The 118,996-nt window shown below is 35.3% G+C and overlaps 3 protein-coding genes across 3 annotated transcripts; 2 read left to right on the plus strand and 1 right to left on the minus strand.

Annotated features, from left to right (window-relative positions):
• Positions 1–882: 882 nt before the first annotated feature.
• Positions 883–41,197, plus strand: LOC117344069 (sodium/potassium/calcium exchanger 5-like). Its single transcript, XM_033906718.1, has 9 exons — positions 883–1,683; positions 15,313–15,495; positions 17,207–17,290; positions 18,858–18,961; positions 22,114–22,214; positions 23,284–23,561; positions 23,769–23,987; positions 37,737–37,838; positions 40,188–41,197. Exons 1-9 carry the CDS (start codon positions 1,449–1,451, stop codon positions 40,514–40,516), a joined length of 1,635 nt encoding a protein of 544 aa, XP_033762609.1. The 5' UTR covers positions 883–1,448; the 3' UTR covers positions 40,517–41,197.
• A 13,264-nt stretch (positions 41,198–54,461) lies between these two features.
• On the minus strand, positions 54,462–114,530 carry LOC117343804 (integrin alpha-9-like). Its single transcript, XM_033906316.1, has 21 exons — positions 114,375–114,530; positions 98,172–98,305; positions 97,053–97,171; positions 96,398–96,610; positions 83,766–83,814; positions 83,370–83,459; positions 82,854–82,939; positions 82,086–82,148; positions 81,762–81,905; positions 80,914–81,022; positions 78,508–78,693; positions 77,179–77,385; positions 72,170–72,342; positions 69,290–69,433; positions 66,361–66,851; positions 63,330–63,513; positions 60,809–60,910; positions 59,365–59,484; positions 58,016–58,108; positions 57,013–57,138; positions 54,462–56,387 (listed from the first exon to the last, which is right to left on the minus strand). Exons 1-21 carry the CDS (start codon positions 114,524–114,526, stop codon positions 56,127–56,129), a joined length of 3,246 nt encoding a protein of 1,081 aa, XP_033762207.1. The 5' UTR covers positions 114,527–114,530; the 3' UTR covers positions 54,462–56,126.
• LOC117343805 (mitochondrial ribosome-associated GTPase 1-like) lies at positions 106,716–108,686 on the plus strand. The gene is given in 3 exon segments (XM_033906317.1): positions 106,716–107,151; positions 107,153–107,353; positions 107,355–108,686. Coding segments are annotated over 3 exon segments (972 nt in total). The 5' UTR covers positions 106,716–106,815; the 3' UTR covers positions 107,790–108,686.
• Positions 114,531–118,996: the final 4,466 nt, after the last annotated feature.

Here is a 118,996-nt window from a genome sequence, read left to right on the forward strand (position 1 = left end):
CAGAGCTGTATATGGGAAAATAAGTAGTTTGTTCTTGCAGGGCTAGACACGAGAAATATATCTACCAAACGGAAAAGTGTATTCTCTGGTATAGAGGAGTATCGATTTGTAATCATCTTAAAAGTAAAACAAATCTTCTACCGGAAGTTGAACTCATATTCGTCAGGGAAAATTATTTATCACGCGATAGACGAGACTTAACGAGATGTTATTTTAATTTCGAGTAATGCTTTAGGAAAGATAAACGCTATACATTGAACATTATTGAAGCATATACAGACACATACTTACGATGATTGAAATTAAATGGGAATGAATTAAGTCAATGTGTATAATGAGTTGTGTTTTATGTGTGCGGGTGTTCTTGCGCGGTTGCGTGTTGGTGTTTTATGTGTGCAGACGTTCTTGCGCGGATGCGTGTTGGTGTTGTATGTGTGCGGGCGTTCCTGTGCGGGTGCGTGTTTGTGTTTTATGTGTACTGGCGTTCTTGCGCGGGTGCGTGTGGGTGTTTTATGTGTGCGGGTGTTCTTGCGTGGGTGCGTGTGAGGGTGTATGTGAATTACCAATATTTGGTTCAGTTTGCTCATACTTGTTTGACAGATTCTTTCCCTGTGGATGTCACTGAATCTGTAAGGTTTTTCATCACAAGTAATTGTCAGGAATATACGCTGTATATACTGTTTTACCTCCTGCAATGCCAGGAAAAACATTGAATATAGTAAATATTTAATAAGAATGGAGCATGATAGGATTCTAACCCAATAATCGTGGCTACAATCTACCTGTAAACCTTAAAACCAACTCTGCCTGATCGATCCGAGCCATCGACAGCTAGCATCACTCAAACCGAGAAGCGGCAGGCGTCTCACAAATACCCATCTCGTCTGAGTCTGACCACGGCTGCATTGGTAGATGTGACAGTCAAAAAATACGGAAATATGTGGATAAATTCAACAGACAGGATGCAATATGGATGTGATTGTTGGACAGAAAGTATAGAACAATGAGTGTGATAACTATGTACATCGCTTATCGTGTGTTTGCCGGGGATAGGCTATCTATACACATACATTAATGTTTAATGTATGTATGTATACTCTTCATCAGGTGTGCTGGTCACATGAACCTGGTTGTCGTTCTCTCCTAATAGTCCCGAGGTACATGCATTGATAAGTGAGATTAAATTGTAATCGAATAACACATCTGCCTTACCTGTTGTCTGCTTCATTCCTGATTGTAACGGAGGGCAGTATTGTTATAATAACCACTTAACCTTTTCTCAAAGTATCAAAACTGTGATATCAGATTTCAATCAGAACTCGAATGAGGCATAATTGGTGGCAGCCAGAGCTCTGCACACGCCGTGTTAGTGATCTGAACGACTTAACCAATTAATCATCATGTGAAATATTGACGGAAATTCCAAAGGAACCTGTTGACGGAATACAATGGCTACTGACGTTTTGGACATAATGACTTCTCAGACAAAATGCCATTCCAAATTGATGTTTTTTAAGGCCAAACGAAAGAGAAAGTTGCAGGTTTTGGGGTTGATGGTACTGGTTTATGCCTGCTTTCTAACGCTAGCCGTAGTACATAAATCCGTCTATTATGAGGAATCTAGTGTCGAGGGTCAAGCATCAGGACCAGGAAGATATAAGAGGGATTTATCAGAAGAAAAAGGTGAGTTGATCCTTATGTCTCTGATGTCATATAAATGAGTACGAACTGTAAACAAAACATAAAGGCTACAACTTAAACTCAATGATCTTGATAGATATCAAACTACAACAAATACATCACACTGCATTATCTCTATTCATAAAAGAATATCAATATATTATACTTTATTACCTAACTTTATGTAAGACTTTAAAGTACATCATGTTATCTATTTGGATGAGTTAGAGTTAATATATTTCACTATAAATACTGACATCACCCCCTATAGTTAGTCTGCTCCCTTTATAGTTATATTACACCCATTTTTACTCCAGGATCTTAAACTATAAATACATTTTACACAAAGATGTGCTATAAATACATTTTACTTCAGAACGTTAAACGTATAAATACGTTTTACTCCAGGATGATACGCTATAAATACATTTTACTCAATGAAAGTATACTATCAATACATTTCGCTCAATGACAGTACACTGAAGACTCATTTTACTCAACGATGGTATACTATAGATACATTTTACTTAATGATGGTATACTATAGATACATTTTACTGAATGTTGGTATACTATAGATACATTTTACTCAATGATGTTACGCTATAAATATTTTTTCTCAATGATGTTAGCCTATAAATACATTTTACTCAGTGGTATTAGACTATTAATACAATTTATTGAATGTTGTTTTACAATAAATACATTTTAATTCATTATCGGTATTGCAGTTGAATAATAAATACATGAAGATCCTACTATAAGAATAGAAGGGTGGTGTAGCGGATAGAATCTTGTCGGCGTTGCTGTTTTGGTTTTGTTCTAGAACTGTTGATATGCTAAATGATATAAATAAACATAAGTACTTAGATGTCTATTTTCATCTTCACTCATTAAACTACGACGGTTTTCAGTTTTGTCTTCATTTAAAATGTGTCATCAACATAAAAACTACGGAGTTCTTAAAACAGCTCTGATATTATGTGATCGTCATTGATGTTAATCTATGAATCAATCTGACGCTATGATATTGATTAATCTAAGTTGGTAATATATATAACTGTGTTATATATTAATGGTAAACTATTTGATTCAATTGACACAGTTGCAAGACCTTGTTAGAATATCTTACATGGCAAATTCACTAAATATCTTTTGACTATGAAGTGTGACTATTAGCCCATTGTTTAATGTTATTCCACTTTCTGCTAATGATAGAAACACTGTCGCTGTCTGGGTTATGTATTAAAATATATGTGTATACGAAATATGTCGCTCACTAGACCTACCAATAGTGCATGATTTTTTAGAAGTTGGATAGATTATGCTGTAAACAATGCCCAGCTTTTCGTCCTGAATCACCACTTGGAAAATGACAGCAATGTATATAACACTTTAATTCATAAACACTTTGTAACAAGTCCCAACGCGTCTTCCATAGACAAATGCAACCTGAATATTGTGACATATTAATGTTTTAACCTGAATATTGTGACATATTAATGTTTTTACCTGAATTTTTAAACACCGTAATAATAGCCATGCTGCAGTCCACTGTATGTCGTAACAGGCGACTAATTATGTCCCCTCCTCCCCATTCTCCCCCTCCCTCCCCTTCTCCCCCTCCCTCCCCTTCTCCCCCTCCCTCCCCTTCTCCCCCTCCCTACCTCCTCCCCTTCCCTCCCCATCCTCCCCTCCATCCCTATCCCGCTAACAAGACCTCCAATAATCAAAACGAACTAAGCAAAAAAGACCCCTCCCCCTTACCTCAACTAATACCTATCCCGCTATCCCTCCCCATCCTCCTAATCATCCCTCTCCCTGGTCGTTGGTGGTTTCTCAGATCTATTATGCTCAGGGATTTTCTTCTGTGTCCTCTATTAGACCTTCTATCCCCTGAGAACATTTGGGATATTAAATCTGTCCATTCTGTCTTAACTGTTCTTTTGTTTTTGTGCTTTAATTTTCCTCTAAAGGCGTATTCTCAACAGCAGTCGATATTGAACTCATAATATACAATGATATATATGCCCTGCAAGGTAGGACGTCGGAATTGTACCTGCTGACCCCATTGCATGATAGTAAGAGACGACTAAATTTGGGATCTTATCTTTTCTCTTCTTTCTAAACAACTTTCTTCTTCCCTAATAGCTCCCTTGACGATGTCTCGGCGTTCGCTCCTCTCCGGGGAAAGCTTTGGGTTCTGTCTCCTAGCCGATATATACCAGAGTCTATAAATTTTAAGTATTGCGACGACTGGTTTGCCCGTTGGCAGTATAATTGTGACCGGGAGAGGTGTCCGGCAGTACGTTTCAGTGGGGTAGCACTATAAAGTCGACTTCAGATTCGCACTATCACAAGGCGACAAAACACGAACATGCCACGCCGTCCTAAAATATACACACATATATATCACTAGTATATCTCGCACACATGGAAGGCCGTCCTGAAATGGCCACAGCTGTTGATAGGATGTTCATATATACAAAACGATACCCATGGTGGTTTAAAGGTAATATCGTAGTAGGTTGTACAGGTATAGGGCACGGCCTTAATAAAATGTAGAAAGAATACACAACCTTAATTCCTTGTAATAAGGTAACATGCTAAAACAGGTTATCAACATATTCTCTTTTTCTAGTAATCAATGTTTATCAACAGACAACTCGTGTATCATAGTTAAACATAGATAGTACACACCGATTATCCACAATAACAAGTGATAATGGTTGGCTTATGTGAGGAAGTACACACTGATAATAGACACTATATATACATATAATGAGGTTAATATATGTAACATTCTGATAATACTAAGGTAAATGTTATATACCATTGGTGATAATACTTAGTTAAACCGTTGCATACATAACGGTAAAAATAAAATATGAAATCATACTGCATTCAGTTAATATACCATTACATGTTACACATTAAACTACATAAACAATTAAACATACATATAATAAAAACACATATATGTAATGATTTTATATAGAAATTATATCTTATTCTCCGATTCTTATATAATATATAATATATAAGATTTAAATAATGCCACCGGACCCTCGTATACGCCACCTCACACAAAGCCTGTGTGTTCTGAGCTCTAGATAATATATTACGCACCTCTCGTGCAATATTACCTGTCGAGTTTATTAAAGGGTCCATCGTCACAGGTATACATGCGACCCAGATACATATTTACCCGCCAACACGTAGTTCACCTAGACATAGTAAACATTGATAATACGAATTACAGAATATAATCAACATGCACATAGTTCATCACGTGGACTAGATACAGTGTATATGTTAATACGTGATATACTATAATACTATGTATTAATAATACTATATTTACTTATATAATAATATTTTCCCACTCCCTGATTAACTAGAATAGTACTATAGAATTCCCATAGTATTCCCAATAACAAGCCTTACTGTCAAGTCATTTAAAATACAAAACCTGTTTGGTGTTATTTAGTTGAGTCATGTTTTCTAGAACAATACGGGACTACCAGCGTAATTTTAACACAAGATTGATAAAACAATAACAATGTATTAACAACCTGTAGACGTATAGGACTAACCTTGACAAAAGGATATTAAGACCAGGTGATATGGGAACATTAGCGTCTTTCTATTAGGTCCAGACAATATCACTCATCAACATGAAAAACAGGTTGTTGATAATGAACTATAATGATCAGGATAATAATACTCTGCTGAGAATATTCTTAGGAACTTTGATGATTGCGGTGTTTAAGAGTTGGGCATGAGCACAAAAGTGGAGTTTGAGTGTGAATATGGTTTCATGAATACGTGTCCGAGTGTTTTGGGAAGGTTATCGTCGTCTGCTCTTGGTCAAGTCAGACAATGGCACCCATAAAATAACCCTGGTGGTGACATTCTTATCAAGATGTATCGTCCAACATTACATGACACATAAATTCAAAATATTCAACAAAATGTAGGATCGTGTGGGTCAACATGTCATTGTTTTGGACCAATAATTCACTGTTAGGTTAGATAGAATTTCCTCCTAGAGTTGGTTTGAATTCACTTTTAAGAGGGCAATCATTCCTATATGGGCTAAAACTCACACTTAAGTGGGCGACAGTTCCCGTGTGAGGTGGTTAAAATTACACTTAAGTGGGCTGTAATTCCCGTGTAAGGGGGTTAAAATTAACACGTTAGTGGGAAATAATTCCCGTGTAAGTGGGTTAAAATTCACACTTTCATGGGCAATAGTTCCCGTGTGGGATTCCCGTGGTGTAAGTGGGTCGATAATTCCCAGTTTGAGTGAGTTATAATTCACCCTTAAATGTTCGACTATATCCCTGTGTGAGTGGGTTGGAATGCCAGAAAATTCCTAGTATGAGTGGGTAGAATTAACACTTTAGTGGGCGATAACTTCCCAGTTTCAGTGGGTTAAAATTTACTTATCAGTGGGCGATAATTCACTGTGTAAGTGGGTAGGAATTCACTGTTAGGTTGGGTAGGATAATAAAATCTTGCATGGGTCAGTTCCGTTAACAGGAATATCAGGAAGTGTAAATGTTTGGTTGGTCAGTAAGAAGAGGCTTGCCCGGTGCTGACAACCCATATTCTTACACGAGGGCTGAGATATCCGGTCAAAGGAACATAACCATGTTTGGTCTCCCACTCGCTTTTAAGTGAGTTAGACGTCACTTTTAAGTGGGTTGGACTTCAATGTTAAGTGGGTTAGACGTCATCGTTCAGTGGGTTAGACGTCATCGTTAAGTGGGTTAGACGTCATCGATCAGAGGTTTAGACGTCATGGTTAAGTGGGTTAGACGTCACTTTTCAGTAGGTTAGACTTCACTGTTAAATGGGTTAGAATTCTCAGTGAGTGATTAGAATACGCTGTTTAGGTAGATCAGAATTACTGTGTGGCATTAAAACCACATTTCTCTACATTCTGTGCACGCGTCACTATAAGTTAGATAATGGACATTTTTGGTCTTATTATATAGAACTTGGTCGGTCAACAAGGTGTTAGTGAACGTTTAGAAGTGGTCGTTAGGTACCGCGAAATTTGTATCTGGTCTCTCCACAACCAATCGACTTAGCCTCCTTAAATAAGATCACACCTCAGTGATTGACATGCAAGAATCTTTGGCATTTTTTTTCAATTCGCAATCATAAATAATTGGCACATTATCCGATTGACCTATTTATCGTATGGAATTAGTGAACATAAAAATATGCCAGTTATGAATCAGCAGTTAAACTGCTCTCACATGTTACGGTATTGGTCATTTTAGCTCAACTGGCCAGTCGTCCGTCATCATTTCCTTTAAATCCATACTATTGCTAAGCGCCTTAATGAAATGGATTTTGATGAAATTTGTTCTTGACCATTATTGGGCAAGGGAGATCGACCGTTGTATAGGATGTGGCTTCCCTGTGGCCGGAAGGTTGGGGACAAGTAGGGGATATTGAGGTAAATCCTTTAAATCCCTACTTGTCCTGAACCCTAAATAGATTTTAATGAAATTTGGGCTGGAAAATGATGAGGCAAAGGGAATTTAACGTTGTATAAACGGAGGATGTGGCTCCCCTGGGGCCGGAGGGACAGTAGGGCTGTCATTTGGCAATGAGTTTTAATGAAATTTGGTCTGGGACATTATTTTGAGAGGAAGATCTTATGTTGTACAAACGGAGAGTGTGGCTCTTGAAGAGCAAGATGGACTGAGACCGATAGGGGAAAATAAATGTATTTTTTTTTAAATCGCTACTTGTCCTGAACAACGTAATGGGTTTAGATGAAATTTGCCCTTGAGCATTGTTTGGCAAATGAGATCTAATGCATTATAACCAAAGTATGTGGTACTCTGGCGGGGAAAAGAGGGTCCAATAATGGAAACGGTAACAAGTTTTTTTTTTCCTTTTTCAAGAATGACAGCATTGAATCCATCTGTAGTTTATACCATTGTTGGGAAAGGCACTTCAAAAGAAGAAAAATATTTGAAATATTACTGAAACTATTACAGTATTTTGCTATAATCACTGAAATATCCAGATGAGCTATACAGGCCCTCTGGCCATCGTGTTTATTGGATATTGGGGATAGGTGAGGGTCGTGAGTGATGTTTTGACGGTGATAGAACTTTTCCATGACGTAGTGAATCCACTTTTAAGCTTAAACGCAATCCTATGTGTGTAATAATAAAGAATGATCTCGTAGATGTTTATAATCGGAAATGAATCATTCTATATAACTAATTTGCATTCTCATTCATTGTTGATTGTTTTATCAATAGTATATTACCCGTTACCATATCAACCGCGGTATTAACTGTGCTCGCCTAATCATGTTTACCTGGGTTTATATTGCTGACTGGTTACATGAAATTACACATCATGACGGATACCAAAAGTGATGAAGGTTCAACATCCACTTCACCACATGAAAATTAATGTCGTGTAGGTTTTTATTAAAAAATCCATAAATAGGACGATTCTTTTCTGTTATGGTTTATAGAAAAAAAATTTCTTTGGCGTACGCTTCAAATGCTATTTTCAACTTTATTATGCAGTAATATACGAACTCTAATCCGCTGTAGATAATCAAACAGTCAGCGAGCTGCCAAAAATAACTAATATTAATGCGTTTTAAGTGGCAAACAAACGAAATGTTAATTAACAGAACAAATATGGCACAATAACATGCTATTTTAGTCTCATCTGAAGTGATTCGCGAAGCCTTTTATCCTCGTTATTTATTGAAAGGTTAAAACCGGCCATGTCAATATAAAATCGGCTAAAAATAACGTATCTCATGTCAATTATCAATGATATAAATATTAGCATATTTTCGTGTCAGTAAAAGAACGTTGTTCATAACGATTCTTACCCAGTTTAAAATCGAATATACTATACTATGATATATAATATTATTAACTGGTATTTAAATAAAGAAGTATTTCGGGTTGTTTTCATTGATACTGTGTAGAAAGGGTTTTACTGGTTATATCAAGCTTGTCTAGATCCGTTTGAAAACAAGAAATGAAATATTGTTTGAAGACGAGTATGACGATATTGTATTCCTTATCTCCAAGCACAACCACAAACCTCTCATGTAGATCTGTAAGTGTAGCTTTGACACCGGGAACAAGAAATATAAGTAAATTACTTCGATGAGCATGTATCTTTAGGATTTAATCTACTGTAAAATGCTAGATATTAAGAATTAATTAAGCCAGGTATACCAATGCAATGTTTTTAATCCATTCCTTTTAACATACACTAGTGAATATGACACTTTATTTTTACTAACTGCCTTTCGTCTGGACTGTAATATTAACTGAACTTATATATTGATGTGCATAATATTTATATTTAAATATGAACATATTCCGTTCCAGGTAGTGCTATCATATGCAGTTGATGATATCTATATAAACAATTCATCTATAGATGGTGAATATAAAGAAATAAAGATATTCAAAACAATGGGTTTTGGCTTAATAAAATCTTTGATGTACCATAACATAGCTATTTGAAAAGTCGTCATGATGCGATCGGGTCCCTTCACAAGAAAGTGATCAATACAACTTGAAGGTCGAACTTGGAAACTTTCCGACGACGTTTTAAAATTTACCACAGTATATTAATTAAGCGATTTCCCAATGGACTAATAACCAACGCAAAAACATTCATCTATTAAATTTAAGTTCTGATTTCATGTCATATTGTTGATATTTGTTTCACTTAAACAGGTCAACAGTTTCCCAATGTTTTATCACGGTGACAGTTTCCAAGTGTTTTACTGTGACATCCTGCACTTGATTCTGGGTGTAAGATGAAACTTTCCTGTGCCCTCTCACCTTGGCTATTGACAACTGAACCATGCCTACACATAAAGGGGAAAATGCACTGTGTTTATTGTAGTTCTAGATAACAGTACAGTTTATACCGTAATTATACAGCTTGTGACTGGTGATATATCATAGGACTGGCCCGAGGTCACGCAGGGTCAGCTGTCGGTAGATAATACACCATGTTATCAGTACATAATGGGCTCTGGGGATCAGGCTTTTCTAATATACTGAATGAATAAGAATGAAAAATGATACATTTGAGGATGTCTCACCATTTAAGTGTATTAAGGATAGTCCTTGTTTGCTATCTTCCAAAAAGTCTTAATTAGTGTTGCTTTCTCACTCTGTACATCAATTCTTATATATAGAATATGTATTTCCTTGTTAAATGATTATTTTATACCAACACTAGGTATGTTTCCCTCGTATAGAGATGTTGTATTACCACACCTGATAAGTTTCCCTCGTAAATAAATGTAATATCACAACATTAGGTCAGTTTTCTTCGTAAAGAAATGTAATATCACAACACTTTGTATGTTTCCCTCGTAAAGAAATGTTATATCACAACACCAGGTCCATTTCCCTCGTAAATAAATGTAATATCACAACATTAGGTAACTTTCCCTCGTAAATAAATGTGATATCACAACACTTGGTATGTTTCCCTCGTAAAGAAATGTTATATCACAACACCAGGTCCATTTCCCTCGTAAATAAATGTAATATCACAACATTAGGTCAGTTTTCCTCGTAAAGAAATGTAATATCACAACACTTGGTATGTTTCCCTCGTAAAGAAATGTTATATCACAACACCAGGTCCATTTCCCTCGTAAATAAATGTAATATCACAACATTAGGTAACTTTCCCTCGTAAATAAATGTGATATCACAACACTTGGTATGTTTCCCTCGTAAAGAAATGTTATATCACAACACCAGGTCCATTTCCCTCGTAAATAAATGTAATATCACAACATTAGGTCAGTTTTCCTCGTTAAGAAATGTAATATCACAACACTAGGTATGTTTCCCTCACTACGAAATGTTTTATCACAACACCAGGTCCATTTCCCTCGTAAAGAAATGTAATATCACAACATTAGGTCAGTTTTCCACGTAAAGAAATGTAATATCACAACACTAGGTCAGTTTTCCTCGTTAAGAAATGTGATATCACAACACTTGGTATGCTTCCCTCGTAAATAAATGTAATATCAGAACACTTGCTATGTTTCCCTCGTAAATAAATGTAATATCAGAACACTTGCTATGCTTCCCTCGTAAACAAATGTAATATCACAACATTAGGTCAGTTTTCCTCGTAAAGAAATGTAATATCACAACACCAGGTCCATTTCCCTCGTAAAGAAATGTTATATCACAACACCAGGTCCATTTCCCTCGTAAATAAATGTAATATCACAACATTAGGTCAGTTTTCCTCGTTAAGAAATGTAATATCACAACATTAGGTCAGTTTTCCTCGTTAAGAAATGTGATATCACAACACTTGGTATGCTTCCCTCGTAAATAAATGTAATATCACAACACTAGGGACGTTTCCCTCGAGGATTATTGTATCATATATCATTATTGTTTGATTTTTCTACACTTTACATCTTTTTGAGTTCCAAACTTAACGCCCTCGTTTTCTTGTGACGAGAGCTTTCTATTCAAATAGAAGTACATAGCTGTGAAATATACGGGATGATATCTCGTTAAGCATGCGAATAGAGCTCAAAGAACATACATCGAAGATGCAATCGTGAGAATAATTGACTGTCAGATGATAACATATTTGTTGAGTTTGGTGACCAGGTCTTCCAACAAACTGATTACATACCCATGGAAACAAATTGTGCCCTATATGTAGGCCGACGTTTTTGTTTTCACACGAGGATGTGTACGTTAAGGTTATCAGAACAGGTAACATGGACCCTGTGAAGTCCCTAATGTGACCTTTAGGGGTTTTGGCGATCATCTATATGTATATTGAGGATATGTTATCTTTGACTAACAAAAATCCAATTGACCATGTTTACTTCAAATTAATGACACTGCAGACTCTACTACATCAGACAATTAGTAAGATATTTATTAACAACGTAACTTGTCTGATAATCCAGTTGGTTCCCATTCCTGAAATGTTTTTTTTCAATTCTAAATTGTAAAATACATGTCTCGGTTAGTCAAGACTTGTTTCCATTATCACGATTATCAGTGGCAAATGTCGACTACTGACGGACAAATTAACAACCCAAGGTTCCAAGAGATGTAGGTTAATAAAACCACGATCTCGTTAGGGTATTCTATTTCCTTATGCGATATGAATATAACGTGTTTAATGGTAGTTGACTTGCCTAGTGGTTCCGTTGTCTCTTCTGACGCGGTTTGATCTAGATTTGTACGGCAGGTGTCGTCGATAAAGCAGAAGACGCTCATTCTTCCTGAGTACTTGCTCTGATTCCCCACGTACATATTCAAGGATATCCAGTCTATTTTTAGTCACCTGGGGTGAAGTATCAAATGACCTTTTCTAATTGTTGTCCGATTTTTACACTTTCGACTTCTTCTAAATAACCAAAAGGCCTAGAGACCTGATATTGGGCATATGCTATGCTTGGGTGAATAACTATCAAGATTGTTGAAATGAATGACATTCACCGTCATTAAAGGCATATTTATAGTGCTACCTCAGTGAAGCATACTGCCGAAGACACCCAACAGAACACCCAACCCGGTCACATTATACTGACAACGGGCAAACCAGTCGTCCCACTCCCAAAATGCTGAGCGCTAAGCAGGAGTAGCGAATAATTCCTATCACAAGGAGAATGAATACGAACATACCGCAGCCTCCCAAAACACGCATATCGTACACACGGGAGGCCATCCTTAAATGACCTTAGCTGTTGATAGGACGTTAAACAAATAAAACCAAACCTATCATTAAAGGCCACCAGGCTCAAACAACCCAAACTCTTTTAAAAGTCCTCTCCTCGAAAACCATTATATACATTTATAAACATGATGTTTGGCCTGTAGCATTCTGAGGTGAATGACATTGACCTCAAATTCAAGGTCACAGGAATCAAATCTGCCAAAACAAATCACAACTCAGGTGACCGTTAAGGTCCATGTACCTCTTGTTTGTTTACAGTTTGCCTTCATTGTATCAATTTAGAGTTTGAAATATGATTTCCTTATTACATTTATATTGTATGTGATTAGGTCCTTTTTGAGTTTACTCTATTTAACTTTCATTGCATCCTCTTATATTGAAGGGGCTTACTTCGCCGTATACATTTATGATTGGCGTATACTGTAACTGTTACTAATTTCTAAGTAAAGGTGTTTCGGCTTCAGTGTCTTGTATAGGAAAGCCGGATTACCCTGAGAAAATCCAACGGCCTACAGTCAGTACTAGACAGCTGCTCTGAGTTGGTTTTGCCAGTTCGAATTCAAAGTTGGGCAGCTGCCTGGTATTGACCGGTAATTTTTCTCCTGGTACTCCGGCTATCCTCCACCTCCAAAACCAGGCACGTCCTTAAATGACCCTGGCTGTTAAAAGGACGTTAAACTAAATAAACCTGAACCCTGTCCATATTCAATGAAACAGTTTTTTTCATATTCCAAAATAATTACAATAAATAATCTTAAAAAATCCTATTGTTGACCCGGATGGAAACAGGTGACCTGCAGTGTTAATGTCCATCAGGATATCGAACCCTGGCCACCTTGTTCAATGGAGTTCCTTATCCAGTACACCAAGCAGATTTTGCTTTGTAAATTACATATTGCATAACCAGTCTACCCTTGTACGGAAATAGTGTAAACTATTTCTGTCTGGGTCCTTCAGACCAAAATGCTATTTATATCCCGAAGCCTAGACAATGCTTTGTTATGTTCTGAAGCATGCATGGTATCAAAATCCAGGTTTTGATAATATCGCTCATTCTGATCGAATGGAGTTACTCCTCGAGTCCTGTCTCTATTTTCTGAAAATCGATTTTGTCTTAATATTGTACATATTTGTAATCAAAGGATGATTTGTAAGCGGTCTCCGTGTAAGCAGTATCAGCAAACATTTCGCTTTGCAGCGCTGCAGTGCATGGTTATTTCGGATGTGTCTAGACGATTACAGTGTGACGTCATAACCATGCGATATTTTCCAGGCTATACTTCTCTATCAATGGGCAATAGTCTTTGAACTATTCACCGGTTAGTCCAAATATATATGAATATAATTGATATTAATAAAGAAGATGGGCCAATTTTCGTCTATATCGTAAATGATATGTAAGCATACCACCAGCTTGTAAACGGGCATTTATAAATTTGTATGCATATTCACGTCTCTAAACGACCTTCATTTCATGTAATACAAATTTGCAAACATTTCGTATACGCTTATCTTATTTAAACACGCACTAACGCAGGTTTGTTTATGATATGTGTGTTATATGAACTTACATGTTCGTTTATTATCATAACTATTTACACATGCACTGCCCGTAACAGATTCGTTTGCACTATTTTTTAAAACTGGCACTTGCCGCAACTAATTTGTTTACAATGATGGTTTTTGAAACATGCACTGATTGCAACAGATTCGTTAACAATATTTTCATTAATAGGTCCTTTTGTAATGATATTAATTCAATCATAATGATAATTATGTAAATATTTAAAACTGGGGATGTAAATATTACAAACAAGGTTTTACCACTATAGAGACGTCTTGCATTGTATTAGTTCACGAACAATGGGACAAATGCCGAATGCTGTATAGTGTTATCACACTGCAATACCACACCTGGAAATGGAAGCACACCTTATATCACTCTAATTACTGCTGCGCAGATCACAATTATTAATTTTAAAAAAGTCGTCCTCTAACTATGAAACACTAAAAATTAGGCGATTAGTATCAGCATTGGAATCGCCAGAAATGTATATAGATAATATAAATACTATGCTGTATTTACGCTCATACACTTTACATTATACAATATAATGTATTTTAAGACATAATGCCTTGTCTAACAACATTGTTATTTCCATACAAACAAGATATAATCTCCACAGAGAGCCAATATGGCAGTTATTGGTTATTTTCAACTATTTCGTAAATACGCCTTTCTAATAAAAGTCATACCTCTTGTTCGTTGCTAGGGACGCATATTTGATCAGTGCAAAGGTGTAAAGAGCAATCGACCTCAAAGTCTGACACGTATTTGCTTAAATCTTAGTAGAGCACCAAGATAGATTTAAACACAGCCAATAGTCTGATTTAACAACCAGAACTACTTTAAGCATGTTGTGTTTTGACAGAAACTGGGCATCCATATTTGAACAGTAATTGAAAAATAATAAAACATTATGTAAAAACAACTGTTTATTGAATATCAATTAATCCCTAAAAAGATAGGGACACCTACAACGTCACTTAACTAGCATACTATCTCGTATTGTGATATATTTACTCGTGTGATAATACAATCTGAGAAATTACATACATAAAACAAATCATATGCTTGTATATTCCATAATTATTTTGCAAAACCGTATGTTTTTTCCTGTTTAATGAACGACCTGGAGTAAATATCAAGAAAGACTTATTAAAAAAGGTTTTATTAAAAAACATCAAAGAACATTTACATACTGAAAATAGCTTTCAGGCTCTACATATTATCATGTAGGTATATATATCATATATGTTTTCCAAAAATTATCAACGAATTTCATGACACGAATTCCGATTTTTTTTCAGGTGAGAACGAGTCAGAATGTATCCCTCGATCTGTGGAGGAGTTTCCTGGAAACTTCATGTCACTGAAGGAAACCCAGGAAGGGGGTTTCCTGATACACACACTCGTTGTTATTTATATATTCGGGGCAATCGCTATCGTCTGTGACGACTACTTCGTGGCGTCCTTGGAAATAATATGCGATGGTAAGTACTGTGTTAAAGTACCCTTTTAATTTATTTGTACCGAAAATGTTTTTAGGTTGATCACTTGATGAGATATCAACATTAATTCACGTCTTCACTCAAACCTACAAGATTCCTTCAGCATTTAATGTCAGATCAAAATGTAAAAAATATGTTCTTGATGGCAACCTCAAAAATTAGGTCATGCTTGTGACAGTAAAATTCATGTGATGATGGTTTTTTTTCTGGTTCCGATGGTCACAACAAAAAAATCAGGTTTATATTGCCAGTGTATTATTGTGGTTACGATGGTAACGGTAACATTAGATGTAATTTTGATTATAAAAATTCAGGCCAATGGTAACCGTAACATTCAGTTATGACTATAAAATTCTGGTTACCATGATAACCGTAACATTCAGTTGTGATTCTAAAATTCTTTTTACGATCATGGTTACCGTAGTATTAGTTGTGATTATAAAATTTGGATACGATAGTAACCGTAACATTCAGTTGTGATTATAAAATCCTGGTTACGATGATAACCGTAACATTCAGTTGTGACTATAAAATTCTGGTTACAATGGTAACCGTAACATTCAGTTGTGATAATCAAATTCTGGTCACGATGGTTACCGCAAAAATCAGGTCAACAGTTAAACGAATTCAGGTGACGTAAACATTATATTAAGGTAAAAGTTAAGGCCACAGTCAAAATAAAGTAGAAATTAGACCGATTTTATGAGTCAAATTCTTATAGTGATTAAGCCTTATTACTGATGGCATTATATCGACCCCCACGATGAATCAAGCATGGGTTTCTAACATTATTTTTCAATTCGGAGTGTTTTTCCTTCATCTAACGATTCAGGATTTTGCGTTGAAGGGTCCTTAAATTCATTACCTCAATCAATAGCATTAGCCCGACGAAGTGAGCTCCTACTCCACAGTTTAATTAAATGTCGAGTGTTGACCACTGTGGTGTAATACGTTTCCTGGTCGATAGAGCCCATATATAATCATTTCAAGCCCTAATGAGATGTATGTTTGTGTACGATTTAATGAACTGTTAGTCAACACTAATGAGTTTATATATAGAGAAAAGCCAGTACAGACCAAATGACTACATAGCTTATTTCAGAGGCTCCACAAATTGTTATTTTCAAGTACATTATATTACCTCATATTCACCTGACATACTGTATACTAGGACAGTGTTATTTGATCCACGTTCTATGACAAACATACAGAAAACTCCCATTCAATTAAGCATTGATGTCATTTTTTTTTTTAGTTTCATCGGGGTATGAAACAAATTTTGTTTGCAAACTGTATGAATCCGCTTATAATTAATTTTTGAAAATGATTTTCTAATTTAAAACATGTTTTATGTACAATTTTACTGGTTTTAAATGGGATTCTTTTTCTCAAATCAATACGCAACGTCGATTGTCGTATTGTGACGTCACATTTTTCGCGCTATTCTTGGAATTTCTTTCATAGAAGAATGAAAAGAATTTTTCGACCAATCACATTTGAGTATTTACCATGAAAACAAAGAAAAAATAATTATAATAGCATGATTTATACGTGATCTGCGTTTAAGCATTTAATTTGCGTTGAGAAAGCATTCTGTCGATACCATGGTAAAACATAAGAGTTCTTACGTTTTGCTTACTCAATAAATGGTCATCTTTAATCAATTGTCATTCATTTCTGCTCTATTTTCAAGAATTAGATTTAAGCGAAGATGTCGCTGGCGCAACGTTTATGGCGGCTGGCAGTTCTGCGCCCGAACTTTGCACGTCACTGATAGGTAAGTGCTTAATTGTAATTTTAAAAGTGTATCATATATAACGGCATATACACACATGTTACTGTTAATATTTGAAATCATACTTTGTAGTATTTCTATAACAAGTTCATTACAAGGTTTTAGGATGAAACGTTTTAATTTATCTAGTTTAATTTTTCTCATTTTTACACTTTATAGATAGCTGGTAATTCTCATTGCTGAGTCAACTTGTGTATCAAACGGATACATGCAATGGCTACTCCCTGAGCAAATAAGGTTACCAAACGATCCAAAAAATACGTTAGGGGCAAATTATAATATTGGATTGTATAAAAGACACATGATATCAAGACAATTCAATAGAGTTGAACAAAACTGAGATCCATTATCGAATATATCTTGAGCAAAACTCACAGCTGAGGCAAGGTTGACAGAGCAAGAAAATATAAAAATATTATCAGTATATTGTCGCATGATTAAGTCTTAGAAATGTATGCAAGAGGATGGCACCTTTTAATGAGAAAAGACAATATGGTACTAGCTAGTTTTACCGACTAATCTTCCCCACGCGGAAGCTGAGTGGTTAAGGTGTCCGGACACTTTATCACTAGCCCTCCACCTCTGGGTCACAAGTTCGAAACCCACGTGGGGCAGTTGCCTTGTACTGACCGTAGCTGGCTGGTGGGTTTTTTCCGGGTACTCTGGCTTTCCTCCACCTCCAAAACCTGGCACGTCATTAAATGACGTTAAACAAAACAAAGAAATAAAAGTCAATGAGGAAAGTGTACAGGGATACACTGGGTAATTGAAGATATGCATGTACTCATGTCAGTAAATTGCATAAATCACATTAACTTCTAGCATCACCATATACACAAAATAAGATATACATAGACGGTTAATTACAAGGTTTTTTGATATATTAAATCTGTATTACCAAGATGAAGGAATTGTACAAAGGACACACCAGAGTCAAGCACCATTCAAAACAATTGAGAGTTAGATACAGTATAAGTAGACTATATCAATAAGACAGCACCGTAAAGCCGTTTCGTCCTTCGAGGACTCGTTAGTGGTGTTAAGGGCGAAAAACGTTTATGTCAGAAGGCAACCCAAAAAAAAAGCTAAAAATAGATCAAATATAATGTCGTTATCTTGATCGAAAGGTTCAAAATACCAATATTCAAATAAATTTGATGATTTTCAAAAATTTTCACAATTTTCAATTTTGCATTTCAAAGAATTTTAACCAACTTAGATATGTACCATCAATAATGATCGTTTCCTCTTTAGCAAATTGAGATGGTACTTATTTTTCTTCAAACAGCTTTGATCTCTTTTCTTAATGACGTTAATCACATAACAATGCAAATCAAAACATCGGTGTGACGTACCGTACTCACCTTTTACCATGGTGATGGCTGTTCTCTCCTCTCATCAGTTATGAAAAAGAACGGGCTCTTCGGTCCCCACTCACGTGAGCTTTGCTTTGGTACTCTGTACGCGGAGAATTCTGGCTAACAAGAATGATTATGATATGTTATCCTATGGTGTTTTCTTGTTGATGTTTTAACATTGATCTTTACAGGAGTGTTTATAGCCGAGAGTGACGTAGGTGTGGGCACAATTGTTGGATCGGCCGTTTTCAATATTCTATTTATCATCGGCGTGTGTGCTATATTTGCCGGCATGGTAAGTCCTACACATACTGTTGTTTTGAAGCTTTGTATGTAGATTTTACTGACATTTTATTCACTAAACTCCGATTTGAAATATTCTACTCGTAGAGCAATCCATGAATTCACAGCTACATCATATAAGCTGACACAAATTGGATAATCTACAACTAACCTAGCATTAGAAATGTGTGTTTGTTGGTTTAGTAGTTTTACAAATAGTGCATGTCTACTGATAGAGTAGTCATATAAATAGTGCATGTCTGCTGATTTAGTAGTCATATAGATAGTGCGTGTCTGCTGATTTAATAGTCATATAGATAGTGCGTGCGTGTCTGCTCATAGAGTAGTCATATGAATAGAGCGTGTCTGCTGATTTAGTAGTCATATAGATAGTGCGTGTCTGCTCATAGAGTAGTTATATAAATATTGCGTGTCTGCTGATAGAGTAGTCATATAAATAGTGCATGTCTGCTGATTTAGTAGTCATATAGATAGTGCGTGTCTGCTGATTTAATAGTCATATAGATAGTGCGTGCGTGTCTGCTCATAGAGTAGTTATATAAATAGTGCGTGTCTGCTGATTAAGAAGTTGTTATTGAAATAGTGGGTGTTTGCTGATTTTTAGTTGTCCGTTTAAATGCAATTTGATATATCATTTTTACTACTCAAAACCTGATTGAATCAAATAGATTAAATTGCGTTGGCTAAATAATTCAACATTGTTTTTAAGTATTATTATTTTCTAAGAAAAAAACAGCATTCAAGCTTCGCTACACGTAATCATTGCATTACTGACTGAGAGAGGCGCTACAACATCACGAATCACACATATATAATTTACAAGTTCTCTGTCTGCATTTGAATGTAAACCTTCACTTACTTCTCGCTGTCTGATAGTAAGATATGGTGATCGAGAATGATATTCCTCATAGATGGCGAAGTCCTATCTGATCCTAATGAACATTTTTTTCTTGTTCCTGGTGATAATTGATAATGATCTAATAATTGACGTGATGGTAATATTGGCACTAGGCAATGTTCAAGGATACTATGTCAGGGGGAGACACATGCCATTGATATCGATGTCAGTAATGGGTCAAACACAATGCTTCTTTTTATCAAAGAGTTGTTTTCTTAAATCATGTTGCTTCTTAAAATCAAGCCAAGCAAGAGGATTGGACCCGTTATGGCAGTTTATGGAAGCCCTCTCCTCAACAATTTAGGTCAGCAATGTGACCGCAACATTATACATCTATGTACAATTTAGAAATCAGAAAAGTGAAACAAAAACTGGTTAAAAGTGCAAGAAAATAGCAAGAATATCGTAAAGTTATTCCTATCATGTAAATATGTAAACTATATCTAGCTGGCACCGACTAGCTACAAACTCCAGCTGCTTCTCTTTTCAAATTGCCCATACCTAATAATCTTGTTCTTTGGTACAATCGTGCTCCTTCGTTTCATTCTGTCGGTAACATTAATCTTGTATGTTTCATAATATTTTCACGCAAACAACAATTTATCACTCTCTGATTGTATCAATACATAAAGTCTTGACATACATTTGATCAAACTATAACAGTTAAACAAACACTAATACCTTATTTTATTTCTACATGCCATGATATTGATATATACAATCCGATCATACAAACGTCCCTCCTACCTGCTATAGACACTTGTGAGCATAACGACATGTATATTTTGTGCAATACGTTTTGCCGAAATTAACAAGCAGCTTGACAAATTACATATCAAAGCAATACCCATGGTCAACCATGACACGTACTAACAATTTATCAAGTTGCTTCTGTTTCATCAAACCAGAATAGTGATTTATATGCTTTTAAAATATCACTGGATTTGCTTATTAAAACATTCCGATAAAAAAACCCACAGTGCATATAGTATACTGTGTTATCAATGAGATATACCGGGGTATAACGAAAGACGAAAGAAGATAATTTTATGACTAATGCTACATATATATATAAATATTCAATTCTACTTGAATTCACAAAAAATCGTTGATTGCGTAACTGGTTACATGACCTTTGGTCCTGATAGTGTATATACAATGTTAACACTGCTGCCTTATGTTTAGATCCAAAGTGTGTCATACATATATCACAATCTAATTCCTACCTCAAAGTTATCTGTATGGATTTGAACTCTACACTCTGATATCGGCACACAATATAAACAGTTGAGGTGTGTGCCCTTTCGGTCAATCCTATGTGTTTATATCTGGTATCTGATGTGTTACATTCACACTGAAACTTTTCCCTCGTGTTATAATTGAACCAATGAATTCACACAAACCACGTGCACTGTTCTACATTTTCATTTTTGGTTGATAGTATTCATTTATATAATACATAATGGTTTCCGGTACAGATCATTGCCATGGCAAGCTTGTTAGACTTGTAAATATACAGAAAAAACCGAACACAATATATGAATAAAAATTTGCCGTTTTTATGAACGATGTGATGTACATCTACAGCAACTCTCCATTAATGCACTTATTTCAAATTTGCTCGGAACATTGTTTTGAAAAAAACATCAACAAGTCTTAAGATGGGGTTATTAAAATGCATCAAATCAATATTTGTAGATTTTTTTCAGTTCTTTTAATATTAATCAATTATCGTCAATCTTCTTTATAAGATCCTGCTATGTCACAATAGAATGATCTATACAGACGACATTACAACAGCGATACCGAACTGCTTTATCACGTTTCTATGCCAGATATATAGCTGGTGAATACAACTACACATTACATACATATATGTGATGATGTCGAAATATAACCATAATAATATAAATAATACAATCAATTTTATATTTTCCAGCATGATATGATAGAATGTATTTCATTAATCATTATATGTTTGTATAAAACCACGTTGCACTGAGAGCTTATTCAATTCTTGGTTCTAAACTTCAAATTTCAACAAGCAGTTTGAGCGTGTATATAAATGTCATAATGTGTTTCACATTGGTGCAAAATCAATATGCTGCGAAACAATACCAAGACGGCCGCAATATGGCTACACAAAATGCACATACGGGCTTTACCTGTTCACAAATATACTTATTTATGTAAGTTCGGTAAATATGTTGTGTAATTTTAATCTCCACTGTTCACTCTGTCAACAGGTTGTGGAGCTGACATGGTGGCCGATGTTCCGAGACTGTTTGTTTTATCTTTTTTCCGTGATTGCCTTGGTAGTTGTAATCCAGGACAATAGTGTGGAATGGTATGTGATATTCCCACATGTCGATATTTTGATATCGTTACAATGGAAATTTTGTGTTATCTATATTCCTTTCCAGAATATCATTCCTGGTTGCATTTATTAGAGCCAAATGGTCGCACTGGATCCCTGTATCCATACTTTTACTGGTGTGAGATTTTATCATTAAGCTGTTTTCCTAAATACAGCACTGCCGTTTTTAATTTTAAGCTTTTTCTTACAGTCAACCTGTTACATGCATTTCAAACGTTAATTTTTGCGCTGGCAATGGGACCTGCTCTTGTGGTGCCATGAGTAGACGCGACCGAATTTAACTCAACATTTATCAATATATTTCACCGTAAGGATAATAACCTTTTTATACAAAAAGAAACTAATAACATAAATTGATGTGAATCACATTGACCAATCGGCTATTTTAATCTGGCAGCACAAAGTTTCGTGACGTCAAATAGGGTCAAAGAAAGTCACGTCATTTAGTGACAACGTCACAAACATTGTTCACTGCATCAACGGGAGGTGTATTAGAATTATGATATGATAACTTCCGTTTTCGTTTAATTATATTATAAAGTGGCATTGCAGAGCAAATTGGAAAACTCCCTTATCTCATCCTAAGTTATAGACAAGGATTCACCATTTATTACAACAGTATGACGTCATTTCAACAATTCAATGACGTCACGTCTACAACTAAACCATGTCACGTAAATATTTTCTGAAATAAAAATATGTCAATCTAAATTCGTTACTTCATATAAACTGCATCGTACAATCAAAATAAGTATATCTAAGCATGATGCAGTAAACAGCATAAACAGTGACTGGTTTTATTGTTTAGGTAAACATACCGATCTATTGCATGCAAGCGTAACTGCTTTCAGTTAAAGCAACATAACGCTTGTATATTGACACCTTGCCTGCAAGAAAAGATTTTATGTATTTTAAATCTGAAATGAAGCTTGCAATTCCCTTTCTTTCAAAATAATATCTTATGAAAACATGCAATCGGATTTGATTGTTGCATGCCCAATTGCCAACTTCTTGTATCTCAAAAGGACGTTTTTTGTAGGTACGAAGGGATGATTCTTTTCCTCATGTACCTTCTCTACATACTCGTGATGTACTTCAACAAAGCAATCCATGCATTCATTGAGAGATGTCTGACACATTTGAAACCCAGGAAATTAACATATGATGCCGACAACAACAAACAAGGTCTGCTAGAATCGCAGAAAGCATTGGATGTAGAAAAATCGACCGGAAATGACGAAATAGCAAGAAAGCAAACCGACGCAGAAACAACGTTTACAAATTCAAACACAGATTCTGGCAGAACAGAAACAGAAGGTAAGGCATATAAACTACTTATAATTTATAATCATGTTTGGTAAAACATTTCATCGACAGATTTAGTAATATGGAACACAATGGAATAAACAATTATAAGTTAAGTTGATTTCAATCACGTGCCTTTAACGTGAAATGATTGTCATATAAGTAAGAAATTCTAATTTTATTCATAAATCTTGTTATGTTGGACATTTTCATTCTCAGACGACAAGTACGAGTCGCCTTGGATCATACCAAATACGTTTTTCGCACGCTGCTTTTGGGTTGCTATGCTACCAATGAGAGGTCTCTTCTACGTCACAGTACCGGACTGCCGAAAGCCGTGGGGTCATTGGCGTAAAACATATCCCCTGACTTTCTTACTATCCATTGTCTGGATTGTGGGCTTATCTTACATCATGGTTTGGATGGTTGCCATCACAGGTAAAACAGCTACTCCATTACCTCAGGCCAAATTGTTCACAAAGAGATAAGGGTAATCACAGTTTCACATCAACTTTAAAATCCCGATAAAATAATGAGTTGTAAAACTTCACAAAATTTAAAGAAACTTTAATACTCGTCAGTCTCCTCCTATCTGCCTATATGAAGGAAGACATATTAGAAAGGTTTTGAAGTAAAGGGAAAATGAGATTTTCACTAATTAAATGAATGAGATAATCACCATTTGAACAACTTGGCCCAGGTAGTTATGCAATTTTACAATTTTGCTTCAGATATGATTTTAATACTGCCTTATTCCTTTTGCAACCGTATAGATATATATACATAAAGAAAAAGAAAAACTTAACAACATTTAAGACGTCTTTAAGACGTGTTGTTGAGTTTGTTTATCTTTTATTTATGTAATAATTCATCCGAAGGGATCATCCTTTCAGACGTGTTGTCGAGTTTAGCTTTTTCTTTATGTATTGCTTCGACCATAGGGCACCACTTAAAGATGTGTTCTTTTACGTTTTCTTTGTGTAATACTTCGTCAAAAGGGATCATACAATTATATTACATATTCACATTCCCAATATATATATCTGTAGTCTAAAATGACTACCGGGGGCAAAAACCTTTACCCTAACGCACAGCACCAGCTGACTATGTAATGTACACCTTATGGATGAATAGAATCTTTCATTCCTTTTGGGGTGAGATAGGGGGATTGTTAAATTCCCAAACACGGGGCTTGCCGAGTGTTTGGGAACTTAACAATATCCCTCCGAGGGTTGAGATCCCCCTATCTCATCCCAAAAAGGGGTGAATGATTATTTTTCTCTTACCCTGTTTTCCAATCGAATTGTGAACCAAATCCAAACGTATGTAAACAACACGTGGACGGCGGATGACAGTTGTAATAAGAATGCAGCAGACGCTTTACACCTTGCGATGTTGATTTCATACAAAATATAGTTCCGATTAGCTTGTCAAAAAAGAATACCAAACACTCAGTTAACTCTGATCATTAATACATATTTTATTTTTTTGTGTGAATAATATTGATATTTAGCATTCAAACGTTCCGGGTCAGGTCATAGTGACGTCACCCTATCGAGAACAAGAGCACGTTCGAAGAGCGCGTGTAGCTTGTCTTTTCCCTAGGGTGAGATAAGAAAATCTCACCCCGGTAAATCTACGGATATCCCTGTCCAGGGTGAGAGAAATTATCATCACTTGTTGACAAACAACAGCCGATGGTTTGTGATCCTCAAACACACAATAACGTTGTCTTAATTTGCACTGGTATAATTATCCCTACAAAACACACGAATCCATAGAACGAGAAACATGAGAATTGCACCACCCACCAGACTGTTTATTTAATAGGAGAAACCCTTTAAGCTTAGTTATGACTACAGAACTGCATCCAACAGCTGCTTTGTCATTCTAGGACTCGTTAGTGATGCCGTGTTTGATGTTACAGTTTCTCTTGTCCGCGTTGTAGTTATAACAAACCATTAGTACAATATATATAGTCAGAAGGAACGCAGCTCGTGATGAGAGCAACCATTTACAGCAAAGATTACGTACGTAGGATTCCGTTAATTACCAATTCGAGCGCAAGAGGTTTTCCCGAGATATTACCGTATTTAGAACAATTTAAACCACTCCTGTTGTATAATAGCTGGGGAAGATAACGAGAGCAGTAGTCATTGTTGTTTAACACCCAGCCATGACTGGCTATACGTACATCCCCTTTTCATCATTTTCAATTATATGGAAATCAACACCGCTGTAACGAACATCGGTGATATAATTCTACCGATCGATACTCATTAAGGGTGTTAGAAATATTCCAGTCGATAATGAACTAAAACGTAACTCATTGTTAAAATGTTCCCATTATTGTTTAAATGAAAAATATACAACATTTACTGTAATGTACAGTTTTCCGTTGATCTCGCACTGACTCCGGCACCATTAGGATGTCTGTTCATTACAGGCTTGTTGCGAAATATATCCGACTGGTGCATTAACGATCAGTGAAACTCAATTAGAATCCCCGAATTATACTCGCGTTTGATTAAAGTGAAATGGAAACAGTTGCATAGGCGGAAATAACCTAAATTGGATTTTTAAGCTAGAAATGTGAGATTATGTCATTGGAGGACAGATAGGAGTGTCGATTCCTTTGTAACAACGACACACAATAACAAGCAAGTGTGTGTGGGCTGTTGTGGAGATAAAACCATTCACATGAAATAAACTCATCCCCTGAGTATTTGATAACGGGTAAATTCCACCGACATTTTGATTTAAGACGTTAATGTCAATCCTTTTGACTTTTATCGAGTTCTTTTTTGTTACTCTGACTTTCAAATCGCTTTTGAAATGCAAAACCTGTTCCTCTGGGGTATCGCCATATTGTTTTGCCGAAGAATAACTCTTTGTGACCGAATTTCTTTGACAATATTGCAGTCGACACTATGTTGATATTTTGAATGTTTTGCGGACTTAATCAAATGTGAAGTTTATGTTATCACTTATAATCAGTCTAGTTAATGCTAGAATACAATATTTGGTTTAAACAGTATTTTATTTTGTAAACAGCAAAGTTGTACACATTACATGAATGTAAGGATTCGAAAACAAGCCTAAAGGATATATTAATTCGTCTCCTTATAAAAGAAATAGCAAAATATATACAGGCGACGGTAAGTCAAAAGAGCATGGATATGGTAAGTTTAGTACAAAGTTTAAACCAGAAAAATTAGGTAATAATGAAAATCATAATTCAAAATCTTAATCCATGTCCCAACTGTGTCAGTACCAGTATGTACATGATACATGTTGGCGCATATTCTATTCAATACATTATTATGATAAACATGTTATATATATATTATATTTAGAGATATGATGCATTGAAAGACAGATAAAGCTCCAAGAATCACCCGATCGAGCTCTTGATATACGATATCAATTTGAGAAGCGTCTGCTTTCTAGAATAAAACGTTGAACAGTAAGGAATATGTCTTCATTTTGATCTGGAAGAAGAGTACTGTCCCCACAGAGAGCAGACTTTAAGTTAACATTATAAGGGAGGGTATCTATTGTTTCTCTTCTAATACGAGTATATTGGGGACAATGAAAGAGGAAATGTTCAGGAGATTCTACTTCACCGCAGTGACAAAGAGGATTATCAGTAATACTTTTGAGAAAGAGGTGTTGTGAGAGACTGCTACAGCCAAGTCGTAATCTGCTATGGTATATCTGACCCAATCTACTTCCACTGTTGTAATATTTTGGAACTTGTACCTTATTTCTAGACAGATATGATTTAAACTGTGGGACCGTTAGGTTTTGTACATGTTCAGGCAATGCATTCCATTCGCGAATGACACAAGGAAGAAATGAGTTGAAATATGTTGCAGTTCTACAGAGGATTGTAGGTATATTTCTAGCTTGTCTTGTCTGATAGCGATGGTCAGTAAGACGAGGAATAAGGTTCGACAAATAAGAAGGGCTTAGGCTATGATACATTTTATGAAATAATATCAGTCGATGGTGTCTACGTCTTGTCTCAAGTGTATCCCAACCTACGTCTCGTAAAAGTTTGTCAGTGTTAACTAGACGTGTCGAGCCAGTGACGATTCTTGCGGCTTCAATATTGATATTTTCTAATAAATTTGAAAGATTTTGTGGGATGTTAGACCAAGCCACGTCCCCGTATTCAATTAAGGGTCTTATAAAGGATATAAATATTTTTTCTAGAGAAGATCTATCTAATAAAAATTTTAGTTTTCTCATAATTCCAAGTTTTGACTGTGATTTATTAATTATTGTATCAACGTGTTCATCCCATCTTCCATCATTACTAAAATTTAAACCTAGGTGCTTGTGGTGTTCAACTTCAGAAATAGGGGTATTAAGCATATATAGAGTTGGATGAAAAGGTTTGTAAAGTTTTTTGGAAATAATCAATGATTCAGTTTTGTTAGGATTAAATGTAACAAGCCAAGAACTAGCCCAGTTAGAAATTTTTGTTATGTCAGAAGAGAGAAGTTCAGAGTCGGCGATGGGATTATCTACTACAATGGAAAGTGTTGTGTCATCTGCAAAAAGACGAATATCGCAAGTAATTTCATTAACAATATCATTAATGAAAACTAAGAATAAAATTGGTCCCAGTATAGACCCCTGGGGAACTCCAGCATACAAAGTTTTAAGAGATGAAGAAGCACCATTTATAGCAACACATTGTTGACGTCCATGTAAATAATTTGTGAAAAATTGTAGGGCTTTGTAAGTGATACCTATAGATTCTAATTTATGAAGAAGACCTCTGTGCCATACCTTATCAAATGATTTGCTAATGTCAAAAAAGAGAACCCGAATTTCTTTGCCATCATCAATTGCCGAATAAAATCTATTAGTTATGTCTACCAACTGGTTTATAGTGGAATCGCCGTGCCTAAATCCTGACTGATGTTTAGGTAATATACTGTTAGCGTGTAAGTGATTATAGAGATACTTGAAAATACATCTTTCCATGACTTTACTTAAAATACTCAATAGGGATATTGGTCTATAATTATTTACAGAAGAAGAGTCACCCTTTTTGAAAACTGGTATAACATTTGCAACTTTCCATTTTGAAGGGAACAGGCCTAGTCTTAATGATATATTGAATAATTTTGATAACGGTTGGGATAACTGATTGGTAGCTTCTTTAAGAATACGCGGTTGGATAAGATCAGGACCGACAGCTTTATTAACATTTAATTGTGAAATAGCGTCTTTTACGTCTTCAGTTGTAATAGAGATTATGTCGAGTTTATGTACGATGTTGTTTCGTCCGTCAATAGGTGGTAACGGTGTGTTGTTGTCGTCAAGAAAACATTGTCTAGCAAAAAAGTCATTCAGTGCCTCGCTTTTGTCCATGTCGTTGTCGATGTAAGTGTCATTAGTTTTGAGTATAGGTATGTCAGTGGATTTGTTAAACCCACATAGAATTTTAAGATTTTTCCAACAAGATTTTGAATTTAGATTCGATTCGTTGTGCAATGATTGAAGCATTTTATCACGAAAATTAGCCTTAGCCACACGAACTAATGATACACAGCGATTTCGTAAATTTTTACACTGTTGCCATGATTCCGGCGTATTTCTTCGTTTAGCATTGCTATGGGCACGTTTGCGCTTCCGAATAAGTTTTCTGATTTCATTGTGCATCCAAGGAGCGTCAGTCTTGCGAATAAATACAGTTTTATTGGGTACACAATTAGAAGTAGCATCTAGGATTACTTTGGAAAAATTTTCTACGGACAGGTCGAGGTCGTCATCGTGTAGTAAAACGTCCCAGTTCGTCTCGTTAAGCGTCTGTCTAAGTAAATTATAGTCGCCTCTGTCGTATAACCAAATTTTCCGTCTGATAGTACGTTTTTGTCGGGAAGGAGTGTTAACTGTAATGAAGATAGGACAATGATATCTAACATCATTACCGAAGCAATGGTCCCCCACAACTACTGATTTGATAACATTTGGGTTATTTGTTAAAAATAGATCAAGAGCCGACGATGTAGTTTCAGTAAAATAGGTTGGGGCATTTACTAATTGTTTAAAATTAAAACTGGTTGTCAGTAAATTTATATATCTACTAGGCTTAGGTAAAACGTTGTCATTGAAATCTCCAGTTATAAAGACACCACTAGTGTTGCAATTCATTGCTAAGTCAATTGAATACATAGTTTTTTCCCATGTTGATGGAGGAGAGTTCGGAGGTCTATAAAAAGTACCTATGAGGAAGTTGGTATTGGTAAAGTTAACTTCTATCCAGATACACTCAACTTCCGGAACATCAAGGTCGGATCTATGTTTAGAAGCTAATTCCGTTTTGACATATACTGCTTCACCACCCCATGTCGTAATTGTCTATCATTTCGATAGGGTTCTTTAAAGGAATGTATCATTACTTCATCATTTGGTATGTCCGAGTTTAACCAAGTTTCTGTTAGAGCCAATATATCTAAATTAGTGAACTCGGCCTTAAGGATATCAATTTTATTTCTAATACTTTGGACGTTTAAACATACCATTGATAGTAAGGATCCCGAGACCCGATCTTCTCGTAAAATAGGAAAGGGATTGGTAGAATTTGATGCAGACGAAACACTAGATGTGGAAGAAGGACCCGGATTTGGGTGTATATCACCTGCGAGGATCAGCATAAGGATGGACATGTAGCTTAATAATAGAGAGCAGTGAATGCTTAAGATCAAAATGGCCAGTGTATATTTATAACTGTAGTGTTCGGGAGGACTGTGTGTTTCTTCATTCTGATAGCTAGAAGAAGAATACCAAAAGTTAATGAGGAAATACAATAATAATGCCTTTTCCTTAAAGATGATAAGCAAATTGACAAGCAATACTGTATGTAGATTAAATTTAATTTGTAATCTGCGCGCCGTACCACAGAAATTCCCTATTCTTGCCCTGTATAAAGTGATATTAACACCAGTCATGTTATAGATTCAAGTGAAAGGAGAAACATATACAATTGGCTAAGAACTAGGGATTCTATGGAGAATAAACTGACGTAAGATTTCAGAATAGGAGCAGCTGAACCTGAGACAGATGGGACATGGATAACAGAAAAAAACAAAAGCAAAAGTGTAACATATATACACATAGAGGTTCCCCAACGAGTGGAGATTGTTTATAATTTTTATCCAACTCGAGTTAGTTAATTTTCTAATTTTGAAAAGACACGAGCTTTAGCGAGTGTCTTTTCAAAATTAGAAAATTAACTAACGAGAGTTGGATAAAAATGATAAACAATCGTCACGAGTAGGGGAACTTGTTTATCCCATAACTTCTTTACTTACAAATGTAAGCCTGTCAAGTTCAAATTCTCCCAACGTAGCAACTAAATTCCGTGAACCAAATCACTACGGGACAAAATATAGGTCGTTATGAACGAAAGCTTATCATCTATTTCAGATGCACGACTCATATCTTCTGTACTTTATTTGTAAATGATATTATTTTACAAAACGAAATATAAGTTTGAAAGTCCTTGTATCTGTGTAATTTATCAATAGGTAACTTGTTTAAATAACTCCGCTCGAAATTGTCAGATTCAATTATCGGTCCTTTCCTGGATTTCGTAGGTATGCTATTACTGGTTATTGTGATGTTAAATGTTCATTCTGAGATTTATTCATTCAAGACATCGTGCATTTCAACAAATATTTCGGAAACCGAGCTTGAGTGTTGAGCAATATAGGCCTAACAGTTATGTAGACCTAGTTTACGTTTGTCAGTGTGTTTACAAGAAATCTCGTCAGTTTAGTGACATGAGACAAATGTTCCAAGATGATTTTTAAATTTTTGTGTTTGGGATAAATATATTCGTAATAAAGGTAAGTGGAATGATAAGAAAACTTGTGTTTATTCGTTGTTTTTTTTCTGGTCCGTACCGAATGACACCCAACTAAAAGGGAAGATGCCTAACAGTTACGTTAGATGGTGCGACCGTTTCATTCAAATGACTACGATTTAGAGGCAGCGATTTAACCATTTTGTATTACATTTGTTCATTGTTTTGATAATTCATTCATTGCTATCGAGATCCACTGCATATCTAGAATCAAGGGGGGGGGGGGGGGGGGGGGGGGGGGTCAGTTTTAATTCGCTACTTGTAGGCCTATAATCGATGCAATATCTCGCTTCCGTCGTCTATTTTACCATCAAATTATATTTCGTAGGACTCAAACCCCAGATTAATAGACATTTCCATGAGGACACCCGGGGACCCCTCTCACCCAGTTTCATATGCTAATGTTGAGCACCAAAAAATCATCAAAACGTGTCCATGCTGATCTTTTGAAGACAGACGACAAAAAAAAGAGAAGATAAGTGAGAGTAGTAAAAATAGTCCGTGGTCAAAGGCCAGAGGTTAGCCAATCAGATTCGTTGGAGGTCACAAATGACCAATCGGAGGCTTAGAAAGTGGTTACACACTGCGGTGTGTAAACAAAAACAATAACACACTGCTACGAATTTTATCACGTGCCATATCAGTTGTGAAACAAGCGTGGTTATGGGATAAATGTTAAAACATTGCTATTGAGTATACGTGAGAATAGAAACAGCGTGAAAAAATGGGATGATAATATAATTTAAAATGCCCCGTAAATGTGCTTGAGAGGGTAAATGTTCAATACCGTTATATTTACAAACTAGAAATTGTTGGCTAACAATTTGACGGGCTTTTCACCTACTTAGCATAAATGACCTAAAGGCTTGGTATTTCCAAACTTAAAAAACTATTTTAGAACACTTGAAAGGTCATCCACATTCTAGTTTTGAACTAATCTGGCATCTGAGATACAACACTTTCATAGCACTTTCTATACCAGGGTTTGTTTTTTTGAGGGTAGGTAAAATTCATCCTTCCTAAAAAAGCAAAAACCAATTGTCAGTTTTCTTCTCAACCGGAAGTAAATCTAACCACCAAATTCGACTACTCTTTTTCTACATGGTTAAGAGAGATAAATGAAAGTACATTTTGTCGAGATGAATAACTGAAATCAAATTCTGATAGATTTTTATAATACAGATACAATAAATTATACATGTTTGATAAACAGTACATCCAAGTACATTTGCTGTGCCTTATTGCTCCCGATGCAATAACGTTACGTCGATGCCCCAGACGGCCCCAAAGGAATTGGTATTTCCTTTGAACTACACAATCGAATGTTTTATTTTAATCCTTTTCATTTTAAATCGATCTGTTTTATCGATCAGGCCGTGGTAAAACGACTAAGATAAATAATATTTTTAATAGTGTTATTATTTTCAAAACTATATATATAACAACTGCACTACGTGTGTACTGTTGAGTAGACGCTGTACTCGTTTCAGGCAATGCCTGTTTTTATTTTAAAACTTTATTGAGTATGTGATGACTGTCTGTTTACAACACTTTAGTCATCCATTGTAATCGATCTACCGGAAGTTTATACGGTTCGGAACTCTCTATAGTCATGTAACAGTGTTCCGAATAATTTGGCGGGACTTATGTAAGTGTAGAATGTCGATTTATCTATATGACGCATCCGTGTGAAGATTAGCGGTAAGTAGTTTTGTAGGGTCCCTCAACACAGTAAGAAAATTAAGGAATAGATATTTTACTAGTTACAGAAGAAATTTTATCTATAGTCATATCGTATTTCTGTAGGAGTTTAAATTAGCATTTTTTTATCAATCCGTCAAATGTTGACAGAAGTATGGCCGTGTAGCCGTTAGTATACAGCATTATTTCGTCGTCTATTTCACAGGAATAGGGTCGTGTAGCCGTTAGTATACAGCATTATTTCGTCGTCTATTCCACAGGAGTATGGCCGTGTAGCCGTTAGTATACAGCATTATTTCGTCGTCTATTTCACAGGAATAGGGTCGTGTAGCCGTTAGTATACAGCATTATTTCGTCGTCTATTCCACAGGAGTATGGCCGTGTAGCCGTTAGTATACAGCATTATTTCGTCGTCTTTTCCACAGGAGAAGGTTCGTGTAGCCGTTAGTATACAGCATTATTTCGTCGTCTATTCTACAGAAGTATGGTCGTGTAGCCGTTAGTATACAGCATTATTTCGTCGTCTATTCCCGTCTATGTCACAGGAGTAGGGTCGTGTAGCCATTAGTATACAGCATTATTTCGTCGTCTATTCCACAGGAGTAGGGTCGTGTAGCCGTTAGTATACAGCATTATTTCGTCGTCTATTTCACAGGAGTATGGTCGTGTAGCCGTTAGTATACAGCATTATTTCGTCGTCTATTCCACAGGAGTAGGGTCGTGTAGCCGTTAGTATATACAGCATTATTTCGTCGTCTCTCCAAAGGAGTATGGCCGTGTAGCCGTTAGTATACAGCATTATTTCGTCGTCTCTCCAAAGGAGTATGGCCGTGTAGCCGTTAGTATACAGCATTATTTCGTCGTCTATTCCACAGAAGTATAGCCGTGTAGCCGTTAGTATACAGCACTATTTCGTCGTCTATGTCACAGGAGTAGGGTCGTGTAGCCGTTAGTATACAGCATTATTTCGTCGTCTATTCCACAGGAGTATGGCCGTGTAGTCGTTAGTATACAGCATTATTTCATCGTCTATGTCACAGGAGTAGGGTCGTGTAGCCGTTAGTATACAGCATTATTTCGTCGTCTATTCTACAGAAGTATGGCCGTGTAGCCGTTAGTATACAGCATTATTTCGTCGTCTATTCACAGCAGTATGGCCGTGTAGCGTTAGTATACAGCATTATTTCGTCGTCTTTTCCACAGTAATAGGGTCGTATAGCCGTTAGTATACAGCATTATTTCGTCGTCTATGTCACAGGAGTAGGGTCGTGTAGCCGTTAGTATACAGCATTATTTCGTCGTCTCTCCAAAGGAGTATGGCCGTGTAGCCGTTAGTATACAGCATTATTTTGTCGTCTATTCCACAGAAGTATGGTCGTGTAGCCGTTAGTATACAGCATTATTTCGTCGTCTATGTCACAGGAGTAGGGTCGTGTAGCCATTAGTATACAGCATTATTTCGTCGTCTATTTCACGGGAGTATGGCCGTGTAGCCGTTAGTATACAGCATTATTTCGTCGTCTATGTCACAGGAGTAGGGTCGTGTAGCCGTTAGTATACAGCATTATTTCGTCGTCTATTCCACAGGAGTATGGCCGTGTAGCCGTTAGTATAGAGCATTATTTCGTCGTCTATGTCACAGGAGTAGGGTCGTGTAGCCGTTAGTATACAGCATTATTTCGTCGTCTATTTCACGGGAGTATGGCCGTGTAGCCGTTAGTATACAGCATTATTTCGTCGTCTATTTCACGGGAGTATGGCCGTGTAGCCGTTAGTATACAGCATTATTTCGTCGTCTATTCCACAGCAGTATGGCCGTGTAGCGTTAGTATACAGCATTATTTCGTCGTCTATTCCACAGGAGTAGGGTCGTGTAGCCGTTAGTATATACAGCATTATTTCGTCGTCTCTCCAAAGGAGTATGGCCGTGTAGCCGTTAGTATACAGCATTATTTGGTCGTCTATTACACAGGAGTATGGCCGTGTTGCCGTTAGTATACAGCATTATTTTGTCGTCTCTCCAAAGGAGTATGGCCGTGTAGCCGTTAGTATACAGCATTATTTCGTCGTCTATTACACAGGAGTATGGCCGTGTAGCGTTAGTATACAGCATTATTTCGTCGTCTATTCTACAGAAGTATAGCCGTGTAGCCGTTAGTATACAGCATTATTTCGTCGTCTATTCCACAGCAGTATGGCCGTGTAGCGTTAGTATACAGCATTATTTCGTCGTCTTTTCCACAGTAATAGGGTCGTATAGCCGTTAGTATACAGCATTATTTCGTCGTCTATGTCACAGGAGTAGGGTCGTGTAGCCGTTAGTATACAGCATTATTTCGTCGTCTCTCCAAAGGAGTATGGCCGTGTAGCCGTTAGTATACAGCATTATTTTGTCGTCTATTCCACAGAAGTATGGTCGTGTAGCCGTTAGTATACAGCATTATTTCGTCGTCTATTCCACAGGAGTATGGCCGTGTAGCCGTTAGTATACAGCATTATTTTGTCGTCTATTCCACAGAAGTATGGTCGTGTAGCCGTTAGTATACAGCATTATTTCGTCGTCTATGTCACAGGAGTAGGGTCGTGTAGCCATTAGTATACAGCATTATTTCGTCGTCTATTTCATAGGAGTATGGCCGTGTAGCCGTTAGTATTATGTCGTCGTATATTCCATAGGAGTATGGCCGTGTAGCCGTTAGTATTATGTCGTATATTCCATAGGAGTATGGCCGTGTAGCCGTTAGTATTATGTCGTCGTCTATTCCATAGGAGTATGGCCGTGTAGCCGTTAGTATTATGTCGTATATTCCATAGGAGTATGGCCGTGTAGCCTTTAGTATTATGTCGTATATTCCCATAGGAGTAGGGCCGTGTAGCCGTTAGTATTATAGTCGTATATTCCATAGGAGTATGACCGTGTAGCCGTTAGTATTATGTCGTCGTCTATTCCATAGGAATATGGACCGTGTAGCCGTTAGTATTATGTCGTCTATTCCATAGGAGTATGACCGTGTAGCCGTTAGTATTATGTCGTCGTCTATTCCATAGGAGTATGACCGTGTAGCCGTTAGTATTATGTCGTCGTATATTCCATAGGAGTATGGCCGTGTAGCCGTTAGTATTATGTCGTCGTCTATTCCATAGGAGTATGGCCGTGTAGCCGTTAGTATTATGTCGTATATTCCATAGGAGTATGGCCGTGTAGCCGTTAGTATTATGTCGTCTATTCCATAGGAGTATGACCGTGTAGCCGTTAGTATTATGTCGTCTATTCCATAGGAGTATGGCCGTGTAGCCGTTAGTATTATGTCGTATATTCCATAGGAGTATGACCGTGTAGCCGTTAGTATTATGTCGTCTATTCCATAGGAGTATGGCCGTGTAGCCGTTAGTATTATGTCGTATATTCCATAGGAGTATGGCCGTGTAGCCGTTAGTATTATGTCGTCGTATATTCCATAGGAGTATGGCCGTGTAGCCGTTAGTATTATGTCGTCGTATATTCCATAGGAGTATGGCCGTGTAGCCGTTAGTATTATGTCGTCTATTCCATAGGAGTATGGCCGTGTAGCCGTTAGTATTATGTCGTATATTTCACAGGAATAGGGTCGTGTAGCCGTTAGTATACAAGATTATTTCGTCGTCTAATCCACAGGAGTATGGCTGTGTAGCCGTTAGTATACAGCATTATTTCGTCGTCTATTCCACAGGAGAAGGGTCGTGTAGCCGTTAGTATACAGCATTATTTCGTCGTCTTTTCCACAGGAGTAGGGTCGTGTAGCGTTCGTATACAGCATTATTTCGTCGTCTCTCCACAGGAGTACAGTCGTGTAGCCGTTAGTATACAGCATTATTTCGTCGTCTATTCCACAGGAGTAGGGTCGTATAGCCGCTAGTTTATTGATACAATTAGACTTTGTCAAAGCTGCAAATCGAATTAACGTCATGTTACTGTAGTGTACGAGTGTTGAGTGCGAGACAGTGCAGCCTAATCGCCCTGACGTTGACACCTTTACCTCTAATTTATATCTCTGTGTCTGTGTTTATTTGCCAAACATCAATTATATCAGTAAGACCCTGGCGGGCGTATGACCAACGCACCTTGGAGTTTGTTTCAATGTGAAAACCGCTTCTTTAACAAATATATTAATATGTCTTTTATGATATTGTTATGCCAATGTGTTTCGCGGCAGAACATAAGTTATTCGTGGTTCACGTATTAATATAAATATATCGTGAAAATGGCGTTTCAATGTTTTGTTGTGAAGATGATATCCTATCTTTTAGCATTGTCAATAGCTTTATATCCGCGTCAGAGGTATGTTCCAATATCGTATATCGGTATTTTTGGTTTCGTTTTTTAGTCAATATGACATACGGTTATGACATTACTCCACAAACGATCCGTGTGTGTCCCCATCAGCTGTGTCTTACTACACACACACACACCGTTAAAACACCTTATGATGCAATGTCACCATGAACTGCCGACAACCATATGTAACATAAATTGATATTAAGCTCCTAACACAATAAGTATGACAGTCCAGAATGAAGTTAGTAAGCATTTCCTGTGTTAACTCATGATTTTGTTGTTTTAGGTGACGCGCTAGAGATTCCTGACACAGTCATGGGTCTGACTCTGTTGGCAGCTGGAACAAGTGTGCCGGATTGTCTCGCTAGCCTTTTTGTGGCGAGAGATGGTAAGTTATCCCAAACTGTATATTCACATATATAAGGCAACTTAATCGTCCTGTTATCTGCCAAGACTACGTCTGTAAGGATGTAGTTAGTAATATGAGTGCGTTTGTAACAAAAAGGCCAAACTACTGCTGGAACGAGACGAGAATCGTCTGGAAAGTCAATAATTAACTCCACGAAGTCTGACAGATGCAGATTGCATAGATATAGCTGTAAGAATAGGATCGAATGCTTTTCGTATTTTGTTATGTGGATGGGAGTTTGGCTAACGTCCTAAAACTCGAAGGGTTGTAACATTACTGGTGTTGGGAGAAAAAAACCAACATAGGAAAAAAATGGACAGAAGACATTTTCTTTTCTGTTTTTTTCTTCTGTTTTTTTCCTATGTTGGTTTAAAGACAGATGACACAAGTGTTGCAAGGGGACGATACATCAATCCAATGCTCTGCTAGTTTATGACACAGGAGAAATCCCCCGGATGTGTTGGGTAACCCCGGTTTCACCTCTAAAAATCACTAGCACTGTTTAAAATGTTTGAGGTCACCTGGCCGACCGCGTAGCTTTTCTTCTAATACTTAGATTTCCTCCCACAGGAAGAAACATTGCACGGTTCTATCAGGGTCAACAAGACTGATTAATACAAGCTAATAGAAATTGATTAGCAATTGTTGTCAAATTAATCAGTTGTATAGCTTTACTTATTTCTCTTCGGTTTCTGCATCTACTCCTGAAATAAAGAAGACATCGAAGCAACTTTCCCTGATCCTGCAGGGAAATCGCACGTGCAAATGCTAGAAATTAATACCGAAAAAGTACGTTACATGTATTTACAGAATATGTAAAAATATGGTCAGCTTAACAGTATATATCTGGTATATAATTTGACAATACTTGTACACAAAAGTCTTTGTTGTCCATTGGCATCGATATACGTTAGGATAAGGTCTGTCGTCCTTGAGCAGGTAGTGATATTCTATAGTGAACTATATACATACGTCGTCATCACAGAAATTTTAGATATCTCCCAATTATCTGTCAGTTTATGTACAGCTAGAGATAGGATATATCACGTGACCAAGTCTGTGATTGAAAGGAAATCAGCTGTCAATCAAAAACGTCATGAGGAAGTCCACTTTACTTGCATTGATAATTGGCAATTAAGATATGGATATCGAAATGTAATTAATTCGTATGACAAATGCTGCAATACCTCCTCCTTTTGGACGATTGACATCCACGATGCTTTACCAGCGGTTAAAGCGTTGAGTAGAGCACGAAATCTTGTGACGTCACCGGGGCAATGTGACTTTTTGTTCTGCAAATTATTGTGTAGATGCCTAGTCGATATGCTTTTTACATGTGATCACGTGTGGCCTTATTTTCGTATCAAAATGCGTAAATGATATGAACAACCAAAACACGTGTGAATCACAAGAAACAATATCTTCAATGCCGAGTAAGTTCTAGCCTAGAAATTATACATGTGTAAATTGTGAGTGTAATTGATGCAATGTATTTACAGTACAGAAATCTTGATTATTTAGTTTTCTCTGCATTTGATGTTTGAGTGGGACATATGTATGGGTGTGTGTGTGTATAAATGTGTGTATGTGATAAATGATTAATTACAGTAATTTTGAATATCTTTGATTTATACAAATTTAATTGATTGAGTGTATACAAGCCTTAGTATGTGTGTGTGTGTGTGTGTGTGTGTGTATGTGTGAGAAAGTTATGTATTGTACATTTTTTGATGAAAACACTGAATAAAAAGTAAATTATAAAAAAAAAAAAAAAAAAAAAAAGTTCTAGCCTAGGATTTTTTTTAAAATGCAAAGCACCAAATGATTACGAAAGAACCTTAAGTCTCGAAAATGCACATGTTACCTTTTAGGGAGATTTTCGGAAAATGCTTCGCAACTGTGTTGATAGAGAATACATGGTCAGTGTCTTAAAATATAAGCTGTATTTTGGCGAGGGTAAAGAAAGACAAAAGTGGCGAGCCTTGGCGAGCCACTTTTGTCTTTCTGTCCCGAGCCAAAAATACAGCTTATATTTTAAGACACTGACCATGTATTCTATTTATCCTGCAACAGACATAAAAATAATCATCAGAAATAATCATTTTGAAGTGAAACGGTGTCAAAAATGACAGAAATATGTTCGCCTTTTAAACGTACTTTCACTTTGAAGTAGGTCAGTCGAACTGACGCACGTGCTATGATTCCAAAATACAGCTGTTTTCCGTCACTGCCGTATACAGCAAAAATATATACGGTGGGTGTATTCCGACAATGCGGTGGCAGTTGCAGGATAAAGGTGTGTACGTTCTGTATTTTGTTACATTACAGGTTATGGAGACATGGCCATATCCAACTCTATAGGGAGTAACGTGTTCGACGTCCTGGTGTGCCTAGGTATCCCATGGCTTGTACACACTGCGGCCTTCAACAATGGCGACCCTCTGAAAATCAGCAGCGAAGGCCTTACCTACTCCGCTCTCACTCTACTGTCAACCGTCTTCTTCATCGGTATCGCCGTCATTGTGGCGAAGTGGAAGCTAGGGCGAACATTCGGCATCATATGTCTTGTAGCGTACGTGTTGGTGATCACTCTTTCCTGTCTGTACGAACTCAACGTCTTTGGAACCTTCAATCTACCGCCTTGTCCGAGGACATGACGTTCGGAGTGACGTAGTGTGACAGATATGACGTAATTTGACCTGGATAACGTAGTGTGTCGTGAATGCCGTAGTTTGGCATGGAAAACGTAGCGTGGTCTACTTGTGTATGTGACATGTTTGTGTACAACTGTGTGTTCGTCATAGATTTGTAGACATCGTGGCGGGAAAATGTGTTCCAATCGATCAAATTTTGTTATATATAGTAATTATATTTATATTATTGAGAGGAAGTTCTCATTGCACTGAACAATCAAATATTTACTTGGACAAATGTTGATACAGCTACCCCAAAAACACATCATTATGTTATATGGTTTGTTAATCTGTTTAAGTCGACGCATTACCTATATTAGTCGATTAAAATTATGTTTATACAGAGCCAGTTTTAAGAACGGGTCCTGTTCAAGTCGACCATATCAAATAGATGGCCAAAGATGTTGTAGAAAATATTAAGATATATAAAGATATATATGATGTTAAGTGTCATTGATGTAGATTTTACGGCCACTTTTGTTTAGATATGTTGGTATGATACCGTATTTATCAGTCTATCGTTTGTTATAGTGGACTCTGTTGTTCATTTAAGTCTACATAGGGGAGAAGCAAGGCAGTCATCAATCTAGACAATGAATTAACAGGGAATATGTTTTGTTAAATAAATTTTGTTATTCAATTGTGGGTCACATGTTAAAAGTGTTTTCATTGGTGAAATGTACACGATGACCTTTAGATAACCTTTGATTACGTCGCACTTGCAACATCACAATGATCTGCAGCCTCATTGTTTACTTCATCTTGAGTTAAGTCGTGAGGTAATGTGGATTTATTCATGTTTAAAAGATACGTATAAATAGATGGTGTTTTGAGACATCTGTGCTGAATTCGGATAATGAAGACGTCTTAAAAGAAACATCTGTCCTATCATGTTTGGAGTTTTTTTATGTTAATGTACATGTAAATGCTTAATGTCACTATTTTCTTTTAAGACCTGCGAAAATGTAATTAGAATGTCATTGAGAAGCCTATAAATTACCAGTCAATGACAGTCTGTGCAGTAAAATATGTATATAGGTTTACCAGGGTAAATTTATCACCAAAATACGACTTAAATCCGTTTCCTACGTTGAACATTAAACAGGCATGTCATTGACGACGCTCACCATGCAAATCAAGGTTAACCAGGGCACCACGCATAAATTATTTAAAGGATGTTCCCAAAAAAAGTGTTGCAGGGCGTCGAACTCGATACGAGTCCTTCCTTTCTCATACCGATTGTGGAGCGGAGCGTGAAATGCTTTTGCGCATTTACAGATCACTTATTCGAACAAAACTGGAAATCGGTTGTACGGGTCAGCGCGCTGTTTTTATCTGCAGATGCTTGACCAAAGCCATCACCAGGGAAATTCGTCTAGCCCCTTGAGCTTTTCGAACAACTCCTGTAAAAATGTTGTGCGTAGAAAATTTACAGTAACGATACCTAAAAACACTCTCATAACCCTGTGTTTCGAATATCTCGCAACATTAAGAAATGCAAAATAACTTTACTTTGGATTCCGAGTCATATCAGAATTAAATGCAACGAATTTGCTGACAGGGAACCAAAAATGCTTTTAATTTCTGACAAACAAATATTTAACTGTCACAAACAGATCTCAAACCTGTTTTCTGTACATCCTTTCAAAGTAAACGGCAGCAACGCTGGGTTCTCGAGACTAGCAAACCACCTTTTAACGTACAGTAGGAAAATCGTAGAGAGGAAGTTGTTCTCTTTTGGTTACGTAATGGGCACAGACAACCTACTCATTCGTTCCTTTCAAGACGAGAAGATCCATCGACGGGCCATACATGTGACACTCCATTTACGGTGGGGGACATTTTTCATAGAATGTTCCGATTTTAATCACAATATAAATACATTCGAGTCCTGGATTTCAAAACACTTTTCGCTTCCGTTGATTCAAAAGCACTACGAGGGATGATTGATATGTTGTGAGCCTCGTATTGAAGGAAGTACTCAAGGATGTTCTTTTTAAGTCCCACTATTCTCTGACTATATAGGGCCGTGTACCCAAGGTCTGGTATTTTTTGGTTAGATTATATCGACGAGGTAGCACTCTAAAGTAAACAAGACAAGCGGCTTTTGTAAAATGGACAAAATCGGTGAAAGAGCAGTGATGCAATATTTGTATGAAAAGGTTTAACACATAAGAATATCGATAATGATATGGTAGCAACACTTGGGGAAAGATGTCCCTTCATACATAATACAATATGTCCGGCAAAATTCAAATCCTTCAATATGAGGCTAACCACATATCAATTAGCCGCCGTATTTAGCTATTTGAAAGTCAACGATGTATTCTATAGATTCTGATGTCCTAAGGTTACTATCTAGATTGGCACGTTAAACGATTGGGAAATTGAATCCATCACGCGTATCATATAGCTTAGTTGTAAGCTGTCCCTGCTGGTAAAGTTGTAAGTAAAGACGGAGGTAATTGACTGAGGAGTCTATAGTGTCCCTGATTCGAAGTAGCAAATGGAAAAGTGTACATAACGTATAACATGACAAAATAAAGTGTTCGTTATCTAAAGAAAACATAATCAATATATCAATACAGCATACCATGTTAAATCTTCACCATAAATTCAAAATTGTTCAAATAGAGAAATCCTATATACATTTTTCTCCAAAAGGGAAATACTTATTCAGTTGATGTAGAAATGCTAGGATGTGCAAACTGTTTTACAACATTTTGAAACTTTCTCTTATAGATGCACTTAATATTCCCTTTTCAATGAAGAAGCGATCTTTTTTGCGGACGTACTTATAATTGCATTAATGCTACGGTTTAAAACATAGTAATTCTTTTCATATACAGTGGACCCTCGATAATCCGAACACCTTCGTTCCCAGTCAAAACCGTCCGGATTACGAGTTTTCCGGACTGCCGAATTTCGTGTACCAGGTCAAAAAAATTGTCGTGTAAGAGTTATCTCCCTTGATTATATACAATCCGGGACGTTTCATAAACACGGTCTAATTGTCAGACTTTTTAACAATAAATATACTTATGTTTCTGATATGATTCTTGTTTTGTTTTGTAGAAAGTAAAAAAATAAACTATGTTTTTAAAAGAACATGTAAAGTGAAAGTTGTTTTATTTATAGCGGGCATATGTGACAGTAGAAATTGCAAACGTTAAATACCTTAAATAAAATACCCGGATTTTACAACTTACCGTCAGTCCATGTTTTTTTATGATTTTTACGTACCAGAAACCCCAAGCTATCTATTTAAAAGTACGCGACACCAGCGAGAACTACCCAAGATGTCCGATAATTATTAAACCCGTATTCACTTAACAATGTGACGCTTAGTTAAGTATCAGACGACTATTGACTAATTTGTGTGTAATCAACCCAGTTCTTGTGATCACTGCTTAATACGCTAATATACATAATCAGAGGTCTTTGTAAATCGTAAAATATCAATGCATTGTCTTACAACATAATGAAATACTACAATAGAAGAAGGAACTATCAAATCGTCAACTTGTTTTCCGATAACTGGCTTACTAATACCCAGAGTAAGAAACCTTATTCAACTTGATATTCAATCTTCAAATGCCTGAAACTTCCTGATGTTACTCTGATCATTTCCAACACTTCAGCAACTATATTGTGCCGTATCCTTGTAAGTACATCATGAAAATAAAAATGAAAATAGCATTTTCACGCAATGATATTTAAGCAAGGGCCTACAGTATAATTTTTTATGTGATGATCATGTTCATTTCATAAATGACAGATCAATTTTAGAGAATATTTTCCAGATTATTTAGGCAAAAGCAAATGAGCATTGATCATTATATTTTAGCCAATAGATATTTTTCATCAGACACCAGGCACATTAACTGGCTGCATTATATATCTTTCATTAGAAGGAAGGTAACTTCTTTGTTATGTGAAATAAAATGTGTTATTAGCAACCATCCATGGAAAAAGCACGCTGCAGTGCCTTGCGTGCTCACCGCATATTTCAAATTTGCCCGAACTAGGCCAGGAGATATATCGTAGCCAAAGATTAACTTTATATTCAATATTCCGTAACTGTCTGAGATGTGCATACATTGCTGCTCACAAAAATGTATAAAATGTTACACGATATAGAAATATGTCTAACAAACGATTTCTTTCAAAGAATAAATTATTCATCCAGTTAGACTTAAAATATAAGACGCTAAAATTTTGGAGTGGTTTGATTTGGTTTATTTTGTTAAAGTCATGTGAACAGTCAAATTTTGGAGGGCTGTAAAGTGTAAAATATGTTGCAATCGATCATAGTTACTCTTTGACGGAGGTAAGAATATTAAAGGAAAAGGAAATATATAAAACAAGTGCACAGGTACAAAATATTAGTTTATATAAGTTAAATATAACTAACGAATGAAAAATAGATAAATAAGTTTTCCTTTTCTTAACTATAGTTTATTGATACTTATACATTACATCAGCGAAGACGTCACGTGCAGGTGCAATGCGTGCAATGCGTACAGTAAGTACTGACCTACATTTTGTAATAGTTTCTAACACCACGGAGTGTTTATTACACCAGACACCTATATATTTTTCTACTTTGTCTGACAATTTAAATGCCTTACATTATGGGGATTGCAGGTGAATCAGTAGGCATGTTTTGTTTGATTTTATTGAGCGTTCTTCCCGCTGAGGAAGGCTTTTGGTTCCAAACATATCCTCAGTGTTCTCCCGATCTTGTCTGCAGCTTGATCTTTAAGTATTGGGTGGTAAAAGATTCACAAGCCACATATAGATATAAACACGGTAACAAGTATGTCCGTAAGCTACCATTAATCTGGGCGGGAGGGGAAATTGTTAACATTTACTACCTTTGGGTAACAAAACGACTTTCTGCTAATCATCTTAATTGTAACTTCCTTAACTGCTCGTGTCCATCTGACCGCAATTCGACTGTCTGGCTCCAGTTGTCACGTGATTCCTCTGAGGATGTAATTATTTCCTCATTGTTCTCTCGCTCTTGTCTCCAGATTGATGTGGATTGGATTGTTAAGTTACCACAGCTTCCAATCGACAAAATTCTTCACACAATATATGGTACAATTTCCATGCTTGCAATACCTCCACCGGCACCCAATCCGGCCGAGACATACCATATACATGTAGTATAGGGACCACGGAACCAAATGATTTCCCATAGACGGTAATGTTAACGTTTATCACTGTACTGCTTAAATGGAGTTTTCAACACTGGTCCAGTAGCAATAATTTTGAAGTATGTCATCTCGGAAACCTCTAAATGGAATTATAAAAAATTCTACCAATTTGAACTTTTTTTATATGGGGGCCGCCATCTTGTATTGAAATCAGCACCAAAAATTCATCTAAATTAACAACAAAATACACACTTACTTACCTCCCCCTGACAAAAACAGGCTAGCAAAAAAATAACTGTTTTTCTATATATTTTACATCTATATGTATTGCCCGACCCACATATTAAAACTTTGGAAACTTCTCTCACCTTAATGTCCAATCAGTAGGCCCCGATGTATTCACCTTCCTATTAAATCTTCTGCCCAAACGGGGAAAACCCACATTCTATTTTTGATTTGGTTCTGTGGTCCCTATATACATTGTTAGCAATGACTGCTTATCGGTCAACATTTGGGAGTGGGACGACTGGGTCACCCATTATAAGTATAAAGTGACCGGGTGGAGGGTCCTGCTAGATGTCCTCGGCAGTGTGTTTCAGTGAGGTAGCACTAAAATGTCGGCACCAGTTCCTTGATGTCACAAAGAGAAAGCATGAGTATCCCGCAGCATTCCAAATGACACATCATATACCGGAGATGTTCTAAAACAACAAAGTTGTTGATATGACACTTAACAATACAAAACCAATCAAAATCATGATTGCTTATTAGGTAATTAAGTGTAATACATGATGAAACCAGGTTAAAATTTGATTTAATTCTCCAAGTGGTCTTAATAGGTAAAACTATGACTATATAATAGGATGTTAACCTAACTGTACGTTATTCCATACACGTAACCAGACTGGTTTAAACAACGTAACTCCGGCGTTTGGGGACATTTCAGTTACACATTTGACACAATCGCCAAGAAGATGGTTTTAGTTAACATCACAATAATATGATGATACAGTGAAACGTTACGCGCGGCTGACTAAGTTTTAACGGGTGTCCGGGAGCGTTATAAATCATAAATCATAAATATGCAAATCTTTTTCGCGTGAATAGATGATATGTAATGAATTTTTCATATAACTATAGAAAATATTTTAATTCCATACAACGATTTCCTCATTTGTTATATTGCTTTCGTATTTGAATTTTATGCTGGTTCGTTAAGAATAAAGAGTAAAACTTGCAAAGTCATGGATTTACATTACTCTCCAACGTAAATATACTTATTCCTCACTTAATATACACTCTTATATCCCAATATGATCGGAGAACAAATAGTGGCGCACATAGGGTGCAGTAATCATATAATTGTTTGACAAGCCAAATGGTGGTGAGTGCATTGTTGGTTTAGTGGTTACTGTAAAGTCGGATTTGTGGTGACAGCAAGGTTGAATTAGTGGTGACTGTCTAGTGGAGTGAGGGGTTACTGTCTAGTGGAGTTAGTTGTTACTGTTTAGTGGAGTTAAAGGTTACTGTTTAGTGGAGTGAGAGGTTACTGTTTAGTGGGGTTAGAGGTTACTGTTTAGTGGGGTTAGAGGTGACTGTTTAGTGGGGTGAGAGGTGACTGTTTAGTGGGGTTAGAGGTGACTGTTTAGTGGGGTTAGAGGTTACTGTTTAGTGGAGTGAGAGGTTACTGTCTAGTGGAGTGAGAGGTTACTGTCTAGTGGAGTGAGAGGTTACTGTCTAGTGGAGTGAGAGGTTACTGTTTAGTGAAGTGAGAGGTTACTGTTTAGTGGAGTTAGGAGGTTACTGTTTAGTGGGGTGAGAGGTGACTGTTTAGTGGGGTTAGAGGTTACTGTTTAGTGGAGTGAGAGGTTACTGTTTAGTGGGGTTAGAGGTTACTGTTTAGTGGAGTTAGAGGTTACTGTTTAGTGAAGTGAGAGGTTACTGTTTAGTGGAGTTAGAGGTTACTGTTTAGTGGAGTGAGAGGTTACTGTTTAGTGGAGTTAGAGGTTACTGTTTAGTGGAGTAAGAGGTTACTGTTTAGTGAAGTGAGAGGTTACTGTCTAGTGGAGTGAGAGGTTACTGTCTAGTGGAGTTAGATGTTACTGTTTAGTGGAGTGAGAGGTTACTGTTTAGTGGAGTGAGAGGTGACTGTTTAGTGGAGTGAGAGGCTACTGTCTAGTGGAGTGAGAGGTTACTGTTTAGTGGGGTTAGAGGTTACTGTTTAGTGGAGTGAGATGTTACTGTCTAGTGGACTTAGAGGTTACTGTTTAGTGGAGTTAGATGTTACTGTTTAGTGGAGTTAGAGGTTACTGTTTAGTGGAGTGAGAGGTTACTGTTTAGTGGAGTGAGAGGTTACTGTTTAGTGGAGTTAGAGGTTACTGTTTAGTGGAGTTAGAGGTTACTGTCTAGTGGAGTTAGAGGTTACTGTTTAGTGGAGTTAGAGGTTACTGTTTAGTGGAGTGAGAGGTTACTGTTTAGTGGAGTTAGATGTTACTGTTTAGTGGAGTTAGAGGTTACTGTCTAGTGGAGTGAGAGGTTACTGTTTAGTGGAGTGAGAGGTTACTGTTTAGTGGAGTGAGAGGTTACTGTTTTGTGGAGTGAGAGGTTACTGTTTAGTGGAGTTAGAGGTTACTGTTTAGTGGAGTGAGAGGTTACTGTCTAGTGGAGTGAGAGGTTACTGTTTAGTGGAGTGAGAGGTTACTGTTTAGTGGAGTGAGAGGTTACTGTTTATTGGAGTGAGAGGTTACTGTCTAGTGGAGTGAGAGGTTACTGTTTAGTGGAGTGAGAGGTTACTGTTTAGTGGAGTTAGAGGTTACTGTTTAGTGGAGTGAGAGGTTACTGTTTAGAGGAGTGAGAGGTTACTGTTTAGTGGAGTGAAAGGTTACTGTCTAGTGGAGTGAGAGGTTACTGTCTAGTGGAGTGAGAGGTTACTGTCTAGTGGAGTGAGAGGTTACTGTTTAGTGGAGTGAGAGGTTACTGTCTAGTGGAGTGAGAGGTTACTGTTTAGTGGAGTGAGAGGTTACTGTCTTGTGGAGTTAGAGGTTACTGTTTAGTGGAGTTAGATGTTACTGTCTAGCGGAGTGAGGGGTTACTGTTTAGTGGAGTGAGAGGTTACTGTTTAGTGGAGTGAGAGGTTACTGTCTAGTGGAGTTAGAGGTTACTGTTTAGTGGGGTTAGAGGTTACTGTTTAGTGGAGTTAGAGGTTACTGTCTAGTGGAGTTAGAGGTTACTGTTTAGTGGAGTTAGAGGTTACTGTCTAGTGGAGTTAGAGGTTACTGTCTAGTGGAGTTAGAGGTTACTGTTTAGTGGAGTGAGAGGTTACTGTCTAGTGGAGTGAGAGGTTACTGTTTAGTGGAGTGAGAGGTTACTGTCTAGTGGAGTTAGAGGTTACTGTTTAGTGGAGTTAGAGGTTACTGTCTAGTGGAGTTAGAGGTTACTGTCTAGTGGAGTGAGAGGTTACTGTTTAGTGGAGTTAGAGGTTACTGTTTAGTGGAGTTAGAGGTTACTGTTTAGTGGAGTTAGAGGTTACTGTTTAGTGGAGTTAGAGGTTAATGTCTAGTGGAGTTAGAGGTTACTGTTTAGTGGAGTGAGAGGTTACTGTTTAGTGGAGTGAGAGGTTACTGTCTAGTGGAGTTAGAGGTTACTGTTTAGTGGAGTGAGAGGTTACTGTCTAGTGGAGTTAGAGGTTGCTGTTTAGTGGAGTTAGAGGTTACTGTCTAGTGGAGTGAGAGGTTACTGTTTAGTGGAGTTAGAGGTTACTGTCTAGTGGAGTTAGAGGTGACTGTTTAGTGGAGTGAGAGGTTACTGTTTAGTGGAGTGAGAGGTTACTGTTTAGTGGAGTGAGAGGTTACTGTTTAGTGGAGTTAAAGGTTACTGTTTAGTGGAGTTAGATGTTACTGTTTAGTGGAGTTAGAGGTTACTGTTTAGTGGAGTTAGAGGTTAATGTCTAGTGGAGTGAGAGGTTACTGTCTAGTGGAGTGAGAGGTTACTGTTTAGTGGAGTGAGAGGTTACTGTTTAGTGGAGTTAGAGGTTACTGTTTAGTGGAGTTAGAGGTTACTGTTTAGTGGAGTTAGAGGTAACTGTCTAGTGGAGTTAGAGGTTACTGTTTAGTGGAGTTAGAGGTTACTGTTTAGTGGAGTTAGAGGTTACTGTTTAGTGGAGTCAGAGGTTACTGTCTAGTGGAGTTAAAGGTTACTGTTTAGTGGAGTTAGAGGTTACTGTTTAGTGGAGTTAGATGTTACTGTCTAGTGGAGTTAGAGGTTACTGTTTAGTGGAGTTAGAGGTTACTGTTTAGTGGAGTTAGAGGTTACTGTTTAGTGGAGTTAGAGGTTAATGTCTAGTGGAGTTAGAGGTTACTGTTTAGTGGAGTGAGAGGTTACTGTTTAGAGGAGTGAGAGGTTACTGTCTAGTGGAGTTAGAGGTTACTGTTTAGTGGAGTGAGAGGTTACTGTTTAGTGGAGTGAGAGGTTACTGTCTAGTGGAGTTAGAGGTTACTGTTTAGTGGAGTTAGAGGTTACTGTCTAGTGGAGTTAGAGGTTACTGTCTAGTGGAGTAGGAGGTTACTGTTTAGTGGAGTTAGAGGTTACTGTTTAGTGGAGTTAGAGGTTACTGTTTAGTGGAGTTAGAGGTTAATGTCTAGTGGAGTTAGAGGTTACTGTTTAGTGGAGTGAGAGGTTACTGTTTAGTGGAGTGAGAGGTTACTGTCTAGTGGAGTTAGAGGTTACTGTTTAGTGGAGTGAGAGGTTACTGTCTAGTGGAGTTAGAGGTTGCTGTTTAGTGGAGTTAGAGGTTACTGTCTAGTGGAGTGAGAGGTTACTGTTTAGTGGAGTTAGAGGTTACTGTCTAGTGGAGTTAGAGGTGACTGTTTAGTGGAGTGAGAGGTTACTGTTTAGTGGAGTGAGAGGTTACTGTTTAGTGGAGTGAGAGGTTACTGTTTAGTGGAGTTAAAGGTTACTGTTTAGTGGAGTTAGAGGTTACTGTTTAGTGGAGTTAGAGGTTACTGTTTAGTGGAGTTAGAGGTTAATGTCTAGTGGAGTGAGAGGTTACTGTCTAGTGGAGTGAGAGGTTACTGTTTAGTGGAGTGAGAGGTTACTGTTTAGTGGAGTTAGAGGTTACTGTTTAGTGGAGTTAGAGGTTACTGTTTAGTGGAGTGAGAGGTTACTGTTTAGTGGAGTGAGAGGTTACTGTCTAGTGGAGTTAGAGGTAACTGTTTAGTGGAGTCAGAGGTTACTGTCTAGTGGAGTTAAAGGTTACTGTTTAGTGGAGTGAGAGGTTACTGTTTAGTGGAGTTAGAGGTTACTGTCTAGTGGAGTTAGAGGTTACTGTCTAGTGGAGTGAGAGGTTATTGTTTAGTGGAGTGAGAGGTTACTGTCTAGTGGAGTTAGAGGTTACTGTTTAGTGGAGTTAGAGGTTACTGTCTAGTGGAGTTAGAGGTTACTGTCTAGTGGAGTTAGAGGTTACTGTTTAGTGGAGTTAGAGGTTACTGTTTAGTGGAGTTAGAGGTTACTGTTTAGTGGAGTTAGAGGTTAATGTCTAGTGGAGTTAGAGGTTACTGTTTAGTGGAGTGAGAGGTTACTGTTTAGAGGAGTGAGAGGTTACTGTCTAGTGGAGTTAGAGGTTACTGTTTAGTGGAGTGAGAGGTTACTGTTTAGTGGAGTGAGAGGTTACTGTCTAGTGGAGTTAGAGGTTACTGTTTAGTGGAGTTAGAGGTTACTGTCTAGTGGAGTTAGAGGTTACTGTCTAGTGGAGTGAGAGGTTACTGTTTAGTGGAGTTAGAGGTTACTGTTTAGTGGAGTTAGAGGTTACTGTTTAGTGGAGTTAGAGGTTAATGTCTAGTGGAGTTCGAGGTTACTGTTTAGTGGAGTGAGAGGTTACTGTTTAGTGGAGTGAGAGGTTACTGTCTAGTGGAGTTAGAGGTTACTGTTTAGTGGAGTGAGAGGTTACTGTCTAGTGGAGTTAGAGGTTGCTGTTTAGTGGAGTTAGAGCTTACTGTCTAGTGGAGTGAGAGGTTACTGTTTAGTGGAGTTAGAGGTTAATGTCTAGTGGAGTTAGAGGTTACTGTCTAGTGGAGTTAGAGGTTACTGTCTAGTGGAGTGAGAGGTTACTGTTTAGTGGAGTTAGAGGTTACTGTTTAGTGGAGTTAGAGGTTACTGTTTAGTGGAGTTAGAGGTTAATGTCTAGTGGAGTTAGAGGTTACTGTTTAGTGGAGTTAGAGGTTAATGTCTAGTGGAGTGAGAGGTTACTGTTTAGTGGAGTGAGAGGTTACTGTTTAGTGGAGTGAGAGGTTACTGTTTAGTGGAGTGAGAGGTTACTGTTTAGTGGAGTTAGAGGTTACTGTTTAGTGGAGTTAGAGGTTACTGTTTAGTGGAGTGAGAGGTTACTGTTTAGTGGAGTGAGAGGTTACTGTTTAGTGGAGTTAGAGGTTACTGTTTAGTGGAGTGAGAGGTTACTGTTTAGTGGAGTGAGAGGTTACTGTTTAGTGGAGTGAGAGGTTACTGTTTAGTGGAGTGAGAGATTACTGTTTAGTGGAGTTAAAGGTTACTGTTTAGTGGAGTGAGAGGTTACTGTTTAGTGGAGTTAGAGGTTACTGTCTAGTGGAGTGAGAGGTTATTGTTTAGTGGAGTGAGAGGTTACTGTCTAGTGGAGTTAGAGGTTACTGTTTAGTGGAGTTAGAGGTTACTGTCTAGTGGAGTTAGAGGTTACTGTCTAGTGGAGTGAGAGGTTACTGTTTAGTGGAGTTAGAGGTTACTGTTTAGTGGAATGAGAGGTTACTGTCTAGTGGAGTTAGAGGTTACTGTTTAGTGGAGTGAGAGGTTACTGTTTAGTGGAGTGAGAGGTTACTGTTTAGTGGAGTGAGAGGTGAGTGTTTGGTGGGATTAGTGGTGACTGTATGGTGGGATTAGTTGTGACTGTATTATGGGATTAGTGGTGACTGTATGGTGGGATTAGTGTTGAATGTATGGTGGGATTAGTGGTGACTGTATGGTGGGATTAGTGTTGAATGTATGGTGGGATTAGTGGTGACTGTATTGTGGGATTAGTGGTGACTGTATTGTGGGATTAGTGGTGACTGTATGGTGGGATTAGTGGTGACTGTATGGTGGGATTAGTGTTGAATGTATGGTGGGATTAGTGGTGACTCTATGGTGGGATTAGTGGTGACTGTATGGTGGGATTAGTGGTGACTGTATGGTGGGATTAGTGGTGACTGTATGGTGGAGTGATTGATGACTGTATGAGTGCAGTGGTGACTGGGTGATGACATTCCCGGTGTAGTGGTGATTATGGTCAAGACTAGCAGTTCAGTTGTATATATATGTTTATTACATAATGCGTTTTATTTTTCTTAACTTTACGTATAAGCTATATTTTGAACGATTGCATGGATAAAATGACTATTGCAGAGTAATCCACTGATGTTTTATTGCACTCGGTCTTCGGCCTCTTGCGATAGTACATCGGTCGATTACCAGTACCTCGTGTCAAATATTCTGTACTATTGCACAGACAAACACACATATATAATAGTATAGTCAAACCTGCTCTAACGACCCCCTGTATATAACGACTGCCTGTCTATAACAACCGATTTTAAGATTCCACGTGAGATTTTACTATATAACGACCCTCTGTATAGCGACTACCTGTCTAATGTGACTAACGACCGGTGATTTGGAACGGCGGTCGCTAATTTGTGTTCTATAGCGACCGATTTCTGTCAGCCATCTTCTGCTCTCGGCAGTCATCCATCATAAAATCTCCGGAAAATTCAGACAGATCGACCCTGGCCTGATTATACGACCCTGGCCTGATTATATAAACAAAGGACCACCACAACCCTGGCCTGATTATATAAACAAAAGACCCCTACCACCTGTTTGTCTATAATTACTGTAGCTGTCCTGGCCTTGGGCTCGGTGAGAGAGGAGTCGGCAGGTCGGGTCACCATGCGTGTCGGTATTACATTACAACTGTGCATAGGTGGCTTCATTTGACACGGTCAGTTAATTTTGTGATTACAACTAGGATTCATCACTTCAATATCAAACACTGGTCATATCTGTCAACAAGATTTACTCACATGAAAGCCAATAATGCCTTTCTTAATCGTAGCTGTCGGTACTAGCGTTTGTACTGCCGCCATCTTTAATTAGTCAATACTAATAAAAAGTCGTAAACTGCCACAAATATCCGGATTTCAATTTGGGTCAGAAAAAAAATCTTTTGGTTTTAAGAAGTTAGACTATATCACAAAATAATTAGTCGCAACACAAATATAATTAATTAATTATTGTGTATTCTTTTTCTTTATTTAAGAAAGAAAGGGAGATAACTTGATAGATACATATAGCATTATTTCAGAACAAAATATTTTTTTTAAAGTACTGTATATATAAGACCATTTTGAGTTATATTTTGTCTTTTGGTCCACAAAATCATAAAAGATTAAACTCTTCAGATTTATAAAGTTTATGCATTTATTTGACTCCTGACTGGTCTTCTGAATACCTTGTTCAATGACAAGTTATTTATGGCAGTGTCACGAAAATTGGTTGGTGCGATAATTTTGACCTGTCTATAAAGGCAACATGTCTATAGTGACCGTTTTTCTGCCTCCCCTTGGGCGGTCGTTATAGACAGGTTTGACTGTATATACATATGTATAGTGGCAAGCGGATCCTACCTTTGAAGCTAATGAAAAGTCATGGATTATACCTGCAATGAATGATGGTCAAAAACACAGTAGTTCGAATTTGATCTTTTTTACTAAAAACACAGGATATGAACAATATTTACAAACTATTACAATAATAATAATTTAATCATCATACTGTAAATGAATAATCGTTCAACTCAACTTCAGTTTAGATAAATTTCAACTTGAGATCATAAGAACAAAATATAGATGATACATGTACACAATGTAATGCCGTACTTTGTAACAGTTACATAATGTCTTACTGTAATATGCAAAACTGCAATATGATGCAACATGTCAGTAGACTGTCAAAAATGACATTACCTAGCATAAAGCAGCACATTGTGTTCTGTAAATGTACGAGTACTTAGTAGCAATTATGGCAGTATATTACAATGCAAATTTGAAGCAGTAAATATTTTGACATTGCAAAATTATATACATTGTACCATTAGTGAAACAACAATTTCGTGTATTTGTAAGTACGGGTTTTTATCAACTGGCCAACATACATGATTAAAACCAAGAGCTTGTGCATGTCATTAACATCATGACAAAAGTAAATCTAACGAGGTGAGTGCATGTACAATTCTTATATTTAGTAACACAAGTATCCCTAACAACTCGCATTGTTCGATTGTTTTCTTGTTGTCCTAGAAATAGTAAAGACATATCACATGATCGCAAAACTGGTTAAGGTCGAAGCAATTCAAACGAACCAAAAATGGACTTTGACTCCGATGAACTTTCATAAAAGGATAATTTACATAACTTAAAATTAATGATTCTTTATAGGCGTCATATAAATATGTTATACAATGAGATCTTAAAATCGGTCATTCTTGATTGCTGCGTTGAAATAAAAAAAAAAAAAACGTTTTGCCTTTGAAATGGGTTTAGGTCATGCAATAGGTAAGAAATCCACTAACTGTAACAAACGACAAACATAATATATCAACTTATTTTAACAAGAAAAAAAGGTTTGGAAGCGGTATAGGTTAAACATCTCAAATGAACTCATGGTCCTTCGATAAAGAAATTTCATTTTCTTTCTGTAGAGTTTATTTTTGTGAAGCCTAGGAAAAGATATGTCAATGGTTAACCATAGACACATATGGTGGACGAAAGTTGCGATGTATTTTTTCCTACTCTGGTTAACCTAAATATAATCTTAACACGTTTGATGTTAACATGGTGGCGCATTAATATAATAGAGTAGGGGTCATTCAGTACCTGAAGTTGCATACATCAACATGAAACCTGATACGACACAGAACGTACCCAATTAAAATCATAAAAAAATGTTGATGCAACTGGAACAGGCAACCGTCGTCCATGTTATATATCTAATGAGGAAAAAACACTTTCTGAAGAAATGTGATCGTGATGCTATAGAAAAAAAACACTGTATCTGAAGAAATGCGATGCTGTAGAAAATCATATTGGACCTGGACCACAGAAAAATCGATAGATTGTAGAGTGTGTCTCAGCACTGAACCAGAAGTCGCATCCTTACATCTTCCGGAATCAGTAACCCGATTTTCTCAATACAGATATCCAAATTGATGTCATTAAATGACAAAATAATGTAGACATGGTAAAAATGAACATGAAATGTGCTGGTTTCAAACAGTTTTTACGCCAAATTACATTATACGGTAAAAATATGCAAATAAAAAAGCTTTCAATATGAGATTTTTTTCAATATTTCAATCATGATCTCACGAGTGTTTGAATAGGTTCTAAATAATCAGTGTCATCAAACGTTCGGGAGATCGGTGAATCAGGTGATGACTCTCCTGACAAGTCATAAGCCACTGTCCTGTAGTCCATTGCCATGACGAGATTCTCGTTGCTACCTTCCCCTCCGTCACTCGTCTCTTCAGAACTTACGCGAGACCTCCCGAAATGTCTAGACCGTAACTTCCTTAAAGTAAGTAGGTCCTCACGATGTTTCCTTCGGAAGAAACCAACCTAAGTAAAATTTAAAAAAAAGCAGCATGTACAATAATAAAACGTTTGAATTTATTTTCAGTTCAATGTTCAGGTTGTAATTTTTCTAGATAATATACAATGTAGTAGGATCTCACGATTATTTGCATTCAAGTTTTGATTTATCACTTTCTTTCTTTTTGATTTGATTAATTATATTTGATTAACAGAAGTGATATAATGATTAAGAACTGTCATATCCGAAGTTATTTTTTTTTTACGCCTGGCGGTTTCATTGTCTCTTCTGCGGTTCTCTATTTGAAAACCTGAAACATATTTTCGAGATATTCTTGGAGCGTTTCACGGATCTCCTTATAAACATTTGATTTTGTTCTCTTCTAATCGACTTTGAACTAGAACTACATTCTTTCTCTTCAACAAATTTTAAACGGTGCATTATTGAAACATGGTTTGCTGTATAAAGCAGTTGATTAATCATATGGTTGTTCATTCTACGATTTCTTGGCTTTATAAATTTTCTTATAAAAATATTGTGTATGCGTGCTAAAGTTATCAAATTAATTGATAAACATTTCAACTGTAGTCAATATGTTGCTCAGAAGATACCCATTAAGGATGTATTTTTTTTTCTGAAATGCCAACTCACCCTGAGTAGGATTATCCCAATAATCATAAAAACAATAATGCCTGCACAGAAGCTAACAAGAACTATCCACAGCTGTAGTTTGCCAGTTTGTAACTCTTCTTTGTAAATGAGGAAATCTGTAGTTACCTGTAGTAATGAACAACAAAAGGGAAGGTATTAGCATTTTACTATTGGAGGATATATCGGAATTATAACCCTATGATGCTTGCTTGTCTCGCTATCAATTCATAACAATTATTTTAAGGTAACAGTATTATATAATTATCGAATTAGATTTAATCAAAAGGAAATGTAAATAGATAGATAAACTACTATATGTTAAAATCTTGATACTGTATCAATAAAGCAATACCATTGTTATGATAAAATATGCGAGTGGTTGAGGCAGTCAAGATATAACATATATTACATCCACATGAAAACTGTGAACTCACTAAGAATAGGCCAATATATCGGCTTTATATCATTTAATTAATTTCTGATTTTTAAAATAAAAATGAATACATTTTTATTGCAACAGTTTCAATTGGAGTTTGACATCTTTCCTATAAATACTATGTAGAGCTCTTTAAGGTAACCAAGATTTAAATATCAGATTTTTTAATGACATACAATTTCATAAATTTTTACTACCAGTCTTCCTTATCAAATTTGTCTCGTAGCATTTTCAGTTTAACGCTGTGCTATGGTACATGTATATTTTATTTTTTATACATTTTGTATTTAGTAAAGAAAAAGAAGAAAACAAAAAGAAAAAAAAGTAATGTTTTACATGTATTTATGAAAATAACACGATGCAATGTCAATCAAAGTAATCTACGATCTACAATGAATAATGTCTGGACAACTACTGTATGAAGTGATGAAGCACCATTTTAAAATACCACAGACAGTATATGCAGACCAGAAACACAGCACATTCATAAATAATTAATAAGTGAAATGATACCAAATTATTTTAATCCGTCAATAAACTAACGCTAATAACATGATCAAGACGTACCGATGTCCCTGTTTTCTTGTCGTCGACTTTCGGACCCAGATCCCCGTCGTAAATAAACAAAGTGGAAGACTCCAATCGGATACGTCTTACTTTCTGGAATGTATATATACTTGGTAACAGCCTGTTTAGCTTATATGTACTAAATATGGCGTATGATAAATTGAGGTCCCCACGAATACTCCCTTCATGTAGTAAACAAACATAATAACTATACTCAAACTGTTACTGACATAGGACTTTATATCATAAACAAAACCTGTATCACATAATTTTATATGTATATATCATTATCATATGCACAAAACTAAACAAACCAAATACATGTAAAGAATGTAAAACAAATTTCATTTCATGTCTTTTCATTAAATTTAAAAAAAGGCTTTTGTGAGCATTGGAAACATGAAACGTGGAAACGGAAATCACCGTTGAGACAGTTTTAATTTATAACACATCATTATTTATATTGTGAAGTCATAATGAACAAGGATCCAGGGTAATATAGTTGATAACCTTGACAACAGGCCGATAATGACAGTAAATACATATTACAGAGCACGTGATTAAATAAATTAAAATCACTGCCTTCGTTAGGGATCAAACCCTGCCCTCTAGCTTACTAACATAACGCTCAACCGATCGAGCTAAAGAGAAGATATCTCTAGCCAAGCGGTATATACCAGGGTTACCCTTAGGAAAAAACTCGCCCTCTAGCTTTTTCTAGGGGTAATTAAGAGCGATGCTTGTTGAGCATGGCTGATTATTTTTCCTGGGTCCCGACATGGGCGCCAATGTAACACAGCACATGATTTATTAAATTCAAATCACTACCTCTGGCTAACTAGTCTTACGCTCATCCGATCGAGCTAAAGAGATCTGTCTAGCCGAGCGTTATATTGCGGCTAGTATTTACCAGAGTTACATAAAAAACATTCATGTTTAGCACACACATAGACACATATGAACTTCTTTAAATTGCATAATATGCCAAAAAATTATATCAAAAAGTTAAAAGCATCCACATCAAATGATCCAATCCTTAAAATGTATATCGAACACACAAAATATATGATTCACACAATTCGGTATAATGCTCAACCAATAATTCGGTGGTATTAAACATTGAACAGGGCTATTTAAAACATTTCCAGGATGAATTTTGCTAGTTCAAAACAGTACTGAAAAGCCAACGATTTTAGCGCAAAATCTCTCTCTTCTCCCGATTTGATTTCTACACTCAATGATCTAAATATAAAACAAAGTTCGTTGCTATAGACTAGCACGTAAACGTTGGTGTGGATACAAAGACAAATATGAGTATTAACTATCATTTGACAGCACAAACGCCATACCTTATTAGCACCAAAGAATCTCCAGGACACGGCCAAGTAAGCCTTTAGTGTGATGGACTGTTGTGGAGACAGCTCCCAGATGTCACACGTAATGAGCACGCAAGGGAAATGTTCACAGTTCTAGTGCAAAGATAAAATATATAAAAACGAAAGGAAATATGGTTATCCAAGAACTATACACTGGCAGCTTTTGGAAGTTTGAAATAAATAAAGCTTAAAAGTCATCCTATTTATAAATGTCAAATGACTTAAGTTTTTCCATGCAATTAAATAAAATGAGAAAACCCCAGATAATAACGATTATTATATGCATGTTTACTGTTAGCTTGAGACTGTGGTAAATCACTGGTTTTTTTATGGAAATTATTTTACTGACTCCCATAGTCATGCGATTCATTCGCGGCGTAACGAATTTTTGGTAATTTTCCCTGATTGATAAAACATGATACATGACTTTCATGGTTCTCTGGATTTGATTTAGGGCATATCGACTAAGGTTCAAGATGATCTACCCCCACTAATTTGTGTACATATAAAGTACCGACTCCAATTCCATATGCCATATCTTTCGTGAGCTGCCCCGTGTACATGTCTTACCTATCGTTTGATGCCACCGTGTACATGTTTAGTACCGACTCCAGATGTAGATGTCTTACCTATCGTTTGATGTCCCCGTGTACATGTCTTACCTATCGTTTGATGTCCCCGTGTACATGTTTAGTACCGACTCCAGATGTTGATGTCTTACCTATCGTTTGATGCCCCCGTGTACATATTTAGTACCGACTCCAGATGTACATGTCTTACCTATCGTTTGATGTCCCCGTGTACATATTTAGTACCGACTCCAGTTGTAGATGTCTTACCTATCGTTTGATGTCCCCGTGTACATATTTAGTACCGACTCCAGTTGTAGATATCTTACCTATCGTTTGATGCCCCCGTGTACATGTTTAGTAACGACTCCAGATGTTGATGTCTTATTCACTATCACTTAGTGTGGTGTCCCCTTGTACATCAATAAATAGCAAAAACTCCAAATGTCAGTTTTATTGAATCGGCACAAAACATGTACACGGGGGCAAGAAACTGATATGGAAGGCATTTACATTTGGAGTCGGCACTTATATGTACAAGGGGTGTACATGTTATTGCCGACATGTACACCCCCGTGAAGGTCTTCCATATCAGTTTCGTACCCCCTGGTATCTTTTTTTGCTTACTACGTGTATGGCCTTCGTTTTCTAATTACATTGTCTCCCTCTTTGTTTGACGCCCACGGACTCCTTTAAAGTACAGACATCTGTTCATGATATGTTTTGTTTTATCTTAGATTTTCCCGCCCACAACTTCATCTTTGCTGACTGTTAAACTGTGTAATCCCTATTGTTTTTGTGTCAATAAATTATCTATAAAAGGAAAGTAGAGTATTTAGCAAACTTACTATCGTCATTTTCGTGTCAATGCTGTTATCTTTTGTCTCAGATTTGGCAGGCACACTATAGTTTCTGTTTACTTCACAGTGGACTCCGTGTTCTGTGTCGAGCTAGATTAAGGCAATTGTTTATTCAACCGTAGGATGAATCAGTGACACAAAGAGAACATATTGCTAGATTTAACAGTACAAAATGTATAAGACAACCATGGCGACCCTGAAAAAACCCAAAAACACCCACTGTCTGTGTTTCTTACACTTGCTTTAAGAAAAAAAATCTAATTTCAAACCTTTCATTATTTATATCAGTCAATTTAATATCTGAATTTAACCACACAACTGTTTAAAAACCTCCACAACACGGCATATCTCTTTCGCTTAAAGGTAACAATAATCTGTTCTGTTATTGTTCCTTGTAAGATCAATGATCCCAAACATCACTTTATTCTTTCAATAGCCAATTGTACATAAATTAGATCATTAGATGTAACACAAAAGGGTACAAAATAAGAATATTAACTAGAACACAGACACTGCCATATGACTAAATATCCTCCGTAATCAACAAGAAGCGATTTGACAATATCGCCAAGGTTGATGTTTATTATAAACAACCAATCAATTTTAATAAGAAAGCTCTTTGTGAAGTTTTAGTTCGATCGGCCAAAAGGAAACTTATTTTATTACAAGGAAACAGATTTTCTATTGATAGTAACAGTGGTCGAGACTTTTGACATTAAAAACTGTAAATTGATTCTAATTAAACTTTTCAAATATGGAAGTACTGAAAGAAGTTTGAGTAAGATTGGCCAAAGTAAACTCTAGATTTTGCATGGAAGATGATTTGTTTACTTTAGTCACAGTGACCTTAACTTTGAATTTTGAAAAAGCAATTATAAGCAAGCACTTGCAATAAGGAAGCACTGTATGAAGTTTGAGGTAGATCGTTTTGAAGTAACAAGTTGACTGGCAGAGCAAACTTAAGTTATATTAAGCAACAGTGACCTTGACCTTTGACCTTTGACGAAGAAAAGCAGTCCCAATCAAGCACATTCAATAAGAAAGCACTATATGAAGCTAAGTTCGATCGGCCGAAGAAATCCCAAGTTATTACACGGAAATAAAAGTGTTGACAGACAGACGGACACGGTGGTAACTATAGGCGGCCCTTTTGTGCGGGGCTCTCATAAAATACGAATGCCGATAAAACACAGAGAAATAAAAAAAAATATGATGATGATGAACTAAGAATAAACAATACACAGTAAAGACAACATAACCACTGAAATAAGAACTGACAGAATCAACAGCTCCTCGGTGCGAAAGTCCTTTATATTTCAGGGATTGTAAAAGTGCTGCTACAAATTACTTGCTCTCATTGTGATCGGATCAGTGGCGATAGGTCAGTGCCCGTTATGACAATGCACTTATCAGCATCCAAGTTATAAGCTGTACACTTCACGGAAATAAGTATAACATATCTAAGCTAGACTTACAGAGCATTATAGCTCGCGTCATACTTAGCGTAATTAATATACCGCCTGGCAAGTGTAATACGGTGTCAAATGCAACTTAGCGAGATATTCTCGCAATCCAATTTTTAAAGCACTGTAGGTAATTATTTCAGAAGATTGCGTATGTACAATTGTGGCAAAATAAAAACAAATTACATTTGTATATAAATATATAGTAAGTCTAAGACGGTCAATCCACACAGAAAAGCTTAATTCGTGATAACCGTATATGACGTAGTACACTGGCTTGAAATCGAAGCAGAGAACAGTAACATCGATCTCTGGGGAATTAGTATCATATTTATTTGCTTGCGTGTTTTTTCATTTTTTTGTGTGGGTTTAATATCCCCGCAACAGACAGGTCATACGAGGACGGGTGCCACGGAGACACCAACAGACAGGTCATACGAGGACGGGTGTCACGGAGACACCAACAGACAGGTCATACGAGGACGGGTGTCACGGAGACACCAACAGACAGGTCATACGAGGATGGGTGTCAAGGAGACACCAACAGCCAGGGTCATACGAGGACGGGTGTCAAGGAGACACCAACAGACAGGGTCATATGAGGACGGGTGTCAAGGAGACACCAACAGACCAGGTCATACGAGGACGGGTGTCAAGGAGACACCAACAGACAGGGTCATACGAGGACGGGTGTCAAGGAGACACCAACAGACAGGGTCATACGAAGACGGGTGTCAAGGAGACACCAACAGACAGGGTCATATGAGGACGGGTGTCAGAAAAACAGATTATTGAGGAAAGACTAAAGATCCTAACGTTTGACTAAATACAAGACTCTGAAGCAAATCCGCGTTTATTCTTGGGTCTCACGTTTACTCGCCTTCTACGATCAGCATGTAATGGAATACAGCAGGACCTATGCTTTCCCCGCTCCTGCACAGGTTTGATTAATTTGCAGATCACAAGAAATTCTAAAATGAATGTACGAAGATGTGATTGATGTGACATTTTCTATTTTCCTTTTCTGTTAAAAGACTGCTACCTACCGTATATTTTTGTAGGTCGATAATATTTTCCCTGACCGGTAACTGTATGGTAAAGATCCCACGGGACAAGGAGCTTGGGCCATAGTTGGTGACGTCAAATATGTGAGTAATTTTCTCATGACCTATAGAGTCGTGTCTCCCAGATATCACCTCGGACATCACGCGCTGATCAGGCGCAGAAAACCTGTGGTGAAATAGAAACATAGTGAAAGTCCCATATGATATGATACACAGGTACGTCTACTTTATGAATGAAAGTGTATGTACACTGATCTACAAGATAAAAAAAAAACAGATTTAACGTAAATGAAGAAAAAGATTCCTCTGTTTTCATCGTTAATCACCTAAATGAAAATGTACATGAAACCATTTGGAAAATCATTTCAAGCGTAACCCGGAAAATAATAATAATTATCATAATACTTGTATGATATTCTGTTCCAGTCTGTAGACCATAGTCATCACAATTATTATTGCTTAATTATCCTGACTATTTCTATACCGAAATATCGTATAATATTGTTATTAAAATCTTTCAAGCAGAACCAGATGAGACAAACGCTCGTGTTTAATTACATAAGACTAAATAATAAATATTGATATCTTCTATTTGATTGTATTCATGCTAGAGACTGCTAGACAACGGTCTAATGCATGCATACCATGGAAGCAGAATAATAGAAGAATGTTTTCTTTAAGTGTTGTGGAAAGTTATAAGTGAAAATTTCCTTACAACTATGATTATTGTCACAAACTGTATCTATTTTGTATGGAAATTCATATTAAAGGTACAAGCCTTTAACAGTTGCGATGATGTTGATATTGTGTGTTTACAAGCAAGATTGGCTTAAACGCCGTCATAATAATGTGACCCGTCCTTACTCCCCGTATTAGCTGAATACCGATTGTACGCTGCTTGCATCAATCACTTTCTTTACTCTCCATCACTCTGTTCATTGTTAGTCGCGGAATGTTATTGCAATCCTATACAAGTGCTTGCGTGGGCTTGGTGACATATAGGCTGGAGGTATTGTCGAGTTTTCTAAAGCTTTTGTCCAGTTCGTCCAACAAAAGTATGCTCAAGAGGGGCAATCTGGATAGTAACATGACTGTGGCGTCTTTTCGATGACTGAGCCCCCTTTACATGTGTACGATAATATCTTCTGGACATTTCCAGGAGTAAAAATACTGCCACATTTCATCGAATTTCGTTAAACGATATATATGCAATTTTCTGATTTTATAAATAAATGTATTATATGCAGGAAAAATAATATTGAACTACATCATAAAGGTATTTCGCCATTTTAGGAGAAGTCAATGATGCCAAAAGGAGAGTGATTTTTCCCAAAGCGGCAAAATAGGTGAAATTTGTCCAGGATTAATAAAGGGGGTCGCTGTGTTTCATTGTCTTTTAGCCCAAGGAAACCAGATATTTTCGCTCAAGATAACGAACTTTTTCGTCGGGTCCTGAAAAATTACATTTCACTAATAAGCGTGCTGCGTTAAATAATGATACCTTATCAGCGGTAATATGTTGAATTTGATGAAGCTTAAATCGGGACGTCATCTACGCCGTCATAAGATATATATCCCCACGCAAAACAGTTTAACCATCGTCGAAAAAACGCTTTAATTTTACTGCCACGGCCAAAAAAAAAAAAAAAGGTGATAAAAATAAAGTTCCGAGTCAGATTGGTTTTCTATAGAGTTATGTCATTCTTCCGCTGAAACCTCATTCTAATACAAAATCTCTGTTTGGTGACGGCACATTGAATCCACGTTAAGTGGTGGTTCTGACACCAACTGGACGCGGAGTTTTTACAGAGGAAAATCTAATTAAGTAAGGAAGGGGACAATTAACCGCCTTGATGACTTATCATCAACACTCACATTCACATGTAGACCTCTAGTTTTCTTTACGTAGCACATGCAATCTAATATTTAGATTAGAAGTGATTCAATTTGGCCTAACAAGGAAATGTATTGATCTGCACAAGCATTGGGAAGACATACAAAATGGAGACAAACACATTTTTTCTGAGAGCAAACGAAGTACGTGGTGGTCGCCGACGGCACTGCGACTGTCAGGGAGCTGTAATGACCAGCTCATTAAAGAGAATGAGCAGTATATTTATAGATCAGCGCTGGTAGGAAATATTAGTTAGGAATAGACCCATAAAGCACACTGTTCTGCATCTTAGGTTTAGTTCAGAAGCTCAGAATATAAGATGAGAAATACAATTTTGTAATTACACCATATGTTTAAGCGATGGATAGTGGAGCAGTTATATTAAACAAAACGGAAATCACTGTCTCTGTTTTCATAAACCAGTTTCATATTCTTATTCATAAAGGGCAACATCGATCGGTATATCAATTGGTGGTCAGTGTCCGAGAATAATTCCTTGTGAATGCACACCATTAGTAAATTGACTTGCTTTCAAAATGTCCGATATTATACAAAATACAATATGGTAGGGCCAATATTAGACCTTATGACGAGTCAGGATACTTTACATCGAATCTGAAATTGCACAGATGCTAGTGTCGGTCATGAACTTATTTTAGACACAAAAGTTTTGACAGCCCCACAGTATTCAATAGCATATAGTGACAGCGTTTCTATTACACAAGTTTGTTCTTTTATCAAATGCAAGTTCAAATGTGGAAGTTCCGTAGCTAGGGAATGCGGAAGATCAGGCCTGAACAAGTTTCAAAATATAGGCAAAATTGAACGTATTCTGGTACATGAAACGCCTTCTCAACACATTAAATCCATGACCCAAGCATAACTTTTCAGTGACAAGTAGTGTAGGAGATAAAGTGCAAAGTATCTGAAGGACGGACGGACACCACGCCAACCTGAAGTCCCCCCATTCCTCCCTGGGAACTTAAACGTCAGGACGATATACTGTGATATATATGTTGCGATGTGTATATTTGCGTCATTTTTAAAATGTTAAGCTGTTGGAGATTTACACTTCGTGAATTGTGCGATCATTAAGCAACCAACGAAGGCAGTACTTACCCTGTGACCTTAATGCTCGGCAGGTACTGAACTTTGACCTCTGTGACCATTGTCTTCCTGTCAACCATTGTATCACTACTTCTCGTGTTAATTGATGAAATGATACTGAAGCGTTTTGTCGTAAACTCTGATCTAGTTGCTAGCTGTATAGATACGCCAATGACGTCATCAAGGAATTTGACGTCACCAATATTACATATTATATCACATTTTTCTGAGTTAAGCTGCCTTGTCTTACAATTAACAGGTGTGCTGGATTTTCCCATTGTTTTCCATCCTCCTCGTAATACTAAATTACTTGGAACTGTTAATTTTACGGTAGTCGCATAGGCTATTTCTCCACGATTGATAAGCGAAATGTTTATTTTGATGTCTTTACTTTCATCAATAGTATATGTGGAATTTGATTCCCCAATCACAACTGTTGTGTTTAGCAGAGCCAGGCTACTTCTACAAATGTCGTCAGAGCCACAGTCTTTCATTATAGAAATCTGAAACACAAGATGTAAAACACCGACACAAATATCAAAGATAAATTGTACAACGCTATACATTGAATCATTTGTCTAATAACTACGAGGCGATCGATTCAGGTAGAATTACAATAAAAATAATAAGGGATGCTATAGACTAGTAATGATGGTACTTATTTCATTAAAAAATAATACCTTTGTCTACGGAGTAATATCATAATCATAACAATGAACAAACAATGTGGTGGTGTGAAATACCATGTATATCAATTATAGTTGTAATATAGAAAAGAAACTAAAATTAAAACACATTACGTATATGACGTCTGTTTTATCATTTTAACAAACACTGCAGTCTTTAAATTGCATTATCGTCTTTATGATATACATAGTGATATAGCTAACTGCAGTTATATGTGTACACTGCTTAGCTCTATGTGACCCTTGACATTAAGTTTTTTTCTGGTTCATAAGGCCATTAGCTAGAAAACAGACGTAATTTATCTCACGGATTAATATGCATGTATATCTGTACGACTGTATAAGAAAAATAGCTGTTTCGACGACTAATTTCGTATTCCAATCATATCAAAAGTGCCCACCTCACAAAAAATGTCGTTTCCAGCACTAATCAAAATTACACATCGATGGAATAGAATTAAAAGGAGCGCGTTATTCTGTCAGTGGTAAAGACATTGTGTCCCTTCAGAAGCGCACAATGTCATAATGTTAAAGTAGGAAGCTCGATGGTGTGAAACCAGGCCCGCCGAGGAAACTAATGGATACTCGACCTAGGAACCCACAAAATGAATGGAAGCGGTACCAATGTCATTACTTGACAGTTTAGGTAGTCAATGATAGAATGACGCGGGCTTTATACGAAAAACAAGGTCTGGTAACCCTTTAGAGAATATTGATTCCGATTCCGAAGTTGAGCCCCCATTCTACGTCATCAACCAACGGTGTAATTGCTATTATAACTTGTGTTTGTAATGCACTGTAGAGATTCCCTACAATATCATTTTAACGATTTTTTCCTAAATATTGACAGATGCATATTAATAGATTGCCAATAAAAGTGTTTTATCATGAGGATGAAGGTCATCGTGGTAAGGTTTCAAACCACTGGGACAGACACTGTATTTACACGCACTGTAACCTGGGAAAAATGAGGGATGTGGAGGCAGAGACTGGTGTCCCCGGAATAGATAGAAGCTACGATTACACGTGAAGTAAACTAGGCGACAAAGGGAGTTGACAATTACAATAAAAGAAAATAAATCATTGGCCATGCAAACCTAATATCGTCACAGCGTAAATGATAATGACATGGGAAATGTTTTTTGACAAACTGACTATCCCTACATTTCTTTGAATCAGGTATGAAATATTATAATACGGTTTTTATTAATGTATTCCGAAGGATTTATTTTAATCATAGCACCATTATGTGAGACCGTGTTATTGCCAGAGTATGATACACTCCGATAGGTGTATATCAAGTTTTAAGTTAATGGTATTTCTCTTTGTTTAACTCACTTGAGATGTGGAGGGTGAAAGAATGAACCGTATTTGAATTCCAGATTCTTCCTCGATCCTTTTTCATGTAAAAGGTTGGCCTTTTTATGGACAAAACGAACCCCAACCAAACAAGACCACAGGTATTAAGTGTCAAGATTTCGAGTCAAAAAAGATCGATATGTTGATAATAGCATCCACTGTTGGCTACACTAAGGCAAAAAAGAAGTTGCTAAATCGCAGAAATACAGAGAATCTTGACATGTAAACAGAATGGTACTTTTAACTAGTATTCTTTCCATTTTGTATTCTCTTCCTCGCCTAGACAAAGGCTAATTACTATCATTAATTATCAGACACACGATCGTCTTAACTACAGAGAAAACACGTTGGTCGAGAATTAGCAGCTCCTTCGTATGCAACACATAAAGCTCAATGATTGTGGGCCTTGACTTAACACCAGCTGTCTCAGTAGAACTGTGGCTAGATGATAGCTTAATTAAAGTGATATACTGAATACGTCTCTTTAAAACCTTGGTGTTGCCTTGTTTAGGCTAAATATAGAATGTATCTCAGCGCTCATCAACACTCATATGCGTCTTTGTTGATCATTTTCCTAATCTAAGTCAATAATGATTTCGTGTAGAAGTTGTTGATACACGCTAGCCTGATTATATTATTTGATATTTTCTTAATTTCATATTCGTATACTGCAATACATAATTACGTCTTGAAACAAATAAAATGAAAGTGCAAAAACCATCGATATTGAACAGTCATTGTCAAGTTTAAAAATGAAAAATAACTTGAAAACAAAAATATGTTGATATCCCGAGCGCTTTCACTGTTCAAACGTTGCTCTTTAGGGGAATATACATATATATATATATATACATACATTTATGTATCATTCCCCGAAATGTGTATGTCGAACTTACCTTTCTTCTAATGTATTGTTGAGCGGGATAAACCTTTTTCTTTACTATGTAAGGAGCCACTATTGGAACAATAGAATGTGTATGGCGGTAGCTGTCGGAGAAGCGTAATTCTACAGTAATATCCTCATACGGTTCGAATGTATTCTGAAAATATATGGTTTTTAAGGATATCAAGGTAGAATTTTTTTTTTTTTTTTTTAAACTTTGCTCTAACGAAACAACGTTTTAGAACTAGAAAAAAAAAAACAACAACACCAAACTTTAAAACAACATTTGCATTAAATAGTTATATATTCCTTTAAATTCATCCTTTAAGATGTTACAAACAGAATCGTGTAGTTGCAGTGTTAGTAAGATAACAAATACAAAATCAATTGGACAATTATGTAAACGTATTGCATAAAATAATCAGTTGACAAAATAGGTTAATCAAGCTTACGGAAATGACATGGTTAATTAACAAAATACATGTAGGTTGATCAAGATTACGAAAATAACATAATCAGTTGACAAAATCGGTTAATCAAAATTACGAAAATAATATAATCAGTTGACAAAATCGGTTAATCAATATCACGAAAATAACATAATCAGTTGACAAAATCGGTTAAACAAGATCACGAAAATAACATAATCAGTTGACAAAATCGGTTAATCAATATCACGAAAATAACATAATCAGTTGACAAAATCGGTTAAACAAGATCACGAAAATAACATAATCAGTTGACAAAATCGGTTAAACAATATCACGAAAATAACATAATCAGTTGACAAAATCGGTTAAACAAGTTTACGGAAATAACATAATCAGTTGACAAAATAGGTTAATCAAGCTATCGAAAGTAACAATTAATTGACAAAATATATTAATCATGTTAATAATGACAATAGTATGATTATTTCTCGTTAGATGTTATTAACACAAGTATTAAGTAATTCGAAGTAAACCATTTGCATTTCTGAAATATGATTGACTGACGCCCGAGGAAATTCTGTTAACTCTGATGTATTCAATTCATACAAATTGTACGCTGTTTTTCCAAGATATAGTAGGTAAAATAATTTAATGATATCGCACGCCTTCCGTACACTCATATTTTAAGCCCATATATATATGTATATATATGCAATACAAAAAAATATTATTGACACGTATTAGTATTATAATTGTTACGTCATAGGTAGAATGGGCGTAATTACTTATTGTAAAACATTTAGGTCCAACTGCAGTATCTGTATGGACTCGATTAGATGCCGTAACAAGTATACGATGTATGACGTCATAGATACTTACTTAGTTACACTGTACCGAGGAATAGCTGGGCTGGGAAAGCGCTTTACATTATGTGACCAAAATTCTAAATAATAATATTTTGTCTTGCATTTCGTCATTTTTTTTTCAATATATATATATCGTTACATAGGCTCACATTCTTATGGCATAAATCCATTTTTTCTGAGTGTCTAAGAAATACGATCAATTTCATTATGCTTATCATCAAAATACAATTATTAACCCAGTCAAAATCATTTCTATCGTATATACCATACAAAGTAGGACTTTATCGACACTCGTTCATTGTGAAGATTTGAATCAATCTTTTATAGATTGTACATGAATTAGATCATCATTAATCTGAGGTTTGCTATAAATTATAACAACATGTTATAGGTTATTGTAATAACATAAACGTCATGAATATCTTTACAAGAGACCTGAACAACCGATCATAGAAAACAAAGAGTTAACTGGACATCTTTAGATAGCTTAGGTGTACTTCAAGAGAGACAACTCTGTAGTTCATTTTACATGAAAGGTAAATTAGAAGCATCAAAGAGACAAACATTTTTTTTTATTTCCATGCTTTAACTTGTTAAAAGAATGATGCAATTCGCTGTATCAAGGATTACATATTGTAACAGCTTATGCATTATACAACTGACCATATCATCGTTACCAGGTAGGTTATTTTATCTAAGTTTACAAACTAAAAATTGAACAAGATAACAGCATATTGGCTGCAAGGTGACGAAATCCGGATCTTCATTCATTCATTAATATCCATACAATAAATTATGTTCAGATAAGGTCATATCAAAAGCTCTATATCGAAATATGTTAAAAAACCAATTAATCACCTGTGCAAGTGAAACATTTTAGAAAAATCGAACGTCAAATATACGTGTTCGGTTTTTGTTTTGATGCAAAAGCCAAAATGGATTAAAAACTGATTTTTCAATAATTTACATTTTAAATCTTTCATTAGATTTACCATAAAGGATGTTTGCATTCAGGTAAAAACAAAAATCACAGGCCTTGTACACGGCACTTGCTAACAACATAACTAAACATTTTAATATTTGAATATTTAGTCTAGTACCTAGTACATGTAAGTTAATTCGCCACTGATAATCATTTTGAATTGTTATGAATCCAAATCTATATTATTGTAAACATTGACCGCGGAATCGTGTATATTAATCATTTATATAAACGTTATTCATAACGCTCTGGGTCCTTTGTCGATATGTTTGTTTGGTTTGTTTTTGTTTAACGTCCTATTAACAGCCAGGGTCATTTAAGGACGTGCCAGGTTTTGGAGGTGGAGGAAAGCCGGAGTACCCGGAGAAAAACCACCGGCCTACGGTCAGTACCTGGCAACTGCCCCACGTAGGTTTCGAACTCGCAACCCAGAGGTGGAGGGCTAGTGTTAAAGTGTCGGGACACCTTAACCACTCGGCCACCGCGGCCGATATGTCGATATGTAACAGTATCTTTACTTAAAGATGCTGCACCGTTCATATGCTTTAAAATTATTCCCTGTATAATCTGATGGTGTCTCAAACAATAATATGTACAATAAGACCTATGCTTACCTTAAGAAAAAATGTATGGAGGTCACTGCAAGTCTGTACGTTTCGTGACAAAACGAAACTTCCTGTTAGTGACGTCATTTCCGTTAAAGTGGCGTTCTTCAGGGTCTCAATGAAAACAGCTCTGTGTGTCCTTTGTCCACGTGTCACATCCACACCCAATGTATACTGTAGGTCTGTAAACAGTATACATACAATTCTAATTATATGGTTTTCAAAAGTTTTATTTCAAAGAACATTTATAAAATACGAAAGTAAATTGTCCGTTACTGATCTTTAAACGGTATTCAACATTAATTTCGCCGGTAAGCAATGACCGATTACCTTGACGCAGAAGTTTATTTCGTTGAGGTATACATTTTGTTTATACAGATGTATGCAGATTCTTTTCAAAATTGAGAGGACTCTTCAAGATTCAAATTTTCGAGATGGCTTATTTATCCTAAGCGAATCTCCTTTAGTCATTGTTAAGCCATCAATGTAAGGTGATGAATGAGAGCCCTCTTGTATGAGGATATATTTGTCAGGATACTGAATCCAGGGCCTCAACCCTGGCAGCAGTCCAAATTTTTAAATGTTCTGGGGCATTAAAATTTCTTGTACCTTAAAAAAAACAAAACAAAAAACAAAACAAAAAAAACAAAAAAAACCAGGTAAAGCTGTATAATGAGTGGATTAAACAGGTAAAGCTGTATAATGAGTGGATTATAATAAAAATATATAAAACAGTTAAAGCTATATAATGGGTGAATTAAACAGGAAAAGCTCTATAATGAGTGGATTCTCAGTGTCATTCTCAGTTCATGGTTTGCTGTACGTATATTCAAAAGAGAATGTTAATTGTCAAATGTGTCCGATGAGGAAAGTGTCGGACAATGGTAGGAAAAGTCGCAAACAGAAATGAAAAGATGTCAAAAGTCTAACAGTTTGCGTATAACAATATCAAAACATGCTTTACTTTTTTCTAATACGTCACTTGACAAAAAAAATAGATGAATAAATAATTGAATAAATCTGTGTGTAACTTACACATTTGATGATTAAAACCAAATATTACAATAAGGTATGAAGTGTTTTGAGACGCAAGAGTGACAGTTCAGCAAGAAATGTATGTACATTTTTATAAAAACAATGACACGTATATGCAGACATGAAAAACAGGATAAGCAATAGACGTGGTTCTAAATATATTAATGAAAAAAATATTTGAAATATCATGGTGATTAGTTAAATCAATTTTAAGACAATTTCAGCGTCAATCTTCCTTTTTGATTATTTTCCTGTAAAAGTGTAGAATACTGTTACGTGTGCTATATTTAGTATTTGTATTTACAATTTTGCAAAAATGATATCAAAGAAGGTCATGATAATATTCTGCCTTTTGGTAAAATTAACCTTAAACCTGATAATACCGATATTCGGTCCCGTCTACTAATAAGGCGTATCACGATCCAACATATATACCAGAGGGACGGTGTGAGAGACTATATACCAGAGGGACGGTGTGAGAGACTATATACCAGAGGGACGGTGTGAGAGGCATTGATTATCAATTTGGCAGTAAATATGACTCCATACTTGAAAGATGAGAGCATGAGAGACATTATTTATCAATTTGTCAGTAAATATGATTCTATACTAGAGAGATGAGAGTATGAAAGAAATTGTTTATCAATTTGTCAATAAATATGACTCTATACTATAGAGATGACGGTATGAAAAAAAAAATTAAACAGTATTTGTAAAGTTTGCTGCTTGAAGTAAACGATGTTGTATTTTAAATCATAATTAAATGCCGAACACTTTCAAAAAAAAAAAAAAAAAAAAGCCATCAATGAAACATACTCAATTATACTGTTCATTCCAAACTAATATTAAATATAAACTAAGAATAGGATTCAGGGTTCTTGCCTTCTTATCAAATTATATGACAGAAATCGTTCTTGATATCTATATATGTGAATCCTGCCAAGGTAATTAGGTAAAATCATAATATAGATAGTAAAGTTAAACATGTTCTGACAGGAAATATATACTTTTTTAAATCTAAACTTTATTTAGTTTACAACAATTGTGAAACAAGTTATACCAAATCATATTAGTCACTCTTGTTTGCCCGGATATAAGCGTGCGAGTGTGGGAGGAAACCCACGTGGTCGAGAAGGGGACCTCATACCTTCTCACGTCCGATTGGGGAATCGGACCTCGGCCGCTTAAGTAAAAGGCAATTAAGTGTGTTACCACTGTGCCAATCACATATCTTTATTTTAAAAGTTTCTATAAATAGTACCGACATACTGCGGAATATGTATTCTGCTTGAATGAATATGTACATGTTTCATCACGAAATCAGATTTGATTTTATGAAAGATTATTTTACTTTATTGTAAAAATTGATTCATGAGAAATGTTCACATTTGTTCCTTTTATATTTTTTAATATGATATTCTAGCGATGTAGCAGTGTGAAGATATATACGGATAGATTGAAACATGATGACATCTTTCATTTTGGAACACTGGGTTGAAATATCATTCGTGAATCAAATGTAAGTCGTTGGACGCAGGACTACGTGACCGAAAGGTTGCTAGTTCGAGTACGTGAAAAGGGCAAAAAAGTGAATTTCACGTGAAATTTTTCATGTGAAATTCACGTGAAGGAATATTGCCTGTGTATCCTTAAACAATAAACTTTACTCCGTTGTGTTCCAGTCAAAACTTATCTGTAAATGAGTACGTTGTGGGGCAGTACAAGAAATGCCATCTGTAACTGGTAGCGCCAAAATGGCGGCTTCAGCAGTATGTTTGATAGGAGTTGAGAAAGACATTGGCGAAAGGCCCAATAATCATGGATAATAATTTCTGAACCGCTTTGATACGCCTATACTGCTACTATTAAACGGTACATGAATTCTTAATTATTTCTCATATTTTTATCATTATTATCATAAAAACCGAGGTATATTTATATTCTAAAAGGAGTTACAAAAGGCAGACGGGTGAGAGATCCGCAATTACGCATGCTTTGACGCATGGATTTAACTTCAGTTGTCCTTGGTTTAGTTTTATGTAATATGTATCAGAATGATTATCCATAAGTTATCTTTTAGAAACAAAAACTCAAGCAATCTTTAGTATTGTTTTTTGTACAATGTAAACGTTGTTATTTTGGAACACTGAGATTTTAGCGCTTTGTCAGATTTTAACTAATAATATCGGTAATGAATTCGCGCACCAACATGAGTTGATTTAGATTTGATTTGATTTGATCTGTTTCCAAGATGATAAGAGTGCTAGAGAGACGGTAAGCATAATGGCTCACTATCTAATTATTTCAATTGTAATAACGGATTGTTTCAAGGGGAAATTTTATCTCCTTTATTGTTTTCATTATATGTAAATGACTGCGAGATGCAATTTTTAATTGACAACTGTCCATCGATAGAAATTCAAACTTTAAATCTGTTTCTACTGATGTACGCAGATGACATGGTGATTTTTTCAGAAACACCAGAAGGCCTACAAAATATGTTAAATTCATTAGAAATATATACAAAAAAGTGGGATCTAACAGTCAATACAAATAAAACAAAAGTACTTGTATTTAGAAATGGTGGTATTTTGAGGAACAACGAAAATTGGACATATAACGGATGTCATTTGGAAATTGTAAACGAATTCAATTATCTGGGTATTTTGTTAAATTACAATGGGACTTTTAGAAAAACACAACAAAAAGTAGCAGATCAAGGGGAAAAAGCTTTATTTTCAATTTTGAATGTATGTCGTACAAATTATTTTAATATTGAAACTCAACTATCAGTTTTTGATACATATGTTAACAGTATTTTAAGTTATGGTTCAGAAATATGGGGCTTTCATAAAGCGTCTGATGTTGAAAAATTACATACTTCATTCTGCAAACAATTACTCGATGTACGGAAAAATACTTGTAATGCTATGGTTTATTTAGAGCTAGGTAGATATCCATTGACATTATTAAGGAAATTAAGAATTTTTAAATATTGGATAAAAATAATAAACACTGATAATTGTATTCTAAGATCATGTTATAAAGACATGTTAGAGCATAATGGTAAATGGGTATTAAATATCAAGAACGAATTATATAGAATAGGCCTAGGCTATATATGGCAAACAGAAATTATTAACAATATTTCTTACATTGTAATTAAAGACAGACTTTTAGATATTAACAGACAGGATTGCATAGAACAAATTAGAACATCTTCAAAGGGATTTTTGTATACATGTCTTCACAATGAATTTGGTATTCAGGGTTATTTGAGAAAACCATTAGGGAAAGGGTACTTAAAAGAAATTACTAAAATTCGACTGTCAGCTCATGATTTAAATGTAGAAAAAGGTCGTTATCAAAATATCCAGCGACACTTGAGAATTTGTTCTGTGTGTAATTTAAATGATGTCGAGGATGAATTTCATTTTATTTTAAAATGCCCATGTTATTCTGATATTCGTAAGAAATATTTGAAAAGTTACTATTTTAAAAAACCAAGTATGTTGAAATTGATACAATTATTTAACGGGCAAAATACCAAAGACTTAGAAAAATTGGCCAAATACATCAAAGTGGCAAATGTCAAAAGAGCTTCTTTAACATAGTTATGCTCTCCGAGTATATTGTCTCTGGCACGAATTTATGTTTTGTGTGTGTTTTGTCTGATGTTGTCAATGTTATGTTTGTATATTACAATGTATGTACATGTATATGATACTGATGGGTCGGAAGACTCAAAGTCAATAAAGAACTTGAACTTGAACTTGTCGTCATTTGCTGTTTACATCGGAGAGAGGGTGTCAATATTTATTTTATTTTTTTCGTTATTTTTAAACAAATTGTTATGGACACTTTTGAAATTTATAATTAACATAAAGTGCATAACTTTTTTTATCATTTTAAATCGTATACACTTTTTTATATATTATGTAAGTGAAAATCTAGCCATTTAGTCCCTTTAAATGAATACTGACCTATTTTATCGGGAACTGGTTGTCCGTTCACGCTGTAGGAGAAACAAAATCTGACCCTTGCACACGGATATGGCAATCCATAATCTCTACATTTCCTATCAGGATCTATTTTCTTGGGCGCAACAATAAAAACGACAGCCAACTTCAATATAGGGCGTGTGCGTAGTAACACAGCTTGATTAGAAATATGAGCTCCCACTGCGATATCTGAAATAAAAGAATAATTATGATCATAAGAAAATTCCAAAAGGCATAAGGAGTTCAGAGTCGAAAGCAAAATCAAGGCTTTGTCGGTAAGATTAAGGTGTCCGGTTGGTGTAAACCGTTATTGTTAACCATCTCGCTAGTACATTAAATGGCATAAAAACTTAACATGAGTATGATTTTAGTGAAAGGCTGCGTTGTATAACGTGTAGTATTACATCAAATGAAGATTCCGATAGCAGATTATTCAGGTTGTTTGAAGGTCATTGGTGTCACATATACATGCCGTACCACAATATGTCTTTGTTCTACCCTATTGTTACAACAACTAACAAGCAAATACAGCTATTGAAGTTGGTTTTCAGAATCAGCCTTTTACCGTCAAACATTCAGCAATCACAACTTTCCTTCTCTCCAATTTTTTTCATTTAACCAATTCAAATACAACGTTAAAGTATCATAATTTAATTTTGCTTGTAACAAGCATTTTCATTGGCTCAAAAAATTATGTTATCATCTCATAACATAAAAAAAAGGAACTACTTTCAGTTATACCGGAAGTAGCGGAGTAATCGTTGTTCACGGGATTTTGTATTTATCGATGTGTTTTTAAATATCTGGAGCAAAATAAACATGTTAAACTTAATGAAAATGTTTCTTATCGTTGTTAATTAAATTATAAGGGTTAACTGTAATATTTTTTTTACGTGAAGCGGTTTATGAAAAGAGTACACCCCAGTTTTTTGTGTTATTGCTCAATAACGTAAAAAAAATATTACAGTTAACCCTTAAATATTGCTAGGAAAAAAGACTCCTTATGCTTTCATCCGCAAGAGACAAATCCATCTATTTACTTACAGTTATATCCGTTGTTTATACATGCCGTACCACAATATTTCTTTGTTCTTCCTTATTGTTACATCAATTAATTTCTCTCTACTCCAACACAGGGTAAAACTATTAACAAGCAAATACTGCTGTTGGAGTTGGTTTTCAGAATCAGCCCTTTTCCGTCAAACATTCAGCAATCACAACTTTCTTTCTCTCAATTTTTCTCATTTAAGCAGTTTGAATACAATGTTAAATTATCATATTGCTAAGAGACAAATCCATTTATTTACCTACCGTTGTATCCGTTTTTGTCGATGTCGTGAGGCCGAGAGAAAGCAGCCCCGAATCCCCTCAGTCTCGGGTTTAGAATGCGCGCGCGGACAGTTTGTATAGGTACGTGCCACACCCCGTCCCGGGTCCCCAGGTACAAGTACACAGCCCCACGCGAGTCATCCTCGTATGGGGCTCCTACAGCCACATCTGTAGAAAACACGAGTTCTTTTTTACAGAGTATCTACTTGAAGTTTCAAACGAATGAAGACAACAAACAACAGCACATATAATCCAGTAATAAATAAAATATTTCTAAAGAAGTAGGAAATACACCACATCACTAATGATCCCGTACGGTTCAGCTTTATTAATTTATAATATGCAGTTGATGTAAATACCATACAAAGTATTCATTGAAATATTATCCAAGAAACCGTCATTGTTGATGTATTTCGATTAAAATATTACCCTAAAAACCGTCGTTATTGATGTATCTCAATTAAAATATTATCCTGAAAACGGTCGTTATTGATATATCTCAATTAAAATATTACCCTGGAAACCGTCGTTATTGATATATCTCAATTAAAATATTACCCTGGAAACCGTCGTTATTGATATATCTCAATTAAAATATTACCCTGAAAACGGTCGTTATTGATATATCTCAATTAAAATATTACCCTGAAAACGGTCGTTATTGATTATCTCAATTAAAATATTACCCTGAAAACCGTCGTTATTGATATATCTCAATTAAAATATTACCCTGGAAACCGTCGTTATTGATATATCTCAATTAATATATTACCCTGAAAACGGTCGTTATTGATATATCTCAATTAAAATATTACCCTGGAAACCGTCGTTATTGATATATCTCAATTAAAATATTACCCTGGAAACCGTCGTTATTGATATATCTCAATTAAAATATTACCCTGAAAACGGTCGTTATTGATATATCTCAATTAAAATATTACCCTGAAAACGGTCGTTATTGATATATCTCAATTAAAATATTACCCTGGAAACGGTCGTTATTGATATATCTCAATTAAAATATTACCCTGAAAACGGTCGTTATTGATATATCTCAATTAAAATATTACCCTGAAAACGATCGTTATTGATATATCTCAATTAATATATTCCCCTGAAAACGGTCGTTATTGATTATCTCAATTAAAATATTACCCTGGAAACCGTCGTTATTGATGTTTCTCAATTAAAATATTTCCCTGGAAACCGTCGTTATTGATGTATCTCAATTAAAATATTACCCTGAAAACGGTCGTTATGATGTATCTCAATCAAAATATTACCCTGCAAACCGTCGTCATCAAAGGGCAAACAAACAGGATCAAAGGGTAAACAAAAATTAAAAAATGAAAGTCACCAGCTCCAAAAACAAGTGACAGTTCAGAGGAAAAAAGTGTTAGTCTGGAAACCGTCATTATTGATGTTTCTCAATTAAAATATTACCCTGGAAAACGTCATTATTGTTGTTTCTCAATTAAAATATTACCCTGGAAAACGTCGTTATTGTTGTTTCTAAATTAAAATATTACCCCGGAAAACGTCGTTATTGATGTTTCTCAATTAAAATATTACCCTGAAAACCGTCATTATTGATGTTTCTCAATTAAAATATTACCCTGAAAACCGTCATTATTGATGTTTCTCAATTAAAATATTTCCCTGGAAAACGTCATTATTGATGTTTCTCAATTAAAATATTACCCTGAAAACCGTCATTATTGATGTTTCTCAATTAAAATATTTCCCTGGAAAACGTCGTTATTGATGTTTCTCAATTAAAATATTACCCTGGAAAACGTCATTATTGTTGTTTTCTCAATTAAAATATTACCCTGGAAACCGTCATTATTGATGTTTCTCAATTAAAATATTACCCTGAAAACCGTCATTATTGATGTTTCTCAATTAAAATATTTCCCTGGAAAACGTCGTTATTGATGTTTCTCAATTAAAATATTACCCTGGAAAACGTCATTATTGTTGTTTCTCAATTAAAATATTATCATGGAAACCGTCATTATTGTTGTTTCTCAATTAAAATATTACCCTGGAAAACGTCATTATTGTTGTTTCTCAATTAAAATATTACCCTGGAAACCGTCGTTATTGTTGTTTCTAAATTAAAATATTACCCTTGAAACCGTCATTTTTTTTGTTTCTCAATTAAAATATTACCCTGGAAAACGTCATTATTGTTGTTTCTCAATTAAAATATTACCCTGGAAACCGTCGTTATTGTTGTTTCTAAAATATTACCCTGGAAAACGTCATTATTGTTGTTTCTAAATTAAAATATTATCCTGGAAACCGTCGTTATTGTTGTTTCTAAATTAAAATGTTATCCTGGAAACCGTCGTTATTGTTGTTTCTCAATTAAGATATTACCCTGGAAACCGTCGTTATTGATGTCGCCTAGGTTTACGATGGCTGAACCAAATCCGGCGCTGACAGAGGAGGACCCAGCTAGTTCTGTCTCAGACTTTTTGAATCCCATCTAGAGAAAAAAAAGTCAAAATGTATATTCAAGTTCTGATCAAATCAATTTGTGTACAATAATTTGTTTGTGTAAGTGGTTCGATTACACAATACATAAATATATATAAAAAATATCTCACTTAAAATCTACCCAATTCGTCTTTTTAGTAAAAACCGACGTCAACGGCCGGATAGACATATATATATATATCCTTATATAATACAACACAGATGAGGGAACAGCTCAGAGCCAGTTTTAATTAGATACAATAATGTGACCAGGGTAATTCTGAAAGTGCTTCTAATCCTATAGGTATAAAAACGACCACAAGTTGAGATAGGATCGTAATGCAGACAAATCCGCGTGTGCGTTATAATGATGTGAATATAATATAATATAATATAATATAATATAATATAATATAATATAATATAAGGCAACTACATGTTTCGGAATCCCCTAATCAGTAGATGATTGAGATAAACCATCAACTGGTTATCAAACTGATGATTAAACTAGTCGAGTTATATACTCTCGTACAGCATCACAGCTTCGATAAAAACAAAAAACAACAACAAAAAACAAAGCAAAAATAAAAACAAACAAAAAAGAAAAAGAAAAAAAAACAGAAAAAAAAACAGAATAAAAAAGAAAAAAGATATTATATGTTTATCATTGTTTGTACCTGAAACCTCTAATTAAGCAAACTTTTTTTTTTATGTTTTAATGTCATTGTTTAAATCATCTGGTCCCTTACCAGTCCCCTAGAGATGTAAATAAAAACACGTCCTCCTTGTCGATCACCGGTAGATGAATACCACGGAGCACCAACCAAGATATCGTCCCATCCGTCCGAACTGAACTTCATCGTACATAGCGCCGAACCGAAATAACTTCCCATCTGTAGTGAGTATAAAAATAACAGATGACAGCAGGATATCACGTGATTATGGTCACTTTGCTTATAGTGAGGACAAAATTAAATATTGAGGAAAAAATATTGGATATACAAATTACTTGGAAGAATATATAGAAATTTTCTCCAGTTCTTCCACTACTTCTATAAGTGTAGAAATGATACCTGACTTCCGGTTATGGTGAGCTGCGGACTATTTCTTGGGTTCGACAAATCAAAGATGAAAACCTGAAAAAGACAGTTCCGTGTCTCATTTTTAAATAAATTTTCTGCGGTACTGTATATAACGACATTTTTGTCTCAAATGGCCTATCCTTACTCATGATTTTGAATTCTAAAATAGAATATTGCAGATAATATTCGTCTATGTATTAAACTTCAATTAGTGTCAGTAAGTTTTCGGTAATCGATCTTTTTCACAACTCTAAGCCAAAATATATTAATCTACCACTCGAAAACATCAGTTTATAGATATAATGATGAAAACATAAATGATAAAAAACAAACAATGTATTCAACGATATGTAACAATTATTATGTAGCAACATTGGAAACGTAATCTTCACTTTCAACCTTACGAATTGAAGTACATGTACGCCAGTTGTGTAAAAGACGATACAAAAATGACAGTTTTCCTCAACTTAACAATACAATATCAAAACAACTCCACAGCATCAACATGTATATCACCAACTAACTCTAACTCGATAACTTAAACATCGACACCTAAACAAAAACAGAACAGGTGAGAAAAATATCATTAATTAACTTCACAAGCAATGGGTGGGGGAGGAACTAGGAGGAATTAAACAAACAAAACTGATGAAATAACACCGATATCAAAAGAGTGTTTATAACATTTAACTAAAAATAATGTTCCTGTAAGTGTGTGGTTTGAGCAAGCGGGGAAAATAGGACCTGATAGTGACATACCTTTCCGGTGTTATTTGCCCTCGGAGCTCCTAGAGCAATATTTTTGGATCTGCGCGACAAGTAACTTCCGGTGGTGATGGCGTAACCTTACAAATGTAAATAAATACTGATCTGATGAAGTTAAATCAAAATTAAATCTGCATCTTGATAATAATAGTAACTTCTGGTGAAATGACAGAAGCCACTATAGGCGTCTTGTGTTTCGAGTAAAAGACTTTCTGAACTTTTATGACGCTTCAGAGCTAGTCTTATTATTAGTTGTTGACGAAATCAATACCTATATCATGTATGACATGCATTTTAAATTGGCTGAAGAAAAATTCAGCGCATTTCCGATTTTTCATTAATGAATTGGCGCACTCATGTTTTCTAGTAGAAAGTATAATTGGCGAAATCATAATTTAGCGCAATGCTTCCGACACGAAAATCTCTAAAATAAGAACTCGTAAAGTCAGTTGTTTGAAAGTTAAAATTAAATATTAAATAGATACAGTTTAAAGGTAATATATGCAATACCTATGTAATTGTCGTGGTAAATACTATGTACAGGTTCTATGTAGCGTAGATCCTGTCTCGAATCGCTCTCTTTCTCTATAGCAACTCCACCTGTAAGAAATGGTATTATTTGGCTTCCCGTTAAAATTGATTCAATGAAATAAATCTTACGAAAACTACATTTTTCAGTAATTTTCTGAGGGCTCATTAACATATTTAACATATATGACATTTTTAACTTGAATCACGAACGCAGATAAGGACACTGAAATTATTATGAAATAGCAAGGGATTAGATGAAACTAATTGGACATATAAATTCAAAATTACATTTAGAAATGTCATAATCCTCAGTCCAATTACATATACATACACTATCATTATCTATATATCACCATTTAAAACCACTCCACATACCAGACCAGTCGTTGAGCCCTGGAGCACCCATCAACAGTTGTCCACCTTCCTGTTATAGACATATTAACATATTTCAAATAATATGACTTTGTAAATGTCCAAGGAGTAGTAGTGTGCAGCCAGCCGGGATCGAACCCGCGACCCTCGGCTTACTTGGTCCGCCGCTCTACCAACTGAGCTAAAAAGATATGCCCCCTACCCCGAAGCTAGAAGGCGACCATATAACTATGTACAGTATTTACAATTAAAAGCCGGCCTGCTACAACTTTCTTTTTTTTCTATTTTTGCGAAATGCCATTATACATGTAATAACTTAAACCGTTAAAACCAATACATTTGTTTCAAATTCGCTTAAAAATACATAATCAAGGACGGACGTTTGTGAGGCATTATACGATTGTATAATATATTGTGCAAGATAAACAGGAGACAAGATGAACTCTAGTTATGTCATATAGTGTACATAGCTATATCTTTATTACCTTTATTTCCTCCAAATATGAAGAGTTATACAAATAAAAAAAACAATGCACGAACATCTCAAACAACAATGAAAGAAAATACATATACACGCTCATGATCACACACTTACATCGTGGCACACACATGCGCACGACACATAATAATATAATAATAATAGCACGCGCAGCATATCATTAAGTACTAGAAACACATCACAATTATATAATTGATACTAATAAGGTGATCTTACGGTGATATTTACGATGATAGCATAGCAATTATGCATTAAATCACACAGTGATATAATAGGCATATTTATACTCCTTATACTACATTATCGACAACTACAGGTATAGATAGTGAAATACTAGTCTAAAGAAAAGTTCTCTCTAGTCGAGAGGTTTATCGCGGTTAATATTTTCCAGAGCTAGAAATAACGTATTTATAAGTATACTTACTATGTTAGAAATAACGTATTTATAAATATACTTACTATGTCAGAATAACGTTTTTATAAGTATACTTACTATGTCAGAAATAACGTGTTTATAAGTATACTTACTATGTCAGAAATAACGTGTTTATAAGTATACTTACTATGTCAGAAATAACGTATTTATATAAGTATACTTACTATGTCAGAAATAACGTATTTATATAAGTATACTTACTATGCCAGAAATAACGTATTTATAAGTATACTTACTATGTCAGAAATAACGTATTTATATAAGTATACTTACTATGTCAGATATAACGTATTTATATAAGTATACTTACTATGTCAGAAATAACGTATTTATATAAGTATACTTACTATGTCAGAAATAACGTATTATAAGTATACTTACTATGTCAGAAATAACGTGTTTATAAGTATACTTACTATGTCAGAAATAACGTATTTATATAAGTATACTTACTATGTCAGAAATAACGTGTTTATATAAGTATACTTACTATGTCAGAAATAACGTATTTATAAATATACTTACTATGTCAGAAATAACGTATTTATAAGTATACTTACTATGTCAGAAATAACGTATTTATAAGTATACTTACTATGTCAGAAATAACGTGTTTATAAGTATATTTACTATGTCAGAAATAACATATTGATAAGTATATACTTACTATGTCAGAAATAACGTATTATCCATGTGAAGTAACTTCAAATGGAAAGACGGATAGTTGAGGAAGTGCTGGGTTATTTTAACCTTGTCGGATTTTATGTCGTTGGGCTCGAGTGGGGAAAACATTATCGTATGAAACCGTTTCCTGGATTTCAATATTTTGCGTCCCACCTGCTGGCTATTGTGTCGCCTTTTTCTGTTCCGATTCCTTCTTAATGGTTTGCTAATCTCTGACATTACAAGAGATCCTAACGACCTTAACCTTAATATGTCAAATGACCTTGGAACTATCAACAAACAATACGTGATTATGACGCTGATGATATTATAGTTTCTTTATCGGGCGTAATTCGGGGTAACAGCAACTTCAGTTTCATTTGTATGCTCACTTTATGAGGTTTTAATGAAACCTTTTAATGTTAACATCGTTTTATAATAAATAATATAATAATAATAGCACGCGTAGCATATCATTAAGTACTAGAAACACATCACAATTATATAATTGATACTAATAAGGTGATCTTACGGTGATATTTACGATGATAGCATAGCAATTATGCATTAAATCACACAGTGATATAATAGGCATCTGTATACTCCTTATACTACATTATCGACAACTACAGGTATAGATAGTGAAATACTAGTCTAAAGAGAAGTTCGAGAGGTTTATCGCGGTTAATATTTTCCAGAGCTAGAAATAACGTATTTATAAGTTTACTTACTATGTTAGAAATAACGTATTTATAAATATACTTACTATGTCAGAATAACGTTTTTATAAGTATACTTACTATGTCAGAAATAACGTGTTTATAAGTATACTTACTATGTCAGAAATAATGTATTATAAGTATACTTACTATGTCATAAATAACGTGTTTATAAGTATACTTACTATGTCAGAAATAATGTATTTATATAAGTATACTTACTATGTCAGAAATAACGTATTTATATAAGTATACTTACTATGTCAGAAATAACGTGTTTATAAGTATACTTACTATGTCAGAAATAACGTATTATAAGTATACTTACTATGTCAGAAATAACGTATTATAAGTATACTTACTATGTCAGAAATAACGTATTTATATAAGTATACTTACTATGTCAGATATAACGTATTTATATAAGTATACTTACTACGTCAGAAATAACATATTATAAGTATACTTACTATGTCAGAAAATAACGTGTTTATAAGTATACTTACTATGTCAGAAAAAAACGTATTTATATAAGTATACTTACTATGTCAGAAATAATGTATTATAAGTATACTTACTATGTCAGAAAATAATGTATTATAAGAATACTTACTATGTCAGAAATAACGTGTTTATATAAGTATACTTACTATGTCAGAAATAACGTATTTATATAAGTATACTTACTATGTCAGAAATAACGTATTATAAGTATACTTACTATGTCAGAAATAACGTATTATAAGTATACTTACTATGTCAGAAATAACGTATTATAAGTATACTTACTATGTCAGAAATAACGTATTTATAAGTATACTTACTATGTCAGAAATAACGTGTTTATAAATATACTTACTATGCCAGAAATAATGTATTATAAGTATACTTACTATGTCAGAAATAATGTATTATAAGTATACTTACTATGTCAGAAATAACGTGTTGATATAAGTATACTTACTATGTCAGAAATAACGTATTTATAAGTATACTTACTATGTCAGAAATAACGTGTTGATATAAGTATACTTACTATGTCAGAAATAACGTATTTATAAGTATACTTACTATGTCAGAAATAACGTGTTTATATAAGTTTACTTACTATGTCAGAAATAACGTATTTATATAAGTATGCTTACTATGTCAGAAATAATGTATTATAAGAATACTTACTATGTCAGAAATAACGTATTTATATAATTATACTTACTATGTCAGAAATAACGTGTTTATAAGTGTACTTACTATGTCAGAAATAACGTGTTTATAAGTATACTTACTATGTCAGAAATAATGTATTATAAGTATACTTACTATGTCAGAAATAATGTATTATAAGTATACTTACTATGTCAGAAATAATGTATTTATAAGTATACTTACTATGTCAGAAATAACGTGTTTATATAAGTATACTTACTATGTCAGAAATAACGTGTTTATAAGTATACTTACTATGTCAGAAATAACGTATTTATATAAGTATACTTACTATGTCAGAAATAACGTGTTTATATAAGTATACTTACTATGTCAGAAATAATGTATTATAAGTATACTTACTATGTCAGAAATAACGTATTATAAGTATACTTACTATGTCAGAAATAACGTGTTTATAAGTATACTTACTATGTCAGAAATAACGTATTTATATAAGTATACTTACTATGTCAGAAATAACGTGTTTATATAAGTATACTTACTATGTCAGAAATAACGTATTTATAAAAATACTTACTATGTCAGAAATAACGTATTTATAAGTATACTTACTATGTCAGAAATAACGTATTTATAAGTATACTTACTATGTCAGGAATAACGTGTTTATAAGTATATTTACTATGTCAGAAATAACGTGTTTATAAGTATATTTACTATGTCAGAAATAACATATTATCCATGTGAAGTAACTTCAAATGGAAAGACGGATAGTTGAGGAAGTGCTGGGTTATTTTAACCTTGTCGGATTTTATGTCGTTGGGCTCGAGTGGGGAAAACATTATCGTATGAAACCGTTTCCTGGATTTCAATATTTTGCGTCCCACCTGCTGGCTATTGTGTCGCCTTTTTCTGTTCCGATTCCTTCTTAATGGTTTGCTAATCTCTGACATTACAAGAGATCCTAACGACCTTAACCTTAATATGTCAAATGACCTTGGAACTATCAACAAACAATACGTGATTATGACGCTGATGATATTATAGTTTCTTTATCGGGCGTAATTCGGGGTAACAGCAACTTCAGTTTCATTTGTATGCTCACTTTATGAGGTTTTAATGAAACCTTTTAATGTTAACATCGTTTTATAATAAATAATATAATAATAATAGCACGCGCAGCATATCATTAAGTACTAGAAACACATCACAATTATATAATTGATACTAATAAGGTGATCTTACGGTGATATTTACGATGATAGCATAGCAATTATGCATTAAATCACACAGTGATATAATAGGCATCTGTATACTCCTTATACTACATTATCGACAACTACAGGTATAGATAGTGAAATACTAGTCTAAAGAGAAGTTCGAGAGGTTTATCGCGGTTAATATTTTCCAGAGCTAGAAATAACGTATTTATAAGTTTACTTACTATGTTAGAAATAACGTATTTATAAATATACTTACTATGTCAGAATAACGTTTTTATAAGTATACTTACTATGTCAGAAATAACGTGTTTATAAGTATACTTACTATGTCAGAAATAATGTATTATAAGTATACTTACTATGTCAGAAATAACGTGTTTATAAGTATACTTACTATGTCAGAAATAATGTATTTATATAAGTATACTTACTATGTCAGAAATAACGTATTTATATAAGTATACTTACTATGTCAGAAATAACGTGTTTATAAGTATACTTACTATGTCAGAAATAACGTATTATAAGTATACTTACTATGTCAGAAATAACGTATTATAAGTATACTTACTATGTCAGAAATAACGTATTTATATAAGTATACTTACTATGTCAGATATAACGTATTTATATAAGTATACTTACTACGTCAGAAATAACATATTATAAGTATACTTACTATGTCAGAAAAAAACGTGTTTATAAGTATACTTACTATGTCAGAAAAAAACGTATTTATATAAGTATACTTACTATGTCAGAAATAATGTATTATAAGTATACTTACTATGTCAGAAAATAATGTATTATAAGAATACTTACTATGTCAGAAATAACGTGTTTATATAAGTATACTTACTATGTCAGAAATAACGTATTTATATAAGTATACTTACTATGTCAGAAATAACGTATTATAAGTATACTTACTATGTCAGAAATAACGTATTATAAGTATACTTACTATGTCAGAAATAACGTATTATAAGTATACTTACTATGTCAGAAATAACGTATTTATAAGTATACTTACTATGTCAGAAATAACGTGTTTATAAGTATACTTACTATGTCAGAAATAATGTATTATAAGTATACTTACTATGTCAGAAATAATGTATTATAAGTATACTTACTATGTCAGAAATAACGTGTTTATATAAGTATACTTACTATGTCAGAAATAACGTATTTATAAGTATACTTACTATGTCAGAAATAACGTGTTGATATAAGTATACTTACTATGTCAGAAATAACGTATTTATAAGTATACTTACTATGTCAGAAATAACGTGTTTATATAAGTATACTTACTATGTCAGAAATAACGTATTTATATAAGTATACTTACTATGTCAGAAATAATGTATTATAAGAATACTTACTATGTCAGAAATAACGTATTTATATAAGTATACTTACTATGTCAGAAATAACGTGTTTATAAGTATACTTACTATGTCAGAAATAACGTGTTTATAAGTATACTTACTATGTCAGAAATAATGTATTATAAGTATACTTACTATGTCAGAAATAATGTATTATAAGTATACTTACTATGTCAGAAATAATGTATTTATAAGTATACTTACTATGTCAGAAATAACGTGTTTATATAAGTATACTTACTATGTCAGAAATAACGTGTTTATAAGTATACTTACTATGTCAGAAATAACGTATTTATATAAGTATACTTACTATGTCAGAAATAACGTGTTTATATAAGTATACTTACTATGTCAGAAATAATGTATTATAAGTATACTTACTATGTCAGAAATAATGTATTATAAGAATACTTACTATGTCAGAAATAACGTATTTATATAAGTATACTTACTATGTCAGAAATAATGTATTATAAGTATGCTTACTATGTCAGAAATAATGTATTATAAGAATAATTACTATGTCAGAAATAACGTGTTGATATAATTATACTTACTATGTCAGAAATAACGTGTTTATAAGTATACTTACTATGTCAGAAATAACGTATTTATAAGTATACTTACTATGTCAGAAATAACGTATTATAAGTATACTTACTATGTCAGAAATAATGTATTATAAGAATACTTACTATGTCAGAAATAACGTATTTATATAAGTATACTTACTATGTCAGAAATAACGTATTATAAGTATACTTACTATGTCAGAAATAATGTGTTTATAAGTATACTTACTATGTCAGAAATAACGTATTATAAGTATACTTACTATGTCAGAAATAACGTATTATAAGTATACTTACTATGTCAGAAATAACGTATTTATAAGTATACTTACTATGTCAGAAATAACGTATTATAAGTATACTTACTATGTCAGAAATAATGTGTTTATAAGTATAATTACTATGTCAGAAATAACGTGTTTATATAAGTATACTTACTATGTCAGAAATAACGTATTTATATAAGTATACTTACTATGTCAGAAATAACGTATTATAAGTATGCTTACTATGTCAGAAATAACGTGTTTATAAGTATACTTACTATGTCAGAAATAACGTATTATAAGTATACTTACTATGTCAGAAATAATGTATTATAAGAATACTTACTATGTCAGAAATAACGTATTTATATAAGTATACTTACTATGTCAGAAATAACGTATTATAAGTATACTTACTATGTCAGAAATAATGTGTTTATAAGTATAATTACTATGTCAGAAATAACGTGTTTATATAAGTATACTTACTATGTCAGAAATAACGTATTTATATAAGTATACTTACTATGTCAGAAATAACGTATTATAAGTATGCTTACTATGTCAGAAATAACGTGTTTATAAGTATACTTACTATGTCAGAAATAACGTATTATAAGTATACTTACTATGTCAGAAATAACGTGTTTATAAGTATACTTACTATGTCAGAAATAATGTATTTATATAAGTATACTTACTATGTCAGAAATAATGTATTATAAGTATACTTACTATGTCAGAAATAACGTATTTATAAGTATACTTACTATGTCAGAAATAACGTGTTTATATTAGTATACTTACTATGTCAGAAATAATGTATTATAAGTATACTTACTATGTCAGAAATAACGTATTTATAAGTATACTTACTATGTCAGAAATAACGTATTATAAGAATACTTACTATGTCAGAAATAATGTATTTATATAAGTATATTTACTATGTCAGAAATAATGTATTATAAGTATACTTACTATGTCAGAAATAACGTATTTATAAGTATACTTACTATGTCAGAAATAATGTATTATAAGTATACTTACTATGTCAGAAATAATGTATTATAAGTATACTTACTATGTCAGAAATAACGTATTATAAGAATACTTACTATGTCAGAAATAATGTATTTATATAAGTATACTTACTATGTCAGAAATAATGTATTATAAGTATACTTACTATGTCAGAAATAATGTATTTATATAAGTATACTTACTATGTCAGAAATAACGTATTATAAGAATACTTACTATGTCAGAAATAACGTATTGATATAAGTATACTTACTATGTCAGAAATAACGTATTCATATAAGTATACTTACTATGTCAGAAATAATGTATTATAAGTATACTTACTATGTCAGAAATAACGTATTTATAAGTATACTTACTATGTCAGAAATAACGTATTATAAGAATACTTACTATGTCAGAAATAATGTATTTATATAAGTATACTTACTATGTCAGAAATAACGTGTTTATAAGTATACTTACTATGTCAGAAATAATGTATTTATATAAGTATACTTACTATGTCAGAAATAACGTATTTATATAAGTATACTTACTATGTCAGAAATAATGTATTATAAGTATACTTACTATGTCAGAAATAATGTATTTATATAAGTATACTTACTATGTCAGAAATAATGTATTATAAGTATACTAACTATGTCAGAAATAACGTGTTATAAGAATACTTACTATGTCAGAAATAACGTATTATAAGTATACTTACTATGTCAGAAATAATGTGTTTATAAGTATAATTACTATGTCAGAAATAACGTGTTTATATAAGTATACTTACTATGTCAGAAATAACGTATTTATATAAGTATACTTACTATGTCAGAAATAACGTATTATAAGTATGCTTACTATGTCAGAAATAACGTGTTTATAAGTATACTTACTATGTCAGAAATAACGTATTATAAGTATACTTACTATGTCAGAAATAATGTGTTTATAAGTATAATTACTATGTCAGAAATAACGTGTTTATATAAGTATACTTACTATGTCAGAAATAACGTATTTATATAAGTATACTTACTATGTCAGAAATAACGTATTATAAGTATGCTTACTATGTCAGAAATAACGTGTTTATAAGTATACTTACTATGTCAGAAATAACGTATTATAAGTATACTTTCTATGTCAGAAATAACGTGTTTATAAGTATACTTACTATGTCAGAAATAATGTATTATAAGAATACTTACTATGTCAGAAATAACGTATTATAAGTATACTTACTATGTCAGAAATAACGTGTTTATATAAGTATACTTACTATGTCAGAAATAACGTATTTATAAGTATACTTACTATGTCAGAAATAATGTATTTATATAAGTATACTTACTATGTCAGAAATAATGTATTATAAGTATACTTACTATGTCAGAAATAACGTATTTATAAGTATACTTACTATGTCAGAAATAACGTATTTATACAAGTATACTTACTATGTCAGAAATAATGTATTATAAGTATACTTACTATGTCAGAAATAATGTATTATAAGTATACTTACCTTGTCAGAAATAACGTATTATAAGAATACTTACTATGTCAGAAATAATGTATTTATATAAGTATACTTACTATGTCAGAAATAATGTATTATAAGTATACTTACTATGTCAGAAATAATGTATTTATATAAGTATACTTACTATGTCAGAAATAACGTATTATAAGAATACTTACTATGTCAGAAATAACGTATTTATATAAGTATACTTACTATGTCAGAAATAACGTATTCATATAAGTATACTTACTATGTCAGAAATAATGTATTATAAGTATACTTACTATGTCAGAAATAACGTATTTATAAGTATACTTACTATGTCAGAAATAACGTATTATAAGAATACTTACTATGTCAGAAATAATGTATTTATATAAGTATACTTACTATGTCAGAAATAACGTGTTTATAAGTATACTTACTATGTCAGAAATAATGTATTTATATAAGTATACTTACTATGTCAGAATAAAAACGTATTTATATAAGTATACTTACTATGTCAGAAATAATGTATTATAAGTATACTTACTATGTCAGAAATAATGTATTTATATAAGTATACTTACTATGTCAGAAATAACGTATTTATATAAGTATACTTACTATGTCAGAAATAACGTATTTATATAAGTATACTTACTATGTCAGAAATAATGTATTATAAGTATACTTACTATGTCAGAAATAATGTATTTATATAAGTATACTTACTATGTCAGAAATAATGTATTATAAGTATACTTACTATGTCAGAAATAACGTGTTATAAGAATACTTACTATGTCAGAAATAACGTATTTATAAGTATAGTTACTATGTCAGAAATAATGTATTATAAGTATGCTTACTATGTCAGAAATAACGTATTTATATAAGTATACTTACTATGTCAGAAATAATGTATTTATATAAGTATACTTACTATGTCAGAAATAATGTGTTTATAAGTATAATTACTATGTCAGAAATAACGTATTTATATAAGTATACTTACTATGTCAGAAATAACGTATTATAAGTATACTTACTATGTCAGAAATAATGTATTATAAGTATACTTACTATGTCAGAAATAACGTGTTTATAAGTATACTTACTATGTCAGAAATAATGTATTATAAGTATACTTACTATGTCAGAAATAATTTATTATAAGTATGCTTACTATGTCAGAAATAACGTGTTTATAAGTATACTTACTATGTCAGAAATAACGTATCTATAAGTATACTTACTATGTCAGAAATAATTTATTATAAGTATGCTTACTATGTCAGAAATAACGTGTTTATAAGTATATTTACTATGTCAGAAATAACATATTGATAAGTATACTTACTATGTCAGAAATAACGTATTTATAAGTATACTTACTATGTCAGAAATAACGTATTTATAAGTATACTTACTATGTCAGAAATAATTTATTATAAGTATGCTTACTATGTCAGAAATAACGTGTTTATAAGTATATTTACTATGTCAGAAATAACATATTGATAAGTATATACTTACTATGTCAGAAATAACGTATTTATAAGTATACTTACTATGTCAGAAATAACGTATTGATAAGTATACTTACTATGTCAGAAATAATTTATTATAAGTATGCTTACTATGTCAGAAATAACGTGTTTATAAGTATATTTACTATGTCAGAAATAACATATTGATAAGTATATACTTACTATGTCAGAAATAAGGTATTATCCATGTGAAGTAGCTTCAAATGGAAAGACGGATAGTTGAGGAAGTGCTGGGTTATTTTAACCTTGTCGGATTTGATGTCGTTGGGCTCGAGTGGGGAAAACATTATCGTATGAAACCGTTTCCTGGATTTCAATATTTTGCGTCCCACCTGCTGGCTGTTGTGTTGCCTTTTTCTGTTCCGATTCCTTCTTAATGGTTTGCTAATCTCTGACATTACAAGAGATCCTAACGACCTTAACCTTAATATGTCAAATGACCTTGGAACTATCAACAAACAATACGTGATTATGATGCTGATGATATTATAGTTTCTTTATCGGGCGTAATTCGGGGTAACAGCAACTTCAGTTTCATTTGTATGCTCACTTTATGAGGTTTTAATGAAACCTTTTAATGTTACCATCGTTTTATAATAGATAAACTCTTGCCGAATTTAATCAAACACAAACCTAATTAAGCGAGAACTAAGCTCGAGGTATATATAAGCAAAAATAATGATTCAATGTTTTGATGCGAGATCGTTTCTTTTATAGCAATATATTTGCTTCGGGTACGATAGACATTTTGTTTTTAATCTTATATACCAATGAAACATATTGAATGTCTATTCTAATTAATTTTATTGCATCAACAATACACAAAAGGATTAGACGCAAGTTAGCACAACTTATCAATGTCCTCTCCGTAATACAATTATACATATGCAAAATTAATCAATGGCCTAATGATAACAAGCGTATAATAATGATAATATATAAATATATATATCATATATCCGTTTGTTTGTTGGGTTTATTGTCCTGTAAACAGCCAGGGGCATTATCATTGAAGAAGTTGGTGACTACCTCACCGAACAACATAGGGAAGGCCTGTCGCATGCTATTCACACCAATTTGGGTCAAGTGTCTTGCAGAAGGGCACAACCTCAACAGCACAGACCGGCCAGTTTCTCAGTTTCTCGAGAAACACAACCCGATACGGTTAGGGAGCGTCGAATAACTATATCTGTAGGAATCACTAAATTAATTTAAATTCCCATACCGAAATTACGTGAGTAACGTAAAGTTTTGTTTCTTTGTGAACACTTGTTACCACGAAATTGTCTACTAAAATAAATAAATAAATGTTTTTGTTACCACCTATAAAGAAACGTAGCAGCGCAAAAGAATCACGATTCAGCAGACAAGTGAAGCTTTTAGCCTTACCTACTATATAAAACTTAAACACAATTATGGAGTTATTGTGTCAGATCACAATAGAAAACAAAAGAAGGAAGATTGTTTTACTTATTGGTCTGTATGAACATTTGGTATATCTTTTTTAAACTAGCCAGGTGCGTTACTTCAGTGAACAAATACCATACCAACAAAACAAGTAGAGTTATCCCCCTTCGGGCATCACTTACGTCCGAGAACTGTGCTGCCATGCCAAGGCTTCCCATAGAGAACTCGGCATATCGAAGTCGTCGGTTCACAAGGCGGTTCAATTTGGTGAGAGCTGGGACGAGTCGTCCAGGTGTGGTCAGGTTACTGTGTAATTGATAACACATACCGTTCATGTGGGATATGTCGTCAAACTTCTTCAACAGAAAGTTATCCTTCCATCTGTGAGCGCAAACCTATGGGATGTTACGAACATGAAAACTGACCACAGAGTCAACTCATAAAGGCATACCAATACATTAGTAGTCAACAACATCAACAATGTCTGTACAAAATACTGTCATAACAGTATCGCTTTTCACCTTACAACTACTCTATAATGCAATGATGAATGTTCAATTTATAACTTTGTTTTTAACTAAATCTTTTTTTTTTTTGGTAAATAGATAGACTGGAATGTAAACTTTGAACAAGAAAACAATGTTCATGAGACATATTGACAGCAGACACTTAGTGTTAGCAATAGTAAAAGATACACTTATTATAATTAATTGTCAAACTGAAGAAAAAAAAGAAAAAGAAAACGAAACAAATACAAAAAAGAAAAGAAAAAAAAAGGCATCAATTAGGAAATACAGAACAATGTTTACAGATTGTTTCTAAATAACCCGCACTAACCAATACGGACGAGTGATCGTCAGGGCGCACGTCGAGAGACACACCTAACCACTGTCCGTCTTTGTGGTGGTGAAACTTGATACTTCTACCGTGGAACACCAAAGCCTGTTCAGTATTCCCTAAAACCAAATATAAATTATTAAATTTTATCGAAAGTCTAAGAGTTTTAGAGTGTAGATCACATAGTAAAATTGTTGTTTAAAACGTAGCTTAATTGATTTCAGAACTGTCGTCTGTTCCAATAGTCAAAATTAAAAAGCATCTGGCATTTTGCTTTCACGAAAAAAAACCCAAACGAATCTAAGAGAAAGCGAACGGCAATCTGTCTTTACGGAGACACAACTGTCGACTTAACCAATGAACACCATGGAGACTATATTTATGGTAACACAGCTAATTAATTTACAAAGAAGCATAAGGTATTATGTATGTATCGCTAAACCTATTAACCTTTACGTACATAATGTAAAATCCAAGTATGGCCTTTACCAACAAACATCAAATCCTGCGATGCTTATTAAAATAGATCGGCGTCTGTATAGTTCATGTATCTTAAATCACTTATCTTAATTATTGACTGTGTTACTGTCCTACAATACTAATTTAGTGAATCCTACATTTCGTATCTAGTTATCAGTTGTTTCAAATCAAAACATCTATGTCATCAATAACTGTTCGCAGCATCTTATGCTATCAAGCCTTACCCGTGTTGTCAATAACTGTTCGAAGCCTTACCCGTGTTGTCAATAACTGTTCGCAGCATCTTATGCTACCAAGCCTTACCAGTGTTGTCAATAACTGTTCACAACATCTTATGCTATCAAGCCTTACCCGTGTTGTCAATAACTGTTCACAACATCTTATGCTATCAAGCCTTACCAGTGTTGTCAATAACTGTTCACAGTATCTTATACTATCAAGCCTTACCCGTGTTGTCAATAACTGTTCGCAGCATCTTATGCTACCAAGCCTTACCAGTGTTGTCAATAACTGTTCACAACATCTTATACTATCAAGCCTTACCCGTGTTATCAATAACTGTTCGCAGCATCTTATGCTATCAAGCCTTACCCGTGTTGTCAATAACTGTTCACAACATCTTGTGCTATCAAGCCTTACCCGTGTTGTCGACTTGTACCTGGATACATGGCTCCCTTGGACCCTGATCATTGTACCGACATTTGTACAGCGCTCCTGGTCGTTCTACCCCGGACTGGAACATGTCCTGACCCAAAGGGGCCCCAACTAAAACCCTGCAACAGTTCAGTATGAAATATTAACGGGCTGATAGGGCAAAGACTGAATGATTTTGTTCGTGGTACCGGGGTGAAAATACCCCACGTTACAGCATGATATTCCAATGTTTCTTTTCATTATTTTTCTTGTAACTTGTTGTTTGTCCCTTACGTAATTCTTTTATATAAAAGTTGATACACTTAATAACGTATATTTAGATAGGAATATGCATATGCCTTCAAATGTCATAAGTTAACAGCTTGTTTCAGATAAAATTATATATACGGAAATTATTTTTGTTAATGGAGGTGGATATCACTAAGTCATAGTGTATCCAATTTGGTATCATCTTCGGAACCAGCATAAATTAGCTGAATGGTGTTAATTATGTAATCATCAGCATGTCTATGGATATGGTACTAGCTGAATGGTGGAAGGAGATGCTTATAAGTAGTGTGTTGTTCCAGTCTATAAGATATAAGTCGTGTGTTGTTCAAGTTTATAAGATAAGTCGTGTGGTGTTCAAGTTTATAAGATAAGTCGTGTGGTGTTCAAGTTTATAAGATAAGTCGTGTGGTGTTCAAGTTTATAAGACAGGTTGTATGGTGTTCAAATTTATAAGATAAGTTGTGTGGTGTTCAAATTTATAAGATAAGTCGTGTGGTGTTCAAGTTTATAAGTCGTGTGGTGTTCACGTTTATAAGTCGTGTGGTGTTCACGTTTATAAAATAATTCGTGCGGTGTTCCAAGTTTATAAGATAGGTCGTGTGGTGTTCCAAGTTTATAAGATAAGTCGTGTGGTGTCCAAGTTTATAAGATAAGTCTTGTGGTGTCCAAGTTTATAAGATAAGTCGTGTTGTGTAAGATAAGTAGTGTGGTGTTCAAGTTTATAAGATAAGTCGTGTGGTGTTCACGTTTATAAGATAAGTCGTGTGGTGTTCAAGTTTATAAGATAAGTCGTGTGGTGTTCAAGTTTATAAGATAGGTCGTGTTGTGTAAGATAAGTAGTGTGGTGTTCAAGTTTATAAGATAAGTCGTGTGGTGTTCACGTTTATAAGATAAGTCGTGTGGTGTTCAAGTTTATAAGATAAGTCGTGTGGTGTTCACGTTTATAAGTCGTGTGGTGTTCACGTTTATAAAATAATTCGTGCGGTGTTCCAAGTTTATAAGATAGGTCGTGTGGTGTTCCAAGTTTATAAGATAAGTTGTGTGGTGTTCAAGTTTATAAGATAAGTCATGTGGTGCTCAAGTTTATAAGATAAGTTGTGTGGTGTTCAAGTTTATAAGATAAGTCGTGTGGTGTTCCAAGTTTATAAGATAAGTCGTGTGGTGTTCAAGTTTATAAGATAAGTCGTGTGGTGTTCACGTTTATAAGATAAGTCGTGTGGTGTTCAAGTTTATAAGTCGTGTGGTGTTCCAAGTTTATAAGATAAGTCGTGTGGTGTTCCAAGTTTATAAGATAAGTCTTGTGGTGTTCCAAGTTTATAAGATAAGTCGTGTGGTGTTCCAAGTTTATAAGATAAGTCGTGTGGTGTTCAAGTTTATAAGATAAGTCTTGTGGTGTTCCAAGTTTATAAGATAAGTCGTGTGGTGTTCAAGTTTATAAGATAAATCGTGTGGTGTTCAAGTTTATAAGTCGTGTGGTGTTCACGTTTATAAGATAAGTCGTGTGGTGTTCAAGTTTATAAGATAAGTCACGTGGTGTCCAAGTTTATAAGATAAGTCTTGTGGTGTTCAAGTTTATAAGATAAGTCGTGTGGTGTTCAAGTTTATAAGTCGTGTGGAGTTCGCGTTTATAAGATAAGTCGTGTGGTGTCCAAGTTTATAAGATAAGTCGTGTGGTGTTCCAAGTTTATAAGATAAGTCGTGTGGTGTTCCAAGTTTATAAGATAAATCTTGTGGTGTTCCAAGTTTATAAGATAAGTCGTTTGGTGTTCCAAGTTTATAAGATAAGTCGTGTGGTGTTCAAGTTTATAAGATAGGTCGTGTTGTGTAAGATAAGTCGTGTGGTGTTCAAGTTTATAAGATAAGTCGTGTACGTGTTGTTCAAGTTTATAAGATAAGTTGTGTGGTGTTCAAGTTTATAAGATAAGTCGTGTGGTGTTCACGTTTATAAGATAAGTCGTGTGGTGTTCAAGTTTATAAGATAAGTCGTGTGGTGTTCAAGTTTATAAGATAAGTCGTGTTGTGTAAGATAAGTCGTGTGGTGTTCAAGTTTATAAGATAAGTTGTGTGGTGTTCAAGTTTATAAGATAAGTCGTGTGGTGTTCAAGTTTATAAGATAAGTCGTGTGGTGTTCAAGTTTATAAGATAAGTCGTGTGGTGTTCAAGTTTATAAGATAAGTCGTGTGATGTAAGATAAGTCGTGTGGTGTTCAAGTTTATAAGATAAGTTGTGTGGTGTTCAAGTTTATAAGATAAGTCGTGTGGTGTTCAAGTTTATAAGATAAGTCGTGTGGTGTTCAAGTTTATAAGATAAGTCGTGTACGTGTTGTTCAAGTTTATAAGATAAGTCGTGTGGTGTTAAAGTTTATAAGATAAGTCGTGTGGTGTTCAAGTGTATAAGATAAGTCGTGTGGAGTTCACGTTTATAAGATAAGTTGTGTGGTGTTCAAGTTTATAAGATAAGTCGTGTGGTGTTCAAGTTTATAAGTCGTGTGGTGTTCAAGTTTATAAGATAAGTTGTGTGGTGTTCAAGATTATAAGTCGTGTGGTGTTCAAGTTTATAAGATAAGTTGTGTGGTGTTCAAGTTTATAAGATAGGTCGTGTTGTGTAAGATAAGTCGTGTGGTGTTCAAGTTTATAAGATAAGTCGTGTACGTGTTGTTCAAGTTTATAAGATAAGTTGTGTGGTGTTCAAGTTTATAAGATAGGTCGTGTGGTGTTCAAGATTATAAGATAAGTCGTGTGGTGTTCAAGTTTATAATATAAGTCGTGTGGTGTTCAAGTTTATAAGATAAGTCGTGTGGTGTTCAAGTTTATAAGATAAGTCGTGTGGTGTTCAAGTTTATAAGATAAGTCGTGTGGTGCTCAAGTTTATAAGATAAGTCGTGTGGTGTTCAAGTTTATAAGATAAGTCGTGTGGTGCTCAAGTTTATAAGATAGGTCGTGTGGTATTCAACCTAGGTACATCAAAATGTACTCAATTCACAACGCATAGATAATTCATGGAATATCTTGGCTGAAGGGTGGTATCATCCAGTATCATCGATGATCATGAGTTGAAAGGTTCGCTGTGTCACGGTCCCTCCATTTGTTTCAAACAATAAAAAATGTTCAAATCAAATCACGGTCTCTTGTAGAAGTCAAGAACTTGACGTTTTCCGGTGACGTCACCAACAAGAGTAAGCTGATATAAAAAGGGCAGCTTTATGATGTGCGAATGATAGCAAGCTAATTAAGATATGATATATCTAGGTTCAATTGATAAATTCACGTCATTGGTGAACTTACTGATATATACATTTATTTACATTAAATCGAAAAATGAAAAAAAATCAATCTGATGATTGACCTTTGTCTCTTGGATAACGTGCGCAGTAAAGAATGAAGTGTAGTAAGGGACGATAACTCGTTATCGTTCCTTACGGAACGTAATGATAGTATGAGCTAATTCGCGATTTTTGCCGGCTATTGTAGCGATTTGGGGGTGGAAAAAATGACACATACAATTTTGATAGGGTTTTGAACCATTGTAAAACTCGGCTCGATCTAGGTCTGGATGTATCTGGTATCCCTGTGGAAATTCGTATTTATGAGATATTTTGGGTCAAACATGCCAAAATCGTCACTTTGACCGGTAGCTTCTGTTTAACCGGTCCTTAAAAATCAGCGATTCAATCCAAAAATTTGAAACTCCAAACATAACAAGAAGAGATAGTTCTGAAGAAAACCGTATCTTTAGTTTTTCTATATCTTTCATAGAACGGCCACAATAGGGTTTTGAAAAAGGGTCGTATTTTATCGAGAGGTGGCGGATGTTACGTCACGAGTGTTACGTCACAAGAATGTGTGGAATGTAGTGTATTGAAGGACGGAACGTAAAGTACATGCGGCTAATTCAGACCACTTTCTGGAGCTAACTGAAAAGCGACTCTATACATTTTGATAAAACTTTCCACACTTATAAGACTCGGTGTGATCTACATGTATGTCCAGGCATATCCCGTATATCTAGGAATAATCTATAGCTAGTTATGGAGATATTTTGAGTACAAACACGCCAAAATCGACACTTTGACTGCTGGTTTCTGCACAACTCGGCCTAGAGAATTAACGCATAAAGCCATCTTATTGAAACTCCACACATCACAAGTACATGTAATTCCGAAGAAAACAGTATCTTTAGTTTTTCTATATCTATCAGAGAACGGTCACAATAGGGTTTTAAACATAGGTACTATGTACCGCGAGGTCACACATTTCGGAGAGTCTATTACATGTACGGACGTACGTCACGAGTGACGTTACTACGTCTGTTCTGCTTGTCTGATTGAACTTGTAGCGCTCGGTGAGCTGGTTGTATTTTGCTGTCACTGCCTATATTTCTTACAATTTTACAATATCAGAGAAAATACAAACGACACAATTCCCGGCACATTTTTTTTTTTTTTTTTTTTTTACATATTTTTCACAAATATCTCCATCCCAAAGACAGGATTGATCTTGTTTTGACATATATGGTACATTAAGTTCATCATGTCCGTGATGCAACAGTTTCCGCTAAGGGCACACGGGTACGTATAATCGAAAGACAGTAAGCCAGACATTTACACTGCACTGGGGAAGAATTCCCGCCTTTTTACACCCAGAATCCAACGCACTAACACATTTTCGGAAAATCTGAAAATTTGAAATCCGGAACCAGCTTAAGTGCAGTAAGGGACGATAGCGGAAATTGTATTTAAGACTGGTGTTGACCAGTATTCATTTAACACTGGCGTTGACCAGTGTCCATTTAACACTGGCGTTGACCGGTGTCCATTTGACACTGGTATGTCTACATCAGTGTAAAATGCACACTGGTTAACGCCAGTACTAAATGGACACTGGTCAACGCCAATGTTAAATGGACACCGGTCAACGCCAGTATTAAATGGAAAGTTATAGAAATATTTGTAATGCTGCCTAGCATAATGCTAGAAGGTCCCAAGCCCTTGTAAAAGCAGAGGGGAAATATTTCGAAATGCCGTATTAAGAAATTCAACAAAATCAGTCTGAAATCAAGTAGTGCTATACACATTCCTATAGTGAAGGGGTTTCACACTTGCTACTGTGTTGCAGGAGACCCAGGTTCGACTCCTGGTGGGAATCAAAGCACGAAAGGTTTTATAGTGTTTTCTATGTTAAAGGCTATTTGATTTAATTGTCAGTCAAATTTATTCAATTTTATGGTTTAATTCTGTCATTGAGTTTCATTAATGAATTTAAATACATATTTTATTCGTTTCTTACTATATTTTATATTCAAGAAATGTAGAATAAACAAAGCAATGAAATAGACAATAAAAATCTATTAAAAAAACATCCGTCGACGGGAGTCGAACCCCTACTTCGGGTGGGGACACCCTGTTTCACTGTGACGTCACACAACATGGAAATGCACACTGTAATAACTATAGTATTTAATGGACACCGGTCAACGCCAATGTTAAATGGACACTGGTCAACGCCAGTGTTAAACGGACATTGGTCAACGCCAGTATTAAATGGACACTGGTCAACGCCAGTGTTAAACGGACACTGGTCAACGCCAGTATTATGATAATGGACACTGGTCAACGCCAGTATTAAATGGACACCGGTCAACGCCAGTATTAAATGGACACCGGTCAACACCAGTGTTAAATGCACACCAGTCAACGCCAGTGTTAAATCCAGATTTCTTTGAATTGATTTTTTTTTATTTATTTATTTTAAATGTATTTATAAATTTTAAATTCACACCAGTCAACGCCAGTGTTAAATGCACACCAGTCAACGCCAGCGTTAAACACAGATTTATTTGAATTTATTTTAAAATTTTAAAATTTATTTAAAATTTATTTTTGAATTTATTCAAACTTGTAAAGAATGAAGTGTAGTAAGGGACGATAACTCGTTATCGTTCCTTACGGAACGTAATGATAGTATGAGCTAATTCGCGATTTTTGCCGGCTATTGTAGCGATTTGGGGGTGGAAAAAATGACACATACAATTTTGATAGGGTTTTGAACCATTGTAAAACTCGGCTCGATCTAGGTCTGGATGTATCTGGTATCCCTGTGGAAATTCGTATTTATGAGATATTTTGGGTCAAACATGCCAAAATCGTCACTTTGACCGGTAGCTTCTGTTTAACCGGTCCTTAAAAATCAGCGATTCAATCCAAAAATTTGAAACTCCAAACATAACAAGAAGAGATAGTTCTGAAGAAAACCGTATCTTTAGTTTTTCTATATCTTTCATAGAACGGCCACAATAGGGTTTTGAAAAAGGGTCGTATTTTATCGAGAGGTGGCGGATGTTACGTCACCAGTCACCTAAATATCCAATCAGTAGGCCCGGATGCATTCACCTTCCTATTAAATCTTCTGCCCAAACGGGAAAAACCCACAATCTATTTTTGATTTTGTTTTGTGGTCCCTAGAAGCCCTGATTTTGACATCATAATGATATACATGACATTTGTTTTATCTTTGATCGTATATGTAATTATTTATCGATTAGAATACCGCGAGTACATCTGTTACTAAGATGAACTTAGGGTTGATTGTTTGGTTGTTTTATCACCACGTGTATATACAGTGTATTGCAATCAGGATCGTTTTGAGGCTGGGTCTCCTTATAGTAGTCGGTGACTACCTCACTGAACAACAACACACGAGAGACCCTAACGTATGCTTGCATAGATGCCAATTGATGTCTCATAATCAATTAATGTGTCATATTCCAGAAAACTGAAGAATTATGAAAATCATTACAGTGGTAACCCCCAAACCTTCAATTCCTCTCGCCAGTGTTAATATTTAAACGTATTTGAGAGTTTTAAATGTCGCGCGAATAAATTAAGTGCAGGTGAGAAAATTAAGTGAAAGTGAGGAAATTAAGAGCAAGTGAAGGTATTTATGCTAAAGGAAAGGAAATAAAGGTTTTTGGGGTTACCAGTGTTATAAGATAACCAATAATCTATTTAGTGTCCCACTTAAAAAAAAAGACACAAATGTTCTTCAAGGTCATGGGGTTTGCAACTGATCTTTTATTTTCCGATCGGTCAGCCAAGATGGCCGCCGCAGACTTATTTGCCTCTGCCTGGTGAAAATTTAGATATTCTTTGATTTCGATTACCATTGGTACATGTATATGGTATATATTGGTATTAGGGGACTGCAAATTCCATTGCATCGGTATCATTGCCAAGGCTTCCGATTGGTCGAAGTTTAGACAATGGATTTGGATGCAAAATGGTACATTTTTGTAAATAGGGGAATTCGAATTCAACCACATGGGATTCATTGCCATATAACCACGCTGATGCTTCTTATTGGTCGAAATATTGACATTGAACGATTTTGATGTAAACCAGGACTCGTGCATGGAACCTCTGAACTCAAGACGGACAATTCTGTATCACCCTCAGCATTTATTTTTTTCTGTCTTTCGTGGTCATCCAGAGTTATCTTCCCTAACTACACTTCATTCTTTCTGTGACACTCCTTTAGGTGTCACCCCACTAGTATAAAACACAATGACATATATACTGTATTGTATAATCACAGACGCTAGCTTCTGGTTAGCATTAATAGAATATACATGTATATATATATATATATATATATCAGCCCCTACTTTTACTATATGAACGTGGATCGAAGTTCATCCCCACTTCCGACTTTTGGAATGTTACACCTTAACTCTTGATAACAAAAAATATAATACTGTTACAAAAGTTTGATATCATCGGTACGTCCTCCTTTATTTACCATCTGCTAAGTTGGATCATGAGGCGCCGTTTTACTTTTTATCCATTTTTTTTATATCAAGAATTCGAAAAATCATCAAAAAATCGGATTATTATATAAAAAAAAAGGTTCGAACAATTATTTTGAAGAAATAGAAGAAAGGATTTTTTCGAAAACAGGAATTTCGATTTTTTTTTAAACAAAAACTTAATTTCTGATATCAAACATTTGTATATAAATCAAAGTTGCAGTTACTATATTTTGCGATAAAATAACTTGATTGGGGCCTCTTCATTATCTGCATGTTCAGTATATTTTATATACATAAAAAATCAAAGACTCTTCTTTATATGTAAAGATTTTTTTATCATCTTATAATATAAAAAAATCAAATTCTTGATACTTATGAAAAATTATTCACAAAAAATCTACTACGTAAAATAGAAAATAATTCCTGGTATTGAGAGTTACTTCCCTTTACCAATCACCATCCGGTAAGTTGAGTAATGGCTGCGCCCATGATCAGTAAACACAGCCAAATTACAACACCAGTTATGATCTAATACGTGATAGTTGTCAGGTCAGATATGGCTGGTCGGTTTGCTAATGCGACGTTCGCATTTAGGAAGAACTTTACGCTGCCTGACAAGGACATGGTCAGATGGTTCCCCGGCCACATGCAGAAAGGAGTTCTCCAAGTACAACACATGTTGAAAAACATTGACTGTGTTGTTGAACTCCATGATGCTAGGATACCGTTCTCGGGACGGAACCCTCGCTTTAATGACATCATATCACTTCGTCCTCATGTCCTTGTATACAACAAAAAAGACCTGTGTGATCTAAGAGAGAAACACCTGATACTTTCAAAGTTAAAATCAGAGGGCGTTGACCAAGTGATGTTCACTCAGAGCACAGTATCCTACTAAGAACAGTTTTATGTCAAAGGAGCTATTTTCAATGGTGACAAACGCCATCGAGGCAAGGCCCCGGTATCATAGAGCTGAGTTGAATGAGTTCAACTTACTCGTGTTAGGAGTGCCGAATATAGGGAAGTCAACATTTCTAAATTACTTGAGGAGATTGAACACGACACATCACAAAAAGGCTGCATTAGTTGGAGCCTAAAGCTGGCGTCACAAAGTCGGTAGGTCATAGAGTGAGGGTGAACTTTGACCCACCAATCTTTCTAATTGATACGCCCGGGATCCTGACCCCCACTGTACCAAATATCCATGTGGGAATGAAGCTTGCACTGTGTGGCTGTATGCCAGACCATTACGTTGGCGAGGAATACATCGTAGACTACATGTTATACTGGATGAACAAACAACAGAAATTTGGTTACGTTAAATATTTCGAACTTGATGGACCTATAGATGATGTGTTGCCATTTCTAAAACATGTGGCTCTAAAAAATAAACTTATTAAAAAGATAAAATCGGCGGAGACACGTCAATTTGTACATATTCCAGACTTCAGCGGTGCTGCAAACATTGTATTAAAGTCATTTCGTAAAGGAGATTTAGGCAAATTTATGTTGGATGATGACCTTCTTTGATATTAACATGATATGTCAGATTTGTTGTGCATAGTCATTATCTGAAATGTCAAATGACTAACCCCATCTAGTGTGTGATGTGTACAGCTATGGGTGTTAGACATGCATGGGACATAGAGAAAATTACTTTCATTATTTGCAGTGAATCATCAGACATTCAGAATTTATTTACATTCTTTTATGACGCATTAATAAGGTACTTGTTGACATGTGCCTGAACGACTTTGTTTTTTAAAAACCTCATTGTGATCTGGATCAATTATTTTTATTAACAAATTATGATTTTGGTATAGAAATGCTAGTTTAAGCTTGCCCTAGGTTAAGTGACTGAACTTCGGGAATTAGCTGTCAATGTTTTTATGGCAGCTGTAATTAATGTATTACTTAAAAAAACAAATTACGTACAAAGCCATGACATTTGGGTAGCAACTAATCCTGGAATGAAACTTTGTTAAAAAAAACTTGATCTATAGCTAGTTGACTTACTTTCGAAGGTGAAATACACATGTATGTGTGAACAATATTTGAATGACATTTGAGTATTGGGTAGCAAATTATTGCCTGGAATGAAAAGTTGCTAAAGAAAAAAAAACATTGATCTTTAGCTGCTTGACTAATTTTATAAGTCACCAGGTGAAATAAGAGTGAACAATATTAGAATGACTCCTAACAAAGCCAGGCACCTAGGTCTTCCTGGTAGGCCTGCCATCAATCACTACAACTAAGCATCACACACTTTAATATTCTCAAATCATCTTTGTTTGACCTGATTATATTGGTTTTTTTGTTTGTTTTGTTTTGATTACCAAAAGACTATTAATGCATATATATATATATATATTATTGACATGTGAGTGTGTAAAACACAGAATAAAAGTGACCTGAAATGAAACTGAGCAGTTGTGTGTTTCTCTAGTCTATCTATTTCCTATTATACCCGTTATATAAATGTATACAGCCGAGTGAGAAACAATATTAGGGTTGACTACAGTGATAGCTATGATAAAATTTGAACAGTGTCATGAAAAGGTTTTTTTAGTTATGGTCGGGTGTCCTAGTGGTAACAAACTTGGCTTTCACCTACGAGGTCAGGGTTCAAAGCCCAGATCGGACATGAAAAGGTTAAGGGTCACCTGGCCGACTACATGTGTTTTCTCCAGGTTCTCTGGTTTCCTCCCACATTAAGACCCCTTGTATGCTTCCATCCAGGTCAACAAGCTTGATTAGTTTAAGTTGATTTAACTTTTTACAATTGTTGTACAATAAATAAAGTTTGCAAAAAAGTTACACCTAGAATGATCATTAGAGATCCACTTTATCATTGACGTTTGAAACCAAATGACCTTTACCTTTAATCCATCGAAGGACCATGAAAGCCTATTCGGTTAGAGCGTCAGCTGTGTAACCTCAGGTTCAAGGTCTTTATTAACTATGAGTCTTCCCGACTCATCAGTAGTGAAGATTCGAGGTAAGTGGTTCAACACTCCCTACCAACAATGATTTGTGTATCTGGAAGCTAAGAAAGGGACTGATCGGTGCTGATATAGTTATATCCATGGGCAAGACACTTTACCCTAATTGCTCTCGATGGCATGTGATGGGCCTCCTGTTTGTTGTTCAGTGAGGTAACCACAAGAAACCCTGACTCAAAATGACCCTGCTGGCTGTTCCCGGGGCGATAAACCTAACAAACGTTAATCCAGTTACCTTGATTTTTCATCAGTTGACTTATACTTTTATTCCCGCCAAAGGTTGCTTCATAATGTCATAACAAAATGTCCCTTAGTGAAAAATACAAGACATGACCATAACCTTGAACCTTTGGAGTACGTGACCTTGACCTGGCCAGTTGACTCATTGTTTAGTTCTGACCAACGTTGTTTCATAATGATATATGAAAAATTTCATCTGTAAAAAGATACAAAAATTGACCATGACCCAGTGACCTTAACCTTTGACCCAATATCCTTAATCTTTGGTCACACAAAACTAGCAGTTTAAGTCCGACAAACATTGCTTCATTGTGTCAGAGCAAAATATTCATCTGTGAATATATACAAAAACTGACCCTGTGAAATTGACCTTTGGTCATTTGACTCCTTGTTTAATTCTGCCCATTGAAATGATACAAAGTTTGTCCTTACTCTCTGATCCCGCGACCTTGACAATGATTGATAGTGTCATAACAAAATGCTATTAGTGGACAATTACAAATTTTAACTTCGACCAAGTGACCTTAAAACTTCTGACCTGATGACTTTGACATTTTATCAGTTGACATCTTGTTTAATTTTGGACAAATTTGCTTCATCATATCAGCAAAATGTTCATCAGTGAAAAAGATTCAAAATTAACCTTGACCTTTGAACCTAATGACCTTTACCTTTGACCCTGACTTTTTTACCTCAGTGTGTATTTTTGTGAACTTAAGGTAATTAAATACGTAAGTTATTAGCCAGGAACAAAATCTGGACTGCCGGCCGAGCGGACGGACCTGTGTCATAATAGGCTCTTTGGTAAAAGTTACAAAATTATGTACAAGCTTCACGAAAGCAATGTCAATGAATTTAAGTGGTTGCTAAATTTTAAAGAAATACCAGCTGATAATGAATTACGTATGGAAAACAGCACTTAAAGCAACATTACACGATCAATTTATCCAAATATGGAATTATGACATAACGGCTTGAGAAGAATAAAGAAATAATATCTAAACTAAGAACTACAAACTTGAAATTCCTTATTGAAACCGGATGGTGGACAGCCAGGTAAAAATAAGGGAAGTCGAATATATCGGACTTATATACTAAATCCAGTCTCTGTAACATAGATGTTGGTGACGAATGTAAGTATCACTGTTCTGAGGTAAACATATATACCAATTTATAACTTTCACCATCTGATCACAATGAAAATGAAAGGAGAGGTTTTAATATAAGAGTATATCTTGTTTTCCAATCCTACCGATAGATGTAATTGTATTGTGATGAAGTGTGTAAGTGTATTCGAATAAAATATTGTTTAAACTAACTAATGGAAAATTTGCGATACTGTTCTCCTTAAACAAGAGGCCCATGGGGCCTGTATCGCTCACCTGGTTGGATTAGACCAAATGTCAAAATAATGTTCATATTCAATTTGTTTTATTTGTAAATCTCTAACAATGCTATATATGGTTATAGTGTGGGAATCCGAACTGCTTTAAAGATCAATGAAGTCCAGACTCTCTAAGGTCTGGAAAAAACCTCAAGAATTGTTTTTAGAACATGCATTCATAACTTTATGACTAGTAGCGATTTAAAGGAATTACCTCTATTTCCCCTATTGGGCCCGCCCCTTTGGCCCCATTGGGCTCAGAGTCACCATTTATGCAAAATCTGTTCCCCTTCCCCCAGGGATGTTTATGACCAAATTGGGTTCAAATCCATTCATAACTTTATGACTAGTAGCGATTTAAAGGAATTACCTCTATTTCCCCTATTGGGCCCCGCCCCTTTGGGGTCAGAGCCACCATTTATGCAAAATCTGTTCCCCTTCCCCCAAGGATGTTTCTGACCAAATTGGGTTCAAATCTATTCATAACTTTATGACTAGTAGCGATTTAAAGGAATTACCTCTATTTCCTCTATTGGGCCCCGCCCCTTTGGCCTCTCCGGGGTCAGAGCCACCATTTATGCAAAATCTGTTCCCCTTCCCTCAAGGATGTTTCTGACCAAATTGGGTTCAAATTCATTCATAACTTAATGACTAGTAGCGATTCAAATGTATTACCTCTATTTCCCCTACTGGGCCCCGCCCCTTTGGCCCATCGGGGGTCAGAGTCACCATTTATGCAAAATCTGTTCTCCTTCTCCCAATGATGTTTCTGACCAAATTGGGTTCAAATTCATTCATAACTTTATGACTAGTAGCGATTTAAAGGAATTACCTATATTTCCCCTATTGGGCCCCGCCCCTTTGGCCCCTTTGGGGTCAGAGCCACCATTTATGCAAAATCTGTTCCCCTTCCCTCAAGGATGTTTCTGACTAAATTGGGTTCAAATCCATTCATAACTTTATGACCAGTAGCGATTTAAAGGAATTACCTCTATTTCCCCTATTGGGCCCCGCCCCTTTGGCCCCTTTGGGGTCAGAGTCACCATTTATGCAAAATCTGTTCCCCTTCCCCCAAGGATGTTTCTGACCAAATTGGGTTCAAATCCATTCATAACTTTATGACTAGTAGCGATTTAAAGGAATTACCTCTATTTCCCCTATTGGGCCCCGCCCCTTGGCCCTTTGGGGTCAGAGCCACCATTTATGCAAAATCTGTTCCCCTTCCCCAAGGATGTTTCTGACCAAATTGGGTTCAAATCCATTCATAACTTTATGACTAGTAGCGATTTAAAGGAATTACCTCTATTTCCCCTATTGGGCCCCGCCCCTTTGGCCCCTTGGGGTCAGAGCCACCATTTATGCAAAATCTGTTCCCCTTCCCTCAAGGATGTTTCTGACCAAATTGGGTTCAAATTCATTCATAACTTAATGACTAGTAGCGATTCAAATGTATTACCTCTATTTCCCCTATTGGGCCCCGCCCCTTTGGCCCCTTTGGGGTCAGAGCCACCATTTATGCAAAATCTGTTCCCTTTCCCTCAAGGATGTTTCTGACCAAATTGGGTTCAAATCCATTCATAACTTTATGACTAGTAGCGATTTAAAGGAATAACTCTATTTCCCCTATTGGGCCCCGCCCCTTTGGCCCCTTTGGGGTCAGAGCCATCATTTATGCAAAATCTGTTTCCCTTCCCTCAAGGATGTTTCTGACCAAATTGGGTTCAAATCCATTCATAACTTTATGACAAGTAGCGATGTAAAAGAATTACCTCTATTTCCCCTATTGGGCTCCGCCCCTTTGGCCCCTTGGGGGTCAGAGTCACCATTTATGCAAAATCTGTTCCCCTTCTGCCAAGAATGTTTCTGGCCAAATTTGGTCAAAATCCAAAAAGAACTTTTTGACTAGTAGCGATTTGAAGCAAATGTTGACGGACGGACGGACGACGGACGACGGACGCTGCGCCATGACATAAGCTCACCGGACCTTCGGTCCAGGTGAGCTAAAAAGTAAGTACATTTATAGAAAAGATGTTTACATTATCAAATATGTTATAATGATAAATCTCTGTTAACTGTCAAAAATATGCCAAGATCATATAGAATCGGATGGTTTTTGATTGACATGTGTACAATGATGGTATTTTTGATAGTGATCATTGTGTATTATTATGTATAACAGTACTACTTAATGTTCGTTATAATTATTGCCCTGTGTATACATGTATACGAATGCATGTACATGTACATTGTTGTGTTGTTATGCTCGTTTTTGTCTATTCTTATCCAAATGAGATTGGTGTGATTTCAATGTATTTGCCATGCATCTAAAGATAATGTTCAAGAATAAATGTAACCTCTTGTTCCACACAAAGTGTGGCTGAGTGAAAATAAAATCTCGTTGAAATCTTGAACATAAACCAACCCTCACATCCTCCATCTGTAGGGTATTATTGCTACCCCCTTCCATGTTTGATCAATATCTATTTCAGTTTTATTTTTATTCCGTAAGTTTGACTACTGGAAATCAGAGTAGTGGATGAGGTCATCAAATCTGAAAATATACCAGTCGACCCTTTTGGGGCTCCCTGAGCCCTGGAGGGTCAGCAACTTAACGTACTGGATTAGCTTATGGTCCTCTTGTGGTGTAGAATTGTTGACGAGTTATTTTGGGGATGATCAATGTTTTAAGGATTGATATCAAAATAGACCAGATATAAAATTAGGTAATTGTGGTCTATTTTTTTTTTCATTTCTATTGACGTTTTCCAAAGTAAAACCTAATACCTCTTTAGCAGTGAATGTAGAAACTACAATTTTACTCCTAATATTGAATTTATATGAAATGCATTCTAAATACTATCATCCGCATTGATCATACAAATAATGAACTTAAACTTTTTCTTAATCAGTTTCAAAATGTCTAATTACCAATCGAAGTTGACCAAAGTGACGAAATGACACGAAACCTTTATTTCCCCTTTTTGGGACTGTCCATGGGGACCAGATATATCATTTAAGCAACATCTGTTTCTCTTCCTCCAAGGATGCTTTTGACCGGTCAAAATCCGTTCAGTCGTTCATGACAAGTAGCGATTTAAAGGAATAGGTGACGAACGGACGCCGCGTTATGGCATGTTTGTTTGTTTTTCATTGTTTGTTTTGTTTTTGTTTTTATTTCAGCCTTTTTCAACAATCTAATGCCATGCGGTTACTGTCAAAACAATATTTCGATATAACCCTCGCTTACAAATATTTTCAAAACCGTGAAATGTTCTCTGAAATGATCGTAGAAATGCTCGGGATAAGTATAGGGTATTATCCGAATGGCTATCGAGAGTTTTTGTCGGAAGATAAAACAGAAATATGTACTATTATCATATTATTCTTTCAATTAATTTAACACATATTGCACAAAACAATGGAAAACACAGAATACTGTTAGTAACAAAAGAAAATGTAGAGTATGATAATTTAAACCTCATCACTTACCAAGAACCGTTAAAATTATCCAACATAGCAACGGTATATCCAAAGTAACTCCCATTAGGTCCCGTAAAAATCACCGGATGTTCGGTATCTAAGTTAAAGGCGACACAAGTTGACAAAAATGTCACCAGCGTATACTGAAACATAGTACACATCGTCCGTCCAAACTGTCACAAAATTTCAGGCATATTTGAAATCGTCATAACTGCCGCGCCAAAATATAACTGATCTGCACTGCACTCCGGACAGTCGGTGGTGGTGAAAAATGTCAAAGGACTTAAAAGCAATTACTTAATAATAACCCGACATAATTATCGATAATTTATGCTTTTTACCGGGACCATTATCCACGGCACAACTACTGGCATTTATAAAGTAATTACGAATGAATCAACATATAGTTCTACAGTTTCCAATTGCGCCTCGATGTTTAACCGCATGAACCATGCGTGCTCCTTGCGCGCTCTTTGAGGGGTCTTTTAAGTGATAATTACCACAATTTTCTCATTTTATTTTTTAACAAAAATGAAATAGGAAATTATTTGTGATTTGAGATATTATTACTGCTGATTTTTTGTTTTGTTTCGATATCCAACTTACACGTAGTTTGTCAGTACACACCCAGGAAATATCTTAATTCGTATAACAAAGATGGTCTACACACACCCAGTGTGTTGTCCGATATATGATCCTGGTGTCTCAGTACTGTGGTCTACCGCGACAATCTATTGGGTTATACCGGTATATCAGTTTCAAACCTTCTAAACAAAGAAATATATATGCGTGTTATTCAATAATAAATCACATCCTATTTTTTTTGTCTAATATCGCTATTACTCACAACTCCATATCCCCCAGCCCTGGTCTATCACTAAATATTACACATTGTAATGGGCACAGAGGAATGTTATTTCTCTAACCACCTAAAACGCCTGCCACACACACTTGGATAGGCCCAAATACACATCTGGTCCAGTGCATGCGTCTGTTAGCATTGGTACACGTGTAACTGTATCGCAACTCTTTAAAAAAAAAAAAAAAAACGGGCAGGGAGCGGGCGGTCATCCAATTAACTCAAAAGTAGTTTATACAGTGACACAATTCTGAGTATGCATGTAACAATTAACGAAATGGTGATTAACAATCGGGAAGAGTAGGCAGTTGGCGATGAGCCACTGTAACTCTACCTTCAACTGAAATGTCAACACCTGGACATTGAGCGGAACTTGTGTCAGAGATGCAAAAGAGATTACGGGCTAACCAGAGGAACAGATTATCTAAAGAGATAACCGGCTAACCAGAGGTACAGATTATCTAAAGAGATAACCGGCTAACCAGAGGAACAGATTATCTAAAGAGGTAACCGGCTAACCAGAGGAACAGATTATCTAAAGAGGTAACCGGCTAACCAGAGGAACAGATTATCTAAAGAGATAACCGGCTAACCAGAGGTACAGATTATCTAAAGAGATCACCGGCTAACCAGAGGTACAGATTATCTAAAGAGATTACCGGCTAACCAGAGGTACAGATTATCTAAAGAGGTAACCGGCTAACCAGAGGTACAGATTATCTAAAGAGGTAACCGGCTAACCAGAGGAACAGATTATCTAAAGAGGTAACCGGCTAACCAGAGGAACAGATTATCTAAAGAGATAACCGGCTAACCAGAGGTACAGATTATCTAAAGAGATCACCGGCTAACCAGAGGTACAGATTATCTAAAGAGATAATCGGCTAACCAGAGGTACAGATTATCTAAAGAGATTACCGGCTAACCAGAGGTACAGATTATCTAAAGAGGTAACCGGCTAACCAGAGGAACAGATTATCTAAAGAGATAACTGGCTAACCAGAGGAACAGATGTATCTAAAGAGATAACTGGCTAACCAGAGGAACAGATTATCTAAAGAGATAACCGGCTAACCAGAGGTACAGATTATCTAAAGAGATAACTGGCTAACCAGAGGAACAGATTATCTAAAGAGGTAACCGGCTAACCAGAGGAACAGATTATCTAAAGAGATAACTGGCTAACCAGAGGTACAGATGTATCTAAAGAGATAACCGGCTAACTAGAGGAACAGATTATCTAAAGAGGTAACCGGCTAACCAGAGGAACAGATTATCTAAAGAGATAACTGGCTAACCAGAGGTACAGATGTATCTAAAGAGATAACCGGCTAACCAGAGGAACAGATTATCTAAAGAGATAACTGGCTAACCAGAGGTACAGATGTATCTAAAGAGATAATCGGCTAACCAGAGGAAGAGACGTATCTAAAGAGATCATCGGCTAACCAGAGGAACAGATTATCTAAAGAGATAACTGGCTAACTAGAGGTACAGATTATCTAAAGAGATAACCGGCTAACTAGAGGTACAGATTACCTAAAGAGATAACCGGCTAACCAGAGGTACAGATTATCTAAAGAGATAACTGGTTAACTAGAGGTACAGATTACCTAAAGAGATAACTGGCTAACCAGAGGTACAGATTATCTAAAGAGATAACTGGTTAACTAGAGGTACAGATTACCTAAAGGGATAACTGGCTAACCAGAGGTACAGATTATCTAAAGAGATAACTGGTTAACTAGAGGTACAGATTACCTAAAGGGATAACTGGCTAACCAGAGGAACAGATTATCTAAAGAGATAACCGGCTAACTAGAGGTACAGATTACCTAAAGAGATAACCGGCTAACCAGAGGAACAGACTATCTAAAGAGATAACTGGCTAACCAGAGGAAGAGACGTATCTAAAGAGATCACCGGCTAACCAGAGGAACAGATTATCTAAAGAGATAACTGGCTAACCAGAGGTACAGATGTATCTAAAGAGATAACCGGCTAACCAGAGGTACAGATTATCTAAAGGGATAACTGGCTAACCAGAGGTACAGATTATCTAAAGAGATAACTGGCTAACCAGAGGTACAGATGTATCTAAAGAGATAACTGGCTAACCAGAGGAAGAGACGTATCTAAAGAGATCACCGGCTAACCAGAGGAACAGATGTATCTAAAGAGATAACCGGCTAACCAGAGGTACAGATGTATCTAAAGAGATAACCGGCTAACCAGAGGTACAGATGTATCTAAAGAGATAACCGGTTAACCAGAGGAACAGATTATCTAAGGAGATAACCGGCTAACCAGAGGAACAGATTATCTAAAGAGATAACTGGCTAACCAGAGGAACAGATTATCTAAAGAGATAACCGGCTAACCAGAGGAACAGATTATCTAAAGAGATAACTGGCTAACCAGAGGAACAGATTATCTAAAGAGATAACTGGCTAACCAGAGGAACAGATTATCTAAAGAGATAACCGGCTAACCAGAGGTATAGATGTATCTAAAGAGATAACCGGCTAACCAGAGGAACAGATGTATCTTAAGAGGTAACCGGCTAACCAGAGGTACAGATTATCTAAAGAGGTAACCGGCTAACCAGAGGAACAGATTATCTAAAGAGATAACCGGCTAACCAGAGGAACAGATTATCTAAAGAGATAACTGGCTAACCAGAGGTACAGATTATCTAAAGAGGTAACCGGCTAACCAGAGGAACAGATTATCTAAAGAGATAACCGGCTAACCAGAGGAACAGATTATCTAAAGAGATAACTGGCTAACCAGAGGTACAGATTATCTAAAGAGGTAACCGGCTAACCAGAGGAACAGATTATCTAAAGAGATAACCGGCTAACCAGAGGAACAGATTATCTAAAGTGATAACCGGCTAACCAGAGGTATAGATGTATCTAAAGAGATAACCGGCTAACCAGAGGAACAGATTATCTAAAGAGATAACCGGCTAACCAGAGGAACAGATTATCTAAAGAGGTAACCGGCTAACCAGAGGAACAGATTATCTAAAGAGATAACCGGCTAACCAGAGGAACAGATTATCTAAAGAGATAACTGGCTAACCAGAGGAACAGATTATCTAAAGAGGTAACCGGCTAACCAGAGGAACAGATCACCTATAGAGATAACCGGCAAACCAGAGGAACAGATTATCTAAAGAGATAACTGGCTAACCAGAGGTACAGATTATCTAAAAGATAACCGGCTAACCAGAGGTACAGATTATCTAAAGAGGTAACCGGCTAACCAGAGGAACAGATTATCTAAAGAGATAACCGGCTAACCAGAGGAACAGATTATCTAAAGAGATAACCGGCTAACCAGAGGTACAGATTATCTAAAGAGATAACCGGCTAACCAGAGGTACAGATTATCTAAAGAGATAACCGGCTAACCAGAGGAACAGATTATCTAAAGAGATAACCGGCTAACCAGAGGTACAGATTATCTAAAGAGGTAACCGGCTAACCAGAGGTACAGATTATCTAAAGAGGTAACCGGCTAACCAGAGGAACAGATTATCTAAAGAGATAACTGGCTAACCAGAGGTACAGATGTATCTAAAGAGATAACCGGCTAACCAGAGGTACAGATGTATCTAAAGAGATAACTGGCTAACCAGAGGAACAGATGTATCTAAAGAGATAACCGGCTAACCAGAGGAACAGATTATCTAAAGAGATAACCGGCTAACCAGAGGAACAGATGTATCTAAAGAGATAACTGGCTAACCAGAGGTACAGATTAT

This window comes from Pecten maximus, chromosome 15, assembly GCF_902652985.1.
Source record: "Pecten maximus chromosome 15, xPecMax1.1, whole genome shotgun sequence".
In the NCBI taxonomy this organism is placed as follows: Eukaryota; Metazoa; Mollusca; class Bivalvia; order Pectinida; family Pectinidae; genus Pecten; species Pecten maximus.

Coding starts and splice junctions, on each gene's coding strand:
- LOC117344069 (XM_033906718.1), top strand. CDS start 1,449: ATGGCTACTGACGTTTTGGACATAATGACTTCTCAGACAAAATGCCAT. Junction 1,684..15,312: donor GGATTTATCAGAAGAAAAAG/GTGAGTTGATCC, acceptor ATTTTTTTTCAG/GTGAGAACGAGTCAGAATGT. Junction 15,496..17,206: donor CTTGGAAATAATATGCGATG/GTAAGTACTGTG, acceptor TCTATTTTCAAG/AATTAGATTTAAGCGAAGAT.
- LOC117343804 (XM_033906316.1), bottom strand. CDS start 114,526: ATGTGTACTATGTTTCAGTATACGCTGGTGACATTTTTGTCAACTTGT. Junction 98,306..114,374: donor GATAATTTTAACGGTTCTTG/GTAAGTGATGAG, acceptor GAACTGTTGCAG/GGTTTTAGTTGGGGCCCCTT. Junction 63,514..66,360: donor CCGAGCATTAAGGTCACAGG/GTAAGTACTGCC, acceptor ATTTCACCACAG/GTTTTCTGCGCCTGATCAGC.